Here is a 144,179-nt window from a genome sequence, read left to right on the forward strand (position 1 = left end):
GAGGACTCTAGCTTGTGTCAAGTTGATACAAGATAACCCACGGAGCACCTTTGCCAAAAATCGGGTGGCTGGGAGCTGGAGAGATGGCTCAGTGGTTAAGAGCACTTCCTGCTCTTTCAGTGGACTGGAGTTCAGTTCCTAGGACTCGTCTTGGGCATCTCACAACTTGTAACCAGTTCCAGAGACTCTCATATCTTATTCTGGCTTCTGTTGGAATTATGCGTGCGCGCGCGCACACACACACACACACACACACACACACACACACACACACACACACACACACAAATATTATATAGTTTTTCTGAAAAAAAAATTAGGTAGCTGCAGTTGTATCAACTTGACTCTTGGTCCTCTATTTGACTGATCTACATATCTTTTTGTGTCGCTGTCATACTGTCCGTTACTATGGCTTTTTAGTATAGATTGAAATCGGGTATGGTAATGCACCGGGTATAGTTCTTTTTGCTATAAGTTATTTATAAGGTCGCTTTGGTTATTTGGGATTTTGTTGTTGTTTTGATCTGTGCTTCTATATGAATCTTAAGATTTTCTTCTATTTCTGTGAAGACTGGTGCTGGAATTTTATTGGAATTGCATTGTGTCTGCAGGTGGCTTTTGGTAGGATGGCCCTTTTCACAATATCAGTTCTTCCAATTCATGAGCATGTGAGGTCTTCCTGTCTTCTAGAGTCTTCTTCAATTTCTTTATTCAGCATTGTGAAGTTTTCATTTTAGAGATCTTTCCTTGCTCGGTTTGCTTATTCCAAGATATTTTTTGAGGTTTTTGTGAGTGAGATATTTTACCCTAGTCACTTTCTCAGTGTGTTTGTCCTTGATATATAAGAAGGCTACCAATTTTAATATGTTAAGTTAGCATTCTGCTACTTCGCTTAAAGTATTTATGATTGGGAGTGGAGGAAATCCTGAGTGAATGTGTGTTGTTCACATGAGCTAGCCATGTTAAGAAATCCAGATCCTCAGACCCATGGAGGAATGGAAAAGCCTCCCTGACTTATGGCAAGGCTCTGAAGCATGGCAAAACTATCCTCTAATCCAAGTGTGGGTGTTGACAATGTGTGCAGAAAATATCCACTAGAGTTTCCTCCCCCTGGATGTTCATAGTGTGAAGACTGATGCCCTTCAGAGACTGCTCCTGCCAAGACTTGCTAAACCTCTTTGATCGAGGTGTACAACATGCATTCTGCTCCTTGTTTATCTGTATGTAATAACCCTACCTCCTTATTCAGCTATATGCAATATCCCATCTTTATGTTCAACTCTGTATAATTGTAGTTTGAATGTAATTGTTCCCCATAAGCTCATAAGGAGTGGCACTTTTGGGAGGTGTCACCTTGTTGAAGTAAGTGTGGCCTTGTTGAAGGAAATGTGTCACTATAGTGGCAGGCTTTGAGCTCTCTTTTGCTTAAGCTTCACTCAGTGTCACAGTCCATTTCCTGTTTCCTTCTAATCAAGAAGTAGCCAGCACCAGGGCTGCCTGCACAATGCCATGCTCCCTGCCATGGTGATAATGGACTGTAAGCAAGCCACCCTAATGAAATGTTTTCCTTATGAAATGTTTTCCTTATAAGAGTTGCCATGGTCCTGGTGTCTCTTCACAGCAATAGAAACCCTAACTAACTAAGACAATAATAACCATGTTGAGCTTCTGAGGTGCTGCAGTTTCTCCAGCCAGCCTTGAGGTAAAGGATGTAATAAAGATAGCACTGGTAGAGCCAAGTGCTCAAAAGACTCTCCTTCTCTGCACAATGTCCAGTTGTGGGCCTGTGGTGTTTCTTTTCTTTTTTTTTTTTTCATTTATTTGGCTGGCCTCGAACTCGTGATCCTCCTGCCTCCGCCTCCTTCAGCAAATCCTACCAGCGTGTGCCACCACAACCGGTTGGGCCTGTGTTTTAATTATCTGCAAGAAGAAGCATCTCTGATGGGGGATGAACAATGCCCCAATCTGTGGATATAGCAATATGTCATTAGAAGTTGTTTAATTGCTACATTTATTTAGTAGAATAATACTAGTAAGTTTCCCCCTCAGGTCTATGACCTATCTAGTCTCATGTTCTTGGCCTTATCCACAGTGTCAGATATGGGCTCTGTCTCATGGAGTGAGTGGATCTTAACTCCAATTTTTAAAAAGTGTTTGGTTACTCCCATTAACACTTGTACCACTATTGCACAGACGGATATATCTTGTAGGCAGGGTTTAAAGCTCTGTGATATTGATAATTACTTTTCTCCTCTGGTAGCATTTATAGTACATTCCAACACTATAAATACTAGTCAATAGGAGTGAATCTTCTAGTTGAGTGCCAGCTTGATTTCTCCATGTTTGATGACACAAGTTAGTGGTGTCTTCAGCAACAGGGCCTTACCACCAGGTAGTGGAGGGTAACCAATAGTCTTGGCAATAGCCTATGATGTTTAGTTGGTCCATGGGATCCCTTTGGCGAACAACTCAACAATTTGTAACCCATTCCCAGTACTGGGGGGTTTTATTTGGTGGCATCTGATGTCTAACTGGGGACTTTTCTTCTCCATTATATGGTAATTCCATTTAAGTTCCTTTTATATGTAGGTATATTTAGGAAGCTTTGATAGTAGAAGGTCTTGATAGGCATTTTCAAAAGGCCTTTAGTGTTAGTTATCCTTCCCCATATCCCCACCTCTATCCTGCCTTCCAAGGCCCCTCTCCAGTTAATCTTCTTGTTTTAGTTTATGCTTTGTCCATTTATAATACTACATTCTATCTCCACTTCATTGGAAGAGCCCCTCTTCCTCTTCCCTGGTCCCTTACTAGCTACCTAACCTCTGTGAATATTCTGAATGAAGCACACATATCTAAAGCTTAAGGGCTGATATGCACAGATAAGAGCAAATGTGTCATATTTTTCTTGCTGTTTTTGGGTTACCTCAATCAGGATGACTGATTCTAGATCCATACATTTACCTACAAATTTCATAATTTAACTTTTCTTAGCAGATGAATAATAGTCCAATGTATAAATGTACCACATTTTCATTATCCATTCATCAGTTAATGGACATCTTGGCTAGTTCCAATTTCTGGCTATTATAAATATAGCAGCATTGAATACAGATGAGTGAGTACTATGTAGTAAGATGTAGAGTCCTCTGGGTATATTACCAGGAGTAGTGTAACTAGATCTTGTGGTAGGTCTATTTTCAGCTTTTAAAAGTAGCCCCACACTGATTTCCTTAATGGCTATACCATTTACACTACCATCAGCAATGAATGGATGTTCCCCTTTCCACACATCCTTACCAGCATCTGTTGTGATTTATTTTCTTAATCTTGGAAATACTAATTTGAGTAAGATGAAATCTCAAAGTAACGTTCATCTGAGTTTTCTTGGTGGCTAAGGATGTTGGACATTTCTTTAAGTGCTTCTCATCTATTTGTGTTTTACTTCTTGAAAACCTTATTTAGTTGTATGCTTAATTTTGAAATCGGATTATTAGTTTTCTTGATATCATGTTCTTTTAGTTCTGTGTTCATGTGTTTTGACTTCTTATTAAAATTAAAAAAAAAAAAAGGAACGCAAACCAGGTGCCCATAGGTGTGTGGAGTTATGTGGGGTCTTCAACTCTATTCCATTGATCAATATGGCTGGTTTTATGCCAATACCATGCTGGGTTTTTTTGTTTTGTTTTGTTTTGTTTTGTTTTTTTCTGGAGCTGAGGACCAAACCCAGGGCCTTGTGCTTGCTAGGCAAGTGCTCTACCACTGAGCTAAATCCCCAAGCCCACCATGCTGTTTTTATTGCTATAGTTGTGGTGGTTTGAATGAGAATGACCCCCATAAACTCATATATATGAATGTTTAGTCACCTGTTAGTGGAACCATTTGGGAAGGATTAAAGGTGTTCCCTTTTTGGAGGAGATGTATCACTGGAAGTGGGTTCTCTCTGTGTCTCTCTGTCTCTGTCTCTGTCTCTGTCTCTCACTCTCGCTCTCTCTGCCTGCTGCCTGTACATCAGGATGTAAAACTCTCAGCTACTGCTCCAGTGCCATGCCTATCTTCTTCCCACCATGATGATCATGGACTAACCCTTTAAAATTGTAAGCCCCCAATTAAAAGCTTTCTTTTATATGAGTTGTCTTGGTTATGGTGTTTCCTCACAGCAATAGAACAGTGACTAAGACAATATCTCTGTAGGAAAAATTGTAATCTATGTTGGTAACACCTCCAGCTCTCCAGGATGGGTTTAGCTGTCCTGCAAGGTTTTTGTTTGGTTAGTTTTTGTTCATTTGTGTGTGTGTGTGTGTGTGTGTATGTATCCATATAGAGTTTAAAATTATTTCAATTTCTGTAGATAATTGTGTTGAAATTTTTATGCGGGTTACATTGAATAGAAGAATGTTTTCAGTAGGATGGCCATTTCACAATATTAATTCTACTGGTCCATGGGTGTGGGATATCTGGTGTCTTCTTCAATTTATCTCTCCAATGTCCTATGTGTCTTATAATATAAATCTTTCTCTTACTTATTAGAGTTATTCCCAAAAACTTTTTGAGGCAATTGTGAAAAGTATTGTCTTCCTAGTTTCTTTTCAGTCTGTTTGTCATTTGTATATAGGAAGGCTAGCTTCTTTTGTGTGTTAATTTTTATCTTGCTTCTTTGCTGAAAGTATTTATCATTTGTAGAAGTTTCCTAGTGGAGTCCTCTGGGTCTTTTTTTTTTTTCTTTCCTGGAGCTAAGGACCGAACCTCTGGGTCTTTTATATATAAAACCATATTGTCTGCAAACAAGGATTCTTTCACTTCTTCCTTTCCTATTTGTATCCCCTTGATATCCTTAGTTGTCTTCTTGTTCTATCTTTGATACTGTATTTGATATTTGACAGTTATGGCAATAATGGACATACTGTCTTGTTTTGATTTCATGGGAATGTTTTGAGTTTCTCTCTGTTTGGGTTGATGGTGGCTGTGGGCTTCCTGTAATTGTGTTTATTTTGCTGATATATGTCCCTTGTTTCCCTGGTCTCTGCAGGAATTTTATCATGAAGGGATGTTGGATCTTTGTCAAAGGCTTTTTTTGTACCTAATGAGATGGTCATGTCTTTTAATCTGTTTATGTGGTGGGTTATGTTTATTAATTTATGCTTACTGAATCATTCCTGCACTTTGGGGATAAATCCAACTTGATCGTGGTGGATAATCTTTTTGATGTGTTCTTGAATTAGGTTTGCAAGTCTTTTACTGTTATTTTCGCATGTGTATTGATAAGATATATTGGTCTATAATTTTATTTTTTGTTGTTGTTGAGTGTTCCTATGGTTTTGGTATCAGCAAAACAGTGCTTTCGTAAAAAGAATTTGGAAATGTTCCTTCAGCTTCTATTTTGCAGAATAATTTGAAGAGTATTGACGCTGATTTTTCTTTGACAATCTGGTAGAATTTGACTCTGAAACCATCTGACCCTAGACTGTTTTTTTGGTTATAGATTTTTTTTTTTAAGATTTATTTATTTATTATGTATACAGTATTTTGCCTGCATGTGTCCCTGCAGGCCAGAAGAGGGCATCAGATCTCATTATAAGTGGTTGTGAGCCACCATGTGGTTGCTGGGAATTGAACTCAGGACCTCTGGAAGAGCGGTCGGTGCTCTTAACCACTGAGCCATCTCTCCAGCCCTGGTTATAGATTCTTAATTACTGCTTCTATTTCACTCGGAGTTATGAGTCTGTTTAACTTGTTGTCGGTTGTTGTTGTTGTTGTTGACTCAAGTTTGTTTGGTTGTGTATGTATCAGACTATCTAGCCATTTATTTGGATCCCCTTTCTCTTTCTCTTGGTTAATTTGATTAAAGGTTTGTCAGTCATATTGATTTTCCCCCAAAAAAACCTACTCTTGATTTCACTGTTTCTTTGCTTGTTTCTGCATTTCTATTTCATTAGTTCAGACCCGTGTTTGATTATCTTCTGTCTGTTCTTTTCGGGCGTTGTTTCTTTTTCTAAAGATTTTGAGTGTATCATAATGTTATCAATATGAGATTTCTTCAGTTTTTACGTAGGCACTTCATGCTATGAAATTTCCTTCTTGAACTGCCTTCATTGTGTCTCACAGGTTTGGGTGTGTTGTGTTTCCATGTTAAATCAATTCTAAAAGTTTTTAAACTTCCTTTGTGATTTCTGTCTTGACTCAGTTCTCCTTCAGTAAAGGGTTGTTTAGTTTCCATGAATGCGTGTGCTTTCTGCTGTGTCTATTGTTGCTGATATCCAACTTTAAGCCGTGGTGGTCAGGTAGGATGCAGAATCTTATTTCAATTTCCCTATATTTTTTTTTTATTAAGATTTATTTATTAGGTATACAATGTATGCCAGAAGAGGGCACCAGATCTCATGATTGATGGTTGTGAGCCACCATGTGGTTGCTGGGGATTGAATTTAGGACCTCTGGAAGAACAGCCAGTGTTCTTAACCTCTGAGCCATCCCTTCAGCCCCCAATTTCCCTATATTTTTAAATAATTGGTTTCTATAAAAATATTGTAAATTTTGGAGAAAGTTCCATTGGTTACTAAGAAGAAAGAGTATCTTCAGAGTTTGGATGGAATTTTTTGTAGATGTCTGTTAGGTCCATTTGATTTATAATGTTATTTAGCTACAGAGTTTCTCAGTTTAGTTTTTATCTGGACAACCTGTCTAGTGGCAAGAGTGGAATACCAAAGTCACCAACCATCATTGTGTAAAAGACAAATACAATTTTAGGTATTTTAGTGTTTCCTTTATGGAACTGGATGCTTTTGTATTTGCTACATAAATTTTAGACTTGTAATGACCTCTTGGGTTTTTTTCCTTTAATGACTATGTAGTGTACTTTTCTATCTCTTCTGATTAGTTTTGGTCTGAAGTCTATTGCGTCTGCTTATTTCTTGGTTCTGTTTGCTTGAAGTACCTATTCCATCGTTTTACCCAAACATGGTATCTGTCCTTGATTGCGTGGTATATTTCTTGAGGCAGCAGAAAGATAGGCTCTGCTTTCTAATTGAATTTGTTAGTCTGTGTCTTTTTATTGGGGGATTGAGACTGTTAACGTCGAGAGCTATTTTTTTTTTTACATATGAAGCTATTTAATTATGTTGTTAGCAATTTAGAAAACCAGTTGATGGGGATACATCCCATTTGTCACAGAGAATTGAGATCACAGGCAGTCCTGAAGCTGAGGAACAGTTTTGATCTTTGGTAAAATCTCCAAGTCCACAGTTTTCTGCGCCACCTTGTGCTGCTCTGTAATCTCATATTTCTCCTCCGTGTGGAAGGTCTCACCCTCCTGGTTCCTGGGCTCGCACGGTGATTCTTGAAATAAGCACCAGTCAAGTGTTGGGTTTTTTTTTAACCTTGCTGACAAGAGGTCCAGTCACAAGTAGCAAACCACTGCACAACTGCTTCAGGAAAATCACTTTCTTACCCCTACGACCCCCCACCCCACCCCCTACTCCTGTTTGGATGATCAGCATGGTCCCAGGAGTGACGCTGGCACGCAGCCGTCTCATATGCTGACTGAGGGGCTTTTTTGCGGTGGCTCAGCAGCTTCCAGGGCACGTCATTGGTAGGATAATATCGTGAAGCTTAACCATCCGGGTACCACCATTCTTGTCACCTCCAACAAACTGTGTTTTGTGGCAGTAGCGAAGACCTTCTCCTTTTTAATTCTTCTTTCAACCTTGGATTTTGCAGCTGAGTGTTTCTTTTTGTACACGGTCTTTCTGGAATGCACAACAGATCGGGATATCTGCCAGTTCCTCTAGCCGGGACAGGGTTTCGGCTGCAATGAGGCTTCCCCTTCTTGGACTTTTTAACCTCAAGGTTGTAGCACGAATCTTAAAGGGTCTTATTAATAAAAACAAACCTGGAGCAAGGTATTGGGGTGAATGCTGGAAGATCAGAGAAGCAGAACCAGCCACAGCTTCCTCACCTCACCAGTTCCTCAGCTGATCCTGTTTCTTCAGACTGGAAGCCTCTGAGTCCTTACCAGAATGGATCTCAGCTGAACTGCTGCTAAAAGCCTAAAAGCTTAACCAGGCTTTAGTTCCTCATCCTTATGCCTTAAATACCTTTCTGCTTTCTGCCATCACTTCCTGGAATTAAAAGTGTGAGTCACCATGCCTGGCTGTTTCCAGTGTGCCTTTAAACTCACAGAGATGGGATGGATCTCTGCCTCCCAAGTGATAGGATGGAAGGCGTGTGTGCCACCATTTTCTGGTCTCTATATCTATCTAGTGGCTGTTCTGTTCTCTGACCCCAGACAAGTTTATTAGGGTGCACAATATTTTGGGGAACACAATATCAACGCACAGGGTCACTTTTTTGGCTCACCAGCAGCAGCATCGCCGCCAACCTTCTTGGCTACAGGTTTCTTCTCTTTGGCGTCAGGCTTCTTACTTTTCACCAGCCATCTTGCAAGATGGGAAAGAGAACTAAGGTCCGGACTTCTGGTTTATACTCAATCCTTGAGAGCTATTTTTTTTTTAATTTTCCGGAGTTGAGGACCGAACCCAGGGCCTTGTGCTTGCTAGGCAAGCGCTCTACCACTGAGCTAAATCCCCAACCCCGAGAGCGCTATTATTATTGAACAGTATTTGTTAATTCCTGTTATTTTGTTGTTGCTTGAGCCTTTGGGGGTTAACTATTCTGGGATTGTTTCTTTTGTCGCCTTGGTGTAGTTAACCTCTTTAGACAGTTTTCCTTCTAGTGTCTTCTGTAGAGTGGATTTGTGGATAGAAGTTCTTTAAACTTGTTCTCATAATTTTTTTTCCTTTGTCTTTTGATTGTGATATAAAGTTTTCCTGGGCACAGTAGTGTGGGATGGCATCTGTGGCCTTTCAGAGCTTGTAGAACATCTGTCCTGGTACTTTTGGCTTTCAAAGTCTCCACTGGCAGGTGCTATTCTATGGGAATCTGCCTTTATATGTGACTTGGTCTTATTCCCTTTGTGATGGCTATTAGAGGTTGTCAACTTGACTATGTCTGGAATGAACTGAAGGACACACCTGTGAGAGATTTTGTTACTTGGTTTGAAGTAGGTGGATCCACTTCTAGTCTGGATATTTGAGGTAGGAAGACATATCTTTGGTCTAGATCTTAAGGTGGGAAGACACTCTCTTAATTTAGATCTTGAGTCAGGAAGGGACCGACTGGCATCCTGTGGGGTGCTCCCCTCTGGACCCCGATTAGGCACAGACCACACCGAACACCAATTTCCAAGCACAAACCAAACACAAAGAGATCCTTTATTAAGCAAAGCAGAGAGGCAAGGTGGTTGAATCTAGCTTTGTAAGTGTTAATTTCAAGAAGGAAAAAGGGAGGTCTGTGTTAGAATGAGCTAGGAAATGTTTCTGATTGGATATTTAATTAGTCAAATAATGAATTTTGATCTCTGGACTTTGATGCTTTGATAGTTGGACCTTGGTGATCAGTCTCTGGAATGAGTCAGGCTTAACAAAGTGGCCAAATAAGGGACTAGACCTTGGTGGCTAGCTTTAGGAATGTAATCTAACTGTTTAGCAAGGGAGAGGTAATGGGAAAAGGCAAAACCCACCAGTGCCATGTTTGCTGTGCTCAGGCCTGCTAGAGCCCTTCAGGAAGACATACACCTTTAATTCAGATCTTGAGATAGGAAGACACATTTAATCTGGGCCATACCTCCCACAGGAAGCCTATGTAAGGACATAGAAGAAAGCTTTTGTTCTTTGCCTATTTGCCCTTGCCTTTTTAGCACATCCACCCTTCACTGACATTGGAGCCTACTTTTTTGGAATTCCAGCATATACTGAAGACCAGCTGAGATATTCAGTCTTGTGGACTGAGCAACTACTGGATTCTTGGAATTTCTGTTCACAGCCAGCCATTGTTGAATTAGCTGAACTGCAGCCTGTAAGTCATTCCAATAAATTCTCTTTGCGTCTCTAGATAGGTAGAGATTCATCCTATAAGTTCTGTTACTCTAGAGAACCCTGACAAATACACCCTTGCAGGTTTTACTATCCTTCCTTTGTTCTGTATTTTTAGTTATTATATGTATTTGTATTTTTATTATTATTATATTTTAATTATTATATGTCACAGAAATTTCTCTTCTGGTCCTATCTATTTGATGTTTTGTATGCCTCTTGCACCTTGATAGGCATCTTTCTTTAGATTTGGGAAGTTTTCTTCTTTGATTTCACTTAAAAAAGTTTTCTGTGCCATTGACCTGGGTTTCTTCTCCTTCCTCTATACCTATTATTTGTAGGTTTGTCTTTCCATGGTGTTCTAGATGTTTTTTTCCCATTTTCATTTCCAGATGTTTTTTGCCAGAATTTTTTGTTTGTTTGTTTGTTTGTTTGTTTTAGATTTAACATTTACTTTGACTGAGAGATCCATTTCTTCTATCTTGAAGACCTTATCATTCAATTTTGTGTGTGAGGCTTTCCTCTGAGCTTCTTGTTTGATTTTCTGAAGCTCTCATTCTGAGCTTTATTTTAGTTTGGCTTTTCTTTGGTGATTCTGTTTCTTTGTTAAATTCTATTTTCATATCTTGAATTGTTTTCAACATTTCCTTCAACTGTTGGTGTTTTCATGGTCTTCCTATCCTCTTTAAAGTCCTTGAACATATTCATAATTGTCATTTTGAAGTCTTGTTCTTCAGATAAATTATTTCTCTGAGGAATGTCACAATAGGTATGCTGGTTTCTGGAGGAGGCATTAAGTCATGGTTGCTCGTGTTTGTGTTTTTGAGTTGGGATCTATGAATCTGGAGTTTTATCATTTGCAGTAATTCTTGGTGTGAATAACTGGTCTTGCCTTTGTTGGGTAGGTGTTCAGTTCTTTGGTTGCTGTTGCCCCAGTCTGACAGGTTATAGATGACCAGAATGATGTTTGTTTCTCAGTCTTACAGTTACTCTGGGTTTCTGGCTTCAGATCAAGTTATGGGGGCTGGAGAAATGGCCCAGCTGTTAAGAATCCTGGCTTCTCTTCCAGAGGATTCAAGATTGATTTTCAGCACCTACATGTAGCTCAAAAACATCTATAGCTCTGGTTCCAGGGGATAAAATGCCTTCTTCTGGCCTCTTGGGAGCAGTGTGTGTGTGTGTGTGTGTGTGTGTGTGTGTGTGTGTGTGTGTGTGTGTGTGTGTATGCCCAGACACACATGCAAACACAAATACACATAAATAAAAATAAATATTTTAAAAGTGTGTTAAACTGAGGTTTATATCAGTTGACAATGATTTTTTTAAAATAAGAAATCAAATAAAATAAGGGTTTTAAATGTTTACTAGAAACAATATGCTGTGCTATTCAAAAACAACCTCAAATATTTTGTTCACCATTTTTTTTTTTATTTTTCCCTTATGTTCAGTTTCGTCTTGTATTTTCTTGGCATAGCTCCTGAGCATGCAAAATCTACTGCTCATGTTGAAAATAAGAGGGGTAACGCCTAGAAAAAAAAATGTAAGATGATTGAAAACCACAAAGGTGAGAACATCAGTGCTGGTTATTTCTTGCCAGTCAAGCATGTCCCATTGAGTCCTAGCCACAATCATAAAGAACAAGAATGCAGTTATGTAATCGGTGTAGGCATTCACTCCATTGAAGCAAATGAGACTACCCAAAGTCCATAAGGACCCATAGCAAAATACAGAGGAATCTGTGGTGTTTATACACAGATGTAACTGTGATGTTTATACACAGTTACGACTGCCCCAACCCAGGCATTTCTCGGAATGTGGCCCCACCTTCAGCCAATACCTAACACTTCTGCCTCCTGTGTCTTGTTTTCCTAGTAACTACTGTAGTAGCTGTACAGGTATAAGTAGCGCATAGTTTATAGATTATCAATTTGAGATATTAGAATACTACATACTAATGCCGAATCTGAGCATTTTTTTCATATTTTCTACATTTCGTACCCATATATTCTAAACAAAGAGCTGTTTGATTTCCAGTCATCAGCCACCATTCCTAGGTATGGAAACAGACAAAACACTTAACTTTACGTGATCTAGTTTTTCTGCCTTTCAAATGGAAAAGGTCTTGGCACTTTGAAGGACTGTGGTGAGGACTAAGATATGTAACTGCTCAGAATTACAGGTGGAATATAATACAACTGTTGCTGTTTTCCTTCAAGTGGTTACATTTGTAAATGAACATATTCTTGAGCATCCCATTGGGTTAGATAGTGTACAATGACTTCCTGTGCTGCAAGCTACCTTTGCATTTTCCTTCTCCCTTCCTCCCAATCTTTAACCTCCTAACTTATGAAAAATAAATAATTTAATCCGTTGTGTAAGGAAATTAAATTTAGGGCATTTTGTGTAGAATGACTTTTGAAATTGTATACAAAAGGCACTGGAGAGATGGCTCAGTCATTAAAGGCTAGACTCATAACCAAAACTAAATTTTATACAACAGAGTATATAATATGACATGCTACTATTGTTGTATTTTAAAAACAGCACGAAGCGGCCTTGGCAGGTTGGACCAAGGAGCAGAACGGGAAGTCACTCACACCATCCAAGAGCGCTCATGTGAAAAGTTTTATTATTAAAGGGGGAAGGGCGAGGAAGCTGGAGGGATGGCACAGCGGTTAAAAAGCACTAGCGCTCTTCCAGAGGACCTGGGTTCAATTCCCAGTACCCACACAGCAGCTCACAACTGTCTGTAACTCCAGTTCCAGCGGATCTGACACCCTTACACAGATATGCATGCAAGCAAAACGCTGATGCACATGAAATAAATAATTAATTAAAAAAATAAAAGGGGGGAGGGGGAAGGAAGAGAGAGAAAAGGGAGGGAGGGAGGGAGGGAGGGATGGGGGGAGAGAGAGTTTCCCAACTTAAAAACAAATATACCACCTTCCCATTCATGCTTTCCTTCTCTGTGGCACACCTTCTCTGTCTCTATATCACCTTCCCTTTCATACTTTCCTTCTTTGATCTAGGAGACTCCTTACAATATTTAAACCTGTCTTTTGGTAATTTCATGCATGAATCCAATGTATTTAGATTTTATCTCTCACTCACTCCTCCCCTCTAACTCTTCCCAGGTGCTTTCTTCTTCATCTTTGTTTTCTTTTTTATAACTCACAAGTCCAATTAGTACTGCCTGTATGCCCATGGATGTGAGGCCATCCCCTGGAGTGTGGGCAACCTGCCATGGGCCCCACTACAGGACCTTTTAGTACCGTTAATGGATTTTCTCTAACCATTGTGTGTGTGTGTGTGTGGTGTGTGTGTGTGTGTGTGTGTGTGTGTGTGTGTTCAGATGTCTGTTGCATTTCCCATGGTTTACTTTGCATAGTTACTAGTAGAATATCTAACATAGTTTTACAGATAGAATATTGTGTTGAACTCTTCAGAAAATATCATTTTATCCTTGTTGCAGGTTCTTTTCTATTTCTCAAATTGGCTTTACTTCCACTTACTTTTGTTTTGCTCATCTTGGTCTTTTCCCGCTCAAATTATTAATTTTCTTCAAAATCTCTGGTATATGTGTGCACCAATTTATACCTACAAAAATAAAAGATGGGTTATTCAGAGTAGGTGTCTGCACTCTTTGTTATTTTTTTTTTTCAAGTAGTCTTTCCCTACCCTGGAAACAGCAGTAGTGTGCATACAAATTAGTAAAGAGCATTGACTGGCTAACCTTCTGCAAGCTTTTCTGGCAAAGAACAAGATGACAATTTGGAGAACCACAGAAACCTTTGCTCTGGGTGTAACTGTTGCAGTAGAAACCTTAGCCCCATTAGAAAGTCTTTAGAAATAGTTCTTCTATTTCTTTAGAAATAGCCTCCATTCTAAGAATGGGGATATAGCAAAGCTACTTTTTTTTTTCTTCTTATTTCATATATGTAAGACTCATGACCTTGGGACCCAGACCCTCACCACACCCTATACTGGAGGAAAATTATATGGAGCAGAATGCCAGCCAGAAGCCAAACTCCTCCTCCTTCTGCACCTCCTCCTAAGGGCTCTTATCCTTCTCTCAGTCTCCTCCCCCTTTCTTCCAGTTTGGCTTGTTACATACTTTTAAGAGCAAAGGCTAGATGATAAAACATTAAGGAATTACTAGACCACACTTATATGAAAAGGGCCTAGAGAATTGCTCTAATATGAGTACTGCTTTTGGCTAATGACATGTTCCCATTCGTCAAGAATATTGCTCATTTTGACATATTTATGAACTACAGAGGAGATACACCAGCTCATATCTTACACAAGGGTTGTCAATACTTCCTGCAATAAATTAAAGATGACTTGGAAATGAAATGACCTATGTAGAATTATAACCCTGCTGACTCTTGGACTATCTAGAGAAACCTAAAACTTGTACTTGGTTTTCTGTGGTCCAACACTTTTAACAGCCTCAGATACCAATGTGGATCCTTTCTGGAGGAAAATACAGATGGTCTATGACTTACAATTTTTCAGTTTGATGAGGATGTTAATGTGACACATACTCAGAGGAAACATCACTTTGAATTCTTATCTTTTCCTGTGCTAATGATCCATACTATGATACTCTTTCAAGGTGCTGGGCAGTGTCACGAGCTGCAGCCAGTCATGAGCTCATGAGGGTAAACAACAGATGTTCCACAGTGCTCTGGGTAGCCAAATAATTTATGTGGTAGTCAGTATCACTTGCTGTGATAAATATGTGTGAGAGAGAAACTTAGAGCGATAAAAAATGCTGGCCATGCTGATGGTGCATGATTCTAATCCTCTTACTGGGGAGGCTGAGCCAGGAGGATCACAAACTTAGGGCCAGCATTGGCTATATAGTAAAACTTTATCTCAAATAAATAAATAAATGGAGGGAATGCTTATTAAGGTTTACTGCTTTAGGGGTTACAGGCCAGAGTTGGCTGGCTCCAGTGTTTCTGGACCTATTGTGAGGCAGAAGATCATGGAAGAAGGAACATATGTGGTGGAACATAGACACTAACCTTAGGGCAATAAGGAAATAGAGACAACCAAAGAGGGGCTCCAGACAGTATATATCTCCCACCAATACATTCCTAATGGTCTAGTTCTTTCAACTTCAGATGCGTTCATGTAGTGATGATGTCGAAGTCCTCGTGATACAATCAACTCTTAATGGTTGAACCCACTAGCTAGAAACCAAACCTTCCTTCAATTCAAAAAAGAAGTTCTTGCATTTGGAGGGTCATTTTTTTTGGGGGGGGGTTTCGAGACAGGGTTTCTCTGTGTAGCTTTGCGCCTTTCCTGGATCTCACGCTGTAGACCAGGCTGGCCTCAAACTCACGGAGATCTGCCTGCCTCTGCCTCCCAAGTGCTGGGATTAAAGGCGTGTGCCATCACCGCCCAGTGGAGGGTAATTTTATAGCCAAACAATTACCAGTATTTGATAAGTTATATACATTTTGACTTGTCATGCTTTCAATTATGGTAGATTTTTTTTTGAGGGGGAGACATAATTCCATTATAAATTGAGGAGCTGCTCTTTCTTCAAAGCCTTTCATTTTAAAACACAATGGCTAGTAAACAGATAGTCAGTTACTCCCACAAATTAGCTTCCATGAGCAAAAAGCAGACTCTTGGAGACATTAGATAGTGAATTACCAAATGCAGGTTTAAAAACACTAGACTGACCATTTAAAATAAAAAGGGCAAGACTGAACATATCTTCAGGAAACAGGAGAGTATGAAAAGCAATGGCCGGTGTAGTGCTAGGTATAAGGATATAGCAGCCTTTTAATCTGGAGAGTCTAACAGGAGAGGTAATAGTCCCTTGGGGCTTGGAATATAATAGCTAATAAAGACCTGACAGATTCTCAGCTCTTACAATATTCCAACTATATTATTCTTCTAGGACTTCCCTAACAAAAACATAATGTAAGAGATAGGAAAGAACACACTGTTTTTCTTATTCTCAGGTACCTGACAGAACACAGAAAACTGTGACACAGGATTTTCTTCACACACTAACCAGCTCTCCAGTAGACACCAACTGGACACCCTACAACTCAACTCTGACACTATCTACCCGGAATAGAGTTGAATTCCCCAGATGAAAAGCTCAGTTCCGTGGGACTACCCCCACTCTAGGCCCCAGTCACAAGGCCCAGGCTGTCACCTGTGCTTCTGGCCAATTGGCTATAAATTTAGTCCCATGACTTTCCCCTCAAATTTGACAATTGTTTTGTGACATTATCCTTAGGAAAATTCGGACAAATGACTTCATACACCAGATGGAGAACTTGGAGGACTGTTTGCAGTTAATGGTTGCTGAATGCAATGGCCAGTGCTAAGTGTCTATTTGACATAATCTAGAACCAGCTGGGAGATGGGCCTTTGGACATGCCTGTGAAGGATTATCTTAAATTAATTGATGAGGGAAGACCCATCTCAGCTTCTGGTGGGACCATTTCCTGAGCAGGAATCCTAGACTACGGAAGTGGAGAAAGAGAGAGCACTGTGTATCTCTCACTCTCTGCTTTCCATTTGTGAATGCCAGGTGATGCTCCAAGATGGCTGCTCCAACCCCCTGCCATCTTGACTTCCTTGCTGTAATGGACTACACCCTGGAACTATGAGACAGAATAACCCCTTCCTCCCTTGATCTGAGTTTATCAGAGTATTTTTTATTACAGCAACAGGAAAAGTAACTGAAACACTGTGAAGGGGTAGGGTGGGGGTGGGGGCCGCTGGTGGTGGCAGTGGTGACCTTCTTTGTTGTTCAAATCTTAGATGGTCTTTTAATAAAAAAAAAAAACAAAAAACCGCCGGGCGGTGGTGGCGCACGCCTTTAATCCCAGCACTCGGGAGGCAGAGGCAGGCGGATCTCTGTGAGTTCGAGGCCAGCCTGGGCTACAGCGCGAGATCCAGGAAAGGCGCAAAGCTACACAGAGAAACCCTGTCTCGAAAAAACCAAAAAAAAAAAAAAAAAAAGAAAAAAAAACAAAACAAAAAACCACCCAGAGCCAGATATCAGGGTGAAAGCTGAAAGATCAGAGAAGCAGAGCAGCCAGCCACTAGTTCTTACCTCGGGGAAATCCTCAGCCTACAGAAGAGTGAGCTCCTGTTTCCTCGCGCCTTATATACCTTTCTCTGCCCTGCCATATTACTTCCTGAGATTAAAGGCATGTGTGCTTCCTTCCCAAGCAAAGGCATGAGATCTCAAGTGCTGGGATTAAAGGTATGTGCCACCACTGCCTGGCTCTGTTTCTCTCCTATACTGGATCAATCTCATGTAGCCCAGTGTGGCCTTGAACTCACAGAGATCCAGACAGAGCTCTGCCTCCCAAGTGATAGGATTAAAGGTGTGTGCCACCACTGCCTGATTTCTATGCCTCTGATCCTCAGGTAAGTTTATTAGGGTACACAATATATCACCACACTTCTTCAGTCCTGTAGTCACTGAAAGGGTGCCTAAGCTCCAGGAAATAACCTCCCACCTATGCTCATACAAGCATCTCTCTCTTTTTCTCTCTTTCTCTTTCTCTCTCTCTCTCTCTCTCTCTCTCTCTCTCTCTCTCTCTCTCTCTCTCTCACACACACACACACACACACACACACACACACACACACAAAGAGGGATGAAAGTTTCCAGATCTCATATAGTTTAATTTCCAGATCTCATAGTTTAATCCATATGCATTTCTATATGTATGTCTAAATTAGATTGCAAAATACTTTTAGATTTTTATTTCATGTGTATTACTGTTCTTCCTGTGTGGTGATAAGAATGGCCCCATAGATTCATATTTGAATGCTTAGGGAGTGGCATTAGGAGGTGTGGTCTTATTAGAGTATATGTGGCCTTGTTGGAGGAAATGTGTCACTGAGGGTGGGCTTTGGAGTTCCAAATGCTCAAGCCAGGCACAGTGGTTTCCTCTCTTCCTGCTGTCTGTGGATCCAAATGCAGAATTCTCAGCTCCTTCTTCAGCACCATGTCTGCCTGCGTGTTGCTATTCTTCCTGCCTTGATGACAGTGGACTAAATCTCTGAAATAGTAAGCCAGCTGAAATGAAATGTTTTCCTTTGTAAGAGTTGCTGTGGTCATGGTGTCTCTTCACAGCAATAAAATCCTAAGACCCCAAGCCGGGCGGTGGTGGCGCACGCCTTTAATCCCAGCACTCAGGAGGTAGAGCCAGGCGGATCTCTGTGAGTTCGAGGCCAGCCTGGTCTCCAAAGCGAGTTCCAGGAAAGGCGCAAAGCTACACAGAGAAACCCTGTCTCGAAAAACCAAAAAAAAAAAAAAAAAAAAAATCCTAAGACCCCATTCAAGTATGTATGTGCAACATGTGCATGCCTGGTGCCTGTGGAGGTCAGAAGAGGGTCTCAGATATCTTGAAATTGGAGTTATAGATGGTTTTGAGGCACTATGTGGGTGCTAGGAACAGAACCCGGGTCCTCTGCAAGAGCAGAAAGTGTTCTTAAATGCTAAGCCATTTCTCTAGCCTCTACATTAGATTAAAAAAAAAAAGTTCAGTATCACACTAACAAAAACCATAAAATATCTTTCAGAGCCAGGCTCTGTTCTTGGAAGTGATTGTCTTAAAATATCTTTGTGTTTCAGTTATCAAGTTGGTCAGTTATTGGTTTTCTAACTTGTTTGTTCAAATCAAAATCCAGTGAATATTGATACATATTTGTTTCATGTACTTATATTATTTTTTTTTCTTGAGACATGGTCTTACTGTACATCTAGGATGGCCTTGCGTTTGTAGTAATCCCTCTGCTTCAGCCTCCCCTAGGCTGGAGTTACAGGTGTGAGTCACCATTACTGGTTTCATTCTGGCTTAAGTTTTAAAGTAAAATTTACTCTCCCTTCAACAGTAGTTTGTTCTTCTGTTTGTTTCTTTGGTTGATTGGTTTGAAACAGGGTCTCAAATAGCCCAGGCTAGCCTCCTGCTGCCTCCACCTCCAAAGTACTGAGACTGTAGGTGTATGACAGCATACCCAACATCATGAGTGTTTAAAGTCTCCTTTTATCAATACTATTTCTTTTCTTTTTAGTTTCTGGAGACAGGGTTTCTCTATGTAACTGCTGTGGCTGTCCTGGAACTTGCTCATGTACACCAGGCTGGCCTCAAACTCATGGAGATCCACCTGCCTCTGCCTCCCTTAGAGCTGGGACTAAAGGCATGCACCACCACCACCACCACCACCACCACCACCTGGTAATATTTCTTTTTAAAATAATGTATTGATTTGTTGAAAAAACTAGGCCATCTGAATTTTAGAAGCTTCCACATACTGAGCTTGCCTGACTGTATATTTGCAGGAAAGAGTACAACACCCTAAAGAGTGTTGAAAATGTTTAACAATGCCTTCTTGAGCAGCTACACAAAACTTGGTACTACCACTGAACACCTTTTTTTGTGCATTTAACTGTTTTTTTTTTTTTTTTTTTTTTTTTTTTTTTTTGGTTTTTCGAGACAGGGTTTCTCTGTGTAGCTTTGCGCCTTTCCTGGATCTCGCACTGTAGACCAGGCTGGCCTCGAACTCACAGAGATCCGCCTGGCTCTGCCTCCCGAGTGCTGGGATTAAAGGCGTGCGCCACCACCGCCCGGCCGTGCATTTAACTGTTAAATTTGGACTCCTGATACTTTTACACTTGCTCTTAGCCAAAAGCGATGGACTCCTGATAGTTTTAATAAATTCATAATAATAAATTTTGCTGGAAGTTTTAACTTAATTATTATGCCCTAGTGTCTTCTTAGTTAGAGTTTCGTATTGCTCTGAAGGGACACCATTATCACAGCAACTCTTATAAATGAAAACATTTAATTGAGGTGGCTTATTTACAGTTTCAGAGGTTCAGTCCATTATCATCATGGCAGGGAGCATAGTGGTCTGCAGGCAGACATGGTGCTGGAGAAGTTGCTGAGAGCCCTACATCTTGCAGGCAACAGGAAGTCAAATGAGACACTGGGTGGTACGTATCCTGAGCATAGGAAACCTCACAGCCTGCCCCCACAGTGACACACTTCCTCCAACAAGGCCATCCCCACTGCAACAAAGCCACATCATCTAATAGTGCCACTCTCTATGAGATTATGGGGCCAATTATATTCAAACTACCACACCTAGAAATTTATTCTATTATCAGTAACATTTTGTTTGACTTTAGTTTTGCTGGATATTAACTTTACCATTAAGCAGCCTGTAATTTTGTCAAATCTGTTTATATGTATTTTGCTTATTTCATTATAATGTAAGGGTGCCTGCCTCTACCTACCACAGCTGGAGATGGCATGCCCCAAAATGTCTTAACATATGACAATTTGAGCTCAGGTCAGTGCTACCATTTTAAAGCCAAACACCTTTCTGGTAAAAGGGGGGTAACTGCAAAGATCACATGAGGAGTATCACTATTCAGGTTGTTGTTTCCATGTGTCCCTTAACTGGAAGATTACTCTTTCTCATGAACTCAAAGTCTGCTTGTGTTATTCTGCTCCAACTTTCCTTTAGTCATATGTTCAACAATTAGTAACTCTCTCTCTCTCTCTCTCTCTCTCTCTCTCTCTCTCTCTCTCTCTCTCTCTCTCTCTGTGTGTGTGTGTGTGTGTGTGTGTGTGTGTGTGTGTGTGTGTGTGTGTGTGTAGGTAGGTAGGTAGGTAGGTAGGTAGGAAGAGGACTGTGGTGATGGCCAGACTGAATTATCATGTCTCTCAGAGCTACCCAAACTGTTAACTCTTGAAGTTCTGGGCTTGTTTTATGTCAATGTGATACAAGCTAGAGCCATTTGGGAAGGGCTCTCATTTGAGAAAATATCCCCATAATATTGGCCTATAGGCAAGTCTGCAGGGAATTTTCTTAGTGATTGATGTAGGAGGGTTCAGTCTATTGTGGTGGTATTGTTCCTGGCCTGTTGGTCCTGGGTGTTACAAGCAAGCAGGCTGAGGAAGCCATGAGTGAGGAAGCCAATAAGCAGCACCCCTCTATGACCTCTACTTCAGTTCCTGACTTCAGGTTCCTGCTCCGAGTTCCTGCCCTGGCTTCCTTCAGCTGTGGATTGTGACCTGAGAGTTGTAGGCTGAATCAATCCTTTCCTTTCCAAGTTGCTTTTGGCTATGGTGTTCTATCAAAGCAATAGAAACCCTAAGACAGGTGCCAACACAATACCACATTTCCTGAGATCTGGTAGCTGCTACCACTGTCTGTGTTCTACTGTAGAAACAGGAAAAGGTACCCTTCCTGTCTTAGTTAGGGTTTCTATTGCTGCGATGAAACACCATGACCAAAAAGCAAGTTGGGGAGGAAAGGGTTTTATTCGGCTTACACTTCAGCATTGCTGTTCATCACCGAAGGAAGTCAGGACAGGAACTCAAACAGGGCAGGATCCCAGAGACAGGGGCTGATGCAGAGGCCATGGAGGGGAGCTCCTTACTGGCTTGCTTCCCATGATTTGTTCAGCCCACTGTCTTATAGAACCCAGGACTAACAGCCCAGGAATGATACCACCCACCATGGCTGGTCCCTCCCTCATAGATCACTAAATGAGAAAATGCCTTACAGCTGAATCTTATGAAGGTATTTCCTCTACTGAGGCTCCATCCTCGATGATGATTCTAGCTTGTGTCAAGTTCACACACAAAGCCAGCCAGTACACTTCCTTTTCTATACCATTCTCAGCCTTCTGGGTACAATAGAGCAAGTCAGTGTTTTGCATGCATGTTTAATGAACTCTTTCAGTGAACATAAATCTAGGCTTCTGCCTACCAAAATGTTAGGACAAAATTACATTAAGCCAACATCTATGCTGTTCAGCTTCTATTCTTTGAAACATAGGGAAAAAAAATTCCTAGAGGCTAAAGTCTTCTTGCAAATCCATCGTTGGCAAATATAGGTCATCAAGATGAGAAATGTTTATTGAATTTCTGTAAATCCATGTGTCATAATGGGTTTATGGGATAAAAGCTTGAACAAAATCCATGGTCTGTGCTGTTTTAAAGCATATAAGCTTTATTGATTGATGAGTGAGTGGGTGAGTGTGTGTGTGTGGGGGGGTGTGGGTGTGGGTGTGTGTGTGTGTGTGTGTGTGTGATGGGTAGAGATATGCCATACCCTGTGTGTAGAGGTCAGAGGACAACTTTTGGGTGTCTATTCTTGTATCAGGGTTTTTTCTTTTGGGCCAACAATAACCAGCTCCCAAATTGTGACACAGAGACTTATTAGTTTTGAATGCTGGGTCTAGCTTAGGCACATTTTTGGCTAGCTCTTTTAACTTAAATTAACCTGTTTCTCTTCATCTACTTTTCTTATTTCTGTATGTTTTACTTTCACTGCTTCTTTATGTCTGTCTGTCTGGCATCTGCCTGGCTTCTTGCCTCAGGTGTGTCTCTCGTTCTTTCCACCTTCTTCTCTAGTTCTTCCTTCATTCATCTTGAGCCTAGATTTCTCCTCCTATTTATTCTTTCTGCATGCCAGCCCTGCCTATCCCTCTCCTGCCTAGCTTTTGACCGTTCAGCTTTTTATTAGACCAATCAGGTGCCTTAGACAGGCAAAATGAAACAGATGCAACACAGCTTTACATAATTAAACACACATCCTCACATCATTAAACAAAAACAGCATAAACAAAAGTAACACACATTTATAGAGCTGAAGTAATATTCTTCAGCCTAAACAAATGTAACACATCTTTGCCTAGTTAAAATAATATTCCACACATATATTCTCTCCTTCCACCATGTGAATCCCAGGGATCAAACTCAGGTCATTAGGCTTGGTGAGAAATGCTTACCTGCTAAGCGGCTGGCCTTACAGTTTACAAGCTGTAAGAGGAAAAAAAAGATTAGATAATTAATTTATACCTGATTAGTTAAGTAATTACAAGTAGACAGAGCTAGGAAAAGGCTGAAGGTTTCCAAGAAAATCCAACCTAGATATTAGTGATTTTTCTCAACACCATGACAAAAGACGTGACAGGGACAATTGGAGAGAGGAAGGTTTACCTTGGCTGAAATTTGCAGGGGACTTTAGTCAGTTATGGGGGAGAAGGTGTAACAGTGGAATCAACTCAGGCTATGGTGGTGGCAGCATGATGCAGTTGGTTACAACCTGTGTTGTCTGACAGATGTACTGGGGAGAAACAACAGGCCTACTCACCCCCAAAAGGGAGCCTGGACCAGACCAAAGTAGCAATTGCACCAGTGTCCAATTTATGAACCCATGAGGTTTGTTTTGTTTTGTTTTCAGACAGGGTTTCTCGGTGCAGTTTGGTACCTGTCTGTCCTGGATCTCACTCTGTAGCCCAGGCTGGCCTCGAACTCACAGAGATCCGCCTGGCTCTGCCTTCCGAGTGCTGGGATTAAAGGTGTGCACCACCGCTGCCCGGTCCCATGAATTTTTTTATTGGTGATACTTGTATTTTTAAAATGGCGGGAAGGAGTCACATGGTACAACAGGGCCCACGTGGGAGGTTTATTGAGGGGAAAGGGGAAAAAGGGGCAGAGAAGGGGGCAGAGACCAGTCTCTGGGGATAAGAATGAAGGAAGAGAAAGAGGAAAAGGTGGGGGGTGGGCAAGGCCTGCCTTTTATAAGGGTATGTAGCGAATGCGCGCAGGAGGTGCCCTTAGTGGCTGCAGCTGAGGAGATATCCCGTAAGGACCCTAAGGGCAGGCCAGTACAGATGGCCAAATGCTAACAATACTAGCAGGAGTATGGGTGAGAGGTTTTTTACAAGGAGCAGGGAGATCTCAAAAGCTTGTGTATCATCGAAAGCTTACCCCAACACAGCTCTCTATCCACTGATTTATCCTTTATTTCTGCAGTTTGGCTAGTCAGAATCTCTACCCCGCAGCAACTATTTATGAAGGAACCCACACACAGAGGGGACTGCTTCCTGGACCCCGGATGAGGCACAAACCACACCCAAACACCTATTTTCACAGAGAGATCCTTTATTAAGTGGGGAAGAAAAGTTAAAGTGTGCATGTGGGTGCCTACAGAGGCCAGAAGAAGAAAAAAAAATTAAAAAAAAAAAGTTAAAGTGGTCGATTTCTGACGCAGGCAGAAAACAGCCCCTAATGACCTTGACCTTGCAGGTGTAATTTTTAAGAGGAGAAACGGGAGGTCTGTGTTGGAATGGGCTAGGATGTGGTGGGATGTTTTGATCGGGCATGTTAATTAGGTGAGCCGAAGGGGGTTTTCTGATTGCTGGTCTTCAATACTTTGATAGCTGGACCTTGGTAGTCAGCTTCAGGAGGAGGCATTGGCCAAATAAGGAAATGGACTTCCGGGGGGGAGCGGGGGCTAGCTTCAGGATTGTAATCTAACTGGTTTGAGCAAGGCAGAGGGAATGGGAGAGAAAGGCAAGGCCCGCCAGAGCTATGCGAGGACTGGCTAGAATCCCTTCAATTTACTCCTTTTTATACTCTAGGAAAGGGACCTCCAAGTTAGTGCTGGCCATGATGGCAAACACCTTTAATCCCAGCACTTGGGAGGCAGAGGCAGGTGGATCTCTGTGAGTTGGAGGGCCACCTGGTCTATAAAGTGAGTTCCAGGACAGCCAGGCTACATAATGTCTCCAAAAAAAAAAAAAAAAAAAAAAAAAAAAAGATTCTTCCAAGTTTCTGTTCTTCTCACATGTAACCATTTGTTCGCCTCCAGAGGCTCAGAAAGCCCCCCTCTTTCCTTTGGGAGAAGATGTTTCAATTTGGAGAGCATGTTGCAAACAGGAGGAAAATGCCTTACAACAGTGTAGCAGACCAAAACTGTTCTGTCTAGCTTGGAAGCAAGGCTGGACTATTATCCTTAAAACCTACCGACAGTGGCAAGTGTCTGCCAGCCAGTCCTTATACCAGATTCCACAGCCTCCCTACACAGCACCACCCACTGCATCTCCTGAGCTTGTGGGAGATATTTCAGATGCTAGCCATAACACGCAGCATGGTGATGCATGCTTATAATCCTATTACTTGAGAACCAGAGGCAGGAGGGTCACAAATTCAAGACCCACCGCCAGGGATACACAGAGAATCTGCCCAGGGTGAGGGTGGGGGGACGGGGGCGGGGGGAGGGAACGGGGACGGGATGGACATGGGACACGACACACTGACACGGACAAAAACAAAACAAAAACCCAACTCTACAAATTAGTTACTGTATAAATGAAGGCAACTCATCTATTGCTCTTCTCTGAAACAGTATTCCAGGGACCAGTAAGTAGACACTGGCCTTATTTTTCAGGCTCCCATTTTGTGCCACATAACAGAAGTAGGATCCTTTTAGATTCTCCCTTTCAAGATATAATCAGGAAGGGCTAGCTTGCCTGGCATCACATGCTTACTTATGTCTTGTACCCAACAGGGTAAGAAACAAGCACTTGGGTCATCCTTTTTTTTGTACTTGTACAGTTTGAATCTCAAGATGCTCCGACCCCAAAGCTCAAGTGCTGGGATTTGGTTGCCAGCAGATGGGTTTTGGATAAATGACTAGATTCTCACATCTCTGACCTAAGAATATTGATTAATCCCTTGACAGATTTATAATATGACATTACTAGGAGGTGGCCTCGCTATTAGCTTCAGAGATAGCATTTGAACGAACTATGCATGGGCAACCTAGGTCATGTTTATCCCCCCCGAGAAGCTAATTCTCTAACCCTCATTTTGAAGCTGTCTTGCCTAGAAGGTGCATGTTCTCCTGCTGTACGTTGACAAACTTCCTGTTAAATTACCTTTTTATGTCTGCAGTATCTTGGGACATGGAAAGCTGAAGAGAGAGGCAAGACCTACTCTAAAGGCTTTGGCTACTGCATTAAGTTTGGAGCCTGCTGTGATGGTGAATGCTTAGCTGCAACCCCTGTGCTCTGGAGGCTAAGACAGTGGGACCTGGAGCTCTAGGCTCACAGTAGGATTCTGCCTCAAAAACAAAACCAAGAGAAACAATACAAAGAAATTTATTGGACTTTGTTTTGGAAAACGATGGGGAGTTTTAGTAGGAGGAAATAGTATCATTGAGCTTGTCATAGAGGGACATTATAAAAACACTTTATTTAAAAATGTAGTTATATTTATGGTGGCTGTGATAGCTGTTCAGTTGGAAGCTCCTCCTCAGCCCCACTCCTCCCTCTCCAAACCTTGCCCCCCTCAGAAAGACCACCAAAAGTCCAGGCCCCTCCCCTGAAGCTCAAGACTGTGCCTACAGGGTATTTAAGCTCCAGTCCCTAGACCTGTCATGTGATTTCTCTTCCTCCTTCCCCCACCTCATTTCTGGGGGGCTTGAGAGTCACCCGAGATTGCTTGGCTCATTAAACCTGGACTTTTAATTTGGCTTGATCTGTCTTATTTCATCGGCGGAGAAACCCACTACCAGGGATTCAAAAATACCTGTTGGGTCCTGGGGACATGCAAATAATGGGGAACAGACCACCGACGTCTATGAACCAGAAACAAACCAGAAGACACCACTTGGCGAAAAGAAGCTTCCAGCTAGCTGGGGCCGCAGTCGGAGTTTGGCTTCTGGTAATGTGACAATGGGGGCAGGTTTTTCGAGCCTCTTTTTAGAGTGAAAACTAAGTATCAGGTGTGGGTCAAAGAGCTTTCTTACAATCTTGAGGTTAGGCTTAGAGTCATGTTACACTTTAAGATTTACAATTTTTGCTTACAGGGTGGTAGTTTAAGATATTTGCAAAAGCCTTTAGCTATCTTGACACAGCTGTTCTCCCCATAGCTGGAAAGAACACAAGACAATGCAAGGCGGAAGGTCATGTAGAGGCAGCAGTTAAAGGTTAAAGAAATACTGAGACAGGGAGTCACGGAGAAGCTAGCAACTGTTAAAGGTTAACCTTAGTCCATAGTAGTGGCTGCTGGCTGTAAGCACCCATCTCCCTAGAATGCGCAGGCTTACCGATTTTATATTCCTGGGCTCTTCATACCTATCAATAGCTACTCTTGGTTGTCAACTTGACTACATCTGGAATTAACTAAAACCCGAGTTGCTGTTTTCACCTGTGAGGAATTTTTGATTGAATTATCTGGTGAGAAGATCCACCCTAAATCTGGCTCTTTTGAGGTAGGATCCTCCACCTAAAATCTGGCCAAACCTTCCAGTGGAAGCCTGTGTAAAGCATGAGGAAGAAGGAAGCGCTTGCTCTTTGCCTGCTTGCCCTCACTCTTTCTGGCCAGTCCATTCCTTCACTGGAATTGGAGCTTACTTCTTCAGGATTCCAGCAGATACTGAAGAGCAGCTGAGACATGCAGCCTTGTGGACTGAACAGCTATAGGATTCTAGAACTTTTATTTGGTTACAGCTATTGTTGGATGAGCTGGACCACAGCCTGTAAGCCATTTTAATAAATCCCCTAAACATTTTTTTTTCCAATTTTCATTCTATTAGTTCTGTTCCTCTCGAGAACCCTGCTGATGCAGTGGCAATATGTACAATTTAGATAGCAAATCGTTCACAATTACTGAAATACACCAACTTTTCTGCTCCCTTTTCATTGTTGAGGGCAGCCTCGCCATCAGACCCTGGGAATATCCCAGAAAACAGGAGCATTTGTCTTCTGTGCCTGCTGATGTCGCACCATGCTGCACGTAATTGCTGACTGCTCGTCTTTCCCACTCTTCTGGGTTCCTTCCTCCAGGGCAGGAGTAGTGCTCATTCCTGGTGTATGTAATGGATAAACAAACGAGCCAATGCAAAAAGCTGTGGGTAGGTAAGGAAACTAATACAGAGGAGATGGCCTTATGATTGTAGTTTTTAAAAGGTTCTGATGGCCTACAAAGGCCTCGGGTAAATGGAAGCTTATTTTATTATTTGATCCAGCCTTCCTAGCTACCCTCTCCTGACCCCTAGTATGTGATTATAGCAGGAATCTTAGAGAGTCTTATTAATAAAATCAAACCTGAGGCCAGTTATGGGGGTGAATGCTGGAAGATCAGAGAAGCAGAACAGGCCACAGCTACCTCGCCTTGCCAGTTCCTCAGCTGGTCCTGTTTCCTCAGACTGGATGCCTCTGAGTCCTCATCCGGAATGAATCTCAGCTGAACTGCTGCTCGAAAGCCTGAAAGCTTAACCAGCCAAATGCTTCTAGTTTCTGGTCCTCATGCCTTATATACCTTTCTGCTTTCTGCCATCACTCCCTGGGATTAAAGGCTCACTTCTTGGGATTAAAGGTGTGTGTCACCATGCCTGGCTGTTTCCAACATGGCCTTGAACTCACAGAGCTCCAGAGGGATCTCTGCCTCTGGAATGCTAGGATTAAAGGCGTGTGCTACCACTGCCTATCCTCTATGTTTAATATTGTGGCTGTTCTATTCTCTGACCCCAGAAAAGATTATTAGGGTGCACAATATTTTGGGGAACACAATACCACTACATGTGATAGCAATTATTCATTCTTAATAGGGAGGGCACTTTGCCCATTAATTATGCTGAAGGCTCACACGGCCTGCCGTGTTCAGGAGAAAAGTGAATGTGTGGATGGCAGAAAGCCCATCAGTATAAGGGATACAGTGTTCTGGGCTAAGCTTAGATGTTCAATGGTAATCACACTGAAAAGAATTCTGGATATTTTGACTCTGTTTTCATCCTATGGTGAAACATAAAAATACTTCAACCTTTTCTAAACCAACAGGACACTGTATATCTAAAACACAGTTTCTAGGGAAAAGTCTACTACATAAATGTCATTTAAAAAAACTTTATTACATTTATTTGTTTTGCAGGAAGAGGGAGGCATGTATGCCATGGCATATGTGTGGAGGTCAGGGGTCAACCTGCAGGAGCTGGTTCTCTCTTACTACAGTGATCCTCAACCTTCCTAATGCTGCAACCTTTTAATACAGTTCCTCATGCTGTGGTGACCCTCAACCATAAAATAATTTTTGTTCTTATTTCTTAACTGTAATTTTGCTAGTGTTATAAATCATAATTTAGTATTTTCAGAGATAGAAGTCTGCCAAAGGGGTTGTGACACACAGGTTGAAAACCACTGTTCTACTATGTGCACCCCAGGGTGTGGTGATATATTGCCTACCCCAATAAAGCTTACCTGGGGATCAGTGGACAGAGCCAGCCACTAAATTAGACATAGAGGTCAGGCAGGGGTAACACACACCTTTAATCTTATCACTTGGGAGGCAGAGATCTGTCTGGATCTCTGTGAGTTCAAGGCCACACTGGGCTACATGAGAGAAACAGAACCAGGCAGTGGTAACATATGCCTTTAATCCCAGGAAGTAATATGACAGGACACAGAAAGGCATATAAGGCGTGAAGAAATAGGAATTTGCTCTCTTGAGGCTGAGAGTTTTGTAGAGGTAAGCTAGTGGCTGGCTATTCTGCTTCTCTGATCTTCAGCTTTCACCCCAACATCTGGCTCTGAGTTTTTTTTTTTTTTTTTTAACTATAAGTCCTTTTAAGATTTGTGTTACACCAGGGATTGAACTCTGGTGGTCAGGCTTGGTGACAAGTGCCTTTCATGCTGAGCCATCTGTTGCCAGCCCCAAATGCCAAATTATCTGCTCATAATGGGCAACTCAAAATTTCCCCATTTTTACCATTTGACTGATCTGATACTATAGTGACCAGTGTTTCAGCGAAGATTCTTTTTATATCAAACTTAATTGTTTTAAATTTTTTATTTTTATTTATATATGTGTGTGTGTGTGTGTGTGTGTGTGTGTGTGTATGTGTGTGTGTGTGTGTGTGTGTAGGTGTGTGTACATGAGTACAGGTACCCACAAAACCAGAAGAGGGTATTGGACACCTGGAGTTGGAATTATGAGTAGTTGTGGCTACCTGCTGTGGATAGTGCTAGGAACTGAACTCCAGTCTTCCTCTGGAAGAGCAGCAGTTTTACCCACTGATACATCTTTCCAGCTCACAATGAAATGCTTAGAAAAGCTGAGTCCTAATATTGGAGAAACATGTGAGGGAATGAAACCTGAATCTTCTCCAATCTGACTTTTCGAATAATCCTGAATGATGGCTACCCCTGGGTGCAGGTAGACCTTGGAAAGTGCCAGCTGCTGACCCAGAGAGAGTGTCTGAGTGGCGAGATGCCAACAGAGACAACCGGGTCTGGCACTTGGGACCTTCCGTGTTACAGCACCAAGATACTGGAAAGTTGACACCAGTGTCTTCCGTCCCCAGCCTTGCCTGGCCTCCCTCGTGCACCATGAGCTCTCTCTCTGTCTTAAGTGTGCCTTAGATGGAGGTCAGCAATAGGAGGAAACCAAGAGCAGAGCTCACCCTAGAATGAGAGCCTCAGTTGCAGGAGGAGCAGCAAGGGTCACATCTACCACTGTGATGCAAGACTCTGCCCTCCAGAGGCCTCAGATAGCTCCAGGATTCAGGACAGGATACCAAACAGGACAGCCAACAGGGACTTGCAGGAGCTTGTTCTATCTATGGCAACAATGGTGTTTCAGACAAACATAACGTTCATTTGCCTAAGGCTGGGCAAGCCCAGTCCCCTGCCTGCAGCTTAGCTGTTCAAAAGGTAGTAGATGAGCCCCAGAAGGCTCCTCAGATTGGCAATCAAAACCGATCTTGATATTTGCATTTAATACCATCCCCCATGGCTTTATTTTAGGTGGACTTTGGTTTTCCTGGGCCCACATTTTTGCAAGATCCAAACTGTATCATTCCCCCGCCCCCATAATTTCAGTCAAATATAAATACACACTATTAGTTTTTTTGTTGCTCTTCTACTAAATTCAATTTCCCCAAGTTAATTTGGACTTTTAATGCTACCAGTATTATCTGATTTTTTTCCACAAGTGTTTAAACATTTTACTTAAAAATGACCTGTGGGCAGTTATAACCATTCCTAGGGCTCTTTTTTTTTTTTTTCCCTTGTAACCTGTGTCTTGGGTAAAAGACAAATACTCTTGTTTACCTTTAGAAACAACAAGAAAAGTCCAGGAGTGGACAAATATGGATTTGGATGCTTGATTGAAATAACAGGCTCAAAGTACCATGCTTGATGGCAAGGTTGCTGACTCTTCTTGGATCAGAAATCTTTGTTGCGACAGTGCTATGACTCATATTTTTATCTTCATTTTGTGTTTTGTCCTAAATTTACTAAGATTTCTCTGAAAAGATAAGTTTTCCTCAACTCTTAATATTCTCCTTCCCCCTATTTTACACTGAGGTTAATAAGAGTCAGGATAGTATTTAGTTTTTGCAATTCCTTCCCAAACAACTCAAGTGAAAGTTCCCTTCCTTCCTTCCTTCCTTCCTTCCTTCCTTCCTTCCTTCCTTCTTTTTTTGACTGTGAAACAAAGACTTGAGGGATTGATGCGTTACAGCAGAGGGATGGCATCCTAGAACTCCACTCAGGACAACCCCAGCCTCCTTTGCAGAAGTGTTTTTAGCGGTGAAGTTACCAGAAGACAGAGAAAGTAAAGAGCAGGTCACCACATGCCTGTGGCTTGTTCTACCTCCGGCTGACCTTACTATGTGAAGTGTGCTTGGTGTGAGGTTTAACTTAACAAAGGCTTTAAAAGGAAGCGTGCAGACCTTATGGTAAGGTGCTCGGCAGGTCCGGACAACACTGTAATTGTCTCTGCAGACTGAAAACACAATCGCGGTTAAGGGGCTCATTTTTGGTTACAGTGACTGACAGGCAACAGTTAAACCATAGCACTTAACTAAAGGCTGGGATGGGTTACAAAGTGTTGTGGAGTCTCAGTGTTTGCTCTTTGGACTTCTACAAGCTATTAAAAATTGAGGGAACTCCAGGGGTCTTACTTTATAGTTGTATCTATCGATACTCTGGAAAGGAAACGTAAGAAAAAAAAATATTTTTTATGACCGCAAGTTCCATTGCATGTCACAAATGTTATGATAGATTCTGCAACAAAATAATGAAGACTGAAAAATTTTAAGTGTATTTACTAGTTCTTTGTTAAGGTGACAAGAAACTTAGACACATGCTATTGTCAGAGGAATGAGGGCTCTCTGAAAGGTAGCAATGGAGTGTGGCGTCCAAGGGCTGCGGATCATATTTTGAAAACTGCTTACCAAGAATTTTTTTTTTGGTATCCAGGAATGTTTCTTTTTCAGAGACAGGATGTCTCACTGGCTGGCCGGGAAAGGGGTCAGCTCTGCATTTACTGTCTGGCTTCCTGCTTATCCTGGTAGGCAACCAGGGTTCGCTCCCACCACCGCCACCGCCGCCGCTGCAGAGGCCTGCCTGGTCGAGCCTTCCCGGCGGCTGCGCGCAGGCCGCAGCGCGCAGGCGCGGCGCACGCCGCCCCGGCCCCCGGAACGGTAAACAGTAGCGTCACGTGACGCGGCCCCGCTCCTTGCTCCCGCGCCGCCGCTGCCGCCGCCGCCGCCGCCGTCGCACGCCGATGGCTGCGGGCTTTCGCGGCGCCGCACAGGCTCCACGAGGCGAGCGACCCCAGGGCTCAGGGAGGCAGCGACTGCAGCTCGGACCGGGAGGGCGGCGCGCCGGCCAGCCGTAGTGTCGTCACCGCGGCGGCGCGGGCTCCGGAGCCCCCCGAGCCCAGGCAGCAACGCCGACGCCCTGCGCGCACCCCCCCCTCCGCGGCCCCCTCCTCCGCGGCCCCGCGGCCTCCATCTTCCTCTGGCTGCCGGTGGCAGCGCTCGTCTGCGGAGCGGGTGAGTGGCGGCGCCGGCCGCGACGGGCACTCGGTGGCCTCCTTCTTCTCCTTCCCTCCCCCGCCCCGGCCCCCACGCGGGCGGCCCGCGTCCTCTCTCCGTCGCGCGGCGGCCGCCCGCCCGCTCCTCCCGGGCCGTTCGGCCTCCGGGGCCTCCCCGGCTGGCCCCGCCCCGCCCCGGCCTGCCCCACCGTTTGGCCCGCGGGGGCCCCGGAGCAGCGGTGGCGGTGCGGCCTCGGCGCGACCGCCGAGCCTCGGCTCTCGCCGGCGAGCGTGCCCGGTCTCGGCCGCCGCCGCGCGGGCAGGCGTCGCGGGGCCAGGCCGGGTTCGAAAGGCCCTGGGCCTGGCGCTGCGGACGCCGCCGCCGGCTCGCGGAGCCGGGCGGCAGGCCGGACCGCACCGAGGCCGACCCGCGCCGGAGGCCGGTCCCTGCCCCCGCCCCGGGTGGGGGGAGAGTCTGGCGCTGCAGACCTTCGAGGGGGAACGCGCGCTTTTGTGCTGGGGACCCAGACAGTGGACTCCTATTGCCTACTTTGAAATGGGAAGCCTAGAGTCCTGCCTGCCGACAGGACTTGTAATTTAATGAACCACTAGTCGATAAGTACGTGTTAATGGTGCTAAAGAACCGATCATCTGACACGGGGCGGGGGTAGGGGACCCAGGGAGAGGAGAAAGTGTTGTGGCGCCCTCCAGCCCGAGGCTCTTTTCCCTAGATGGCCCATTTCCCTGGGATGCACCCTCTCCTGGTCTTTGGGTAGCTAAATGCCATTTCCTAGTCGTTACAATTCGAATGTGTGTTTGTTATTGCTAGTCAGTAGTCATTAGTAGAGCGTGATTGTGGTTCCAGGGAAGTGCAACAATGTTTTAATGTCTACCTGATGTTATCTTCACTCTTCGTACAGATCTTTTTAAAAAGGATGGAACAATTAAGACTTTCCTCACATTATGAATTTTGCCACCTTATTTTACTCTAAAATTTTAAAATGATCACAGCAAATTATTGCTCTACTTAGTATTTGGGTTCAAACTTGGACTTGTGTTTTCAGTGTGCAGACCTACATCTCAGTTCCTACCTTTTTTTAAATTTTTGAATGAAGTGTTTGGTATTTTGAAAATGTGGATGATGTGTGTTTATAGAAAAGGACAGATGAAAGAGAAAAGTGTTCCGGTGTAGCATCTTTATGTTTTTCGTTTATAGCGCTATTCCAGAGCACAGAAGATGTTGAGGGAAAAATCAGTACTCCTTAACATTTGCTATACTTAGATCTTTTTTTTTTTTTTCTTCTTTCCCACTGTTCTCTTTGCCGGTCATTTATGTTCACAATGATTCTTCCGTTCATCATCATTACCATTATCACTTACTTTAAAATGAATACTCTGTTTTCCAATAGTAGGAGTAATGTAAACAGGACATCAAGAAGTCGTCATAGCTCTGATGAAGTCATACATTCAGATAATTCTTTAGCAGCAGAGAGACTTGCTGCATAGATGAAAGGGACTCTTTGAAAAGAGTTAAGACCGGAAATGTTCAAGTTTAATTTATAGTTGTACTAGTGATGTGTCCAGATGATAAAGGACTCAGTGGTGGGACTGAAGTTTTCTCCTGTCGCTTTTACACGTTATGGGTGTTTCTTGAGGAGCATGAGTGGTGTAATTTGTTACAGTGCTCTTGCATCCTAGTGGAAGAACAGTGAGTTTATCTGTTGCACCGAATTTATATATGTATAAGCTTCTTGTACACAATGCTGGATATTCTCATGCACTCTAAGAGAAAAATGGTCTATAAGCATAGGTGGGAACTAGATTAGACCAAGTTAGTAATTTTAGGATAGAGAAATTGCAACTTAATCATTTAAAGCCTCATTATTAAAATTTAACATAGTCTGTTTTGGAATCATCTAAGAAAAGTTTGATAGCCTTTGATCTATATATTATTGATAAAAGTTGGAAGGCAGCAAGTAATGGTTTGCTATAAAATTATCATAAGAATTGGAGATTTTTGGAGAGCTACACATACACATAAGCATATACACAGACACTCAGCACTCAGACATGCACATTGGATGTTGTGCCAAAAAGTTGGAAAGCACTGCTTTGGAGAGCTCTGCTGTGATTGTTTATGGTCCCCAAGGAAGCAGCTCCCTCAGTCCCTGGGTGAAAGTGAACTTGCAAATAAATGTAAAAGGAAAGGAATGGAGAAGCAGAAGGCCATGTTTTCAGGCAGGAAAATACCAACTCACACTCTGGCAGATGTGTCCACACAGGCTGCATATGGCTGAGGAAAGCAGCAAATGTGGTCCAGGACAGATAGAAACTAAAAAAAGAGTGGAGGTATTTATTTAGTGTGGGGCATACTTGGAAAAACTGCTGTATGAAAATTAGGCTTACAGTTTTTATGTCAAAATAGGTAATATCTTGATTCCTTGGCAAGGTAATATTTATTCAGTAATATGTATTCAGTGTTTATTTTTGTGATGCTTTTTTTTTTTTCCTTTTGGTTTTTCTGAGACAGGGTTTCACCCATAGCCCTGGCTGTCCTGGAACTCACCACATAGATTAGGCTGGCCTTGAATGCACAGAGATCCACCTGCTCTGGGATTAAAGGTGTGCACCACCACCACTGGGCACATTTTGCTTTCTTAAAAGTACACTTTTGAAGAAAATCCAGATTAAATTCTCTTATTTCCCTTAAAGTACTTTTTGTATTTCAGTTTTTTCCTAGGCTGTCCTTTTTCTCTTCTAATGTACATAATTACTTTAGTTTCAAGAGGTTGACATTTTGTAGAGTGCTAAATATGTTTATTCACCTGCATTTCAGGAATTTTTTGTTGACAAACGGCTGCTAGCTGTTTTTAAAAAATTGGAACAAAATATCTTGGGCTTAATACTCTGTCCTGTGCATGTGCCTGAGCATATCCTCTGAGAAATCAGAGATACCTTTATAGAAATGTAGGAGATATTATTTTTTAAAACTACAAAAATGACTTTTAAACTATTAAAAATTTACAGTTTTGAGAGCAGGAAAGAAAAATACTGTTTAATTGTTGCTGTTTGATTACATAGGAGATACCAGGGCATTGATTTGATTAAAAGTATTGGAAACCAAAGTGCTCTGAGGGAATGGAGTTTTGACTGAAAAACAGAATTTAAAGACATTAGATAGGAAATCAGTGTATTAAAATTTAGAAGGGAATTCAAGTGTTAGGAAAGCATTGTATGAGTTGATAAGTGTCATTCTTTATGTGTTTAATGTCAGGTAGTTCTTTGTCAGAGATAATTATTATTTGAAGCAGGGTCTCACTATTTAGCGTTGGCTGGCCTGAAGAGTGATTGGCCCTGAACTCACAGAGAGCTCTTCCTGTATTGGGATTAAAGATGGGTACCTCCACACCTGGCTCAGGAATTAAATTTTTTTGACCTTTTACACAGTGAAGGAAGGGCTCTAAGAAAGTAGTAGAGGTTTGAATATTACCCGGAAGTTTTAATGTGTTGGTATAATCTTAAGTTCATCAGACATTTTGAATGGCATGGTAGATGATACAGAAAGGCTAAGCATAATACTGTAATTCACAGTTTGTATGAGGTGAACCCGTGAAGCAAAACAGTAGGTTGTGAACTACACTGCAAAGTTTTTAGCTGGTAAGTTTACTTTTCCTCCAGATAACATGTTCATATACATTGAGGATAGCTATTTTATTTTTATCTGCTTAATTTGAAAGAAAAATGAGATACTTATTCAGCATTTTTACAGATTTTATTATTATGAATTAAAGTTATAAGAATAATGTGTTTGTAAATAGAGTGCATAAAATAAAATTTAGAAGTACTGGCTCAGAAATCATACTGCCTGTATTGTGATTTGAGGATATTGGGTAAGTGACCTTTGGACAACTAAATAACTATTGAGTTTTAATTTGCTCTTTTGTAGAAGAGATAATAATTGAACCTACTTTACAATGCCTGATATTCAGTAAGTGCTAAGAGTTTGTTGTTTGACTGTTAGTGCCTATGCTATGGCGACACTTCAGTGGTTAATTCAAAATTCCACTGCTGTTTAATGCTCTTAGAGTATGAAATGACTAGATTTTTGAGATGAATTTTTTTTTCCTTTTACTACCTTTGACTAGTCCAATTCTGCATTTGCAGGTTCAGCTTCTACCTGTTAGTTCTTTTTCTAAGTTCAAAAATCTTTGGTGTCATTGTAGGCAGGGTTCCTTTTACTGGATAAGTTCACAAAAACTTCAGGATCCTTGTTTTCCTTTATGAGGTTTTGCTAGTAGATTCTAACTCATGGAACTAGAACAGAATGTGTGTGGACAGTTACTTGTGGGATTGTACTTAAGCATTCCATCATTTTCCTTGACTGTCCTAGAAAGATAACCTAGGGTTCATCTATAGTTTTTTAAATTTTTAAATAATTTAAACTTGTATGGGTGTTTTGTCTGTATGTATGTCTGTGCACATGTGTGCCTGGTTTGCACAGAGGCCACAAAAGGGCCTCAGATGACCCTGGGACTTGAGTTATAGTTTTAAGCAAGAATGTGGGTGCTGGGAATCGAACATGGGTCCTCTGGAAAAGCAGCCATGCTCTTAACTCCTGAACTTTCTCTCTAGTCCTTATCTATCATGTTTTTATACCAGTCTTTAAGAAAAGACCTTGAAGTCATATAAGTGAGTTTAAGTATTACACTTGATTTGCTGAACCAGAGTTGTAGCTGTAGCACCTTTCTTATAGATTGTTGATAACAGTTGTACCTGCCTGAAAGTAGAATTGTGATAATTAAATGACATAATATCAGTGAGCTACTTACTACAGCATCCTGACTAGTAAATAGTCAGTGAATTTAATTTTATAAAAACAGTATAGTGTAGTGGTAAGTGTATTGAATCTTGAGTGAGCTATTTCTCTGGGTTCAGCTTTTTGCTCCACTGCTTACTCTAGCAAGTAGTTTGGTTTTTGCTAATCAGTTTTTAAAAATTGGCACTATAATATAGAGTTGTTTTGTTAAATGAATATCTATAGAGGAGCATTTCTTGGCCCATACCATTGCCTCCCTCTCTTTGTGCAATGTGGACTTGTTTTAAATGCATTATAATGTATTTACTAGATACTTGTGGCACCCTTTCCAACTGTCATGACAGTGAAGGCATCTAACTAAGCATAGCCAAGTGTTCGTTGGATGGGTATAACTGCCTCCAATTAAGAATAATTTGGTCCTGATGTTCCACACCTGGAACCCCCAGTATTGGGAGGCGAAAGCAGGATGATTAAGTGAGGTCAGGGTGGACTACAGGAGACCTTATCTGATCATCAAGGGGTGGGGAAGTGGTGTGGTTTCTGTGCAGCTAGACAGTAAGTTTTTTGTTTTACTGCTAATAGCAGTAGTACTTTTTTTCTACTACAGCTGCCTGTTAGAAATTTGTTTTTGCTAAATATGTCTGATCAAATTGCTTGATTTAAAGTTTAAATCAAGTTTAGATAGTTTAAAATTTAAACTGTTATGTCAGGGCTGGAGGACATAAAGTACAGTCCCTTTCTAGGGCTTTGCCTGGGTTTCTCTTACACATAGTTGATCACTGCTTCTCGTTAGGTTTTCACCAGCACGTTGACCTAGCAGTAAGACCTCCACTAGCATACATGAAACGCCCCACCCAGTTACTGTTACCTTGTTTAAAATGTCGTAGGTTTTATGATTACTTGTGTTTTAGTTACTTTTCTCTTGCTGTGACAAAACACCTTGACCAAGGCAACTTCTAAAAGAAAGCATTTGATTGGCCTTGCGAGTCCACGATGGAAGAAAAAAGGCATGGTGCAGGAACAGCTGACATCTTGATACAAAAGCAGGAGGCAGGAAGGAGGGGGCAGAGAGGGAGAGGGGTAGGTAACTGGGAATGGTATGAGTTTTTGAAACCTGAAGCCCACCTCTTTCAACAGTGCCACACCCGGTCGTTCCCTAACAGTCCACTGAGGACCACGTATTCAAGCATATGAGCCAGTGGGGGCCATTCTCATTTAGACATCTTGGATATTTTTGTTTCTTCTTGTTACCCATTATATGTGTGCGTGCACATGTGTACACTATATGAGACAGTTAAAGCTCGTTATATAATCTCCCAGTCTTTTCAGCCCTCCCCCCCTTAATTACTGGGGCTCCCAAGCTGTCTTGAAGCTTGATATTTAGCCAAAGCTAGCCTTGTGCTATGTATTCGCCCCTTCCCCCCAGTGCTTGAATTACAAGCCTATACCCACACCCAGCTCTTGGTCTCTTTCTGTTTTTTGGGTTTTTTTTTTTTTTTTTTTTTTTTTTTTTGGTTTTTTGTTTGTTTTTTGAGACAGGGTTTCTCCATGTAGTTTTGGTGCCTGTCCTGGATCTCACTCCGTAGACTTAACTTTGATACTGGTAGCACTGTATTTATTTAGATTTTTAAAAAAGTAATATTTGATAAAATATATTTTATGTAGGTTTGCTTTAGAGATTTTTGTTTGAGACTTTTTTTTAAAGTATATGGTATCGAGATAGAGCTCTCCCACTGGCCTATATCTTTTTGGTGACAGAGTCTCACTTAGTTGCCTGGGTTGGCCCTGAACACAAATGTACTCTGTAGGCCAGGCAGGCTTTGAATGTGTAATTATCTTGTGCTTTCCTGCAAGAGTAGGCAGGATTATAGTCCTGTGCCACCAGGCCCAGTTAAATGTGAGACATTTAAAATCTAATCATACAAGTCAGTTTTTTTAAGTAATTTTTGTGGCACTTTGTCCCCCATTCTGTTTATACTTGAAACAGAATAACATATTTTGGTTTTATTTACTATAATCTAAATTTAACTACAGTTTAATTCTCAAAGTTAAGTATTTTAAAATTGGAAATATACTTGGATATTTAATTTTACTTACAACATGAAATTTAATTATAAGATTAAACATTACTTACAACTTTAATACTTATATTTTTAATTATGTTCTGAGTCTTTAAATGGTTCAGTAGAACAGAACACTACTTACTGTTTTATTAGCTCTGTTTTCCTTCTCTTGGTCTACCCTCTGAACCTTTAGGATTCAGGTCACATATCTACTTACCTCCTGAGTTTTCATTTCTGACCCTATTAGCAGCCCTCAAATATTGGTAGTGTGTTGATATTTATATTTTATTGTATTTGTATGTCTGTGATCAGTCTTGGATTGTGAATTTCTTAAGTTTGAGACCATAATTGGTTTCTCTTTGTAGTAGATGTTTAGTAAATATGTGAGTGAATGAATGGTTTGAATTAAGATTATCCAATTCTGTGACAACTATGTGTATTTTACTGTTTGTAAATATTAGGTGTGATTGTGATCCCAGAAAAAATTTCAGATTTTAACATGTATAACCTCAAATTATTGATAATGATTTAATTGTATGAATTCCATGAGACACTGTAAATAGACAATAGTGTGTTTTGCTTAAAATACCAAATGTAAGGAAGTTCTTAAGTAAAACTTTAGTATAAGAGACAGAAATTTGTTTATATCAAGCAGCTATATAGTTAACAAAGAGACTGGAAATATCTTTTTAATTATACCTGCTTGTCTTTGTCTTTTACACTACTTGGTATCCCCAATGTTCTTTCTTTTTAAAACTGCCTTATTTTGGAATATTTTAGATTTATAGGAAAGCCGTAAAGCAGGAAAAGAGTTCCTACATAACCTGTCTATGACTTGTGATGTAATAATAGTGCCTCTATCAGAGCAAACAGAAAACTATTAACTGAAGCCCATACTTTATTCAGATTTTACAAGCTTTACCAGTAATGTATGTTTTCTGTTCTGCTGTCAGTACACATTGAACTTAGATTAATGTGTCTTTTTAAGTTAATATTTCTGTAATTAACTAACACTTATTTTACTATTTAGCATGGAATATGTTTTTGTTTTTTTTTTGTTTTTTTTTTTTTCCGAGACAGGGTTTCTCTGTGTAGCTTTGCGCCTTTCCTGGAACTCACTTGGTAGCCCAGGCTGGCCTCGAACTCACAGAGATCCGCCTGGCTCTGCCTCCCGAGTGCTGGGATTAAAGGCGTGCGCCACCACCGCCCGGCGGAATATGTTTTTTTTAAGGTGCATTTTAAATTTTATGTCAGTCTTTGACTATTCATGGAGATCCCATCTTCCTGCAGCTTGTGGGACCTGGGGGCTGGGAACCACATTTTCTTCTCCTGTAAGAGCAGCACATGCTTTTAGCCAGGAGCCATCTCTTCCACCCTAGCATGAGTTAGTTTTGATACTAAGAACTTACTATCTGAAACTAGTTTCTTATATTTCTTTATACTTGTGATAAATGTTACTTTCCACATAGCTTGAGTGTTGGATGGCAGTACACTGTGGTATTTTTTCCTTATTTAATTGTGTACAAATCTAATAGGACCCACCTTAAAAAAAAGCAGCCCCATTAATTTATATCAGTTTCCCTTAAAATATGTTCCCCAGAGTACTAGTATTGTGATATGTCCTATGGAAATTGTCTTTTTTGGCCCCATAAATATGGGGATCTTTTTCTTTTCTGTCTTAAAAGATTTTCATTCTTACTGACCTGCTGAGGTGTCTCATGCAGTGGTAGCTGCATAGTAAACATTCGATGACTATAACAGAAAATACTGTTAAAGATATGGAACCTTATTATACCCACTCTCTCAATTTTTGATCATAGAATCTTTTCCTTGATAAGCTAGCTTTCTAAATCCAGCGAAATGATTAGTCATACAGTTTGGATTAAAGAGCCGTATTGGAAAGTTTACCTATCTTAAAGAGTTCAATATGCTTAACTGCTTTCTTTTCTTTCCTTTGCTTATTTTTGGCAGAGGAAAATATGTTGAGACAGGGTCTTATTGACCCAGGCTGGCTTCAAGCTCTTCTTTATGTAAGCCAAGACTGGCCTTGACTTTTCATTTGAAGAGTGGTGGTATATTTCTTTTTTCTTTCTTTCCTTCTTTCCTTCTTTCCTTCTTTCCTTCTTTCTTTCTTTCTTTCTTTCTTTCTTTCTTTCTTTCTCTCTCTCTTTCTCTCTCTCCCTCCCTTCTCTCCTCTCTCTCTCTCTCTTTTTCCCAGACAGGGTTTCTCTGTGTAACAACTGTGGCTGTTCAGGAACTCACTCTGTAGACCAGGCTGGCCTCAAAGTCTCAGAGATCCTTCTGCCTCTGCCTCCCTAGTGCTGGGATCAAAGGTGTGGGCCACCACTGCCCGGCATGATGGGTTATTTCTGAAACTATTAAATAATTAAGATTTAGGACATTCCGCCATTCCTTAAAGTTTCCATTTATTCTTCAGAGTCATTTCTTCCTTCTCTTTAGCCCCAGGCAATCACTAATTTGCTGGGAAATGGTTTTTCAGTAGCCTTCAAGTCTTCCGAGCCCTTAAGTTCAGTGTTAAAGGGTAAATAGGTATTAGACATGGACTATGGAGCTGGATGGCTTTGAGGAAATTAAATTATTTGAATGCATTTTCCTTGTAAAACAAGCATATTATCCAATCATTTTTATCATCAAGGATTAAGTCATACATATTCAGATAAAATGCTCACCAAAGTATCTCATATAATTTATATCCAGTAGTTATCTATATATGGGAATGCTACACTGCCTCCCTTTTTTTAGATAGTATCTTAGCATGTGGCCCAGGCTGGCCTCAAGCTCCTGATCCTCCTAAATTCTGGGATGATGGGTGCACAACATCACATACAGCTTTCCCTCTCCTTTTTAAGGGGGAAAAGCTTAAGCCAGGTTAAGAAAGTTTTGGTAGATTTGGAGTTTTGAAAATACGGAGCACAAGATAATCTAGGTGATCAGTGTGGTTTCTTAACTGGTTCACTTTTATTTAAAACCATTCATAAAAATAATTGAGTTTTTGATAAACCTTGAGAGCTTCAGATACCTTTTGTTTAATGCTAGTGTGTAGGGGCAGTTCGGGTAGACTAATTCAACATCTGTGTAAACCACACATAACTCACTAAAATAAATCTGAATATGTGATATGATTGTTTTCTTGTTATTTATCTTGTTGTCTCCTAAAAGAAGACCCTAGGAGAATATGTGTATATGTGCACAGCTTTGTGTGCATGTGTAAACTTGTGATCTGTTGGGTTTAGTTGATAGTTGCTTTGATTCAATGGGGGAGGTGGGGGAGGGAGAAAACCTTGTCTTTCTCTGTTATATGTGAATAATTTAAATGCTTTGTAAATAAAACAAGGCTATCTGTGGTTTCTTGTAGTTATGGGACCACAATTTAAATAATTTAATTTTAGTTCTTTTATGTGGACTTACTGTAAAAGCATTGTTTGATTCTTTATGAAAATGTTATGGTTAAAAACATACAGCTTTGTGGTTTAAACCATGTAATTAATGGGCTATGTAATTATTTTTCTAAAATAATGAATTGAGTAAACATTTAGTAGGATTTCTGGTAAAATAATATTCTACATGCATGATAAAGAAAGATCATTCAGTAAAGATTTGTACCACATTTCCAAATGTATATTCTAAAAAACAGTGAAGGTTTTTTTAAAAAACAAATTCAGAAGTGTGTTCTTAGATTCAAAACTATTAAAATAATTTGGTATTAGGTGATTTTCAATTGATAGCTTTATTTCTTATGGTATTTTTTTTGTCTTTCTATAGGGTTGAAAGACACACAGAAGTCTTCATGGATATAGTTGATACATTTAATCATTTAATTCCTACTGAACACTTAGATGATGCCCTATTTCTAGGATCCAACCTGGAGAATGAAGTCTGTGAGGATTTTAGTACAAGTCAAACTGTCTTAGAGGACTCGCTGAAGAACATGCTCAGCGATAAGGATCCTATGCTAGGATCTGCAAGTAACCAGTTCTGTTTGCCTGTTTTGGATAGCAATGATCCCAATTTCCAGATGCCTTGTTCAACAGGTAATTCTTACTTTTTTTTTTTTTTTTTAAGTCTGCAATTTAAAATAAAGACTTTTCAGCAGCATCTTTTTTCCTTTTCTTTTTTAAAAATGAGTGTAGTGAATTTAGGGTTCTTTCTTTTAAATTTAGAGTCTCTTTTCCAGGCATCAGAATTAGATAGAGAATTTCAACTAAGTTTTCTTCCAAGCAGTATATAGAGTTATTTTCAAGGATGTTATGGATCTAGGTAGAATGACCATGTAACTTGTTATATCAGATGGAATGTTTATGAGGATTAAAGGTTTGCTGTTAATAATTATTTCAATAACATGTGAAAATTGGGACTCATGTTAGAAATAGAGGTTGCCTGGCAAATGGGACACTGTCACCCTTGGCCTGCCTGCTAGAGTCAAGAACAAAAGCTGAATTGATGTATATCTTCAGCTTTCATGGTTTTCTTGGCTGGAATTACAGATATATTTTATATGTCTGTTTCAAAACTAGACAAAGAACTCTAGGTCTGTGCGGTCCTGTACAGTAACCACTAGCCATACATAATTATTACCCCAAACTAACTTAGTTCTAGTTGAGATATGCTGTAAAATGCACATTAAATTTTGGATATTTGATATGAAAGAAGACTGTAAATTATTTCATTAACTTCTTGATTATGTGTTAAAGCAGTATTTTGAAGATCCGTGGTTAAATAAATTATGAAAATTAATTTTTTCTCATTACGGAATTATTTTTATGAGTCTGGGTCTCAAGTGTTGCCTCAGGCTGGCCTCCACCTCCTCAGCTCATGAAATCCTTTTGCCAGAGTAGAGGATTTCTGTGCCTGACTTACTTTTTCTGCTGATATTTATTTACTTATTTGCTGAGATTGAACTCAGGGCCTTGTACATGCCAGACGAATAATCTGCCACTAGTCAGGTGTAAGCCTAGCCTGTTGTTTATAAACAAGTGACTACTTGAACATTTGAAATCACTCATGTGGCTAGAACTGTTGGAAAGCACTGCTCTAATATTCGTTGTTGAAGTAGCTGAAAGAGTAAGGAGAGTACCGTTCTGTCAGGCTAAAGTATTCTTAATGAGAAGAAGTGTCTTTGGAATTGGGTATAATGGTGCATGCCTATAATCCCAGCACTTGGGAAGCTAAAGGAGGAGGATTTTAAGTTCATGGCCAGCCTAGGCTACATATCAAGACCCTGTCTCAAAGTCAAGGAAGAAAAAAAGGCTGGGAAACACCTGACTGATCCCCAGAATAATTCACAGGTTTATGTGATGCTGGTTTGTTTGCTAGTGACTTTAGACTGCTCCTAAAATACTGTTTTCGGTATATTTATTATTTATTTTTAATATTGTTTGTCCAATATTTTAAATTTATATAGTAACTGAAGGTTTGGAATATCTGGATTGCTGTTGACTCAGATCATGCTGCCCGAAGATCTCAACACTGATTACTACTAGGACTCTGATTTCAATCACTCCTTAATACTGAAGTGTTTTGAATTGCTGTTAATGGTGTATCTCTGAAATGATTCATATTGTGTTGTGTTATCACATAGGTCACGTTGTTGCTTGTATTACTGAATGTTTCAAAACTTTACACTTGTTTTCTGTATGTGTTGTGTAAGTTTTTTGTTTTTTTGTTCTTTTTTTTCCCCCTTGGTGCCTGTGTCTGTGGGTAGTTGTACATACCTGTTGTTAAATGCTTTGGTAGCCTTTGCTTGTCCTCACACTGTTGTCTGGTTTAGTCCACATTCAGGAAAAACATTTCATCCCTGTGCACTTGTTGGAATTACAGTCACCACTGATAATGTTTTGAAGGGTCTGGAATCAGCACGGTTAGCATCTTGCTAGACATTTTTTACTTACAAAATTATGGCTCATTGGTAATCCTAATATTTCTACTGGCATTAAAAAAAACTTTTTAAAAGATAATTTCTGTTGATGTAAAAGTTTTTACTGATGTAAAACGGCTTCAGTTTGGTGAACATTTCTAGTTAAATACTTAAAATTCCCTCTATTGAAATACTTACTTTTGAGGATTATTTATTAATGATTGTAATGATTCTGTTTTGAGTGGAAATGTTCTCATTAATTTGTTGGCTGTAATTATCTTAGGTCTTTAGTCAATGATGTTTTCGTATCCATATTTGTATGGTATATACTCTTTTAAGACATGCAAGAGAATGTGTAAGGGACACTTACAATAATGTTAAAGCTCCTGTTTAGGATTGTTTAAATTTCATTATTTGCCAGTCAGTTAGTGGATGTGATTCACGGTTCTTTTTGTCTTTTTTTTTTTTTTTTTTTGGTTTTTCGAGACAGGGTTTCTCTGTGTAGCTTTGCGCCTTTCCTGGAACTCACTTGGTAGTCCAGGCTGGCCTCGAACTCACAGAGATCCACCTGGCTCTGCCTCCCGAGTGCTGGGATTAAAGGCGTGCGCCACCACCGCCTGGCTCTTTTTGTCTTTTGAGATAGTAAAAAAGCTCACTTGTTTTCTAATGACTGCAAAACGGAAAAACATTTTTTAATTTTATTTTAGAATAATACTAGATTTAAGAGAGTTTCAAAGAAGAAATTTTACTGTAACTTAATGAAAATACTTTGTGGAGAGTAACTTTTCCAGCTATTTGTGAATTACTTTGGGTTTTTTGTTATAAGCGTGACGTAGTTTCTATCCAGATTTTTGTACCTGGCTCCATAGGTTTTTACTGATGGTTTTGAATGGAGTTAAACAGAGAAATGTTCTTGTCTGTATTTCTCAGGACAGTGAAGGCTATATATACTGTGGTTATTTTATAACTTCGGATTTTTCTTTCTTTTTTTTAATAGTTCTGTAAACTTAGCAAATGGAGTAAGTCTTTTCTCTGTTCTGCAGAACCAGGTTGTGTCTGTAGCTATTTACAGGTTTCTTTTATTGGTGACATAGTTGGATGGTTCGTATTATATATTTTTTTTTTGTTTCATTGATTCTTTGTATTATTCTGTTTCATTTTTATTGACTTTAGCCCTGAGTTTTATTATTTCTTGCTGTTCTCTCCTCTTGAGTGTGATTGCTTCTTTTTTTTTTTTGTTTTTTTTGTTTGTTTGTTTGTTTGCTTGTTTTTTTTTTAATTTATTTTGCAATACAATTCAGTTCTACATATTAGCCACGGATTCCCTTGTTCTCCCCCCTCCGGTCCCCCCTCACCTTCCCCCCAACCCCCCCCCCCCCCCCCGTATTATATTTTTGTGGTCTCTAGAAACTTCATGTCTGCAATCTGAATGCTTAAGAGGGTGAGGCAGGAGGATTGTCAAGAGTTCCAGGCGTAGTGAGCTCAAGTCTAGTTAGGGAAACAGAGTCAGACGCTGTTTGCTGATTGTCCGAACCTTTGCTTGTGCTGCTTCCTTCTGAGCAGAGTGCTAGTCACAGTGACGTTAGGTCCTCAGCAGTGTGCACTCCAGGACCACTCTAGGCAGTTTCTTTTTACAGTTAACATAATTATGCATATTCACGGGTTAGTGTGGTGATTCAGTACTTGTACACATGATAATCAGATGCATCCCTTTAAAGACTGACTTGTGCTGACAAGTTTATTCACTTTATTCCATATCACCATATTCTCTCTTTGTATTCAGCATCATTTTTGTTTACTTTTTACATCTTTTTTGTTTTACTTCTTTAGAAATTTGTTTTAGAGTTTTGCTTTTTTAATATACACTGCCATAGTTTCTTTGTCTGAAAATTTAATTGTGGAAGTTTTTAAGAACTTTTTGCATTCTGTGTGTACCATTTTACAATGGCATTCTATTGTCATAGGGACAAAGCAGTTTTTCTCTGCATTTATTTTTCCTTTCCAGTAGTATTATGAACATTTCCCAAAAGTTGGGTTATTTTGTTGTTGATCTTTTGATGGTTAAATAGGAAATTTAGTGCTGTTTTATGTGGAATAATTGATTGTTAGCCAGATAACTATGCCGTTATTTGGGGGAAACACTAAATAGCAGGTTGAGACATATTTACTAGTAAGTAGTATCTGTCCTGTTTCCTCCACTTGGTTTCAGGTTAGGGAAAGGCTTTTTATTTCCTTATAAGTCAGTGCTTGGGTATAGATAGGCCTTGTTATGTGATGAAGTTGAAGGGGAAATCTGTTTTACTCAAAGTTTAAATGTTAATCTTCTCTTTAAAAAAATAGCAACACTCAGTATTGTTTAGCTGAATATCTAGGTATAATATACTAGACATAAAATTAATCATCAAGGCACCAAACTTGGCAAACATGGTAACTTCCTCTGGAATTACTGCCTTGTATTTGTCGTCAGGAGAGTCATTTCAGTCTCAGAAGTTGGGGGCACTGTTTCCAAAGGGAGCTTGCAGGCAGAGGCAGCTTATGAAGAAAGTCCTAGTTCTTTATGCACAGAGGATGTCTATGAAGGAACTTGATACATGGTTAGTGCTTGCATGTTAATGTACCAGATACTGTGTAAATGTGATTAACTGGCCTTATTACATCTTCAGAGCTGTAGCTGTACACATAGTAACTGTGTCAGTTACATTTCTGTTGCTGTGGCAAAGTACCAGGACCAAGATCAATTTAAGGAAGGAAAGATTGATTGATTTTGGTTTCAGAGTGTCTGTCTGTGCTGGTAGGAAAGGCATGGCAGGCAGTTGAGGGCCAGTGTAGGAAGGTGGCTTATCATACAAAGTCTACACAGGAAGCAGAGAAGGAGAACAGGAAGCAGGGCTGAGACTTTAAACCCTCATAACTCGTGGTCGGAGTGATGTACTTTCTCCAGCAAGGCTACAGTCTTAAAAGTTCTGTAATCTCAAGGCCCCAAACAGTATTGTCAACTGCTGACCAATGGTTTAAATACTCAAGCCTCTAGGGGGCATTTCATGCAGATCACAGCAGTTACCAACAGGTTTCTAGATTGTTAATTTCCCAAGTTCATTAATAAAAATGCCACAGTACTAAGATTGGAATAGTGTCTTAAGTTTTCTGCTGCTTATGTAGTTGAATGCTCTTGAATTCAGGGCTCTAAAGCTTTTTCTCAAATTCCATTTATTTTTATTTTCAGTGAGGATGAAGTTTTAAAATTTGTTTTTAGAAGAATAAAGAGGCTAGATTTGTTTTTAAGACTGTGGGTTTAGGGGAGATTTATTAGGCTCTGTAATGGCTCATAATTATTAAAAAGAGTGAGGGCTTCAGAAAGGGAGGTGGGGAGAGGAGTGACATAAAACAATTGGCTAGCGATTCAGTTGATTGTGCAAATAGATGCTCTTAAATATATGCAGTTAATAAGTACCGATGGATAGAAGTATACTACAAGCTGCCTTAAACATTTTGCATCAGGCAGACCTATTATTTCAGAGTAGAATTCAGTTAGCTATACGGAGGAAAAACCCATCACTTTTGCCTTCGTGTGTGTGTGTGTGTGTGTGTGTGTGTGTGTGTGTGTGTGTGTGTGTGTAGTTTTTAAATCTTTTTACTGTGTATTTTGAATAGTATTTTGCTGTGTGGAGTTTGCCTGGCCTTGTCCTCACTGTGTAGTCCAGACTGTCCCTGCAGCTGTCATAACCCTGCCTCAGCCTCCTAAGGACAGCATTTTTGTTTAAAATGAAGTATTTTGAGCTGTATTCATTACCGAATGTGTGTTTGTGCTAGCCATGTACCAGGCTACAAATATACAAAGGTGAATAAAACAAAATTTGCCTCAGTTATCATGGAGCTTTGCATTTAATATAGAAATAACAGTTTTTGATGAATTGTCTGAGTATATTTCATAAGGCTAGTTATGTATTTAGCATTCATTTGTTGGAAGAGATAGTGTAGCAATGGCCTTAAATGTTCCTGAGCTGTGTTACTATGCCAAGATGTTGGATTATTTCTCAGGATTGTGATTTCAGCAAACTACTTTGAATGATGAAATAAAAGTATGTTATCCATCTTTTATCCCAAAGATGTTCGGTGTTCACTACAAAAGCAGTAAATACTCTTCATATAATATATCATTCCAGTTTCTTACTGTAGTTCACTGAGCATGCAGACATTTAGATAGGCATACTTGTGTGTCATTCCTGTGAAAATGGAAGAGGTCAGAGGCACTGACTGACATCATGATCCTTGATGCCTACTGTGCTACAAAGACTTTTTTTGTCCTGGTAGTTTTGTGGATTTGGCCAGCAACCATGAATCAGGGAGGATCTGGTTGGTTTGTTTGCAAGTGGAGTCAAATCCTAGCCCCTTTACACTTTGTAACATTTCTGTGTTTAATCTCATATATAATACATTCCATGGCTACTTCAAATAGTTAATAAAGACAACAAAAATTAAATGAAAAAATTTGCTTCTATGAAAGCAGGGTTATTTTATGTTATTCATATATGCAGTATGAATGTATGTTATTCATATATGCAGTAGAAAGTCGGTACTTAGTAATCTTGACTTGGAAAAAATAAACCAGAGAAAAGACAGGGTGTAAGACCAAGAGGCCAGACAGTGAGCAGGTGTGCTGTAGGTATGCTGCATCTCCCCCTGCTGCAGATTTTAACCAAAGTATATAAACCTTCACTGTACAGCAGCAAAACCTAATGCCTCAGGGAAAATTCTTTCAGACACTAAACGAGAGTTTCTGTCCATAGATTTCTCAGCTGAAGTTTCTGGTGTGAATACTGTGCTTTGCTGTCCATTCCTCTCAAATATTACCTTCTGCTAGTTCTGATGTTTTGCTGCAGAATTTTAATCTTTGCTGTAAGTGCATTGTGATAGTTATTAAATGTGTGCTTAGAAGAGGAAAACTGCCACAAAGTTATATACAGACGTCTGTTAAAGTCCGAGATATCTAAAATGATGAGATTGTTGAGTGATAATTGATGTAGGCCCTCTTTTCCTGGTAAAGCCAATTTCCTGTTACCACTCTTGAGATAAGATGAAGCGTTTTCCTGGTGTGGTTATACTGCATTAGATGCCAACTCCAGTAATAAAATGCAAAAAGTACTCCCTTGTGTTGAATGGACAACAGCTAATACTAGTGCAGAGGAGTCAATATTAACATATTCTAAAATTATTTTATGTAAAATGATTATATTTTGATGGTCTTACTCTTTTAGTAAGAAAAATACTTACTGGTCCCACAGCCTTCCTACATCTGCCTTCTAGATACTAGGTCACAAGTGTGCACCACAGCACCTGGCTTTGGTCTCATTCTTTCTTTTTTCTGCTACTTTGTGTGTGTGTGTGTGTGTGTGTGTGTGTGTGTGTGTGTGTGTGTGTGTATCTGTATCTGCATCTGCAGGTTGGTACAGCTGCCTGAAGAAGTCATAGCTGTTAGATCTTCTTGGCGCTTAGTTACGAGTGGTTGTGAGGCACCTGATGTGGTACTAGGGTTTGAACTTGGGCCTCTGGGAGAGCGGTGCTGGTCTTAACCCCTGAACTAGTTCTCTAACTCCCCAAATTTTATTTTTATGCTCTGTATTCTCAACTTAGATTTTAAGTAAGTTTATCATATTTGCTTATACTACTTTGAGAGAATGTTCTAACTCAATTGTTTGGTAATTTTATATAATTTTATATTTATACACTTTCATGTGGAAATTATAACATTTATGGGGGTTAGTGAGAGCTCATGGGTAAAGATACTCACTGGTCAAGCCTAATGACCTGAGTTCAATCCATGGAATGAACGTATGTTGTAGGAAAGAACAGACTCCCACAAGTTGTCCTTTGACTTTTACTTGCAACCCCCCCCCCACACAAGATAAATAAATGTAATAAAGATAAAAAGTTTTATGGGCACTGAACTTGGTGCTTGTTATCTTATCACTGGTGGCTGAGGCAGGAGGATTGCTGCAAGTTAGAGGCCACCCTGGCCTTCATAGTAAAACAAAAACCAAAAACCACACAAACAAAAAACCTACCTCTTCCAAATAAAACTACTCCCCAGGAAGAACAGTAAAAGAATCTGGAACCCGTGTTCATGTATGTAGGTGATGGGCATTCTTAGGCAGAGCAATGAGCAGTCTATGATTTTCTTTCTTAGTTTGGTTTTTATCATTGTGGGTTGTGGTGGACCAGCCGCCACTTTTATGACCCAGGGTACTTTTGAGTAGGGAGAAGTGAGAAATATTAGCTAGAAAGAGATACCTAGACGATGAGAGGAAAGACAGAAACACAGGATAGTCTCGGGGGAGGGCCTGGGTCTGAACCCACCAGCCCAGAACTTTATTCCAAAGGACTTTTTATCACAATGCCAAGGGGGAGGAGCAAAGACCTCCCCCTTGCTCAATACAGCCAAGTGTAGACCTTCTGAACACCTGCACTCAGGCCTGTGGTCCAACTGTCCCTCTTTATGCAGACCTGCTGGATAAAGCCACCAGGAAACCCAGATGGACTCCAACAGTGGGTATGAGTGTGTGTGTGTGTGTGTGTGTGTGTGTGTGTGTGTGTGTGTGTGTGTGTGTGAGAGAGAGAGAGAGAGAGATAGGGATGTGTACCACAGTGCACGGTCGTGTTGAAGAAGACTGTAGTGTCAGTTCTCTCCTTCAGCCTTTTCGTGGGTTCTGGGCACTGAACTCTGGTGTCAGGGTTGCGGCTTAAGTGCTTTCATCTGCTGAGCTAGTTCTCTGCCCCTGTTTGCTTTTTCATATGAGGGATTCATGAGATGTTTTTCTGAACTTGTGTTTATCTTGGTCTAAATAATTCCATAATGAACTTTTTCTGTCAAGAACAACGAATAATAAAAATCTTTAAGTGTTACATCTTAAGGATTCTGAGCAAAGAGTTCTGACTAAAGATAGAGTGATGTGGGGACTGGCAGCTCCAGTGGCCTGGAGGGAGAGTCTTGTTTCAGGGCCTTGTCTCTGCCTCATTTTCTTTGTTCTTGATGCCTTCCTGCTGACTCCAGAAACCCCATTGTCCAGCCTTTGCTCTTTCCTAGGTTCTGGCTTACTGGCTTATGTGGACTCAGAATATTTGATTACAGTTTTAGATAGGGCTAGGTTCACCTGAGAGTGAAAACAACTACATTTGACATTGGAGATGTTGTGGGTCACAGCCTAGCTAGTACTCACATCCGTAGTAAGGTGGATTGGGTGGCTAATGCAGTCTCTATGAGTGACATGTACCCATCTCCAAAAGATTAGCTGAATTATCTTGAGCAGTCACTAGTAATTTCAAGCATACCTGTCATTCAGGTATGTACTGATGCCTCTTCACACTTGTATGTCACCCAAAGTGTTTGGGATACTTGGCTTATTTTCCAAGCTAACCCAGCTTCACTTGTCTAAGACTTTCTATGCTGGTTCTGTTTTTCACTTCCTTAATGGATCATAAGTATCCATCATCATTTGTTATGATTTAGGGAGAAAACGAATTATTGTAGTGTTTAACCCTAAAGGTGGGTGTCAACATTACTGCTTGTTTATTTGAGGCTTCATTCTTTGTAAATGTGTCAGTGTGGGAGGTCAGTGTGTATGTGTGTGTGGAGGAAGAGAGACCATGTGCATGCCAGGTATCTTCCTTGGTTACTTTCCACTTCGTTGTTTTGTTTTTTCAATTTTATGTGGATGGGTGCTTTTGCTGAATGTAAGCACATTGTGCCCCCAGAGACCAGAGGAAGGTGCTGATCCCTTGGTTGTGAGCTACCATGTGGTGCTGGGAAACAAACCCAGGGGCACTGGTGATGCAGTCAGTTTTCTTATAGCTGCTGAGCCATCTCTTTAATCCCACTTCTTTTTTTTTTTTTTTTTTTTTGAGTCAGGGTTTCATGTAGCCTAAGATGGCCTTGAATTCACTAGGTAGCCTAGTGATCTTGAATTCCTGATTCTTCTGCTTCTGCCTCTCAGGCTGTTGGGAGTATAGGCATTCACTGTAATACCCTATTTGCTATATATTACTAAAATGTCGTCTTTATGGAAGGGACAGACTAAGGGTATTCATTTTTTAATATGACTTACTGCTTAGACCTTTTCATAATAAAAGAGGCAATTATATTTATAATACCTGTCTTATTTGTAGAACACTAAGCTTGCTTTGTAAATCAAAATGTTTAACTCATCTTTAAATGTAATAACTTTTAAAGCCCTTGCTGTGAATTAATACAGAAACTTGATGTGATATATCTTTATAGTCACTTCATTCTATTACTGCAAGCAGTCTACTGGTTTAAGGTTTTAAACTATAGAGAACTGTGTATTAATAACACTGTAATGCAGAACACTGAAGGCAAACATATTTTTAGGTATCAATTTCTCTCTTCTAGGAAGTTCTGATTCTTAAGAGTCTCTCATCAGGATATGTTATGGCTGAGACTAATCCACCAAGGCTGTTAGTGTTAGTTTGAGTGAATATTGATAAAGTTAATTTTGTTTTACATTTTAGGTAAGTTAATATGAGTTTTTTTTCTAGGTCATTGATTATCTACTTGCAGATACTTTCTTGGGGGAACAGAAACAGCTTCTTGTGTATACTTTTAAAGCTGCTGTATAGCGGAGTAGAGAGTTGGCTCAGCAGTTAAGAGCACTTGCTCATAAAGGACCCGAGTTGAGTTCCAGCGCTCATGTCAGGCTGCTTGTAACTGCCTGTAAATTCAGCTCCAGGGGATCTGAAGCTCCCTACACAGACATACAGTGCATGTACAGAAAATAAAATACATTGTATTAAAAATGACATATTATTTAGAGTATGATTTTAATATACTGACTTCATATATTATCCCCCTAAATTTTGCTATATACTTGATTGACATTGACTTTAAAAAGTTTATTTACACACACACACACACACACACACACACACACACGTGTGGATGCACACTGTGCATGTGGAGGCTGGAGAAAAAACTTTTAGGAGTTGCTTCTGTTCTTGCATCATAAGTGTTCCAGGGATTGAACTCTCTGATCAGGCTTGGAAGAAGCACTTTATGTTACTGAGCCATTTATTCTGCCTGCATTACACGCTCCCTTCCCTTTATGAGACAGGACCTCTCCTGCTTTGTAGACCAGAATGGCCTCAAAGGCATGGCAATCTTCCTCCCTCAGCCTCCCAAGTGCTGAGATTAAACATACCCCAACATGTTGATTTGTACACCTTACAAAATGAGGAACTCTTGGTGAAGATACATGTTTCCACTTCATTCTGCATGGGAGCATTATCCCTTCCCCATGTTAAGTTTTTGTTGTCCTTGTGTCTTTTTAAATTTTTAATTAAAGTTATTACTGAGTATGTGAGTGTAGGCACATCTGTGCCAGAGTATACCTGTAAAGGTCAGAGAACAACTTGGGAACCTGTTTCTTCTGCTTCCAGACTCTAAGCTAGCTGGCACGTGAGATGTTAGCTGTTGCTTGTCGCTCATCTTCCCGTCTTGCAGTGGAAATGCTAGGATTACAGGCATATATCACCAAATCTGGCTTCATGTTAAGTTATTTTTTTTCTTTTGTTTAGCTTTTCAACTTTTAAAATATACCTACTTGGATATCTTTAAAAAGACATTTTAAATGTGTTTTAGAATAAAATGGACTGGAAATCAAGTATATCCCATTTAGATATCTGGGTAAAGATACCTTTTAGTTTTTAAATAAGTTTTTTCATTATAAATTTAATTTTGTATTTTGGAATTTTCACCATAATGATAATGATAATACAGTGTGTACACACACATGTGCCTTCCATTGGGATTCAGCGTTGTTACTATTTGGTTCTACTTTCTTTACTCATGTAAGAAATTTGTTAGTTTATCCATTCCAGCCATGAGCTACCTCCACAGAAAGGGCTTAAGCACAATTACTCTGTACCTACACTAGATGGTTATATAATATTATCTAGTTACCTATCCCGATTCAGATGTACTATTTGTCCCCAAGTTAGACTTTTCATCTGGTTTTTTAAAATCAGGATGTAGGTATAATGTTTCTGTTGTCACTCTTTCCCATTGATGACTTTTTTTTCCCCATTTTTGAGGCAAGCCTAGGCTGGCCTTTAACTCCCTTTGTAGTTGAGGATGGCCTTGAACTTCTGATAATCTTCCACCTTCCAAATCCTAGGATCACAGGCTTGTTCTATAGGCCATGCTCCATTTATGTATTGCTGGTAATCAAATCTAGAGCTTTGTGCATTCTAGGCAAGAACTCTATCATCTGAGCTACTACATCCATAGCTAGCCTTCAAATTGATACTTTTTGAAGAAATAGTAAGACCGCCTATTCTAAGAATGAGCTAAATTACAGGTATTTTTAAATTGTTGATAAGGTCACCTGGCTTGTTCTTCTGTTCCTTTACTTCCTCCACATTGGAAGTGTGGATTAAAAGCTTGATTAGAGTTAAGGTTAAACATATTTATAAGAATTCTTCATAGGTGAAGCTTTGCAGTTAATACTGTATAATGTCAGAAATCTTTTTTTTTTTTTGGTTTTTCGAGTCAGGGTTTCTCTGTGTAGCTTTGCGCCTTTCCTGGAACTCACTTGGTAGCCCAGGCTGGCCTCGAACTCACAGAGATCCGCCGGCCTCTGCCTCCCGAGTGCTGGGATTAAAGGCGTGTGCCACCACCGCCCGGCTAATGTCAGAAATCTTATTATGGTTGCATGTGAACTCTTTATGTTGAGTTTGATTCCCAGGTTAAGGTAGTAAGAAATAAATCTCTTAGGACTTAAGATCATATGCCATCAGAGAACCATAACTTTGCTCAGTTTCTCATCAGGTTTTCCTTTAGTGGGTTTCATGTATCCATTGGCAATGCTTGCTGGCATCAATTGTGACCATTGGTTATTTTCTAGTTAGTTTAATTCATGTTTATTTGCTGGCGTTCTTTAGTGACATTAAATTTGTCCCATCACCTGCAAGGTAGAGACAATTCCTGTGAGTGAGAGTGCTGAAAGGGGCAAAGCTAGCATTTAATTAGCAGTTTCAGAGTTTATGTTGGTGAAGTAGTTATACCCGATTTCATGGAGGGGCTTCTATTTTCCCTTTTGATTGTCACAAGGAGTCTGTGGATCTGTGGTTACGTGATCCTTTGCTCCACTTGAGTACTAGTTTTTATAGGCATACATCACCATACTTGGTTTTGATGTTCCAAGTTCTTTTTCTCTCTTGTATACAAATGATCTCACAAGTAGTCAGTAAGATATATGTCTAATACTGTTTTGAGATGAATGTCTAGTTGTATGTGTGTTACTGTTGTAGAGGCAGTACTTTTTAAAGTGTCTTTTGACTTCCTGATTATTTTAAAATCTGAGGATTTTTGTGTTCGCTTTGGCTGCAGCCATTTTTTTTCTCGGTTTCAGGTATGGTTACTGTCAATTTCAGTATGAAAGATTTCCTATTATGCAGTGTCCTCAAAATAAAGTTAAATACATAAAAAGAGGTTAGCTTGAAAATTAAATTGTTGGTAAGATTTGCTCAAAAAATATTTTCTAGCATTAGGACCAATCAATAAAACAGATTTGATGCACAGTGGTGACAGGTGATCTGGATTAGTGAATAAATAGTGTTCATTGGCTTCGATAAGGAAATGCTTTTGTGACAGTTTAGAAAATAATTATTCCATATAAATAAAACTGGGAGTTAAAAACTTAGGTTATAATAAATAGCTCTTCATTTATAAAGCAGTATATTGAAAATTTTGCTTTTAACTGTTGTTTTAGAAAATACATCTCTTGTCCCCCCGCCATGATAGTGGTGCTGGGGATAAAACCCATATCCTTATACATGTGAAGAAGGTGTTTGTAGCTTGAATCTTAAAAGTTCTTATTAATAAAATCAAACCTGAGCCAGGTATTGGGGTGAACTGGAAGATCAGAGAACCAGAACAAGCCACAGCTACCTCACCTCCTGGATCCTCAGCTGGTCGTGTTTCCTCAGACTGGAGGCCTCTGTGTCCTCATCCAGAATGGCTCTCAGCTGAACTGTGCTGCTAGAAGCCTGAAAGCTTAACCAGCCAAATGCTTAACCAGCCAAATGCTCATAGTTTCTGCTCCTCACGCCTTTTATACCTTTCTGCTTTCTGCTACCACTCCCTGGGATTAAAGGCTGCTTTCTGAGATTAAAGGCGTGAGTCACCATGCTTGGCTGTATCCTTGAACACATGGATTTCTGCCTCTGGAATGCTAGGAATAAAGGCGTGTGCTATCACTGCCTATCTTAAGTATCTAGTGGCTTTTCTGTTCTCTGACCCCAGATAAGTTTATTAAGGTACACAATATTTTGGGGAACACAATATCACCACAGGTGTTCTACCACCAAGCTATATCCTCAGTGCTTTTTCATCAGTCCTTATTAGTGATATTGTCAACTATTGTTTTAGTAAGTAAGGCTTCTGGTCCCTCAGTTGGGCTTGAGACAAATATACTTGAGGAAGAGAATTATTCTTGAATCATACATTTTTTATCTTTTTAATAGTTTAGAACCTCAAGTATCTTTTATATTCCATCCATTTATCTAGCTGAGAGGCCAGGAAACAGAGATTAATAAAATTATGTAGAATAAAAATAAGTTGTATGCATTTAAAACTATAGAATTGAGCATCTTTACTGAAATGAACTAGATAGGATTATTATTGTGGCACACATAAAAAGTCAGAGAAAGTACTAAAGTTATCAAGAAGTACTGACTTCTAAACCTGTGGAATGGATGGTACAAGATGTGTATGTATAGTTGCTTCACAACTAGATACATTGAATAACTTACCTATTCTTCATGAAGCTGTGGCCCATGCCCATGCATATTTATCAGTATATTTATTGCAGTTATCATGTTTTTTTTGTTGTTGTTGTTGTTTTGTTTTGTTTTTCGAGACAGGGTTTTTCTGTGTAGCTTTGAGCCTTTCCTGGAACTCCCTTTGGAGACCAGACTGGCCTCGAACTCACAGAGATCCGCCTGCCTCTGCCTCCCAAGTGCTGGGATTAAAGGCGTGTGCCACCACCACCCAGCGGTGTTTTTTTTTTTTTTGAGAGCAGCTTTTTGTCATTTTTTTCACTCATGTGTCTCTGCCTTCTAATATGTGTTTCTAAACTTTTAGCATCTTAACTCTGTGGTCTATGAAGGACTACTCAACACTTCTGTAATTTAGTAGAGGTATTTTATTTGTATTGATTAAGTTGAGTTGACTAAGTCTAGTTGAACACGAAGGTTCTAAGTTATTGAGGTAGTTAATTGGTATCTGTGATGTTTTGTGCCCGTTAGTCCTTAAGATTGAACAGTGCATACTTCTGCAACTGTTTAGACATTGATACTGTATCAGAAGGCATAAGCACAAATTTTTACCCTCATGAATTTTATATTTTATTTAGCTGTGTATGTATACAACCACCAAAGTTCTTTCCTGGGGTGGTGTTCAGTGCTCAGCCTTCCTAGGGGAAGAATGCATTTCTTTAAGAAGTTGAAGCCTTTCTTGTTTGTCTTTGTTTTCTTTTGTTTATGTTATAGTCCACTTTTCATCACTATGGCAAGTATCTTAGGTAACCACATAACACAGGGAAGCTTTATTTTGGTTAACAGTTTTGTCAGTTTGAGGCCATGGTAAGTTGACCCCTTTACTTTCAGATCTGGAGAAGCAGCATATCATGGTTAGAGTGTGTACTGTAGTAAAAAAAGAGCTCTCTTCATGGCTGGGAAGGAGTAGGGTGAGGTAGGGGCCTTCATCCCCAAACACCTTTCAAGAACACATTCAGAATTACCTGAAGACCTTCCACCAGGCTCCACCTCTTCAAGTTTCTACTGCCTCCCATTAGAGCCTTCCTGGAGACCAAGCCTGACACATGGACTGTAGGGAACCATCTATGATCCAAGCTACAGCAATTACAGAACAGAGTTTGAGAACTGACTCATTGAAATGAGACACTCAATGAATAAAAATGATTTATGTTTCAACAAGAGGGCTGAGTTTTTAAATTTAAAAGCCTATTCCTATTTTATGGTAGCATGAGTCTGATTACGTAACATTCCAAGCATTAGCAATATACTGCATGGTTGGAAATTTTATGTAAGGAATTAAGGTTTATTTGACTTAAAAGGGGTTGAAATTTTTTAAAATGCTATATATCTGTCATGTGCTATATTGTTTAAAGTACTAGGGGTGCAGTGATAGTTGATACAAGTTCCTGCCCTCATGGAGCTTATTATTGTAAGACAATAAGAGATTATACAGTTGTTTCTCTCCCTCTCCCTCCCTCTCCCTCCCTCCCTCCCTCTCTCTCTCTCTCTCTCTCTCTCTCTCTCTCTCTCTCTGTCCTCGTCCCTCCCTCCCTCCCTCCCTCCCTTCCTCCCCTCCCCCTTCCTGTCTTTCTTTTCCTTTTCCTTTTCTTCTCTCATATGTTACATCCTGACTTCAGTTCCCTCAGAAAAGGGTAGGCCTCCCAGGGACATCAATCAAACACCATAACAAGCTACAATAAGATCAGACATCACATCATGGCTGGACGAGGCAACCCAATAGGAGGAAAAAGATCCCACAAGTAGACAAAAGAGTCAAACAGCCCTAGCTTCCACTCTTTGGAATCCCACAAACACTAAGCTACTCGGCCATAACATGTATGTAGAGGACCTAGGTCAGACCCCTACGGGCTCCCTGATTTCTCCAAGTTCTCGTGGGTCCCGGTCAGTTAGTTGATTCTGTGGGTTGTTTTCTCATGGTGTCCCTGATGCTTCTGGTTCCTCTGATCATTCTCCTCTGCAGGACTCCCCATACTCTGCCTAATGTTTGGCTGTGGGACTCTGCTTCTGCTCCCATCATTTGCTGGAAAAAGTCTCTCTGGTCTCTTCCATAACCAGTCCCAGAACACTGCAGGCAGGACAAACTAGGTCAGAGGTTTTGTGCCTGGTTTGGTGTTCCAATCCCTCTACTTGGTGCCTTGCCTGGTTACCTTTAATGGCCAGTTCAGGCTCTGTGTCCCCATTACTAGGAGGAGTCTTTGCTAGGGTTACTTTTGTAGATTCCATGGAGTTCCCATTGCACTAGGTTTTCACCTTGTCTCTGAAATGCCCTGCCCCGTTCCCGACCCCACCCGCTCCCCAGTCCACCTGAAAATCTATTCTGTAGTTTTTTCTTACATAGTGAAAGACATGGTTTATTTGAGTGTGTTCTATTAAGAAGAGCAGCATTTGGAGGCTGTGGAAGTGGGTCATTTGGTAGCATGCTTCCATGCAAGCATGAAGACCTGCCTGATCCAGTATTTTTGATCCTGTTATTTTTCTGTTGCTATGGTAAAACATCACCTAGGCACCTTAAAGAAGGAAGGGTTTATTTAGTCTTACTGTTTCAGAGGGATAAGGATACATCATGTTAGGGAAATGGCAGGCACTGTGGAAGGAACAGAAGCTGAGATTTCATACTTTCAAACATAAGCACAAAACAGAGCAAGCTGGATGTGGCTAGAGTCTAAATCCTCAAAACTTGCCTCTGGTGACATACTTCCAGCAGCAAGGCACCCCTCCAAAACACCTCCAAATAGCACCATCATCTGGCAATGGGATGCTTTCTCATTCAAACCACCACAGATCCACAGAATTTACATAAAAAACCAGGTTTGGGCTGGTGAGGTGGCTCAACGGATACAGATGCTACCAATGTTGACTGCCTGAGTTTGATCCCTGGAACCCACCTTGTTAGGAAGAGAGAACAGCTTATTGCAAATTTGCTATGAGCCACAGAAATGTGAAGTAGGAACTCAGCTGGCACTGACAAGGCTGACCCATTAGAGCCAAAATTAGTGGAGGTTGAAGCCAAAAGTCAAGGAGTTTTGATGATATTGGTTTTTATTAGCTTTTTCCTGCAGTGAGTTTCTTGTGCGCTATTATAGCCTTCCCATCTGATTGTTTTCTCAAGAACTTCTAACAGTGTGATTGATCATTTATTGGGCACAACTTCCCCTATACATTTGGGGTATTTGGATAATATCCCCCAGCTATGTGTGAAGACAGTCACACAGTCAAAACCTGTTTCCCACAACCAGGTCTTTGTTCTTTTCTCCAGTATAAACTTAGAGGTCTGCCTTCCTGCAGTTATCTTTATTGACAGGCATTTGGTCAGTGTTAAGTGTCCAGGCAAAAGTATCTCATTTGAGACATTCTCAGACACCCAAAGGCATAGATTTACAACACGTCTAGTTTGTTTGATTCACAGTGTTTAGATAGATAGAGAACAAGTGTGCCCTGGGCTCACTTCACCTGCAGATAGGAAAGTGCTGCTCCAAGTTGACCTCGCACTAACAAATTCCTAACTCCTTTTCCTCACCTTGGTTTACTAATCAGCTCATAATCTAACCACGCTTAGGAATGCAGTGTTACACACAGATTCTCCTTTTTTCCCTTCTTAGATTTTAATTGATTCAGGGTCTCACTCCCTCTCATTTAACCTGTTCCCTTTAAGAGTTCACTGAGGCTTTTACAAGCCACCCCTCCTTGAGTCATAAAATGTAGGAGAGAGCTGAAAAGAAGCTGTAGATTTAGGATTAACTTAGAACAATAAAGTGATAGACTGAAAGCACGGTGTGCATAGATTCTTTACTATTTCTAAGATTAGCTCTCCAGCTGGTTGTAGATTCTCCTGTGGATTTAGGGCTATTCGGGCTGGACCCCAACAGCCTGTTACAAATTGTCTTCAGATCTCCACACATGGGCCAGGCACTGCACATGGCCCCCACCCCCAGCACACCCCCACCCCCAATCAATCACTCAATCAATAAAACTTTAAAAAGCGGGATGCAGTGGTGTACTTCAATAATCCCAGTTCTGGGAAGACAGAGACAAGAGGATCCCTAGGGTTTGCAGTCCTGCTGTTCTAGTGGAACTGGTTGTTTTGGTTATCTCCATCTTCAGTGAGAGACACTGTCTCCTAGGTAAAAAAGGCACAAGGAAGATAAAACTGCTGACCTTTTCCCCTGGCCTCTGCACGTGGGTGCACATAACCGTACAAAGCATACAGACAAAAACAAGGACAAATAGTAGTCATATTGGGGGAGACATGTAGTGGCCAGCTTTTTGAAGATCTTGGGCAAGTAAAGTACATTGTAACAAAAGCATATGAAAAGAGGTGATTGATCAGCTTTTTTGTTAAAGTAATTTGCTGTAAATGAGTAATTTTAGTCAAGCCTAGAGTTCTTACATTTTTATAATCATTTACAGCTTTTCACTTATATGAGTGTAACAGTCAGGCTGTTCAAATGAATTAGGACATTGATCTCCACATGATCTATCTTAGCGGAAAAGAAAAACCTAAATAATAGAAATAAAATGAAGCAGCCCTTAAGTATTCCCTTAATTCCTCTCCCAAAAGCTACCATTCAAGGGTGTTTATCTCATCATTAGGCATTTTAGAATTGACCTGTGAATACATGTGTCTCTTACCTGCATGTTTTCAGAAGCATGGGGCAGAGTACAAATTGAAATGAAAAATTTCAGTGTGTATTTTTGTATGTTTCATAATGTTGCTTAGTAGGTTAAAAAACGCCCTTTGGTGCATTGCGTTTAGCCTTCATGAAATTTGTTATAGGATAGTGTTACTCATTTCATGAAATTTCTTATAGGATGGTGTTTTAAAGTTAGATTTCTACGTCTGTTTTCCATAGGTGTGTGATTTGCAGAATATACTGTCTTTTCTTTTTCCTTTCTATACTTGGAAGAATTGAAGTGTGAAAGTGCATTCTTTTTTGTCTGGGCCTTTACTGTTGAATTTCATTGTCAACACACACTGTTTTGTATTTATTTTTTTCAACATCTATATTTCACTTTTTCTGTCCCGCTACCAAAATATTTCTCCTTTAAGTTTACATCACTATTACCACTCCTAAGGTTGCACCAGTAGCTATCATGATACCAGATCAAGGCCATTTATCTTTTCTTTCACCTGTCAAGACATTTAACTTAATTGATCTCTCTCTGCTTTTTTGAAATATTTTTTTCACTTGTCTGGTTCATATGTCTTACTCAGATCTCTTTATTTTTCCAGCTTGTTTGTCTGTTTCTTTTTATGCTTCATTTACTGACTTCTAAATATTGGAGTGTCACAGAGTTCACATTTTAAACAGTTCTTCTGTTTATACTCACCTTGTGGTATGTCACTTGATTTTCTAATTAAATAAAATTAAAAACTGTTATGATTCAGCTCTCAAGTATGTTTGTTTATGTGTATGAGGGGTGGTATATGCCTTTGGAAGCCAGAGGCCAGCCTTAGTGTTATTCTTCAGGAGCCATTAATCTTGTTTTTGAGACAGGAGTCTCTCTCTGTGAGATATGTATGGACTTACCAGTTTGGCTTTATCAAGTTGTATCTTACATACATTAAATTAACTTCTTTGGAGTGAATTTGATTTTTAGGTACTATTATGTTCCTAAATATAAATAAGGATAAAAGTAATGCTGCTAAATGTACTTCTCTTTGTATCTCCTTTCAGTTTCATCATTACATTTAACTTTAACTCAAAGACTTGCTGAGTCAAGTAAAACATTTATATTAGTATAATAGGTAGGTTAGTAGACAGGTGTAGCATGGGAGGTACCATTAATGGCCAGTGAGCTATGGCCAATAAAGGTTCTTGCTGCCAAGCCTAGAGACCTCAGTTTACAGTCCCAGGGACTTACCTGGTGAATGGAGAAAATGGACTTCTGCAAGTTGTCTTCTGACTTGCATACCTTTGTGCTATAGTATTTGCACACATACTCACAATATGCAAGACTCATGAATTAGCCTGTGGATTTGAGTTACTAAATTTTCCCAAACCAGTTTAATTAGCCTTTTCTCGTGGACAGTTTTACTCTTCTAGATTCTTGTCGTCCCCGCCCCCTCCAACTTTTTTTCCTAATAATCGTCTAAGGCATGTGCTTATTGTTGACATTTGCTGACAAAGTATAGGAAAGATTAAGATACTAGAATAACATCTTTTCCTTAGCCACCTTCACTGTTAGAGATAATTGGTGGTAATAGTCTGTGTTATAGTCTGTGCCTTTTATGCATCTTTCCAATGCATATATAGATAATTTAAGTGATTTTTTATATAGAATTGAGAAAAAGTAATATTAATTTACTTTTTAAAGTACTTACTGTAAACTTTTTTAAGTACTTACTGTAAACTTTTTTTTCTTTTTTGAGTATGTGCAGTAACATAAATATTTGGTCATGATAGACTAGCCTCACTGGACTTCCCACCTCTCTCTCTATCCAAATTCTGTCTTAAGAGAGTCCTGATTAATTTTCCTGAAGTGTATTGTAGTTCATAGCATAGTGGTTAAGACTGTGAACTCTTTGAAAGTAGTGTATGCTTTGCTTTGTATTAAGATACTTGGAAAATAGATGAAAGGTGAATCTGACCTTTTATAGAGAAGAATTAATATTACTGTTAATGTTATTTTCATCTGTATCCTGTCAGTCTTTTTTCTCTGTCTAAATGTACATGTACATGGATATGCATTTCGTTTATATGACTTCTTGAACAAAGATTAGAATGTTTTCTGGCCAATGTTTTCTTCTCAATTCATTCTTTTCCTCTGTGGTGTTTTGTTTTTTTTTATGGTTTTGGGGGAAGGGTTGTTTGAGCAGTTTTGTGAATCTATTGATTGCTGAATTGCTCTTCAAAAAATATTGTGTTATTTGAAAATATATTTATTAAGAATTTTGTTCTCTTTAAATTTTAGGATAGACCACTATCTTGTTGAGCTCTTTTAACTGAAGTTCTTCTACTTGGATACAAAGATGAGGACTAGATAACTTCTTGAGGTTCCTTCTAACCCCTAGGATGAAGAGACTAACTAACATTTGTATAGTACTCTAAAGTTTACAGAGTGAGTTTTCATACATCATCCCACTTGATCCTCACAACAAGCCTGTGAGGTAGGTAGGACAGGTACTGTTACTCTCCTTTCAGAGATAGAGGAAAGTAGTAGACAGGGTCAATGCCCTAGTCACATTTCATGTGCGTGTTCTACCAGAGATTCGCATCCAAGCCATCTAATGAAAATAGTAACATTCTTTGTACAAGATTTCAGCAAGTGTGCATTTAAGATTATTTATGCACATTGACTTCTTAAGGTGACATTTGTTCTGCATAGAAATAAACTCACTAACAATATGAATACTGTTAACTGTTTTCTTCAGTGTCCCCCAGACCTTTTCCATCCTTCCTGAGTTCAATGGCTTTGTCTTACTGGTTAGGGGAAAGTAATTTAATTGTTTAACTGTAACTACCCACTGCTTTCCTCACCATTGGGGGAAGAAATACAACTTTGATTTTCTTTCTCTGTCTGGTCTTCCTTATTTATTTTACCATCTACAACTGACCTATATCATTCCCACTTATGCAGTATAATGTCTCAAGACATAGAACACTTTTATACTGCCTCAGTAGAATTGAGATAACTGAGTATTCCAGGTGTAGTTGCCTATGACAGTCTCAAGGGGAAGCAGATGATAGCAGAGCAGTAGTTGAGATCAAATCAGAAAAGGTCATTGCTAATTCTCTCTGAGTAATAACTTCACAGGATAGACATTTGTCAAATGGAATTGATGTGGGTGCTTACTAGTAACAGGATCACATAGATTATCAATAGACATAGATTTTTATGACTATGCAGTATCACATTAAAACATTTTGATTTTTTCCCTTTTAAATTTATAATACATCCAATTTTTTTTTTAAATAATTTTTGTTTTTGTCTCTTTCTAGTTGTTGGTCTTGACGATATTATGGATGAAGGAGTTGTTAAAGAAAGTGGTAATGATACCATTGATGAAGAAGAATTGATTTTACCTAACAGGAATTTGAGGGACAGAGTAGAAGACAATTCAGTGAGATCACCAAGAAAATCACCTCGTTTAATGGCACAAGGTAATCCTTCCCAAGAGGTTAAGCTAGAAAATCAGATGCATAAAACATGGATGTTAGGTTGTACACATTCTACGCAGATTATCTGTTTATCCATCCCCTCACCTATCTGCCTACCAATCAGCTGATCAGTATGGTCGCTTACAGCCCAGGCTGATTTCAGACACCCTGTGAAGCTAAGGCTATTTTTGAACTCCTTATCTTGTTAACTCCATTTTCCAAGTACTAAGATTACAGGAGTATTCTAGTCATGTCTGGCTTGAAAGATTGTTTTTTAAAATGTATTTTGTGATGTAAGCATTTTTAATTATTGTTTTTTTGAGATTGTAATAATAAAATTACATCATTTCTCCCTTCCCATTCCTCTGTCCAAACTCTCCCATATATCCCTCCTTGATCTCTTTCAAATTCATGGCATCTTTTTCATTAATTGTGTTGTGTGTGTATGTCTAAATACACGCATACAGCCTGCTCAGTCTGTATAATATTACTTGTATGTGTTTTTAGGGCTGACCATTTGGTAGTGGATAACCAATTGGTAGTGGATAACCAATTGGTGAACTTTTCCCTAGGGAAGACTATTTCTCTCATTCTCAGTTGTCTCCAGTTCTTTGTGTAGGATTGAGGCTTCCTGGGCTTTCCCCTTTCCATATTAGCATGTCTACTGTTGCTGTCCTTGTTCAGCTCATTTTTAGGCAGTCATGTTCATGAGATTTTATGGGTGTAGCTTCTGATACTACTAGGATGGCAATCTTAGAACAAACTCCCAGATCCTTTTGCTCTTACAGTCTTTCCTCCCCCTCTTCTGCAGTGATTCCTGAGCCTTTAAGTGCTGCAATTCTTTTGTAGGTGTATCCATTGGGACTGGGCTCCACAATAGCATTTTGATTGGTTGTGTTGTTCTGTAGCTGTCTCCATCTGTTAGAAAGAGGTTTGAGGGGTGAGTGCCACACTTAGCTGTGGATATAAGGACACATACTTAGAATGTAGTTAAGGATGATGCTGGTTTTAGTAAAGTGGTAGTTGTAGGTTCTACTGCAAGATCCATGACTTCACTAGTCCTGGGTCCATTCCTGCTCAGGGGCCTCTGGGCCCTGTGTCTGAAGTGCATGGTACCTTCAGCAGTAGGGACTTACCTTCTACTTTTGGGTGGTAACCTAAGGTAGTAGCAATAGGCTATAATATTTTGGGAGTCTCCTTGACAACCCTGACTAACAACTCAAAAGAGGGCTTCTCAGGCTTTGTGTTGGGGGAGTTTTATTAGATTGTCTTTGACTCTGGGAGGGAAATTTTTATTTAAACAATATATGTATATTTATAAACATTTTTTCACAATTTCATAAATGCATGTATACATTATATACATTAGTCATCTCTCCCTTCTTCTTCTTCTTCTTCTTCTTCTTCTTCTTCTTCTTCTTCTTCTTCTTCTTCTTCTTCTTCTTCTTTTAATTCCTTCCACTTCTGCTGCAAATACTTCTTGCCTAGTCTTTTTTCTATTTAATGTCTCTATTGGTGTGTCCACAGCATTTAATTAGGGTTGCTTGCATGGGCATGGTTGGGGAAAAATTTGCTTTAGCAAGGATTAATTACCATAGGAACTGATTCGAAAATATGACTTCATTCACTGACTTATTGAGACGCTTCTCTGTTTTTTGTTTGTTTGTGTTTTGGTGCAGGGGGAGGTGTTGCAGTGCTATATGTGGGAAGTTGGTAGAATCTTTTCCACTATTTTTAAAAAAATTTTTATGACATGAAATCTTGGTATTTGGTATATTTTATGTATTAAAAGTTAGCTAGCATTGATTAGATTTAGAGTCTGAAAACTATTGTTTGACCCTGGAAGTTTTTCTTAAATTACTTTTACTCATTTTCATTAGTTGGTCAACTCTTGCTTTCTTGAATTCATGTCTGGTAAAAGATGCTGGCCTTTCATTTTCTTTATTTTTCATATACGTTTCTATATTATCTTTTTTACTTAATTTTTTGAAATTGTTTTATTTTCCTCTGACCTTTCTGTCCTAATGCATCAATATTTTTTGGTTTTGTTTGGGGAATGGCTGTGATGGTAGCAATGCATTCGTCGTCTTTTTTAAAAATGTCTATAATCGCTTTTGTCTTTAAGTTATTGATACCTTTGTCTTTAGTAAGATACTCAAAATATTTTATCTCCTTTAATAGTTTGTTTTCTCCATTTTGCTTTACAAGAGAAAAATTTTAGTCTTTTTCATTTAGAAACCTTCCTTCCCTCATTTTGTAAATCTGAGCAAACTTCAGATGTACAAAATCTGTACATCACAGGACTTGTCATTGGCTGCTGCCAGCAAGACTTAAGCATTAGAAGATGGAGTTTGCTTGGGCTAGTGAGTAGGACTCAAGCAGGGATTTCTAGCCTGAAAGGACAGAAGTCATTTTGTTGTCATACTTGTTTCTAAGGAGTAGCAAGTGCCTGCTGTTACAGTGACACGGTGAGGGACAGGCTGTGAGGGATCACTAAGTCAGAAGCTTGTATTTCAAAGGGGAGCAGACAGGGCTTGGGAAATGCTAGTACACAGGAGCAGTGAGTGTGTCCTGCCAGATTTCTTAAGATGTTTGACCCTTGACTCTTGCTCCTGCTTCAGCAAACTAGCACTGGGAACTTGAGCTTGTAAGTTTATGAACTGAGTGTTACTTGTTCTTGACAAAGCTCTCATGAGAATTCAGATGATTTCTGCAGTCTGTTAACGTATTTGGTACCCTATGAAGGAAGCTGATTGGAATATCTTAATTTTCAGTACATATAAATTCTCTTTGTCTCATAACTATCATTAGTGTCTTGTATTTCTACTCTCAACTGTGACAGTCCTAGTCTTGAAAAACCCCTTCTTACTCTGGGGGATCAGCGACCAGTTTTGGACAGGGTGTCTGTGGGAGATTTGGTAAACTTGCCAGCTTAGTGTTTGTCTCAAGGATATTACTTTTTTTTTTTTGCCACAGTTTCCCCTCCCCCATCCCCCCCACCCCCCATCTAATCCTGTTCAGAAGGGGACAGGCCTCCCATGGGTATCAACAAAGCATGGCCTATCAAGTTGTGGTAAGACTAAACACCTCCCCTTGTGCTAAGACTGGGCAAGGCAATCCAGTGTGAGGATAGGTTCCCAAAAGCCAGCCGAAGCATTAGGGACAGCCCATGCTCCCACTGTTAGGAGTTCCATAAGAAGACCGAGCTGCACAACTGTCACATGTCAGATGTAGAGGGCCTAGGTCAGTCCCAGGCTGGCTTCCGAGTTGTTGGTTCAGTCTCTGAGTTCCTATGAGCCCAGGTTAAGGAGACTACTTCATAATTGTCCCTTGTTTGATTTACAAAATTTGTCATCGTTTCCTCTCTTGTTCTTTGCTTTCTGTGGATTCATATCTTTTCAAAAAGATCCTTTATTATATCTAAGGGAATAAAGGTTGTATTAAAATATATATTTAATCAGTTTTTAAAAATCAGTTACTTGGGCTGGAGAGATGGCTCAGAGGTTAAGAGCACTGACTGCTCTTCCAGAGGTCCTGAGTTCAATTCCCAGCACCCACATGGTGGCTCACAACCATCTGTAATGAGATCTGGCACCCTCTTCTGTGTATATAATAAATAAATAAATCTTTAAAAAAAAGGGACAACTTTAAAAAAAAAATCGGTTACTTGGCATGCGTGCTTGAATTAATGTAGAAAAATAAGTTTTTTGGCTATAGAAAGGCAAAAAACAGTTATATTTAGAGAAGCAAAAGTAGCTTTTTCCATTGCTTAATAGAAAATTTACTATTAGAAAATAATTTCATCAGAATACCTTCCGAGTCAACTAACTGCCACTCTTTTTTTAGCAACCACTTCAGAGCTAAAAGTTTTTTGTTTTTCAGTGGTTTCATTTCACAGATGTGTAGAGTTTAGAGCTTAAACATCAGCTAGATACAGAAATAAGACTTCAGGAGTTGTTTTAAAAATAACTGAGCATATGATGAAGAGTTCATAATGCATTAACTAATATTTTATTATTGATTTTGTCTTTCTGTGCTATATATGTACATTTGTGGATATGTGTGCATGAGCATACCAGGAGTGTGAGTATGAAGGCCAGAGGTCAATGTCAGTTGTCTTTCTCCATCATCTTCTACCTTATGTTTTGAGTCAGTATCTCTCACAGAAAGAACCTGGAGCTCCTTGATTGAAGTAGGTTGGCTGCTCAGTAACTTGCAGGGATCCTGTCTCAGCACTCCGTCCTACCTCCAGCACTGGGGTTGCAGGTGCATGCTTCCATGCCCATCTTTTGTATGGGTGCTGGGATCTAAACTCAGATCCTTGTGTGTGCATGATGAGCACTTTAGTGACTGAGTCGTCTGTGCAGCTCATCATTTTTAAGGTTGTGGAGTGTGTCCCAAATGTGTAGAGACTGGGAGACCTGGGGGATAGAAAGGTCCCCAAAGACTGGGAGAACTCTAGTTTATTTTCCAATGGGACATTGAAGAGTGAAAGTGCTATTAAGTTATACCAGGACCTGAAGTATCACCTGGGGTTGTTCCAGATGTAAGAAGGACATTTTTTAATAGTTTCGTCCTCTGATGATAGTGACAAGTTGGGGGAAAGATTCCAAGCAGTAGCACTGTAGGATTTCATTTTGAATGGGTAACTGTGAAGTTGAGCTAGAGGAACAAGATAGGTATAGCATCAGACATGTATTTTGAATTTTAATTTATGAATTGCTTTTCTATTTAGTGAATCTTTAAAGTTTAATTTCAGTTCTTTTTTCTATGTGTTTTTCCTTTCTCTAGAAGATTTATTAGGCGAGGGGAAAAGCCCTATTTATAGACTCCATTATGAGCACTGTTAAAAAAGGAAGGTTTTTTTTTTTTTGTTATTTTCCTTGTGCATTTTCTCAGCTTAAGTTACTGGTTCATTTGGCAGTCAGTATGTGGTACTCTTGGTGCAAGCTTTGATTTCTTCCACAAGAATAGTATAGAGACTAGCAATGTTTGTAGCTCCATTGTTTACGAGTGCTTACCTACCTAGCCTGTACTAGAACCAAACGTGGGTTCTGCTTGTGCTAACAGCCTACAAATCTCAGCATGGAGAAGTGGAGGCAAGAGGATCAACTTCAAGATCTCCTTGAATTTGAGGCCAGCCTCGGCTACATGAGCTCTGTCTCACTTAAAAAAATAATAACTTCAATGTAAAGGGAAATATATTAAAATGGAGATTGGAGGTCTTTGGGGTTATATCTTGAAGCAACAGATATTGTTCAGGAATGTTTAGAAACCATGTTAGAAAAACATGGTTTCCTTTGCATTTAAGACTTCATTGGCATTTGAACTTACAATGCCAAGTGGACTTAACTTGGTTTTATATAATTAGATATATTTGATGTTTAGGAATGTATGGTAATCTTTTTTAAGACAGTTATTAATGGTAATGGATGCTCATTTTGCTTAATTTGATTTCCATCTTTTATTTTTATATAGAAAAGATGTTTATTGAAAACATTTCTTATAAATGAGATGAGTCTGAAATTTGCATTTCTATCCCTTCTGCCAGTATTCAAGAGACTCTAATGAATGTAAATTAATATTCAATTATATATATATTAATGTGTATGTGATCATCATGAGTAGCTGTCAGTAAATTTTTACTGATATGATCAGGTAAGTTTCATAGTTTAGAGTAAGGAAGCGATATATTCTAAACTCTATTAAAATAAAAAGCACACAGCAAGTAGCTAAGTTTTTATTTTATTTTATTTTTTCCCCTATGATAGAACAAGTAAGAAGTTTGCGACAAAGCACTATTGCCAAGCGTTCAAGTGCAGCACCTCTAAGCACAAAAAAACCCTCTGGGAAGACCGTACCCACCCCAAAAGTAGGGGCGAAACCCTCAGAAAAGTGTCAGAGTAAAGAAGCACTATACACGTCCCTGAAATCCGACTACCCCAAGGAGAGTAGACGGAGTAGCCGACATGCTGAACCAGTCGATGTGGTACCAGAAGTCTCAGCATCTTCTGTTGATACTTCATTGTCATCTTGTGTTGAAATGAAGGAGGAAGCTGAATTAGATCCCAAACATGCATGTAATAACCAGGGTGAAATAAACGTGCCATCTCCTGAGTTAAATTGTTCACTTCTTGCAGAGACTTGTGTTAGTCTGGAAGAAAAGAAAAATGAAGCTCTGATGGAATGTAAAATTAAGACTGACAGTAGCCCATTGTTTAAGTTTTCAGATAAGGAAGATGAACAGAATGATCTTGTTTCAGGTGAAATGGATGATGCTGTTGAAGAAAGGAGTGCAGTGGGAAAACTTGAACAAGAATCAGAGGAGCTAAAGTTCCCCTGTGAAGGTGACCAGATTACCGAGGAACCTGAGTCTTCTGATGTATCCCTTGACTCTGCTTGTACGGATAAAATTAAGACAGAAAAAAATGAAGCGGCTGAATGTAATTTGGAATTGAAGAATACCGTAGATATTCTAGATAAAGCTGAGAACTCTCTTCAAAGAAATCAAATAGAAACATCGGGATATTGTGAGGACATGGAGTCTAACGATGTTCACTTACAAAGCACAGAGTTAAATAAATCAAATTTGGAGGAGGTTGATACTTGTGCTTTTGAACCAGAAACTAGTACTTCTGAAAATACTATTTGTGATGTTCCTGACCAAAATTCAAAGCAGTTGAATATTACTCAAAGTAGTAAAATGGATTCTCATGAAACAGCAGATCTTCAGGATGATAGAAGTGGTTTAGAGACCAAAAATATAAAATCTAAACACACAAAATCCATAACTCATTCTAAACAAAGCATGACCACAGAGACTCCAAGAAAAACTGTTTCGGTGAAGCATGATGTAGTTCCTAGCAGAACTAAATCTAATGTCAAGAGTGTGAAGCGAAATGCTGATGAGCCAGATCCACAGCATGGTTTTCAGAGGCCAGTCAAAGTGAGGAGAGGTCAGCTTGATAAGGATTTGAAAAATCAGAGTTGTAATTCTGGGGTTAAATCTGTGAAAAGCCAAGCTCATTCTGTATTGAAAAAAACCTCACAAGATCAAAATGTAATGCACACTTCCAAACCTGTAACTCATTCTCTTAGTGATAAGCTTCATGGTCACTCTGGCTGCTCTAAGGAGCCGCATCATCCTGCACAAACTGGACACTTACTCCATTCCAGCCAGAAACAGAGCCATAAGCCTCAGCCACAGGCACCAGCAGTGAAGGTCACTGGCCATGTCAAGGATGAACATGAACATCCAGGCAGTGAGCATGTGAAGGAGGAGGAGAAACTGAAACTAAAAAGACCTGAGAAAAACCTACAGCCTCGCCAAAGGAGAAGCAGCAGAAGTTTTTCTCTGGATGAGCCTCCTTTGTTCATTCCAGACAACATAGCCACTGTAAAAAGAGATGGGTCAGACCAGACCTCCGCAGTTGAAAGCAAATATATGTGGACTCCCAGCAAGCAATGTGGGTTTTGTAAAAAACCACATGGCAACAGGTGTGTGTGCGTGTGTATGTGTAGATGGGTGTGTACACTGATAAACTTGTAGGATGAGGATTGAGATCAATGTGAGAACTTTCTAATGTGAAAAGAAATTCTTTGATATACAAGACTTCCAAAAGCCCCATACCAATCCTGGATAAATGATAGAAACTTGGAGCCACTGAATTTACAACTAGATCATCCTAGGATGTTTTTAAAAAGCTTAGTCTGACCAATAGCTGATATGCATGGACATGTTTTGCTACTGTAACCAATTATGATTTAATGTAGTCATTGCTTCTGATAAAAACCCAAACCCTTATGCTAATCAGAATTGTCATGCTGCCTCAGGACTGGAGATTATATGTCACTTTATTTGACTGCAGAAGAACTAGTAATAAATGTGAAGGTCGTAATGGAATTGCTCTTTTTCTTTTGAAGCTGGTTTTTTTTTTGTTTTTTTTTTTAAATGATGCACTTTAAACCCAACCACTGCCATTTCAGAACCAACAGATTTGATCTTGGAAGTAAATAGCAGATGGTGCTGATCAAGTATTCATGTTGCTGTTGGGACTTCTCTCAATGATTATACATTAGAAAGAAAAGAAAACTTGGACAAGTTAAATGGCAGTTACCTTTTCCACCCCTATTAGATTACATAAAAAAGAAACTAAATTTAGAGAGAAGCAGTCAGTAAATGGTGTTGTATACATCATTTTAATTGGGAGAGTAAGGGGGAGGTTAAGGGGTTGTTAAACTAAGTTTTATGCCATAGAGTTGTTTTTAATTTATTTGTTTTGAGACCGAGACTGTAGCAGAGCCTGTTTTGAAGCTCAGTATGTAACCTGTGCTGTCCTTGACCTTGGGGTGGTCCTCTTGCCTCAGCTTTTATAGGACTGAAACTGTTTATATCCTATTTTAATGTGAGGAATTACTTTATAAAAAAGTATATTCCTGTTTTTAAATTTTGTAATGTTTGAATATAATGCTACCTTTATCGTAGTTACATACTTTTAATGACTTTTGCATTCATGATATGTTCACATGTTCTAAAGGGAGCTTACTTTTCATATCTCAGAGACCTAAGGATTAAATTTCATAAAAGCCAGCCCTGCTGGGTGGTGGTGTCGCACACCTTTAATCCCAGCACTTGGGAGGCAGAGGCAGAGGGATCTCAGTGAGTTCCAGGCCAGCCTGGTCTACAGAGCGAGATCCAAGACAGCCAAGACTGTTGCACAGAGAAACCCTGTCTTGGAAAAATAAAAAATAAAAGCCAGTCCTCTGTCTCTTAGTATCTTTCAAAAATTCATGGCACTGATGTGTTTAAGAATCATGGATTAGGAACCTTAACAACAACTTTGGCATAGGACTCAGAACTCAGGTTCAGTATGTTAAAATTAGCTTTTTAATAGATAAATTTTGTTCTAATGGCCTCGTCTTCAGGAGTTTACCCAGGCTCTTTAGTGGTGACTGTCACTTCCTAACACCAGCAGTTATTTTATAAAGTGAAGATTACATAATTCTGCTTAATACTTATTTTAGCATACTTTTTGAGCCTGCTATATAAAATGCAGACCTTTTCTGCTTCAGTCTGGAATACAGCTTAGAATATTAGCTCTGGGGACTGGAGTGTTGACCCTGTGGAATTGATCTTGATATGATGTACATTGGAAACAATTAGTTTCTAAATTAGCTTTTCAGACACCTTCAGTAATTTTTTTTTCAGTCTGTGAATAAAGAAGCCTAAGTAATTGGTTGGTTTTTTTTTTTCCTTATATATTATTAACTCACTGCTATATTGCTAACATTGTCCTTGCGTTCATTGACTATCTAAAGCATACTTTTCACACAATCTGTAATTTTCCGCTTTTAATGTACATGTATAAGTACAGATTTATGAGAAAAATATGTAGAGATTGTCTAATTTTATATGTTAGTCACATTGGAATCTCTTTGTTTATAGTACTTGTGACAGAAGGGTTAATCAGTATCTTACACAAATTGCAGCTGGACATATATATTTTGTATATATATCCAATTGGACATTATGGTTTGTATTACACTTTGGCATAACATGTTAAAATTCTTTTGTCCTAGAGACAATAAGTCTTTTAATGTAGTGTATTTTTTCTTAAATTTATTTTCCTGATACAGACATGTATCATAATTATTCAGTATATTTTTAAAATGAGACTTTTATTTTTACATAAATGTGACCATTTCACCAGCAGGCATTTTGAATGGAAATTTTCTTAGTCTCTTCATATTATCTACCTTGGGTTTCTCTTTCTTCCTTTGTTAGGAAGATGTTTGTATCTTTAATTTGTAGTGCATTTTCTTGATCCTAATTCTAGATTGGACAAAATTTTGAAACCGAGAAGCAAAAAGTCTCCTTAGCAGCATTAATTCATAGTGTTATATTCAGAAAAAAACATTTAATTCTGAGGACATAATTCTTTAGAATAAGTAATTCTGGTTTTCTCATTGTAAGTTTTATAGACTATTTTTCTTCACAGACTAGGTTAACTATTAAGATTTAATGATTATGTGAAATAAAATCTTAAATATAGAAGAGTGAGCTCGTGTGTAATGACAGTACGTTCTGGGCTGTCACTTAAATTACCTAATAGAACTGTAGACCTAGTAAACTAACAGAACTTGTAGTACCTTCGGTGTTAATTGGTGACCCCCCCCTTTTTTTGTGACTGTGCAAGTGTCCTTAGAATTAACTCTATAGTTTACTTTAACAACTGAAGTTTTCTAAGAATTTTTTCAGACTCATACCAAAAAGAATTAAGGTTAGAAATGCAAATTGCTTTCTATTTTTCAGTAGACTAATTTTTGTTTTTACTGTTAGTTTGTATGTGAACATAGTGAGAAAAGACGTGAGTATTGCTGCATTTTTTCACATAACTAATTCATACTGATTTGCTTGAGTTAACTGATTCAGAAGCTCTACACAGCATTTATTTATTTCTTTTTACGCAGAGACTTAATACTTTCCATGAAGAAATTTCTCCTCTTGTTAATCAGAAATTCAAGGACAGGGTAGGAAATGGAGGACTAGTTGGCTGTCCACTGCTGTGAATCCTGTGCTCTGCTCCCAACTGTGCCCTCCTGGCCTTGCGGCTTTTGTGTTGTTTGGTTTTTTTGAGACAGGGTTTTTCTGTGTGTAGCCTTGGCTGTCCTGGAACTCGCTCTGTAGACCAGGTTGACCTCAAACTCACAGAGACCTGTCTGCCTCTGTCTCTCAAGTGCTAGGATTAAAGGCGTGTGCCACCACCGCCCCGGCTGTCCTTGGTCTTTAAAGTGCTAGGATTAAAGGCGTGCGCCACCACCGCCCGGCTGTCCTTGGTCTTTGAAGCAGTTTGATAGCCAGAAAGAAGATAAGGTCCTTTGTCCATCTCTACTCTCTTTCTTTCTCTGTCTCTCTGTCTCTTTCTGTCTCTCTCTCTCTCCTTCCCTTTGCTTCCTCTCTCCCATTCCTTGTTTCTGTGTCCTGTCTTTTCAGAAGTTTTTTTTTTTTTTTTTATTTTAAGTTCATGGTACTTAGAAGGGTTGACTTGAGAAACTGGTGTTAACAGTTATGAGTTGACTATATTAAAGTAGATTTCCCCACCCCCAGATACTGAGGAGGGATTTTGTTTGTTTGTTTTACTATTTTTTATTTTGTAGAAAGGTTTTATCTAAATACATTGTTTTAAAACCATACCTAAACTACTAAGATGACAGCTTTAGATGACACGAGATTTGTTTTTCAGAGTATGTCAACATTTGAATCAGGTATGATGAAATAATTTGATAAATTTTATGGTCATCGATCAGTGAGGTGGCCTGGTTACATCAAATGGAAGGTTGAAAACACTTTACAGTGTTACCTAATCTGACAGTTAAGATGGAACCATTGCAGACTTGCCTTCGAGTCAATGCAGCTGTGGTTGTGGAAGAGAAGTGACCAGTTGTTTCCCTGCAGAATCTCAAAGCTGTTCATACTAGACAGTTGGTTTCAGGAAATAGCAATGTGTGTACTTTGTACGGAGCAAGGAAAGAATTCTTCAAAATCCCTACCCTGTAGAACAGCTCTGTCATTTGAAACATCACAAAACCATCAAAAATCTCAAACAGAAACTTTTCTTATAAACAAATGTTACATTGTTTTAAATGATCTCTCGACTTGTGAATAAAAACCCTACCTATCCTTATTTCTCAAAGCGAGAGTATGATAGGGAAGATGAAGACTGGCCACACTGGAGCAGATACACCACTGAGGATGAATGACCGTTTGTACTCGTTTCCTTAAGACTTGGCGCTCGCAGTCGTAGTTGAGCAGACAGAAATGCACACAGGATAAAGAGAGTAAAGTGCTACTGTAGAAGAGTGGTGGATGCAGCACCACTTTAAAAACACCTCCTAAATGTAGTATTAATTTTGATATTTCCAACAGGAAAATAGGAACTCAGGTGTATTTAGAGTTGGGCCATGCCACCTAGGCTAATAATTTTCAACATTCCATCTGTTAGACCACACATTTTAAAAGGAGTAGGACATGTTTGGTGGTGCCACTATTAACATCAGTGCTGTGAAGTGCTTGCATGATAAAAGGCTATCCCTAAGTATTTCAAATGCCATGAATTGCCAGACTGAAAGGGAAAGGGAGATGAAATCTGAATATCCAAGTGAGCTGATAATATTGCTGATCATATGATCATACCTTATTTGCTACTTTATTTCTAAGTAGTTGCAAGTATTTTTTAGGTGAATGACAGCTTTTTTTTTTTTTTTAAATTGAAACTTTGCACTGGACTTGACTACAGATTCATGAGGTGCTTCCTTAGGTAGAATGCAGTAAAGGAAAAACTTCAACAGAATATTAGAAATAAAACCTAAATGTGAATCCATTCATGTTAAGATAGAGCATTGTTTTTTTGGGAAAATAAGTTGATAACCTGAAACACATAGGCATTAACTAAGAAAGCCCACACCCAAAAGTAAGCACTTTCTTCAGCTGAATCAATATGACACCTTGAACCAGAATGAAGAACAATTCAGGTTACATACTGGTTAGTAAGTGTGTGAAAGAGACTTTGCTTCTTTTTCCCCCCTTTAAGCATTTTTTTTTTTCAGTCAAATCCCCCAGTTTTCTATATGATCTCAGCTCTAGAATAGATTGTGGATAAGGTCTTACACATTACCCTTCTCACTGTTAATGTTTTGTACTTTGTTTTATGGTATTTTTGTACTATGGGAGACCAGTTTTCATCTGAAACCACCTTGTATCCTCATTCCTGTCTTCCCTAGTGTTTTCTATCAATTCTACAACTAGAGAGGAGAATCTCGTGATTTAGAAGTTGCATTTTCATGGAATATTCCTGGGGAACTTGCTCCATGTTGAACTATTGCACAAATGGAAAATATGAAAAGTATCTGAACATTAAATATTGTTTTCACTTGAGAATAAATACTGTTTTTAAAGAAATCACTTTTCCCCTCCCCGCCCCCTTCCAGGTTTATGGTTGGCTGTGGGCGCTGTGATGACTGGTTTCATGGTGACTGTGTTGGGTTAAGTCTTTCCCAAGCACAACAAATGGGAGAGGAAGACAAAGAATATGTTTGTGTGAGATGCTGTGCTGAAGAAGATAAAAAGACTGATATACTCGATGCAGATATTTTGGAAGACCAAACTGTAGTTGAAGCCCACAGTGAAGAGAAAACAATGGAGTGTGAAAAGCTTGGGTCGTCAAAGCACATGGTGGCCAATGATAAAAACAAATCAGTGGATGATACTGTAAAGCACAAGGTCAAGATTTTAAAACGGGTAAGCTTTCCAGAAAGTACATTCATTATTTCAAAAGCTTTACATGGACCTAAATGTGATTCAAAAATTTCTCTTTCAGGTTTGTTACAGTGCATGCTCTTATTTTCTCATAAGAATGAGTCGAATTTAAGTTTTGGGAGCAATTTTGCTGAAAAGTAGGGACTCTGGCATAAGCAGCTTTTTTGTGCTTTCTAAGCTGTAGTTTTATATTTGATTTTTTTTTTTTTTGTTTCACAATGTTCATGTGTCTATGTGACCTAAGTACAAATATCTGCTAATTCTTTAGGTGAACCATTTTGTATTATTTTCTTTAAGAATTAAAAAAAACCTGTAACCTTTGATCTCATTTGCTTGGAAGTCACTCCTCTCACTTCTACTGTTGAACTGTAGACTTCTCAAAGTTCGTTTCCCTGACGTGACGTTTTAAACCACGTTCTAAAAGTAGTTTCTAAACAAATTTTAAAATATTTTATCTTTAAAAGAAGAAAAAATAGGAAGGATGCATTGTACTTTCCGATTAAGTTTCCTTTCATTGCTGGTGATTTTTCTCATTCTTGATTTGTAGTAGAATCTTGGAGAGGAAAAAATGTAGTGGCAATAAGTGTATAAGAATAAGCAAATATGTCATCTAAAAGGCACTGAAAACACTGATTTTAGAAGCTGAAAGAAACACTGGAAGCTTTTGGTCCGGCCATTCGGATCTGTTAGTAAGCCACACATTGCTGGAGGAGAAACTAGCCTCTGTGTAAGAGGATGGTGAGGGAGCACAGCTCTGTTAGGAAGGTCTCCAGGTGAGCTGGCGTTGAACTTCTACAGCTCCCGAGCACAGCCAGGCTCTACTGTGCAGAAAATAATTCACCAGAATCTGAGTATCTTGTGATGGGCTCCTCCATTATTTACTAACTCAGTTCTCTCAGACACTCCTTTTGTGGCCAATCTTGGTTGATTTTCATTTTGTCAAATCTTTGTGACATTTAGCATTTCTGTCTGACAAGATATTTGGAGAGTTAGATTTTTTGGTTAACATAAATTTAATTGATGCTATGTCTGAGTGTTATATTAACATTTTACAGTATGTTCTCTGAAAACTTCTGTATGTCATTAACTGTTGGTTGTTAAATTTTGTGTACAGTTCCTTGTCTATTTGGAAATTATCTTACTATATTGTCATTTGGCTGAGTAGTTGTCTCTTTCTTACCTGAAAAGACATTACAAAACATTACATTGTTGATGTTTTTAGAAATCCTAGAAGTTGGTCTGAGTTTCTTGATGCATGAAGCATTCAGCCTATCATTGCTTGGTTTTCTTTTTTGACGGTGAATTCTCATTTTTTCCCCTTTTGTTTTATTTTTAAGTTTTTGAGACAGGGTCTTTATGTAGCCTTGGCTGTCTTGGAACTTGCTATGTAAACCAGGCTGGCCTCAAACGCACAGATCTGCCTGCCTCTGCTCCCAAGTACTGTTACATGCTCTGCCATGCCTAGCTGATGGTGAACTCTTGAATCTTTTGGTCAATCTGGTAGTAATTTATGATGTCTGCTTTTCACATATGACTTCCTATCACCGATTTCTATGTTGAAATAGTCATTGTATTTTTGTTGTGTGCTAGGAATATTACCAGACCTGTGATAGTAAAACATGTTGGGGCTGTAGAGGTGGCTCAGCAGTTAAAAGCTCTGGCTATTTTGTCAGAGGAGCCAGGTATAATTCTGGTGTCCACATGGTGGCTCACAGTGTCTGTAATTCCAGAGCTGGAGGCTCTGATGCCCTCTTCAGGCCTCCAAAGGTGGTGCACTTACATACATGGCAAAGCACTCATACAAAGAGAACAAAAATACGTCTTAAAAACAAACTCAATGTTACATCTAGTTAGAAAACTAAAAAAATAACTGAAAAATGAGAGGATTCCTACATTAAATATCATGTTTCTATATTTGATACTTTGTCTATCTGTGTATAGTTATTCTCCATTTTTCAAGATTTGTGTAATGTGATTAATTTCTCTCATTTGAGAAATCTCCTTTCACTAGGAATTCTTTGTAGGTTTCAATTAGGAACCAAGTAACAAGTACATTGATGGTACACGCAGGGAGTTAAAATGGCCTCTTGACGTAGTGCGAACTTAACTGATCCCTGGGCCGAAGTTAGTGTGACTGACTTGTTCTTTAGAAGCACTGACAAATGCAGAAGTTCAGTGCTCCACAGTACGTGCCTTCTTCATTGTCAGCCAACTAAGGACCTCACCACTGATCTCTGTCTTGTTTTCTTCCTTCATGGGATGTGATGTGTTCTGTGCAGAGTAGGTGCTTAACAAATAGATTTTGAATGAAAGAATGAATCCTCTGTTTTTTAATAATCATAATATATTTTTGTATATCTTAAAATCATTTAAATGATGACTGAAAATTGTTTCATCTCAACAGTTTGTACTGTTAATTAGATTTAGTGTAGTTTCTTTCACTTACATATTATTGAAGTTTATCTTATATAGTAGTTTTCATTTTAATGAAATAGATTCTGTTTTCCAGGAGTCTGGTGAGGGAAAAACTTCATCTGACAATAGAGATAATGAAATTAAAAAATGGCAGCTAGCACCTCTTCGGAAGTTGGGACAACCAGTTTTACCTCGGAGATCATCAGAAGAAAAAAGTGAAAAAATACACAAAGAATCTACAACTATTACTTGCACAGTAGAAAAAGCATCAAAATCAGGTAGTGAGACTACTAAGAATTATGTGCTATATATTTAGTTTATTTCACAGGTTAGTGTATCTTGGAAATTAAAAAAATGAACATTTAAATGGCAGTTAAAATAAATTATTGACTATATTTGTAATGAAAAACATTGCTTTAAATTTATGGGATACTGGTGAGGCTAGTTAGTGAAGTTAGACCTTAACCCTGTCTTCTTGGCACTTAAGTCTTTGTGGAAGAAGATAGACAGTAAACTAACAAGTAAGGAAATGATATCAGGCTTTAAGAAAAAGTGAAAAATGAGGTGTAGAGTCACGGTTGGGGAGTGGGAGAGACTGATGTAGAAGGAGAGAAGTAACTTGTGGAATTTGGAGAATACAAAACACTGAAGGAGAGATGAGGTCAGGAGCAGTGTATGAAGGCTGAGGAAGAGACTAGTACTAGAAGGCAGGTTCAAGGAAATTATGGAAGATGATGTAGTTTATTCTGAATATAAGTGAATCCTTTGGATTTTGTGCAAGGGAGTAATAGATAACCTTGGTAGTTTTAGACGATAGGCTAGTAGGAAGAGAAGAGTGCACTCATTAGGAGTGCACAGCAGTATCCTGTAAAAGTAATGAGTACCTTGTTGCATAGGTACAGTGGACACAATGAAGATGTTCAAACTGAAATGCTTTTACAGTAGTGCAGAACTTGACAGTGGATTAGTTATAGGCAGATGAAGGAAGTAGGGATGATTGGATAGAATTTTAGTTTCATTTAATGAGATGAGAAAGAAAAAGACTTGAGAAGGAATATTTTAAAAAAATTATGGCTTTCATCATTAGAAATTTGAAATTTTATTAGACATCCAGGTAGAGATATTTGAGTAAATTTTTGGCTGATGAATATGGAGCTGATGACTTTGGGGCTGTTGTGTGAATTTGGAACTCAACAGTCCATAGCTGTTATTTAAAATCAAAGATTTAGGTAAAAAACAGCTATAGAGAATTCCACAGTGGACAGGCAGTGTAAGTGGAGTTTTCCTGTCCTGTAACTGCTCTCAGATAAATACTGAAGCTTATATTAATTATAAATGTTTGGCCAATAGCTTAGGCTTATTACATACATATCTGTATTAATACAAGTATAGACTGTGCATTGTACATCAGTCAGCCAAAGATGATTTTTTTTGTTATGTTTCGAGCAGGTAAAATGTACATCATGTGTCATGTAGTTCTTTTAGATTTATTTCTTTGTGTTTGTATTCACGATTTTCAGGGGGTCTTCTCCATCAAACCTGATTTTCTTTAATCTGGAATGAATTCACAGCTTCCCATTTCCTGTGGAAATAAAGGCATAACCTCTCTCCCAAAGCAACATACCTTTTTGACTTAAATTTTGAAGTTAAGATATTTTAAAAATATATAGGTTGCTTTAATCTAGTATTTTAATCCATGTCTCTTAGCAGCCATTGCTCCTTCCCCAGCAGTCAAAAAATTCAAAGACAACACAATAACATATAATATCCAGACTCTCTGTGTATTTTCCATCCTCCCCTCCACCCCGAGACAGGGTTTCTCTGTGTAGCTTTGGAACCTGTCCTGGATCTCCGCTCTGTAGACCAGGCTGGCCTCAAACTCACAGAAATCTGCCTGCCCCTGCCTCCCGAGTGCTGGAATTAAAGGCATGCGCCACTACCGCCCAGCTGTATTTTCCATCTTTATATATATATATAATCTGTTTTAAAAACTGTATTATTTTAAAGCTTTTTTTTAAGTCTAAGATTGTATATACTCTTTTTCTTCTCTCTCCCAAGCCTTCGTACTCTTTTAAACACACTATAACCCATTTAGAGTTTTTTTTCTGTCTGAATCTGTCTTTACTGTGTATCTGTAATCCTTTTCTGTCGGCATGAGCTTGTGCTGGCAGCTTAAGCTAGCAGGCAGCAGCTGGGAGAAGCCTCTCTGTACCTCCCCTGTGTGAGAGACTGCAGGAACCTTCATTGGCGGTTGGCTGCCAGCTGCCGGCTGCATCTCACTGGGGAGACATCTCTGCACTGCAGCTGGCATAAGACTGAGACTAAGAAGCTGCATTTGTTTCTGTGCAATTTAGAACCTTTTTTAAACTTTCTCAGGTTTTATGTGGAAATTCTCACTGAATGTTTGGGTGCCATTTGTAGGTGGAGTTTTCCTGTCCTGTAGCCACTCTCAAACAGAGGCTTGTATTAATTATAAATGCTCAACCAATAGCTCACGCTTATTACTAACTAGCTCTTACTTTTTAAGTTAACCCATATTCCTTATTTATGCTCTGCCACATGGCGGTAACTATTAACATGGCACATTCATCTCCTGCTCCCTCTGCCTGGCGACTCTAGACTCTGCCCTTCTTCCTCTAAGCATTCTCCTAGTCTGGCTCTTCTGTCTAACCTCCTTCTGTTCACCTGATGGCCAGTTTGCTTATCAAACCAATCAAAGCGACGTATATTCACACAGTGTAAAGGAATATTCCACAGCAAGGCAGAAGCAGAGTCCTTAAAATACCAGCTTTTTTTTTAACAGCCTGGGAATAGGAAAGGGTCCAACGAGGGTAACTTGAGAGGTGGATGCCTGTGAGATGGGGAGTAGTGTACTATGGTGCTGCAGCGCTTGAAGGGAAGTGATAAACTGTCAGGTGCCACCTGGGTATTAAACCTCTTAGCAAACTTAGCAAAGTAGGTGACTGATGACCTTGACAAGAATACTTTCAGAGAACAGTCAGGTAGAAACAATTGTAGCTTATGGCAGAATATGATGGAGGAACTGGAAGGATTCATTACAGTTAACTCTTGTGCAGGTAACTCTTGTAGGGCATCTGCTGATGAAGAGAGCAGGAATGTAGTAGTAGGTAGGGGTGGTGGTAGGGTTAAGGAATTTTACTTGGGATACGGTGTGTTTTTGTTCTCTGATGTAAGTTCTTGATGCCTTGTTGAAAATCAGTTGTTTGTAAATTGTTGATCTATTCTGTATTCTGTTTTATTCTATTGTTCTGTGCATTTTCTTTTTAAATGTTGGTAGCATGCTGCTTAGGCTAGTCAATATTGTAATGATTTCAGCTTTTTAGCTCAGGATTGCTGTGCCTGTGTAAGATCTTTTGTCGTTCACTACAAATTTCAGAAGTGTCTTTCCTATTTTTGTGGTGATATTTTGATAGGAATTATATTGACCATAGATTGCTTTGAATAGAATGAACATTTTAATGGTATTTTTTAGTTTGTAATAAGGGATAACTTTCTCTGTATTTTAATTTCTTTTATCATGGTTTTAAAATTTGCACTTAGATAAATTTATTCCTAAGTATTTATTTTGTTGTAGCTATTAGCAGTGAAGCTAATTTCGTAGTTTCTCAGGAATTTCATTATTGATATATATTTTAAAAATTACTGAGTTTGTCATATTGGTTTTATATTCTGCAGTTTTGCTGAATTTAATCACTCCTAAGAGGGTTGGGTTTTTGTTGTTTGTGTTATTTTATGGAATATTTCTTTTCGTATATATGACATCATATCTCCTGCAAGAGAGATAATTTGAGCTCCCCTTTTCTGTTTAAATGTCTCTTATTTGAAGTTTTTTTTTTGAGTATCGTGTTTCAAAAAAAACTGATTAGGGATGTTCAATCAGTAGTAGAGAATGTTGGGTGCAGTAAGAGGGAAAAAAACTAAGTAGGGGTGACTTTGTGATAGAAAAAGGTATTAGCTGAGATTCTGTTTTCTCAGTAAAATGTGAAATAAGTCAAACTGGAAGATAAGGGAGTGTTTTGTTAAGAGAAGGGAAAATGTGAGATGTCTGAGGGGATATCAGAGTTCCTGGGAAGACAGAATTAGTAGATGAGGGCATTGTCTAACAGAGAGAGTAAGTGCTAAGTAGACTAGGAACAACAGTGGTGCACTGTCTCGTTCGGTTTTTATTGGAAATGGGGTTATGAAGATAGTAAAAATGATAGAGTTAAAGAGTTTTAGAATAGTGGATATGTGAAAAATATCATTAGTCATCTAGGAAGTCCAAATCAAACCACAGTGGGATATCAGTTTATCTCTTTAGGAATGACTACTATGGGAAGGACGGAAGATAAATGATGCTACCAAAGTGTCTGCCAACTGGTGCATGGTATACACATAGAGTCTTTACAGACAGGGTTTTTCTGTGTAGCATTGGCTGTCCTGGAACTCACAGAGATCCACCTGCCTCCCAAGTTCTGGGATTAAAGGCATGTGGCGAGTCTACTCTATTATATGTGAAGTCTGAAATGCTGATCCTAGAAGCTGAGAATAGATGTGCAGTTATATCAGCTGGTGGCTACCAGAGGTTGGAGAGAGTTGGATAGGGAAATTTTATAAAATGGGCTAAGTTAGAAGCAAGAGATTCTGGTATATTATTACATAGCAAGGTGGTTGTAGATAGTAATAATGTATGCTTCAAAAATTTAGGAGTTTAAATGTGTTCACCATTTATAGAAGTGATAAATGATGAGATAAATTTAAGGTGATTTATGCATTGCATGGTGTTTATCTGTATCATAACAATATACTCCATTAGTGAGTACAGTTTTTAATATATCAAATTCACTCTTTTTTAAATAATTAAGTATTTTCATTTATTTTACATCCTGATCGCAGTTTTCCCTCCCGTTCCCTCCTCCCCCACCTCTTCTCTACACCCCTACAGTCCCCCCCATCTATTCCTCTTCCATCTCCATTCAGAAAGGGGCAGGCCTCCCATGGGGGTCAACAAGGCATGGCACATCAAGTTGAGGCAGGACCAGGCTCCTCCCCCTGCATCAAGACTGGGCAAGGCAACCCAGCATGGGGAATAGGTTCCCAAAAGCCAGCTCAAGTGCCAGGGACAGGTCCTGGTCCTATTGCTAGGAGCCCTGCAAACAGACCAAGCTACACAACTGTCACCCCCATAGATTGGTCCCATGCAGGCTCCCTAGCTGTTGGTCCAGAGTCCATGAACTCTGCCCAGCTCAGGACAGCTATCTCTGTAATTTCCTGTGTCATGACTTTGACTCCCTGGTTTGTACAATCCCTCCTCCCTCTTCAGCGGGACTCCTGGAGCTCAGCCCAGGGCTTGGCTCTGGATCTCTGCATCTGTTTCAATCAGTTACTAGATGAAGGCTCTCTGATGACAATTAGGATAGTTACCAATGTGATTTCAGGAGATGGACAGTTCAGGCACTATTCCTAGGAGTCTTTGCTGGGGGTCATCCTTGTGGATTCCTGGGAAATTCCCTGGCACCAGGCTTCTCCCTAACCCCGAATTGCACCCTCCCCATCAAAATATCTCTTTCCTTACTCTCCTCCTCAGTCCCACTCCCAACCTCATGTTCCCATCCCCCTAGCCCTGTCAAATTCATTCTTGAAGATTTACTTTTATTATTTCTAATGATGTGTATGTGTGCATGTCGGTGTGTGGGTATGTACATGTAAGTGCAGGTGCCTCTGGAGGCCAGAGTTAGAGGGGATTGTGAATAGCCTGACATGGGTGCTGGGAACTGGACTATGATCCTAGAAGAGCCATCTTTCAATTCGCCTGGAATAATTTTTTGAATGCCAACAAACAGAAACGAAAAGAATTATTGATCTAAGAAGATTCTAGAATAAATGAGCTGTTGTCAAAGTCGTAGATTGTTTGACTTTGAGATTTTGAAAATGTGTGAGAATTAGTAATGGAAGAAAGAAAAACCAGTGGAGTGCATTAGTATTCAGCTAATGTCAAACACAAGGCAAAAAACTCAGTCGATTCTGTTACTTATTAATAAAGTCATCACATTATTTGTTTACTTTGTAAATTTGGGTCAGATTTTCTAAGTAGCTTCTTAAAAGTATAATAGTCGGGCGGTGGTGGTGGTGGTGGTGGTGGTGGTGGTGGTGCGCACCTTTAATCCCAGCACTTGGGAGGCAGAGCCAGGTAGATCTCTGTGAGTTTGAGGCCAGCCTGGTCCACAGAGTGAGTTCCAGGACCGGCTCCAAAACTACACAGAGAACCCCTGTCTCGAAAAACCAAAAACAAACAAACAAACAAAAAAAGTACAATAGTATATGAAGAGTAACTGTCTCTGAAACCCTTATTGAAATGGGCAAAGAGTGCGAGTGCGTACAATTTATGGCTTTAGGATTGCTCTTGATCACTGGACTTTTAATTAGCATTTTCGTACCAGGACATTGGAATAATGGACTGGGCTCTGATGTTATTTCTAAATAGTGACTTAGTCTGCCTTGATTTAAACTTAAATCATGTATTATAAAAGAAAGTGTCTCTTTAAAACAGTTTAATGAGTTTAGGTACTTTTTAAAATTAGGTACTCATGAGAAGCAAGAGATGAAAAAGAAGAAAGTTGAAAAAGGAGGACCTCATGTGCACCCCCCTGCTGCTGCTTCCAAACCTTCTGCAGATCAAATCAGACAGAGCGTCCGGCATTCCCTTAAAGACATTCTTATGAGAAGGTAACATGTTGTTATCACAAAAGGTTGAATGGCATTTATTCCATGTATTTGAAAATAATTGAGTTGTTTTAATTTTAAGACTTATAGACTCAAATTTGAAGGTTCCAGAGGAAAAGGCAGCAAAGGTTGCCACAAAAATTGAAAAAGAGCTTTTCTCTTTTTTTCGAGACACGGATTCCAAGTATAAGAATAAATATAGAAGCTTGATGTTCAATCTAAAAGATCCTAAAAACAATGTAAGTAACTTGTTTTGTCTCTGAATTTTCTTAAATTTTATTTAATTTTGTAAGAGTGTGCATGTGTGTCAGTGGGCATGTGTATACTTGGCTCTTTTGTCAAAGGACAACTTTCAGGAGTCAGTTCTCTCTACAGTGTGAGTCAGAGAATTGAACTTAGGTCATCAAGCTTGGTAGTGAGCACCTTCACCCACCGAACCATCTCACCAGTCTTATAGATGTTTATGCTTGCCACTTTCCTGAATAGGAATCCAAGATTGTAATAAAATAGCTCTTCAATTTACTCTTTGAAGTGAGACTATCTCAAATACGTCCTGCAAGAGGTCCATAGCCTGAGTGCATCCCCGAATAGCTATTGGTGTGATCCAGCACACTTGTAGATGACATCAAGTCACATTGTGAAAATGTTGAGCACCGCTGGGCAGCTCATACAATATTCTTTGTTGTTTGGTCTATTTGCTTGTCGTGCTAGGGATTGAATTTGACCCCATGTCATGAAGTGTGTTCTGTACAACTGACGTCCTTCCCTCACTGTCTTAGTGACACCATGACCACGGCAGCTCTTACAAAAGAAACATTTAATTGGGCTGCTTATAGTTCAGAGGTTCAGTCCATTATCATCATGGAGAGGGACATGGTAGTGTGCAGGCAGACGTGGTGCTAGAGAAGGAGCTGAGAATCCTACATTTTTGATCTGAACTACCACACTCACTAAGAACATGTCAGTTTTCACTGTCAGAGAAGGTGAACAGGGTCTTGAACTTAGATGTAGCTGAGGATGACTTTAAACTTCTGTTCCTTCTGTTTCCAACTCTTGAGTGCTGGGGTCATAGGCTTGAGCCACCTTGCTCACCTTAACATGTTGTGGGGCTCAGACCCAGAGTTGCACTCGTGGTGGGTAAGCACTTTGCCAACTGAGCTTTGTATGCAGCCCTAGAACATAACATTTTAGTAAGGTCTTTTGCTACTTTATGAATCCTATACATTAGTGAGTAGTATTGTGAGTCTGTTGAACCACGTGTCTAGATTTATGTGCATTTCTTTCCTTTATTCTCTTGCAAACCCAGTTGAAAAAGAATTCATTCTTCAGTATTCTTCAGAATCTGTTAAGCCTAAGCATTTTAATCTAAATCTGTAAGTAGAACTGTGCCCACTAAAAACCTAAGTCACATTTAGTTCTAAACTAAAACAAAAATCCATGCATGGTGGCATATGCTTGATATCACAGCTACCTAGGGAATCTGAGGCAGAAAAAGTTCACTTAGGCTGTGAGTTCCTGGAGAGTTTGAGCATAGTGAGACTTTGCCCTTTCTCCAAGAAATTAAATAGAACTTTATTTTTTAGAGTATGTTTTAAATGTGGATTAAACATTATTGATCTCTTAATTATCTGTGATTTCTTGTTTGAGACTTAACAAAAATCTTAAAGCTGTGTGTGTTTGTTTTGTGTTTATGCATGTAAGTGTATTTATGTGTTTGTGTGTGTTTATACACAGAAAGTTCTATGCTGTGCACACTAAGCAAAAGTCAGGTAGTGAACACTTTCAAAGTTCCAAATGTAAATGAGATTGATTATTTTTGTGTGTTAAATTTACTTAGGTTCATTGAAAATTTTTTACTAAAGATGACTCTAGCTTATAGATTAAATTAAATCTCTTTATATAAAAGCTTTCACATTGGTGATGTAAGTTCACATAGTAATATTTGCTGCAACATAGTCATCCCTCAGTACTCATGCATTTCTGCATCTGTTTTTCCACCAACAGCAGATCAAAACTACTGGGGAAAAAATTACATGTGTACTGAACATGTATAGGCTTATTTTTCTAGTTGTCATTTCCTATGTAGTATGTGTAACAACTGTGTACACACTTCTTAACATTGTATTATATATTATAAGTAAATATAGAGATAGTGTCACTACAGTCGTGTGACACTTAACAATGCTGGTACAGTATAAAAAAAGTATTCATTAGGTGATTTTGCTATTGTGTACACATCGAAATGTATTTACATAGACTAAGGCAGCCAAGCCATCTTCTCTGTCACTAAGCAATAAAATCTTAGCTGTATATCATTGTTTGGTTAGGCTATTGTGGAATGAAGTGTTATGTCACACAGAGCTATGTATGGATTCATGTATATAGGTTATATGCAAATAGTACATCATTCTTATTGGCAGTTTAAACATCTGAGGATTTGGTGTTTGGGTGAGTTCCTGGGACCATTCTTCCTAATGCTTATGGACAAACTGTATTTGGTTGAAGTACTTTCAAGATATTAACACCTATTGAAAAAAAGATTGCATTGTACAGTCCATCATGGACCAAGAACTTTTTGAAATATATAATCTAGAAACTTTCTCAATAATCAAATGAAGATTATTTTTCTTTGCAATGAGTTCTTTGCTATGGTTTCCATTCAAGCCTGCCAGGATTCAAATGTAGAAATCTTAAAAACAGAGAAGTTATTACATTGATAAAAACTGTTTTATTCAGTGCCTTAACTATACAGTGGAGTGGTTATTATAGTTTGTCCTGGGATAGACTTAATATTTTTGGACAGGTGTATGATGGTTTCATTGCACTTGCTTTTTCATGTTGATTTTTATGTGGATTTTCTTTTCTTTTTTGGTGGTGGGGTAGGGTGGGGTGGAGCAGAAGCCTAACAGAATGTACTGCGTTCTGTAGCCGAGGCTGTCCTTGAACATTCCACCCTACTGCTTCACTCTCCTGAGTGCTGGATTGCTGGATTGCTGGGATTGCAGGTGTGGCCGCCATATTGACATCAAGTTGAATTTTATGTAGGAAGTGTTTTACTCTTCCAGAACACAAAGCTGTTAGGCTGCATATGCTAAGTTATATATAAATTATGAGTGTTTATAAATCAGGCTTAAAAGATGCTTCAAAGTTTATTTATTAGAAGTTCACATATCACTGCTCTCTTTTATTTCTAAATGTTTGTGTTTCTTTTTCTTTTCATTTTAAAATCCTGTAGATATTATTTAAAAAAGTCCTAAAAGGAGAAGTAACCCCTGATCATCTTATAAGAATGAGTCCTGAAGAACTAGCCTCTAAAGAGTTAGCTGCGTGGAGACGAAGGGAAAACAGACACGTAAGGACATCCATAACTCTGTGTTTGGCTTGGCTCTCAAAGTCTTTGTTTTAAGATTCAGGGTTTTTTTATTTTATGTATGCATGTTTTGCCTGTATGTAAGTGTTTCCCATTCATGCAGTGTCTGAAGAGGGCATCTGTCTTAGGGTTTCTCTTGCAGTGATGAAACACTAGAACCGAAGCGCTTGGGGAGGAAACTGTTTGTCTGGCTTACATATCCCGAGTCAGAGTTCACTGAGAGAAGCCTAGGCAGGAGCTGATGCAGAGGCCGTGGAGAGGTGCCGCTTACTGGCTTGTTTCTTTTGGCTTGCTTAGCCTATTCTCTTCTAGAACCCAGGACTGTCAGGCCAGGGGTGTCCCCACATTGTGTCCCTACAATGGGATGGGCCCTCTCCCATTGATCACTAATAAAAAAATGCCCTTCAGGCTTGTCTGCTTATAGCCTGATCTTGTGGAAGCATTTTCTCAGTTGGAATGCCCTCCTCTCAGATGACTGTAGCATGTGTCAGGTTGACATAAAACTAGCCAGCACTGCTTTGGGTCCCAGAAACTAGAGTTACAAACAGTTGTGAGCCTCCATGTAGGTTCTGGGGACTGAATGCAGGTCTTCTGCAAGAGCAAGTGTCCTTAACCATTGAGCCTCTCCAGCCTGTTTCTTAAATTCTTACATCTCTGTTGTTTCTCTTCATCTCTCTGCAGGGTTTTTTTGTTTTTGCTTTTTTCATTTTTGCTGGTCACCAGATTATAGAACTACTTTGTTTTATTACTTGCAAATTAGAACAGTTGGAAAATAAGTGTTAACCAATCTATACTCTCTGTAACCAGTTCAAATGTGTTATGAACATTAAAATTTTAAAGAATCAGATGGTTTAATTCTAAAACTTGGTACAAGTTTAAAATCTTTTACTATCAAGTTCCATGGGCAAAATTTCTGAAGAAAGTCAAGAATTTTTAGAACTAATTTATTATTGAGAAGATATAAATTGAATAGCCATGTGTAAATATACATAGAGATATTGTTATGTTTATGTGTTAACTGTTGCAGACTGAACTGGAGTGTTGTAATATGAGTACCATACCTCATTTTGAAATTAAAAATTTCTCAAAGTCACAGGTGCCAAGAATTTTCAGTTGCAATTTAAACTTGCAGTGTCTTTAAAGTCAGTCTTCAAAGATTAACTAAAAAGTTCTTTTCTTTTTGAGGAAAGATCTCATTGTATAGCCCAGACTGGCCTTGAACTTGTAGTCCCTTCCCCCAGCACTCCCTGAGTGCTAGGCATGGCCACCTGCACCGCCATGCCTAGCAAGATTGAGGGAATTTATGACTTAGCCATAGTGCCCAATATTAGCTGCCTGTTTTAAGAAATAATGATTATATGTGTTTGTGTTGCCCTGCCTCATGTACCTGATTCTTTTGCCAATGATGCTTGCTTCCATCATAGGCATTAATCCTCCTTGGTCTGTGTCAGAGGTGGTCTCAAGGTCAAGAGGCCTTCATGTAATGTATTATGTCTATTTGTACATCTTTTTTTTTTTTTTTTTGCTTTGATCTTACATAATCTTGCCTCCTTTTTATTTTGAAAAAAATCTTAGCATTATCTTTCTCTTCACATTCCAAATATACACTTGCCAAACTGAAGTTTAAAAATTGTCTACCAGTGTCATTTTGCATTGGAGCCCATGTTTTTCTTTTCTTGGACATTCTCCTTGATTTTTTTTTTTTTTTCCTGGTTTTTTGAGACAGAGTTTCTCTGTGTAGTTTTGGTGCCTGTCATGGAACTCGGTCTGTAGCCCAGGCTGACCTCAAACTCACAGAGATCTATCTGCCTGCCTCTGCCTCCCAAGAGCTGGGATTAAAGGTGTGCTCAACCACCACCCGGCACTCCTTGATTTTTTAAAAAGTTATTTTATTTGCTATTATTGTGCTGTGATAATGGGGAGTCGGTGGTATTCCATGGCACATTTATTTGTGAATGTCAGAAGACAAGTTTGTGAGCAGATCACTCCACCTGCCTTTCCATGGATTCTAGGGATCAAAGTCAGGTTTGCAGGTTTATGTAGTAAGAGCCTTTACCTGTTGAGCAATCTCACTGGTCCTATGTGACTTTTTTAGTGTATATTTTACAACTAACAAACAAGAGATGAATGGACAGACCTTTACTGTAGCTGGAGCTATCTCCAGTCCCGCCTGGGCCAGCAGCCACTCAAACACACAGACACTTATATTATTTAAACTGTTTGGCCTAATGGCTAAGGCTTCTTGCTATCTAGTTCTTACATCTTAAATTAACCCATTTCTATAAATCTATACCTTGCCATGTGGCTCGTGGCTTACCAGTATCTTACATGTTGGTACTCATCGCAGCGGCTGGCAGTGTCTTCTGACTCAACCTTCCTGTTCCCAGAATTCTCTTCTTTGCTTGTCCTGCCTATACTTTCTGCCTGGCTACTGGCCAATCAGCATTTTATTTTATCAATCAATCAGAGCAACACATTCACAGCATCCCCAGCACTTCACGGTCCTTACTCCTCCTTGCTCTATTTGACACCCCCCCCCCCCACTATCTTGTATTCCTGTTATACTTGCTAACTTTCATATGTTGCTGCTGAGTTTCTTTATGATAGCTGTTAATTACTAGTGTTACTAAGCAGGCTCGGAGACAGTACTAGGGGTTACCAGTTTTTTTGTTTTTATCATTGAGTAAGCTGGTATTGGAGGGATACACTAGAACATCAAATAAGGAAGATGAGTTCAGTTAGGTCTTGCTTCCTTTTGCACTTACAGGTGTGCAGGCAGATTTCAAGTATAAATACTGGTTTCCCTACTCGGAACCTGGCCTTTCAGGTGCCTCCTTACAGAATGTTAGGGTGAGCCTCTCCTGGCTGAGGCATAGAGTTGAGTTCTTAAGACTTGTCAACATTTAATAGAGTTTATTTGTATTTTATATGACAGACAAGCTATAAATTAATTATGTATAATAATTTATTAGGTAAGTAAGTCCTCATTAGTTAAAGCACATACTTTAAATATTTTCTTCAAATATTTTCTATTAGACCATAGAGATGATTGAGAAAGAACAAAGAGAAGTGGAAAGACGACCAATCACAAAAATAACTCACAAAGGTGAAATAGAAATTGAGAGTGACGCCCCCATGAAAGAACAGGAAGCGGCCATGGAAATACAGGTGAAGAACAGATGTGTCCTGTTTTGCAGCTTAGAACATGAAGATGAAGGAAAGCTTTCTTTGTGTTTTTAAAGCAGAACACTATTTTTAAATCGTGTATTTTAAAGTAGCCTGTTTTCTATTGGATTGGTTGTTATGAGCTTATTTTTCTCAGTGTGCAGAAAATTGTCTGCATTATAGGCTCCTTTTGAAAAACTTGCTAGAATCCTGAGGGTATTTGATAGAGTAATTCCTCGGTGCTTTGTAAATAGTGTAATTTGAGAACGATTGCAACTTTTCTTAAGATTTGCTTTCTCTTGTATAATAGAAAAATGAGGAATAAGTAGATCAAGGTGGAGATAGTCTATTTTAAGTTTCCTTGTATTCAAATACCAGTAAAAACAATAATTTGAAGACTCATTAAAAGCTTTTATGAGTTGTTTTGAGTTTTTGCTCTAAATAATAAATGCTAATTGTTATTTTTACTTATTTATCTATCATATATCTTTTATTTTTATTTATTTATTTATTTATTTATTTTTTAGGATAGGGTTTCTCTGTGTGGGACCTTGGCTGTCCCAGAACTCACTCTGTAGACCAGGCTGGCCTGGATTAAAGGCATGTGTCACCATGCCTGGCTTTTATTTTTTTCTTAAAGTAAAAACTATGAACATAATGGCTTTACTTTGGAAAATATGTTTATAAAATAACAAGTTGATTTTTAAAATTGATGCCAGATTTTATTGGCTAAAACTTTTTTTTATTCTCACTTATGTTAGGAACCTTCAGCTAATAAGTCATTGGAGAAGCCAGAAGGAACTGAAAAACAAAAAGAAGAGGTTGACTCCACATCTAAAGATACCACTAGTCAACACAGACAGCATCTTTTTGATCTGAACTGCAAGATATGCATAGGTTGGGAGTTTTGCTCACTCTAATGTTAACGCTCATTGTATAAGGAGTAGTTCTGTACTTGTTTTTGTAATTTGGGTAGGTTTTGTTTACCAGTTTGTATGGTGCAGCATCTACCTGCTCCTATTTTATGAAATTAGATCCTTTTTACAAATGTAAAAGCAGGCACAGCCATGCTTTTCCATGTTTACAGGAATATACATTTGGAATATACATTTAACAGTAGCATACAGGAAACATTTGTTAAAGACTACTAGACTTGCCCATTTTCAGAATGTCTGAGTTTTTTTTTATTTGTGTGTTTCTCCTTTTGGATGCTATAGGCCCAAATTAGCATCATTTTCTATACTTTACAGTGTTGTTCTTGTTTAGTAACTTAACATTGCACTATGCGTTTACTGTTAGGAACAGGTAGGATACAGAATTGTTTTACTTTTGAACTCTCAGTATTTTAGATAGAAATTGATCAGGGAATCAGATTTACTTTAGGTTATTACAGTGTTTTTGTTTTAGTTTTTTTTTTTTTTTCCCCCCTGGCTGTCCTGGAACTTGCTTTGTAAACCAGGTTGGCCTCAAACTCAGAGAGATCCACCTGCCTTTATCTCCCCAATGCTGGGATTAAAGGTGTATGCTACCATGCTTGGCTAGTTAACATTCTTTTGCTGATTTTTTCACATTAATAAGTGAGGACAAACACCTTCATCTCCTCATTTACATGTGATGTTTTCTATTTAAACATTGGTAATAATTACAAAATGGTCAAAGGGGGTGTTAAGTTAGTACAGGTAGAACCCTAGAGTGTGCTGGAAATTGCATTTCAGTTAGCTTAGGCCTCTGTGGAAGATGGAATTGTTCTCTGTGGAACAATTCCTTGTTGGTTCTTAGAATTGGTGTAACACCTTGCTGTGAGGAAACATTATAGGTAGATATTACCCCAGGAAATGTTTTACTTAGTAATTGAACCAGAGAAACTAAATCACTTTAGAAAGTAAAAATGAATGCAGATTTTAAAATTGCAGGTAACAAGTTTGTTTTGGTGTCTTATGGCTTCAGGTCGAATGGCACCACCTGTAGATGATCTTTCTCCAAAAAATGTGAAAGTTGTTGTTGGAGGAGCTCGTAAACATTCAGACAACGAAGCAGAAAGTTTAGCAGATGCATTGTCTTCAACTACAAATATTCTGGCTTCTGAATTCTTGGAGGAGGAGAAACAAGAGTCTCCCAAATCAACGTTCTCTCCTACGCCACGGTAGCTTTCTCTCAGTCATAATTCTATAACCATTGCTTACCTGTACTTACGAGTGTGCAAACACAGATAGATAAGTGACATACTAGGGACTTTTCAGAAAGTAAACTGTGTGTGTGTGTGTGTGTGTGTGTGTGTGTGTGTGTGTGTGTGTGTGTGTGTATATTTTATAACAGGCCCATTGAGATAAGTGAACAGGACTCTGAAAGTTACTTTATTTTGAATGGATTTTGGAGTTAAGAGATTTGAGAGATGAAGTAACAACTTTCAAACTCTATTATGGGCTGGGGAGATGGCTCAGCATTTAAGAGCATTGGCTACTCTTCCAGAGGGCTGCTTTCCCCAGGTCAGCTCGTAACCATCTGTACTACAGTTCCAAAGGCTCTGACGCCCTCCCCCGGCCTCCATGGACACGCATATGATACACAGACAAACATGCAGGCAATACCCCAGACCCATGGAATAAGAACAAGTAACTCCTTATAACTACACCAGAGACGAGTGAGTTAAACACGCCGCTCCCACAACGTAGGGGATACAGCCCTTGCTGTATGCTTGCACGTCTGTGGATCTACTGTAGTCTACTTCAACCAGCCCAGAAGAATGATTTGTAAATCATGACTGTGTGGTTGTAATTGTAATTTATAAATTGAAAATGTAAACTTTTTATTGACCTTTATTTATACTTACTTTTATTGATAGTCTTCTTGACATAAAATACTTTGAATGACTATGTAGAAAATTGACTGATTTGTGGATATTTTACTACATTTATTTGTGTGTGTGTGCTGTAGCACTGAGGTGGAGGTTAGAGGACAACTTGGTTTTGTTGATTTTCTGTTTCCACCTTTATGTGGGTTCCAGGGATTGAACCCAGGCCGTTAGGATTGGTGGCAAGTGTCTTTACCCACTGAGCCATCTGGCTTGCCTTGTTGTTAACTTTAGTATTCTTTTTTAGTCCAGAGATGCCTGGAACTGTTGAAGTTGAGTCTACCTTCCTGGCTCGATTGAACTTCATCTGGAAAGGTTTTATCAATATGCCGTCGGTGGCAAAGTTTGTTACTAAAGCCTACCCTGTATCTGGATCCCCTGAGTACTTGACAGAGGTACTGTGAACTTTTCCGCCTTTCCTTGCATGGGTTCATGGGTTTCTGAAAGCAATAGTCAGGGAGACATACGGTTAATAATAATTTAAAAAGTTCTAAACCCATTTATTAATGAGCCTTAAAACAGCTCAATTAATGAAATTATTAATTCACAAATGAATTTGCAGACTAGTAGAAAACTGTACTCTGAAAGTTTTAAACTTAGATACCTTACTTTGTCTAAAACATACTTCACTGAGACAGAGAATAAAAACCAGTGTTTCCATGATTATCCAAGTTTGTTTTTAAGTAGAGATTTATGTAAAAGACTGCCATGTTGATGGCAGAGTTAGCCTATCGAAAAGGTGTCTTAATTGTTAGAGAAATGGAATTGTTTATGTTTCAGGACCATAGTACTGTCTCTGTCACTGTTTAGACTGGAAAGTAAAGCTTACATCTAATTGGCAGTCTCAGGAGACCACTGACCAATCACTGTAGTGGTTCCTGTGGTAGATTGTATATCCAAAGGAAGAAAATGTTAACTAGTAGAAAATAAACAGTAGTAGAGTAATACTGTAATTGGGGACCAAGTATGACATTTCAACAACTACATCAAAGGAGACAAAATCAGTGCACATGTATTATTTATAGACATTATTTTTGTTGGTTTGTTAGATTAGCCTTTTCATTTATTTCTAGTCTTCTGATCATAAAAACAAAAGTTATTTAAACAATTCGTTTCGGATTTTCACAAGCCTAAGTCATGACCATTCTCTGTAATGTTAAGGTGAGCTTTCTTGTAATTAGGCTGAAATTGTACTGGGTCTGTCTCACCCTTCTTTCTCCTCCTGGTGTCCTAGGTGCCCATCCCAGGGCGCTGTATGCATGGCAAGCTTTCTGCCACCTAGTTACGGCCATAGTCCTTTACATTGCCATTGGTTTTTAGTTAATACACAATGCTATTGTTACAGGGTTTACTCGGCTAATAGTTTTTTAGGAATGTGAATTTTGTTAGAGAAAAATTGATGGGCCAGTGATGGTCTTTTGGAAAAAAAGTCTTAGATTTTTAGTTTTTCTTTAGATTATTTTGAAGGTAATTCTTTTACATGGATAATTAGGTCCTGGACTTTGAATGAAGCTATTTTTCTCAGTGCTACAGTTTCTATGTTATTACTTTCTTGAACTTCATCTCTGCTTTTTAGTTACTTAGTTTTATTAGAGCTAAAATCTCAAAGTATTGAAAGCAACTAAGGAGTTAAACTTAGACTTAATTCTACTTTTATGATTTTCCTTGGTCTTTAGAGAAAAAAGGAATATGCTGAATAAATGTCTATTAATTATATATATGTGTATAATTTTCTCTTTGAAAAAATATACTTTGTAATTAAGTTGCCTAATATCTGAACTTCAGCTGTTAATAATCAAGAATACCTCAAAAAAAAAAAAAAAAAAAAAAAAAAAAGCACCAGGCATAGTAGCGTATGCCTTTAGTCCCAGCACTTAAGAGACTGAGGCAGAAGGATCTCTATGAGTTTAAGGCCAGTCTGGTCTACATAGTGAGTTCCGGGACAGCCAGAGCTACATAGTGTGACCCTGTTTTGAAAAATAAAACAAAAGAATCCTCCTGCCTACTACCCCTGACAACCACTGAAGAGCAGAGAGCCTGCCTCTGACTGTCCCGGAGTGGGCTGCTCTTCCTTAATTGCTTTGTGCTGGGTTGGCTGCTGGTTCTTTGTCTTGTGCTTGTCTATTCTGACCTGGCATGACCTCAGATATTTTTCCTGGTGTTGACTGTATTTATGTTTGTATCTAACTTTTTTTTTTGGTTCTTCAAGACATGGTTTCTCTGTGTAACAGCCCTGGCTGTCCTGGAACTCACTCTGTAGTCCAGGCTGGCCTTGAACTCACAGAAATCTGCCTGCCTCTGCCTCCCAAGTACTGGGATTAAAAGCATGTGTCACCACCACCCAGCCTAACATTACCCTCCTTAGTAAACTACATTTTCAGTATTATTTATTTGAAGTTGGCATTTGAGATAAGCTCAGTTGCTATCTGTCTGCTGTGTTTCATTTTCTGTTGCAATTGTTTACTCTTTGTGTGTTCTGATGGAGACTGACTGAACCTGAGACTTATACATGCTAAGCACACGTTCTACCACTGTGCTCTCAGCCCTGTTTACTTGTATTATCATTCAAATTATTCTCAAAGCTGAATATGTATGAATCATGGATATTGTAATGAAGATATTCTATATTTGTTGATTTTTTTTCTTTTTCCTTTTTTTAACCATAGGATCTACCAGATAGTATTCAAGTAGGTGGCAGGATATCACCACAGACAGTTTGGGATTATGTGGAAAAAATAAAAGCATCAGGAACCAAGGTGCGTAAACTTTTTAACAATACCAATATGTGAAATGTTTACAGAATCAAACTGCTTAGAGTCTTATAGAAGGATCCAGTGTTTCTTGAGGAAAGGGAGCTAATAAAAGTTTGAAATGTATATAATCTATCTTACAAAATGGAGGTAAAGAGCGTGGGAGGTGATGGACAGCTCGGTTGATAAAGCGGGTGCTATGCAAGTGTGAGGACCTTCGTTTGGTTCCCAGCACACATAATCATCTAGGGTGTGGAGATGCACACACATATATAATCTCAGCACTAGAGAGACAGAGGTGTGGACTTTTGGTGCTTGGCCAGTTACCAAGCCTAATTAGAGCCCAGGTCCCAGCTAGAGACTTTTTTAGAACAATATGGAGCATCTTGTTAGAAATGACACTTGGATTGACCCGTGGACTGCACATGGGAACACACACTGAAGTCCAGCCGTTTGCTCAGAGCCATGTGACATTCCCTTTGTTCTCTGCTGCTGGTGTGTATCCTCCTAGCCCTGTCTGTCAGCACTGTGGAAGAAAAGGTGTCAGAGTCAATGTTGAGATCTACCCTGCACTCTGAGTCCAGTGGTGCAGATACTGCAGAAGCTGGTCCTCCTTTGCCAGTTAGGATGCTGTGAGGCTTGGGGCTCTGGTCTGGGAGGATCATTTGGGAACCAGGCTACTTCTGTCACTTTATTGTTTCCTAGAGTGTTCGCCTTCATCAGGCAAAAATGTTTAAAGCTCATTTATCAGCAACTGATGGGGAGAAGTGGGGGCTGTTTGTCAAGTTATTTTTAAAGGCAAACCCCAGAAATTACAATCATCCCTTAATTTTATTTAATTTAATGGGCAAGAGCATAGTCAAACAGCGATGTGTGACTGTAAAGGAGACTGGTAAATGTAATCTCTACTGGATGGCCATGTGCCAGCCAGAAATTAAGATTTGTTAGTGACAGGAAGAGGAGACTGTAAACTGGGAAATAACCAGCCTCTATCATGGTAATAGTTCTCTTTAGTTTCTTAAACTCATAAAGAATGGTACCGCACAGGGATAATTTAAATAATTTCTTTGTAGAAGTTTCTTGTTTTTCTTTAGAGTGTCCCAAAATAGAAAGTCTTAAACCCTGGAAGATCTCTTTTTCCAATATAGGGTTTTTTTTTTTTTTTTTTTTTTTTTTTTTTTTTTTTTTGGTTTTTTTTCGAGACAGGGTTTCTCTGTGTAGCTTTGCGCCTTTCCTGGAACTCACTTGGTAGCCCAGGCTGGCCTCGAACTCACAGAGATCCGCCTGGCTCTGCCTCCCGAGTGCTGGGATTAAAGGCGTGCGCCACCACCGCCCGGCTCCAATATAGGTTTTTAAATTAAACTGATAATAATGTTAGAGTACTTTGAGACAATTAAAAGGTTACTAAGCTTGAGAGGTAGAGACAGACAGATCTCTTAAGGCCAGCCTGATCTACATAGCAAAATAAAACAAAACAGTTATTACATTGTTTGCTATCACTTCCATATATATATATAATATATATATTATATATATATATTATATATATATATAATATATGTGTATGCATACATACATATACATATGTATATATATTATTGCCCAGTACTTTATAGCATGCCTTCATATTGAACTGATTTAAACATAAGAATAGTTAGCTTATATGTAATGTGATGTTACTAAGACATTTTGGATATCCCTTATCCAAAATTCTTATGATCAGAAATGTTTCAGAGTTTGAACTTTCCTGAATTTTGGAATGTTAGCATATACATAAGATGATACCTTGGGAGTGGAGATTTAAGTATAAATGTGAAATGCATTTATGGGTTACATAAACCTTATAAACATAGATTGAAGGTAATTTCATGCCATATTTTTAGCTAACCATGTTTTGATTGTATCTTATCACATGTAGGCAGGTGTGGAATTTTCTAAATGTTGGCCCCCCCAAGTTTTAGAGTTGAGAGCATTTATATTATATTGAGTCTTCAGATTGGAGATGAAAACCCTTGTATAGTTTCTAGGAGGCAGAGCCATAGCTTAGCTCACTAATATTTCTTGTTCTTGTGTTGTGTTAGACTTTGTAGTGAAGCAGGCCTTTGCCATTTTGAATGAAAACCTTTAGGAAGAAACCTCCATTACTAAAAAAATAACAAAATTATGAGTATCTTTTTATTTAAAATAAAGCCAAGAACTCCAGAGATGGGCAACAAAATAATTGAGTTAGCCAATCACCTTAAAAACAGGATCAACATATACAGTGTATTTGTTTTTGGAGTCTTGTCAAAACCAAGTCTTCTTCATTCCTGTGTCTAGGCTCTGTAGGCTGGATTACAAGGCTTGTGTGTTTTTGTGTATGTAAGTCCTCGCTTATCATTGATTTCCACTCTCTTGAGGTTTTAGTTCTAAGGTGTATGATGAAAGAAATATTTTTCCATGCTGCTCTGTCCATCACGGGTGTGAGTCACCATGTCCAGTCTGTCTAGCTTTCAGACTATGTGTGCTACCCACATGCTAGCCATCTCCATCATCAGATAATCTTTATTTTTTTTTAATAGCCTCAAAACATAAAATTAAGTGATATTAACAATTTTAATACATTGTATTTTCCATTACTGTTAATGCCTTTCTGTGTCTAATTTATTAATTAGCTTTATCATTGGTATCATAAGTACATATAGGGAATGAATATATATTGTTCAGTGCTATCTGTGATTTCAGGCATCTATTGGGATCTTGGGATGTATCTCCCACAATATGGGGTCATTTTCTATGACATGGTTGGATAGTAGTGTATCCATCTATATCTTAGAACACAGGCTGCTCTCCGGAGGTTGTGTCTTTGGAAATCAGGAGTTGTGCAGATACAAAAAGACTTGGATTTCAACATTGTCTTTGCCACTGATAATTTGTGTGGCCTTGAACAGCTTCACTGTGTCCAAATGCCTTGGGCCTTCCCTTCTCTTTTCCTCTTCTGTGTCCCTACCTTACCCACACTAGGCAAATGTTCTGCTAATGAGCTGTTTCCACAGACCAGTTTTATCACGAGACAGCATCTCCTAAACTGCCCAGACTCACTTTGAACTCACTCTGTAGCCCAGTCAGGCATTAAACTTAGGATCCTTCTGCCTCTCAGTCTCCCAAGTGGCTGAGAGTACAGGTGTGTAGGTATATGCTACTATCCCTGGCAGGTTTCAATTTGTTATGGAAAGCCTTCAAATAGTACAGAATCCTCAATGAACCAGGAACTGTATTTTTCTTAGAGGTTGTTTCCTTTTAGTATTCTAGTTTCTATTTAAGTTGGGGACTGCTACTTGACAGCCATCATAAAACTCGAAACTAGATTAGTACTAACTAATAATAAGCTGTATTTAAAATTAAGCCACATTTTAGGTTACTATTCTAAGCAATTGTTTGTTACTCTCTTGAATAGGAAATCTGTGTGGTTCGCTTCACACCAGTAACTGAAGAAGATCAAATTTCTTACACTTTGCTGTTTGCATACTTCAGTAGCAGAAAGCGTTATGGCGTAGCTGCTAACAACATGAAGCAGGTTAAAGATATGTACCTTATTCCTTTGGGTGCTGCAGATAAAATTCCACACCCTCTTGTGCCTTTTGATGGACCTGGTAGGTATAAGTTTTGGTAATAGAATAAGATTGAAATAAAGTGGGAGGGGTCAGTCCAGAGTAAAAAGAATGGCTGCTTTTTGTCTTAGAATCCACACCATTAGAGACGGCGTGACAGGGCTAGCCACCATTCAATACCTTGGAATGAACTGCTTGTAAAATGTGCCCTTTTATGAAAGAATTGAAAATGACTGTTAGTGTTTATTTTCTCCAGGACTTGAGCTGCACAGACCTAATCTGTTGTTGGGCCTAATCATTCGTCAGAAGCTGAAGCGGCAGCATAGTGCTAGTGCCGGCCCTAGTCACACCGCTGAGACTCCAGAGACCGCCCCAGTAGGCTTGCCACCTGACAAAAAGGGTAAAATGGAGTCCTCCACAGAGGAGACCGCCGAGGAAGAGAATGACTTTTTCAACTCCTTTACAACTGTGTTACACAAGCAGAGAAACAAGGCCCCGCAGCCTCTTCAGGAAGACCTGCCAACAACAGCCGAACCTCTGCTGGAAGTCAGTAAGCAGGAGCCACCAAAACCCTTAAGGTTCCTTCCTGGGGTCCTCATAGGCTGGGAAAATCAACCCTCTACTCTGGAATTAGCCAATAAGCCTCTTCCTGTGGATGATATACTCCAGAGCCTTTTGGGCACCACTGGTCAAGTATATGAGCAGGCTCAGCCAGCTGTAGAACAAAGCACCCTTAAAGAAATTCCTTTTATAAGTGATCAAACCAACCCAAAAGTAGAGAAAATAGATAAAGTGGAAGTAACTGAAGGTGAAGCCAAGGAGATAAAAGTTAAAGTAGATAATAGTTCAGAATCTACAGGTAAAAATTCAGGAGGAGAAGAATCTTCGTTGGTGGGATCCTCTTCCAATTCTCCAGGGCCTTTGGTGAGTCTTAGTCTGAGAGGGAAACCTCCAGATGTTTCTACAGAAGCATTCTTAACAAATTTATCAATTCCATCAAAACAAGAGGAAACTGTGGAAAACAAAGAGAGAACATTAAAAAGACAGCTGCTCCAAGATCAAGAGAGTAATGTGCAAGATAATCGGACTTCAAGTGATTCTCCATGCAGGCCTAGTACAGGAAAGGGAAACATAGATGGGAATGTGAGTTGCAGTGAAAATCTTGCTGCTAACACAAGGTCCCCACAGTTTATCAATCTGAAAAGGGACCCCAGACAAGCAGCAGGCCGAAATCAGCAGGCAACCTCAGAAAGCAGAGATGCAGAGAGCTGCCGGAATGGAGACAGGCCTGCTCTGCCTGGTCCGTCCCACAACCAGGAGCTCCTAGCAGAACCCGTCAGTGGGGAGGGGAAGCTGTCTTCTGTAGAGAAGAACTCCTGTGGAGAGCCGAACGATGATCCTGAGGCTGCACAAAACTCATCCTCAGTAGAAAACTTCAATTCTTCACAGGCAGAGCAAGCCAATCCTTTACAGGAGGATATTTTAACACAAAATATTGAAACCGTCCACCCATTTAGAAGAGGATCGACTACAGCATCATCTCAATTTGAAGCTGGAAGTACATGCCAATCAGAATTTCCTTCTAAAAGCATCAACTTTTCTTCTAGGAGTACCAGCCCCAGGGCAAGTGCAAACTTTTCACCTATGAGGCCGCAGCAGCCCAGTCTCCAGCATCTCAAGTCTAGTCCTCCTGGATTCCCATTTCCAGGCCCTCCAAACTTCCCTCCCCAAAGTGTGTTTGGATTTCCACCACATTTGCCACCTCCGTTACTTCCCCCTCCAGGCTTTGGCTTTCCTCAAAATCCCATGGTTCCTTGGCCACCTGTTCATCTCCCAGGCCAACCACAACGGATGATGGGGCCCCTTTCACAAGCATCAAGGTATATGGGCCCACAAAATTTTTATCAGGTCAAAGACATTCGGAGACCAGAAAGGCGCCATAGTGACCCTTGGGGTAGGCAAGACCAACAACAACTAGACAGGCCGTTTAACAGGGGTAAAGGGGACCGTCAGAGATTTTACAGTGATTCCCACCATGTGAAAAGAGAGCGTCATGACAAAGAATGGGAGCAGGAATCTGAAAGGCACAGACACAGAGACCGAAGCCAAGAAAAAGACAGAGATAGGAAAAGCAAAGAGGAAGGGCACAAAGATAAGGAGAGGGCACGGGCATCCCATAGTGATCGAGCCACAGATGGGAAAGCAGGCCGAGAGAGTAAGAACGCAGACAAGAGACCAGACCAGGACAAGGAGAAGGAACGAGAGAAGAATAAACACAGAGAAGGGGAGAAGGACAGAGAGAGGTACCCCAAAGACAGGGACCACACTGACAGAGCAAAAAGCAAAAGGTGAAGTTTGTAGGCTGCTTCAGCGTCACAGTCAAAAGACTGTTCCATGTTGTGTATCTTTATAAGATTGCCTGGTAGGACTGCCATCTTTAAATCTCCACTGTTGGTGGTTTGCAGAGCAGTAAACTGTGCCAGAGCAGCGTGCTCTGTCTGCACCAGTGCCCACCATCCTTCACACCACTGTCCTACTACAGGAATTTACTATTTTTAAAAGTTTTACAATGCTGTATATTCAAAGATTGTTTTATTAATGCAATAAAGGCGTAGAAATTTTAGTTTTATTCCTTAATTGGCAAATATGGTTAACTATGGAATATATTTACTGCCTCTAGTGAATGTCCTTTATATAATGACTAATTTGAAAGTAATCTGTGTGCTGTACATTGTTTTCAATTGCACTGTTTTTAAAGAAAATGTAGAGGAGCAACAAAAGCCAGGCGACTTCCTAATCAGACCATACTAATCATCTAGCTGGGCAGCTTTTGACCGTGGATCGGAAGCCCAAGGAGTCCATTTATTGCTCTAATCTGTACTTATTGAAGGCATTTCTTACCATGTACTGCAGTTTGTGGTAGGCCATATTCCTTTCCTTTCTGGCTCTTCAGAAACTTGAATACTTAAGCTTGTACATGATCTTGTGTTTTGCTATCCTTTTTACTGTAAAATGTAAATATTTTAAGGGATATTTTGATTCTAAATATGATAAAAGAATTTCTCACCTACTTTGTGTGTGTGATTTGAAATTCAGTAGTAAAAGAGGTTCTTCAAATCTTCTTTTCCTTGAGACATTATTCTTTTACTCAGCAAGAATATGGAGACATAATGTCAGACATTACCTAAGAGGAATGGCTGTTTTTCAATACTAGACGTACCGCTTCTAAAGAGGCTACCACTTCTAAAGAGGCTAGTATTTAGGACCGCCAGCAGGGAGCTTTGCAGTAGCCCACTTAGTTGCTGTTATGACTCTGAACACTTATATATGATCAAACTTTGTTATACGGACTCAGTAATCATTGTAAAACTGCAGAACTTTTAAGTGAAATGTATTTTGAAAAATTTTTTTTTTTTGTAAAATGATTGATTTGTAGGGCAACTGTAAAACTGAATATGCCAGTTTGACTTGAAATAGAAAATACACAAGACTGTTGTTCTTTCAGATCTAAACTTACCTACACCCTGAAATACATCATGTACTGATGTTTAAAACATAAAGCTACGGTAGCTGCCAGATGATGTTCACACTTGAGACCCAATCAAGAGCGATCAGTGTTCTTACCTACTTGTACCCGTGAAGAAGAATGCCAGTAACTCCACAAAAATTAAGAAAATTGTTCCTGAAGGTTTTTGAAACGGAATTAACCTTGCTATTCTCACTAGAGAAAATAGCAGTCAAACATTTTGTCTGAATTGCAAGGATTACAATATACTTATTTCATCTTTGCCTCTGAAGTTTATCATCATCATGAAAAGTTCTAAAATGAAGGGTTTTCATTTAAATAAAGTATTTTTAACTTTGGTCTACTTTTATTTTGGAAGTTAACTTGCTAGGGAAAGACAAGTCCTTACACAAGACGAGTCCTAAGGCTAATCATTGTTTACATGATTGTGAAGAAATGGGTTATTTACTCCACTGGTCAGGAAATCGGCTTTTACTAATGTATGTGGATTAAGCTTTGCTTTCCTCCACAGTCACATGTGTTCAGTAGTTGTGCTATGAAAATTGAGACTGAGAGGGAAGCAAAAACATTTATAGCCTTTCTATTCATTCCATTGCATTCCTGAACCCCCTTTCAGCAACCTAACTCAGACAGGAATAGGAAGACAACTGTACCCACACATCTGTCCATACAGGTGGGCTAGTGTACGTTAACCACATGGCCGAACTGCAATGCTCCATTGTTCCTGCTGTGAAAGGGATATACATCTAAGAGGGAGGCGGCCACAAGTCTGCCCCTTTGGGGGGAGTCAAGATGTTTTAGGGTTCTCTAGAGGAAAGGAACTTATAGAATATATATTTCATTAGAACAGCTTATAGGCTGTGATCCACCTAGTCCAACAATGGCTATTTACCAACGGAAAGTTCAAGAATCCAGTCAGTCCACAAGACTAGACAAGTCACTTGGTCTTTAGTGGATGCCAGAATTGCCAGAGAAGTAGGCTCTAATGGCTAATGAAGGGGTAGACTTTATAGTGAGAGCAAGCAAGCAGAGGGCATTATAAAAAGGCTGCCAGCAGAGTTTGGCAAAGGTTAAAGATACTTCTTCCCACCTCAAAAGACCTGGAATAAAAGTGGGTCTTCCTACTTCAAGTTAAGAAAATATCCCTCACAAGTATACCTAGCCAGATGTAGTCAAGTTAACCGAGAATAGCCATTACACTAGAGTATCTACCTACTTACCTTTTCTAGCTTCAAGATCCACCACCCCCCCACCCCCCCCGCTCGTAGTCACTTCCCCATATTTAAAGGCAGAGAAGAGAGGCCCAGTTTTATGTTACCATCCCAGACCTTCTCTTCTGGTGCCCTTACACTTAAAAGTGTGTGTGATTTCATTTGCCCACCCAAATAATCCAAGATAGCCTTCCTATCTGAAAGCTGAATGGGTGTCACCATTTCTCTGCTATTTAATCTGACATTTACAGGTTTTGCAAGGATGTGAAGATGAAGATAGATATCTTTGAGGTTAGAGAACCATTCTAGCTGGGCTTACAAATTGTAGTTGTTGAATTGTTAGCCTGGAAATACAGAATAAGGTCATTGTAAATACCAGCAATATAGAAGAAAATGAAGATGTTGAGTTTATGTAAGTTAGTTTCATGCTTTCAAAGCATATTCACATAGGACCTTTTTTTACATCACATGGTAGCTAAGGCAGAAATGTTCATGGTTACATGAAGTGTACAGAGTTTTAAAGTGAGCGTTACCAAGCCATTTACTGGGCCATCTTCAGGAAGCATTAATTTTTTCGATGTTTGTAATGTACCTGCTCTGCAGACATTTGCATGGCACTTGGGATTTATTACTGAGTGTTATTGGAAGTTCCAAAGCTGGCAGAGCTTGCCACATGGTGGGAGGCAGTGATATTTGAGTGTGAGACTGCAGCTGTGGGGAACTTGTTGAGATCACCAAAGCTTAGTGGAAAACTTCACTTTTTTCTTTTTGCGTTGCTGTGGATTGAACCTAGGGCCTTGTCCATGCTAGGCAAGGACTCAGGGTTATACTGAGCTATATTTCTAGCATTTTTAGTGTGGGAGCCTGTTTTCAGATTCCTCGTGGCTTTATCCAGCAGGTCTGCATAGAGAGAGGATGATTGGACCACGGGCCTGAGTGCAGGTGTCTGAGATGATCTGCACTTGGCTGTGCTGGTGGGAGGTCTTTTGCTCCACCCCTTGGCGTTTCTATAAATACCTTAGGGCAGAGACAGGGCTCATTGGGATAGGTTCCAGGTCCTCTTGAGGCTATCCTTTATTTTCTGCAGTCAGACGCGCTACCGTTGCATGACGAGGCTGGCCTATACTTTATTTTCTATCTGTTTATCTCCACAATCTAAATCCTTCTATCCAATATTTCCTGCTGCTCGCACTCCAGAAAATTGGGGAACTGTGGGGTTGGTGGGTAAACACCCTGCACTTTAGTAATCAATTATTTTAGTGATAGTTCATTTATTTGTTAATGCAGCATTTGTGTGAGCCTGTAGCTCAGTTGGTAGGTTTTTTGTTTGTTTGTTTGTTTTTGTTTTTCAATCCTAATATGTGCAAACCTGGAGTTCAATCCCCAGTACCATATAAACCAGACAAGGGTTGCACCCTTGTAATCTTAGCAGTTTGGAGTGGAAACATGGTGAGTTGTAGGCCAGCTAGGGTATATGAGACTCATCTCTCACTCATTTAAAAATGAAATGAAAAGTAGCTTCCACACTAATTTTAGTAAGAATGTCATTGATTTTGTAAAAAATATTTTTCATACAATACATTTTATATCCATCCACTACCTCCTTCCTCCCAGCTCCCCCTTAGTGCCTCCAGCATCCATGTCCTCAAAGCAGAGTGACTCCCTAGGTCATCAGCCATCAATTACAAATAGCTTCTCTGCCAAGGGTGGGGTCATCTATGCTGCAATTTTGACTGGTTTGATTTTGTGCAGGTAATCACAGCTGCTGTGCATAGATAAATCAGTTATGTCATGCCCTGAGTTCAGTATTTCCCACTTCTCCCCATTGGCCAGTTCGTTCTTCCCACCCCCTTTTTTGCAATGTTCCTTTAACCTTGAGGGCAACACAAGCCCATGAGTATAAACATTGAGAAGGAATTTGACAGTATGGCTGTTTAATAAAACTTAAGGTTCCTTCCTAGGGCCAGCAGCCTTTCTTGGCTTTTGACTAGGTTTACAGTACCAGGCATGAATTCCCTCCTTTGGAGTAAGCTTTATATCTAATTAGAACACGATTGGTTATCCTCATAACCACCATGCCTTTACTGAGCCAGTGAGCATATCTTGCTTGGAGGTTCAGTATGGTACCATGCAAATTCCAGTGTAGATTCAACCATTGATATCTTTTTTAGCCCAGCAGCTTGCATCTAGCACTATAGAAGCTAGGCATCAGGGAGAAAGTTCCCTGGACAGTTGAAGTTGGTTTCTCTGTTCTGCATCTAAAGGGAGTGGTGTCTTCAATGTGGGGTCTTGCCATCTTGTTTTCTTAATCTCCCACATTTTATATTTTTGTAAAGGAAAAGTGACACTATGTGAAATACATCTAGAGCTAGATATGGTGGTCCATACCTATAACTCCAGGACTTGGTGGGCAAAGGTAGGAGGATTTCTTTTAGTTTGAGGTCAGCCTGGTCTACATAGTGAATTCCATGCCAACTCAAGTCTACATAATGAGATCTTGTCTCAAAAGGAAAAGCAGGGTGGGGGAATCTGTTTTATCACAGAGTCTTTAGGAAAGGGGAGGATTCTTGATCCCCTGAAAAGATTCAGTGAATCCTTGGGGTCCTTTCGGCACCCTTGGGAAATGTTAGTTCAAAGAAAGAGCTTGCTGAACCGGGGAAGAACATGCAGTCTAGTATGGAAGTGCATTTTTCTTGAACCTTCTAAAGCTTCCGCAAAACAGATACATTAACTTCAGGAAATGTGTTGAGGTTTGGGTACCAGCTGCCAAAAAATATATGTCTACCCCTACCCCTTGCTGTGCTTGGATGTAGGGCCTGGTGTGCTCCACCCCTGAGCCACCTCTCTAATTCCTGAAAAACCTTTACGACATCGATCTGTATCTCAGTATCTCAAGTTCTGTACACTGACCAAACAAGTGTAGACTAAAGTACTTTCAACACAGTCTAAAATGTCCCCTTTGGACTGTGGTAATTAAAATACCAAGAGCCCAAGAAAGAAAACCAAATAGAGCAATGATAAAATTTCCCAGACTCTCGAGTATTGAAGTGCTGCCCCTTTACCTGGCTGGTTTTCCCAGGCTGGAGTCTAGACTCAGCATGTGTTCACTTTTTTCCTTTCTGTGTCGTTTGTTCTTCATTTGCTTGGTTGACAATTACAGACTTTCTATTTTAAACTTCACAAGCTGCTTCTGACCATGACCTATTTTACCCATCAGTGCTCCAGGTCAGTGGCAGGTTGCCACTGGCATTCAGTTGTCCTCTGACCTGTATGAGCACCCCCTCTTACACACACACACACACACACACACACACACACACACACACACACGCGCGCGCGCGCGCGCGGGTTGGGGAGAGAGAGGGAAAGAGATGCACTCAACACTCAATAGAAAGGTGTTTTGAAAAGCATAGTCAGCTGAGGCTTGCCCAGCATGTGGTTCAATCCCCAGGAACAAAACCCAACCGAAGGCCAGAGCAGCTCTGTTTAGTACTCTTCCGAGGCATTATTCAGAGTCTGTCCTATGTCTGATTTTGAGATTTTAGACTTGAAAACAAAGGTAAGTAAAGCTTAACATTAATTCTGATCAGTCCTGTTGGTGCGTGGTTTTTAAAGTCAGGTCTTCTGGAAGGTTTTATAAACAGCAGCTGCCCTCTGCACCATTAAGGGCTACTCAGTCCTTTAGGTATTTCGTGTGCGTTTGTCTTCATGCACAGGCCATTTTTTTGAAGTTTTCAAATACTGACAATATCTGCTATCTTACCGTAACAAAGATTTATCTCTTAGCTCAGTCTCCCTCAATTTCCCTCTTCTTAGTTATGCAATATTTTTTGTTTTGCCATATTACAATTATGAAAACATTCACATTTGTGAATTAAGCAGCATAATATGGGTTCATTTCATTGTATAATTAATTTTTCTTGGTTAGAAATTTTTGCTTTTTCATTTTTGTAATATCCATCATTAATTTATTATCTGAATTTTATTCTTGAATTTCTCAGATGAATAAGTACTTAAGGAACTTAATACCTGAGGCAACATATTTAGCTGTGTGTGGTGTCACATATCTTTAATCCCAGCAGGCAGGCAGATTTGTGAGTTTGAGACCAGCCTGGTATACATAGTGAGTTCCAGGACAGCCAAGGCTATGTAGAGAGACCCTGTCTCAAAAAAGAATATTAGAAATAATAATAATAATATTTCTAAAAAAAGATATTTAGAAATCAAATGTAAGAAAGACAACTAAAGTCTCATCTTTAGCTGCAATTTACAAGTATGTAATATATCTGTGTGTATAAAATACATATATATATATATATATGCATATATATGCATCACTTTGACGACTTTGGGTGGTAGGAAACATCTAATTCCCCCATTAATATTATAACAAGATTGTCAAAGTAACTACATTTATTCATAATCTGTAAAGTCTCTAGTGTTAACTTCCATGCCTAATCTTGTTCATCTCCATTATAAATGTCATGTCCTTCTGATTAATTAACCCAATCTTTTTTTGGATCCTGAAGAAGTGCATCTTTAATTTTGCCAACAAAATCTCCCTTAAAGATATCTTGAGGGCTGGAGGGAGGCTCAATGGATATGCCTACAAAACACTCCCACACATAGGCTCAGGGAACATTGCAGAAGAGGACATAAGATTTTAAGAGCCAGAGGATCAGGGAGCTTGCTGTGCGATTGTTTCTTCTAGTAATATCAGAAGCCACACTCATAAGGTCTCACCAATGCCCAACATAAGCTGAGCAAGGATAACACCAACGGACACACCCAAGTGGACAAGGAAAAGCCCAGGAGGCCTCAGCCCTGCATAAAAAACTAGGTAACTGAGGAAAGCTGAGGATGAGAGAGGTGGTCTTCTCCAGGGAAGAGACACTAATTGGTTGTCCAGTGGCAAATGCTCAGCCTTGAAAACATACATAAAAGTATTATTATACAGACAACAGGTTATATTTAGGAATACATACATATATATATAATATATATATATATATGCACATATATTCATGTAATAACAATTAGTGAAAGATAAGGCATGGATTTGAAGGAGAGCTGGAAGGGGTATGTGGGAGGGTTTGGAAGAAGGAAAATAAAGGAAGAGATGTAATAATTATAATCTCAAAAAAAGGTGATTGTTACTGTTATAGAGAGCTATTGTGGGTTCTCTAGTATCAACCAGAGAAGACTACTTGGACATGAGTTTAAACCAATAGAAAGTCTTCCTTAGCTGGACAGCGACTACACTGGATGTTTTGAATTCCAGTGTAGTCCTTAGCCTTTCTCAGGGTGAGGTTTTTGTTTTTTTGTTTTTTTGTTTTTTTTTTGGTTTTTCAAGACAGGGTTTAGCTTTTAAGTACAAAAACCATACCCTGGGTTGACAATAACAGCCAGAAGCAGAACTACAGAATCAAAAAACAACAACAACAAAAAAAACAAGATTAGTACATTTAGAGACTTCCCAGAACTATAGACTTGGATGGTTTAGGTCCTTGTTTTACTTTTGGCAGGTGAATGTGTGCTGAATTTCATGGCCTGAATGGTACTTTCTTAATAGAGTCAGTCATATTAAGGTCTAGAGGGGTCTGGGGGCCTGTCGCAGAACTGGAGTTCAATTTCCAGCACCCATGGCAGGTGTCTCAGACCCACCTGTATTTCCAGGTAGAGGACATCTGCTGTCCTTTTTAGAAAGCCTCTTTTCTTCTCCATTATCTTCCACAGGCACCTTAAACAAAAACCCCTTTTGTAGTAGTGTGTACCTCTTGACCATGCTCAAAGAGCATGACTAACAAATACTATCATATACCAAATAACATATACCAAAATAACAAATACCATCACAGTTTAGAGCAGCACACATTTTGTGTGAGTCAGTGTCGCTGGAATAAAAGTGCTGTCTAGAACACGGCTGTGAGTTTGATTTTCCGTTATATCAATAGGATGCCATTTGTTACACAGATTGCAGCTTTGTTAAATAGCCTATATATATATATATATATATATATATATATATATATATATATATATATATATATATATATATATATATATATATATATATTTGTTTTCTACTACCTTCAGGGGCTCAATATAAAGACCAGATACTAGAAAGTTGTTTTTGTCATTTTTTTTTTTTTTTTTTTTTTTTTTTGGTTTTTCGAGACAGGGTTTCTCTGTGTAGCTTTGCGCCTTTCCTGGAACTCACTTGGTAGTCCAGGCTGGCCTCGAACTCACAGAGATCCGCCTGGCTCTGCCTCCCGAGTGCTGGGATTAAAGGCGTGCGCCACCACCGCCCGGCCTGTTTTTGTCATTTTGATCTTTGCCCGTCTGCTACAGGCTGCAAGTATATAAAATAGAGATTCAGCTATATATGATAAAGCTATACTTTGAAGGGTCAAGGAATCCTTCTAGAGGAAAGTCCAAATATCAGGAAATATTTGATGTTATTCAGCTTTTAATATATCAGCTGTTTCCTGATGATATTAATTTCTTGTGTGCTCATACTCCTAGACCATACAGCAAACAGCATAAGCTTCTCAGACCTACTGCTGATCTGGACTAGGTAACACCCCTACAGAGCCTAGGAGACAGGCAGAATGTAGATGCATAGCTTTGCTTCTTGTGCAAATGAAGCTCAGACCATCCTTTTCCTTCAGGACTAGTGGCATTCCAGAGCTATTGACTCATGACAAAAGGGTTTTTTGCATAACCAGGTGCAATGAAGGCTGGGGCAGGATTCCTGGTCAGAGCAGAGTTGCATGGCCTGAGAGGAAGGAACAAGGCAGAGCTTTTGCAGAGAGTAAAGACTGGGTCAGGCCAGGAGAGTTAAAAAAGAAGAAGTGAGCATGGATGGAGAAACTGAAGATGAAGATGAGATTGTAAGCGTAAGAATTCAGTTAGGGCTATGAGAGGACAGGGAAAAATGGGACAGAGAGGAGCTGAGTGTCAGAACAGAACTGAAGCTGTGTAGACATAAGTTTGTCTTAGAGAAATAAAATGGACAGACAGCATGGTGTACATAGATTCTTTTCCCTCAGATACCCCCCCCCCACACACACACACATATGCTGGCCATAGCATCTTCCCTAGGACTCTGGGAGGAATCTTCTCAGGGCAGGCCCCTGGGAAAATTCCAATACCCGTCCATAGACATAAGTCATCTATTCCAGTAGTACTGAAATATGAGAATATGCTGAAAACTGAAGGTTTTACTTCCTGTAATTTGGATGAGTTTGTCGAATGTAAGAATTAGCTGTACATTTTAATATTGAAAATATCTTCCTACTCAGCTCAAAGTTTACAATAAGAAAAAGATTGCCCAGGTATACATGGAGACTCATGCAGGCAAAGCTGATTCAAACAGTGCATAGGCAGTTATATTTGTTTCCAGCTCCATGTGGCAAGCATTTCAAGACAGGAATGATCAGCTAGTAGACATTTACCACTTCTACATGTATTGTGCCCACAGGCTGTCCCATCCCATCACCAACTTTTAACCCAGCATTCACTTTCAACTCAGCTAACTGCAATTTCAGATCATTTAACAATAATGACTCCTGAAACACAACTGGAAAACCTATGGGTTCATTTTCAATTACCATGGGATTTACAGGTCTTAAGGATGACACCTCCAGTTTGGAAGTCTGCATTAGCTGACTGTAGCAGAGGCTAAGAAGTGGTATTTATCCTAGCTAATCTCAACAGCCTTCAGCACCATCTCTTCCTGCCTTAAATGCCCTTCCAAGTACCCTATTCAGTTACCTTTTGGAGAGTTTGTAGAAGGACAGTTTTGTCACCAAGGTTGAAGCAAAATTGAACAGAACCATTTAATAAAGAGACACATGAAAAGTTACCCATGGCACACAAAGATGGCTCGGAGGGCTAACGCACTTGTCAACAGACCGTACTACCAGAACTAATACCCAGAACCCACATGGTGGAAGGAGAAAAAGTTCTTTGACCTTCACATGCGCACCACAGCACACACACTCAATGAATAAATAAATACAAAAAAATCATTAAAATAACAGCTGTCAAAAGAAAATTTTAATTAATGGCACAGGGCTTTATCATTAACAGTTACTCTTTATACCAACTTGGATAGGTAACTGGCATAAGTCTTGGTAGTGGTTTCTTTTGGGATGTGTTGCTATTATTAGGGGGATAGGTTCTCACTATGTAAGCCAGATTGTTTTCAAACTTGTGGCAATTCTCCTGCCTCAGCCTCTGGAGAGCTTGAATTGAAATGCCTACCACCAAGCTTGGCTCTTGGTTTTGAAAGAAAAAAAAAAAGTAGCATAACTTGATCACAGCTATGCTATAGAATTTTATCTCCACAAAGATGAAACACCCCTACACAGAACCTGTATTTTATTTCATTTAGGAATTGGCTGTAAATTTCCTAGTTGTACATTGCTATTACTGAATGAATGAATTATACTAAATTGAAGTGAAAGCCACAGCCAAATGCTAGGTAGAGCCAGTGTTACCCTGCAGAAAAGGGGGAGGAAGGATTGTAGGAGCCAGAGGGGTTGAGGAAGCCATAAGAACATGGGCCACAGAATCAACTAAGCAGGGCTCATAGGGGCTCACAGAAACTGGAGAGACAAACAGGGACTCTGTATGGGTCTGACCTAGGTCCTCTGCATATGCCTTATGGTTGTATAGCTTGATGTTCTTTTAGGACTCCCAAAAAATGGGACTTGGGGGGGGTGTCACTGACTCATTTGCCTGTGCTTGGGACCCTTTTCCTCATACTGAGTTGCCCTGTCCAGCTGTGAGATGAGAGTTTGTACCCAGTGTTATTGCATCTTGTTAGACCATGTTTAGTTGACATCCCCAAGAAACCCCTGACCCATCCCACGGGCCAGGTTATTGGGGAGACCCGAGGAGGCACCTCCTGAAAGATCAATGGGGGCGAGAGAGAAAGGAGACCAGGCGCATAAGGGAAGACAGAGTCAGTCTGAGTCGCGTCAAGGTCTCGTTTATTGACTGGGTATTGAGGCTTATAAGCAGGGCTTCAGGCAGGGAGGGGGAGCAGGGGAAGCAAAAGGAGAGAAGAATGGAAAATTCCTAAGGAAGGGTGAGGTCGCTTTGGTCCCAGGCCCCTGCAGCTGGCTGATTAGCAGGTACTCCAGGAAGTTGTACAGCCCGCGGTTAGGCCAGGAACCTGTTTTTTGCAAGGTTTGATAAAGTAAGGAAGGTCGCACAAAATTCAAGACACAGCTGTCCGGAGTTGGGCCCCAACAAACCCCTGCCCGCCTCTCTCTCTTAAAGGAAACAGGAGGAGTTGATTCGGGAGGGAGGGAAGGTGGGGGGAAGAGAGAGGACTGGGAAGAGTGGCCGAGGGAAAACTGTGGTTGGGATGTACTGTATGAGAGAAGAATAAAAATTAAATACAAAGAAGTAAACTGGAAAAAAAGAAAAAATGTTTTTAAATTATTTGAAGTTAAGTGTATAAAAATAACTAAATGTCTTACTAAAAAACCACTGCTTCTGTTTGCTGGCAGCAGTGATGTTGGTTTCTGTGTGTGGCCAAGTCCCATCTATCCCGAGCTGAACCTGAACTTCCTATGTAGCTGGAACTAAACGTGAACTCCTGATCCTCCTGCTTCCACGTCCAATGTGCTTCTCTTCCTGTCCTGGATGTTACTTTTTTTTTTTTTTTTTTGAGACAGCCTTGCTATGTAGCCTCAAAGGAAAAAAAAAAAATAAAGCAAGGTTTACTGGCCCATGCCTCCACACCTGGACTATATACATGGTCCATATCCTTCAGCTGTGTACATAAACAAGAATCCCAGCTGGCTTCTTCCATTTGCCCAGAACTCAGTGAGTCACTTCTATATGCCCAGTTCTTGAAGCTCCAAACAAGTGTTGTCTGTCCTTTTCTTCACACTGCCCATAATCCCTAGGACAGAGTAGGTCTTTCATGAAGAAGGTCTGTTAAACATTTTATCTCGTTATAAACATGTTCACCTCCAGACACTAGTTTCTTACCATTTCAGGTAATTTGCTCACACATCTACTGGATCTATTGCAAAACTCTCTCTACAGTTTCCCTTTTCCATTTCATTTTCTAATCTAAGCGAAAAACTATTGTGATTGTTTTCAAATGAAAACCTGAATCTTAGGCTGCCATTTCATGGCTTGCGGTTGGGGTAGATACCTAGATTCTGACATTGTAAAGGCTCTTCCCGTTTCTGGCTCCTCTCGCTCTGTCCTTTCCTAATATGTGCTCTCAGAATCCCTCCACTCTCTTTACTCCAAGCACCCAATTGAGAGTGTCATCTTGCTGAGTGAGAGCATTTGTGCATATTCTCTTGGATTGAATCATCATCTTCCTTCAGCTAGGGAACTCAGGCTCATCCTTTAGCCCCCGTATCAAATGCCAGCTCCACAGAGAGGGGCTTCTAGAATTCCCAGAGTTAATTTGTATTTTCCCTGACCTGTTTTACTATCACCAGACTTTCCCCCCTTTACAATATTATTATGATTATATAATCGCATGTGAATAAATCTGAGTAAGTATGACCTAGCATGAAGAATTCATGGGAAGATTAAGACAACTTTACATGTGTGGGAGAGAATGAAGCTTTCCAGTATAAAAGGGAGTACATTTTAGTTTCTACAATGAACCACAAAGAAACCTGTTCCCGATGGTCCACCTCCTAACATTTCTCACTTTTCTACTCCAGGAGCCTTTGACACTGGGCTAAACTTTTCACATCTCACCTGCTGGAGTGCTATATTCCCCCACTCTCTTTCCAAAATTTCCTTTATGCTATTCGACCTTAGAAGCATACAGAGACAATTCTGGGGTGGTTGGGGAACTTGGCAATTCTGCAGCTGCATGCCTATCAAATCATACAGAGATCACTTTTTATTTTCCTCACAGCAGATATTTAGGGATTCTAGTTCTTGATATATATGACATTATTGAATTAAGAGCCATATTATCTCACTATTGAATTAGGAGCTACTTCCTCTCCTGCCTGTGAGCTTTGTAAGTGTAACAGGGCCACAGACACTCGCATACCTGACTCTATTATGGAAGTACCACTCAGGCTGTAAAACTCAGCACATAGTACCACCTGCCAGAACAAAAACAAAGACCTAATCCATCAAAGTCTCTCATTCTGGGGAACTCTCTAAATGTACTAACTTTGCTTTTTGGTATCTGTAGTTCTGCTTCTGGCCGTTCTTGTTAACTGAAGCATGTCAACCCAGGGCATGGTTTTTCTGCTTAAAAGCTCACCCTGAGAAAGGCTCAGGGCTACAGTGGGATTCCCAATACCTAGTGTGGTTGCTGTCCAACTAATAGAGACTTTCAATTGGCTTAAACCCATGTCCCAGCAGTCTCCTCTAGTTGCTACCCCCATAATAGTAAGAACAGGCAGGAGCTGTGCCTGATTTGTGCCAGCAGTTTATCCTTAGGACCTAACAGTACCTGGCATGCAAGTAGATGCTCAGTAAATAATTGATAAAGAAATATCTTTGTTGGGCTGTGCCTTGAGATAGTTCAGACTATTTCTCCATTATTAATTTTTGGCTGGAAAGCAAAAATATCTTTTTCCTATAATGATATTTTTTAAAAAAATTTTTCCTAACCTTCCTCACTCAGTGTTTGATAGAGTCCCATGTGTTCCTGGCTAGCCTCAGACTTGCTATGGACCCCAGGAAGACCTCGAACATCTGGTCCTTCTCCCTCTTCCCCAGTGCTGGGACTGCAGACATGCACCACTGTTCCTAGTTTTTACATCTCTGTTTCTAACTTGAACAACAGGATAACTATAGGGGAAAGAGAAGCAGCATTATCAGCTTCCGGCTCTGGAAGAAAAAAAAATTATAGACTGGATTATTTAAAACTTTAGACTGCAGGACCTGAGAACGATGACACACAGTAGCTACTAAGTTAAATACCAACACGGCAGCACCCCTGCAGGGGAACACTCCCCAATTGTTCTTTTCCATGGTGATGGACAAAGTTTCTTTTTCACTTGTGGTGGAGAAGGTCCCTGTAGAAAACAATCTTAACAGCTGCGGCTGGAAACTTGGAAACTGCTCTTCCGCCTACAGCCAGAAGAAACGGCAAGGAGAATTAAGTTCTCACTTCGGCTCAGCTCCTCTGTGTTGTTTTCGGGAATTATGAAGAACTGACCAAATACAGTTTTCACTTTATTGTTGTAGAAGTTAAAACTGTTCTAAGTGCATTTGCACACACACACAAAATCCTCTATCAGCATAGAAAGCCCAGCAGGTAAAGGGGATTGCCCCCAAAGCTTGAGGATCGGAGTTTGATCCTGGGAATGTGGAAGAACCAACTCCAAAAAGTTGTTCTCTGGCCTATACATGTATGCTGTTTTACACACACACACACACACACACACACACACACACACACACACACACACACACTTACTTTGCTTGAATCTTAATTGGTCTTAATAAAAACCTGGAGCCAGATATCAGAGTAAAAGCTGAAAGATCAGAGAAGCAGAGCAAGCCACGACCACCACCTCTTACCCAACCAACTCCTCAGCCTGAAAGAGTCCAAGTTCATTTCTCCTCCCGCCTTATATTCCTTTCTCTGCCCAGCCATATCACTTCCTGTTTCAACCTTCCTAGTGCTGGGATTACAGGCGTGTGCCACCACTGCCTGGCTCTGTTTCTCTTTTAGACTGTAGTCCAGTATGACCTTGAACTACCAGAAATCCGGATGGATTTCTGCCTCTACCTCCCGAGTGCTATGATTAAAGGTGTGTACCACCACTGCCTGGTCTCTATGTTTACTCTAGTGGCTTGTTCTGTCCTCTGATTTCAGGCAAATTTTATTTGTTTGAAATATCACCACACACACTTTTCAACAATCCACTAGTTCTAATAAATTTAAGTTCTTCCTTTTTCTTTTCTTTTAATCGATTAAAGCCAACCAATACACCACCAATGACTGTTCAATGGAAAATGTCAAAATTTAAATAGAATATTCTGTGAAATTTAAAATTATTTAGGGTAAAAGTAAAAATAACAAGTGAATGAAATAAAGGAAAGGGATGGGGAAAGATGAAGAGGAAAAGAAGTAAGGCTAAAAAAGAAAAAAGAATAAAAACAAGAGAAAATGGCAAGATAAAAACATTTGATTGGCTGAGCAGTGGTGGCACATCCCTTTAATCCCAGCACTCGGGAGGCAGAGGCAGGAGGATCTCTGTGAGTTCGAGGCTAGCCTGGTCTGCAGATCGAGTTCCAAGACAGGCTCCAAAGCTACACAGAGAAACCCTGTCTTGAAAACAACAACAACAACAAAAATTGATTGATAAAGAAAAAACATATCAACAATATTTTATAAATGAAAAGGGAGAATAAAAACAAACATTCTTGTTTTAAAAAGTAAAGTCAAAATACTACTAAAAATAAGATAAACAGAAAAAAATGAGTTCTACAGAAATTGAGGGTTGGGGGAGAATGCTTGGCTCAGCTTCTCCTTGGGTGCCCTTTGTACATTCAGTCTGTTGCTGAGTCCTAATCAGTCAAGCATTAGATGCCCACCAGAGCCACACTTAACTCTGTAGCCTGAAAGCCCCAGGTTCTTTCATGCTCCCATCAGTTCTAGTTTATACCCCCCTGGAGTGGCTAATGCCCTAGCCTGGGGCTGTCTTCTAAGTCTCTTGAAAGTAGGGGGAGCCACTACAGCCTTCAGGCCTGTCTGAAAGGACCAGTCTCTATACTTTCAAAACCTGCTTAGCATGGAACATCTTGATGTAGGGATGAGGTCATGTAAGTCTTGTGCTTTGCTAGAATTTCAGAGTTCTCAGTCCTCTGGTGGAGTGTATGATGATAGATGGCATTAAAGGTTGGCCCCCGTGACCTCAGGCCCACGGCTATCAGATTCCACAACTATCATCCTGTGATGGATTCAGTGACTAGCAACAGGATAGGGCTACATCTCACTGTACCTTTCACAGCTGCTGGCTACATGAACTTATCCACGAGGATGTCCATCCTAGCCACAACTGCCTCTGTGACTCTCCTACCCTGGGGCTGTCCAGGTAGTTCTCAGGCCCTTTGAGTTGTGAATCATTCTATGGCATCAGGCCCCCTTGGCAGCTCTGTATTAAACAATAGCTTCCCTCTCAAGATGGTGCCAAGCCATAGCCTTGGGGGACACAGAGAGTGACAAGATAGACCTTCTCCAGTGCTGACTTAACTTGCCAGAGGAGTCACTGCTCACCAGACTCTGAACAGAGGCTTGGAGAACTGCAGGATGCCTTTTGGATGAGAGTACCACTATCTTCATATGGTTTATAGCTCAAGTTACCATTAGAGATTCATAAGTACAAAATATTTAGTGAGCCAAGAACCTGCCATCCTTACCTTTAAGTGTTGTGCAGTGTAATGGAGTCTATCTGCAGTGAGGGGCTGAGACTACAATTGAGCATGTGGCTTTTTTTAATATAAAAGGAAGCATCGTGAGCTATTTCTTAAAAGATGATCCGCTTATACATAAGGCAAAGAAAAAAAAAAGAAGAAAAAGAAAAATCTTTAAATGATCTTCTGAATTAAAAATATGCCAATAAATAGAATACACTGCTTACAGAATTTTAGATAATTTAAAAGCTTACATGAACACATTAGAACCTCGGTAATTTTGTAAGTCTGCGTCAGTTCTGTAAAAGTTAAGCATTTGGAATGGGGACCCATTATTCAAATGTTTTCTAATAACTGTGCCACTTTTGTATGGTACTGTATGCATCATAGTGAGGTTTTGTAAACTTGACACAAACCTAGACATACCTGGGATGAGGGAATCTCGACTGAGGAACTGCTTCCAACAGACTGACTGTGGCTGTGTCTCCAAGGCATTTTCTTGGTTGCTGACTGGGGTGGAAGGGCCCTGCCCAATGTGGGTATTGCCACTCCTGGGCAGGTGGAACCAGGCTATGTAAGGAAAGTAGCTGTGCAGGCCAGTAAGCAGCATTCTGCCATGGGCTCTGCTTCAGTTCCTGCCTTCAGGCTCCTGCCTTGTTCCTGTCCTGCCTTCCCTCAGTTACAAACTGTTACAAGGAAGTATAAGAGGACACAGGCTTTCCTCTCCATGTTGCTTTTGATCAATGTTTTATCACAACAATAGAAAACGAGCTAATACAATATGGTACAGATCTCCTGCTCTGAGTTTCATGATAGATAGTGAGGCATCAGATATATAATGAAATTCTAGGGAAAGTTCCATATTTATTTTTTTTTTCAAAAATGGTTCACATAGTGGAAGATAGATGTTATTACTGTATTTTTTATCTTTTACATTTCTGATTAAAATGTAAGGTCTAGGTGAGTCAAGAAACATTTTAAGTCATAGTGTCTCTTGATTGGATCCTTGCAAATACTCTTAATTTGTTGATGTGATGGTTTGAATAATAATGGCCTCGATAGGTTCATATATTTGAATGCCTGGTCTCCAATTGGTGGAGCTGTTTGGGAAGGATTAGGAGGTGTGGCCTTGTTGGAGGAGGTGTGTCATTGGTGGTGGACTTTGAGGTTTCAAAAGCCCATGCCATTCCCAGTTAGAGTTCTCAGTATCTGTCTCCCAGTTAGAGTTCTCAATCTCTGTCTGTCTGCCCCTCTCTCCCTCTCTCCCTCTCTCTCAATTGTGGATCAGATGTAAACTCTCATTACTGCTCCAGTGTCATGTCAGCCTACCTGCTGCCATTCTCCCCATTATGATGATTATGGATGAAAGGCCTCTGGAACCATGAGCCCCAATATACTGTTTTATAAGTTGCCTTGGTCATGATATCTCTGTACAGAAACAGGAAAGTAACTAAGACAATTGGGGTCATTATGAAGACCAGAAAGGGAGCTAACTGGTTTTGCCTCCTGCCACTGTGGACCATGGTGTTGTTGTACACATTACCCTCTTCCTTGTAGGTCCTGCTTTTTGATCCCATTTACTTGTCTGTGTCTTTTGATTAAGAAATTGAGACCATTAACATTCTGAGTTATTACTGAATAATAATATATTGGTTCCTGCTATTTTGTTGATTTTTGTAATGGTTGGATTTTTTCCCTATTCTTTTTCTTAACTGTTATTCTAGCATGGTTTATTCTTTCCTGTGGCCTTGAAGCTGGCTTTTTTTTTCTTCAATGTGAAGGATTCCTTCAAGTATGCTCTGTAGCCCTTCAAGAACTAACTTAGGGGTCATAAATTCCTGTAGTCCTTTTTGACCATGGAAAGTTTTTATTTTTCCTTCCATGTGACAGATAGTTTTGTTGGGTATAATAGTTTGATTTGGCAGTTAATATTGTTCATAATTAGAAATACATCTTTCCAGGCTGTCCTGACTTTTAAGGTTCAATGGACAAATCTGTTGTTATTTCATTGGGCCTGCCTTTATATGTGACCGGGTGTCCTCTCATGCTGCTTTAAACATACTCTCCTCCTGTGGGATAATGCTCTTGTACAATGGTTTAATAAAACGCCGATTGGCCAATAGTTAGGCAGGAAGTATAGGTGGGACAAGCAGACTAAAGGAATGCTGGGAAGAGGAAGGGCAGAGGAGGAGTCTCCAGCCAGACACGGAGGAAGCAAGATGACAAGGCAGAACTGAGAAAAGGTACTAAGCCACGTGGCTAAACATATGTAAGAATTATGGGTTAATTTAAGTATAAGAGCTAGTCAGCAATAAGCCTGAGCTAATGGCCAAGCACTTATAATTATTATAAGCCTCTGAGTAATTATTTTACAAGTGACTGTGGGACCTCAGCCCAGGTGGGACAAGAGAAACATGGTACCATGGGGCTGGACAGGACCTGAGGAAACTTCTGACTGTACTCTCCTAGTCCGTCAGTTCTATATGCTTTATGCTTTAATTATAATGAGGAGAAGTTCTTTTATGGTCTTGTCTATTTGGCGTCCTATCTGACTCCTATAATCAGATTGGCATTTCTTTTACTGACTCTGTCAGTTTTTCTATAATGACTCTTTTAAAGATTTTTAATGCCTTTAGGACAAGTTTTTTTTTTCTCCTCCTTCTTCTGTGCCTGTTGCCATAGTTAGCTTCTGTCAATTTGATACACATGGGAAGAAGGAACCTCAAGTGAGAAATTGCCTCCATCAAATTGGCTTGTAGACAGGTCTGTGGGGGCATTTCTTAATTGCTAATTGATGTAGACTGGCCCAGCACACAGTGTGCAGATGAGTGGGTTGTGTAAGAAAGGTACCTCAACAAGCCAGAGAAAGTGAGCAGCATTCCTCCACAGTCTGTTCCAGTTCCTGCCCCAGCTTCCCTCAGTTATGGACCATAATGTGGAAATGTAAGCCAAATGACCCTTTCCTCCCCCAACTTAATTTGTTTTTTTTCACAGCAACAGAAAGCAATCTAAGACACCTAATAAGCAAAGCACCCTGTTATCTTCAGGGTGCCAAAACTATCTTAGAATTCCCACTGGCAACTTCTTATTTTGTCTTTGTCTTGTTGAGTTGCTCAGCTGTTCTGCTTTGTCTCCAAGCTCAGATATACTATTCATGTATTATCTTGGAATACACTCATAGTCACTCTTTTGAGTTCTCTGTCGGGATTTGATCTAAATCACTCTAGGTATGTTTATTTACTTATTTAATCAGTTAAATTGTTTCAAATGAAGCAACAACCAAGCAGGACTTGAACATGGTATAGTACGTAGTACAGAAGATAATTCCTCAGTCTAGAGGCTGAATTCCTGGTGTAAATTCTATTATCTCCTGAGAAGGATATTAGCCACCAGAACAACCACAGCTACTGAACATTGCCACTATACAGATGTACTAGCTGGATAGCAACAGTGGCCCCTTGGACTTCAATAACTGTTGAACATTAAAAAACCAAGGATAATTAGCCCTGTACTCAGATACTAGGTATTAAGGATGGAGTCGGGGGAGTAGAGTGGTAAGGATAGGATTAAGTATTAGGCTGATTTTTAAAAGAAAAAAAAATCAAGAAGGGCTACTGATTAGTGAAAAACATGTAGGAATAAGAGGGGAAGTGTATATGGCTGGTAAGTGCAATAGAGAATGTCTTAGAATCAACTGGATGGGGAAACATAAGCAATCATTCCTGAACATAACTGTACAACACACAAAGGCAAACCCATCGAGGAATGCAGACAAAATTCTAAATGGTCTTATTAAATAAGAAACACAGAGCCAAATACCGAGTTTAAAGTCCAAGAGATCAGAGCGAATAGCCTTTAGCTTACCAGTTGCTGCCGTCCTTCCCCCGAGAGAGAGACCTTCTTCCTGTGTCCTGTCTTTTTATTGCCTTTCTGTTCTGCCTTCTCATTGGCTCTAAACCCAACCACATGACTTCCTCGTCACTGCCTTTCTATAAAGACCTCCAGATCTCTATGGTTGATACTGAGATTAAAGGCGTGTGTCACCATGCTTGGCTGTGTCCTTGACCACACAGAGACTCTGGCTGCCATGTGATGGGATTAAGGGCGTGTGCTACCACTGCCAGACTTCTGCTTAATGGCTATGACCTCTGATCTCCAGGCAACTTTGTTTATTAACATACAAATAAAATCACATTTCAGCACAAATACAATATCACCATGGAGGAACATATATGTAAGAGTGGAAAATGATAATAGAAAGTAAGAAATGAAAGAATAGCACTGATGAAGCGACTTGTTGGCACACTGTGCTGAGTGGAAAGATGGAGTTCTCTGGTCCCTGTGACTCTAAAGGCTCCATGGGGTGCCGTGAGAAGGAGTCAGGGGAGCAGTTAGTCTCTACAGCCTCAGTGCTCATGGTGTCCTGTGGGAAGGTGTTGTAAGCCTTTTTCCTGGTAGTTTCTGGATCCCCTGAATTTCACAGTGGGCTCTTCTGGTCCTGTGAGGAATTGTGCTTCCTGAAGTTTCTACTGCTTTCCTCTGGGCAGCTTTGTTCAGCAGGTTGGTGAGGGTTGGAGAAGGCTTTCCTCTGGGCTCTGATTCTGACCTTTCTTGCTTGCCCTGCCCCCCAATCACCGCCCATCCACAGCTTGATAAGTTCCTTCAGAGGCTCTTCTTGGATATCCTATTGTCCTGTGTCCTGGAGATCCTGCTGTTTTGGATCTGTAGGTTCGTCCCCTTCACATGCTCCAGCAGTTCATAGATTCAGTGGATGCTGGGATGGGCCAACTCATAGCCCTGGTTCTGGGCCTGGGTGGTAGGCGGGTTGATCAGCCTGCCAACTTTCTGTCATCACCACTGCCTGGGTGATCTCTCCAGCACTGCCTCAGCTAGCTCACCCAATGCAGCCTCTAGTAAGGAGATGGGCCAGTTCTCCTTCTCTCAAGCCCTCAGATCTGGGTCCCCCTAACTTGTATTGCCAGGACCAGCTCTGCTGTTTTGTCTAGGCAAGGTGCAGGGCCCTCTCTCCCATACGAGGGTGGGGTCAGCTCTCCTGCTCTCATGCCCCCAGGCCTGGCTCACCCACACACCCAACAACAGGGTCAGCTCTAGTGTGCTGTCTAGGCAGGGTGCAGGGCCCGCTCTCCTGTGTGCTGCAGAGGGTGAGGGGCAGGACTATCTCTCTCACTCTTGTGACCTTGGGACCAGATCTTTCACATACTGCAGGTGGTAATGGGGGAGGGGGAGAGGGCGTCTTTTTCTCGTCCATGCCACCACATGGCAGATAAGAAGGGGTGGGGTCAGCTCTCCTGCTCTTAGGCCCTCAAGGTCAGCTCTAGTATGCTGCCCAGGTGAGGTGCACATCTGTGATGAGGGGTGGGGCCATTTTTTCTGAGTGTGGAGTAAGGGCAGCTCTCCCCTGAGGGGTGGGTCTAGCTCTCTTGCTACAGTATCCAGCAAGGGGCAGGGCCACTATCCCAAGATAAGTGAAGGGTGGGGCTGACTCAGCATAGCATGGTTCCAATGACCCCCATGCTAACACAGACCTCAGCTGCAGCAGGACCTTGGACCCAGACATAGCCCTCAGCAGCAGCTCAGGCCCATACATCACCATGGCTCTGGTGGCCGCAAAGGCCACCTGGATCAGTATAGCCATGGTGGCAGTATGGTCCTCAGGCACCAACATGGTCTCAGGTAGCTGACAAGACCCTGGGCATCTGCAGAGCCCTTGGTGATATTAGGAGTCATGGACACTACCCTAGACCTGGGCCACTGCAGGGCCATGGGCCCAGACATGCCCCTAGGCAGCAGCCTGGGCCTGGATATCACCAGAGTCCCAGGTGGCAGTGCAGGCCACTTGGATCATTGTGGCCCCCATGGCAGCATGGCCCTTGGACACCAATATGGCCATAGGTGGCACCCTAGACTCCCAACATTGATGCAGCCTTCTATGGTCTCAGAAACTATGGAAATCAACACAGACCTTGGCTGTGGCAGGGCCATGGACCCAGACATGGCCCTCAGCAGCAGCCCTGGTCCTGAAGACACCATGGCCCCAGGTGACAGCACAGCCCTCGGATACCAACATAGTCATAGGTTGCAACCTAGACTCTGGACATCTGTGTGGCCCCCAGTGGAATCACAGGCCAGAGACATCAACTCAGACCCCAGCTATGGTAGAAAAATGGTCCTTGGCAGAAGTCTGGACTCAGATGTCACCATGCTCCCAGGTGGCAGCACAGGCCACTCAGATTGGCATGGCCCCCATGGCAGCATGGCCCTCGGACACCAACATGGCTCCCTGTGGCAGTCCAGATCACAGGCCTCTGCACGTCCTTCAGTGGCAACAAGAGCCAGAGACATCAATATGACAGCCTGCAAGACCAGCCAGCTCTCAGGATGCTCCCAGGTTTGCTAAGCGAATGCTTTTCAGGAGCGAGACTTAGAAACATTTCTTATCTATAATAAATCCATGCACAAAGTGTTCGGGTCATGCTCTTTTATTCTTCTGTTACAGTTCTATTCTCTCCACACATAGCTCTAGTTCTTCCTAAGTTCTGAGTCCTTCTAATTCTTTTTTGTTCTCCCTCGTTCTACTCAGCTATATACGTCTTTAACAGGAGGCTTTTTGCAATAATAAGAAGAACTACAAAAGCATCTAGTACTTGTTTGTCTCAATTCTGATTGGTTCCCTGCAGGGTACAGTTTGTGGTTTTTCCTGGTTATTGTAATGGTGAGGCCTAGTCTCAGTATTGTTACTCTGCAGCCTGTCTTGGCTGCACTAACGTTAAGTTAGGTCTCTTCAGTTACTCGCATAATATGTATATGATGTATATACACAATGTATATGTACATAGGTTTTAACACTCCACCTGAGTGAGTTTTGTTTTTGACACCAAGGTTCTGCTGATGTTGTGACCAGAGGTTAATTCAAAAATTCAAAAAGTCATGTATGCACTCTAAGACAACTGACAGAGAGTTAATGTCTTATGGCCAATAGGAAAACAGGTGAGGGGTACTTGTTCAGAGGGTCTTAAGTCCAAGATATGCATGCCACTACTGGACCCCTATGGTTATTGTGCCATGCTCCACATTGCTGAGGTTCATAGGCACCATAGCTGGGTAGGACTGTTGGTTGCTTCTTCCCTCTGGAAGCTTGCAGGGCACCTCCTGGTATCATGAAATTAGTCCTCAGGGAGGAGGCTTTCAGTCCAGTTCCCTTTCAGGGGCTTCTGAACACTGTGTATGAAGTGTATGGTGTCTTCAGCAATAGGCATGTCTGTGGGGGATTGTCTTTATGTTCAGATAAAGCTCTGCCCACTGTGGGTGCCAACTGTTTTCTGGGCAGGGGTATCTGAACTGTGTTATGTGTGGAAGGAGGGAGCCAAGGACTAGCATGCATGCATGAGACCACCATTCTTTGCCTTTGACTATGGATGTCACGTGACCAGTTGCTTTAAGTTCCTGCTGCCTTGACATCCCCCACCATGGTGGGTTGTAACCTGGAATTGTGAGCTAAGTAATCTTTCTTTCCTAAGTTGCCTTTTTCAGAGTCTTTTATCATAGCCACCGGAAGGAAACCAAGACATGGTGGAGCGGGCCTTAGAATCTAACTGCAAAAGGACACGGTGATCTAAGCTGTAGGCATGACTCAAAACTGTTTCCTCCTTAAGCCAATTTTCAATCAGAAAGCTGACTAAGCAAGGGTTTTTAGAGCTTAGGTGGGAGAGTGCGAGTTCCGATGCCCTTTGAATGTGAGTGGGTCTGCCCGGAGAAGCAGGCAGAGGCTACAAATAGAACATGATGGGCCCCGATTCAGTAAATAATGTCTGTCATGTTGAAACGAACTGCCAAGCCTTTCCTCTGTTACTCACTGAAATCAACTCTGGAAAGGTCCAGGTTCCCTAGTAACTCATGTGAAGTCGCTCTTGCCGTGAGTCATCTTCGAAGAGCTTGCTCATTAAAACAGGTTGGTTTAAGAAGAGTTCAGCAAACTGCTTTTCTTAGATAATTGATCTACCAGGCTCCTCTGTTGATCAGTTTCTATTCTGGTCACTGGTTGTTTCACAAAGGAAGTTTCCAGAGAGGAATAATAGATAATGATTCAAATGTTACTGAAATTACGTTCACTCTATGATCTTGATATTATAAACAGGACCCCACCCCCCACCCCCCAGATAAAATAGTTACGTTTCCCATTTGAGCAGTATTGCCTGGCACCAGACCAGTGTGATCTGGTGAAAACCCAAAGATCAGACTAATTGGTAAAGATCAGACTAAAAAACAGCCAGATTTTGTAACACTGCAATGCCGGATTCACTGACTCATAGATTCTGAAACGAGAATATCTTTGAAGAGAGATATATATCCCTTCAAAACACATGGGGCCAGGCAATGCAGCGCAGCAGTGGTGGATGCTTTTGGCATAAGCAGAATACTGTTCAAGGGATCCAGGGAAAACTTCGAGGACCTGTGGTTTATTGAAAGGACCCAGCTTGATTTTTCCCTTCAGATCTGCCTGTGAACCCCATCATCCTTCTTTTTTTTTTTTTTTTTTTTTTTTTTTTCTGATGATGTCTCAGGCAAATCTCTTCACCCTTTGATCATTTTCAGTGAAATGTTTTCAGGTTTAAAAACCTCATTCCATCTGAACCAAATCCTCCCGTTTTCTACCTAATTCTAGCTTAAGTTATATTTGACGCAAGTTTGAATAGCTGCAGGAAGGTGGGGCAGGTCGCACTGGCCAGTGTGCATTTTGTTATTTATTCTGCTCATGGCTTCACTTGGCTGCGTTGGGCCTTTCTAAGAACATGTTGAGGATCAGTGATGAGAAAAATAGGGCATGTCTTCCCTGTATGCGGCCGTTTAGTCTAGCTACTGGATGTATTGTCTTTGCAGTCACATTGTTGCTATTCAGATGCCCTCTAGTCTCCCTCTGGAACCTCAACCCTGAAGTGACGGACAAGACTCACACCTCTCTGCTCTTGTGAGTGCTACCATCTCCTTGAGACAGTCTTCTGGTCAACTGTTTTTCTTAGCCACACCCTAGGGGCTCCTGCTGTACCCTTGGTGGAAGGGTACCTCGGCTCTTTAGATGCCCTGCTCCTGGCCTGCCATTAGGAAAAACTTGAGTCAGACTCTTGCCTGGAGAACACGTTACATGTGGATCGGGTGCTCCTGAGCCTCTGGTCTGGTTCTGAGATATTTCTTCCCTGCTCTACTCTGGTTCAGCAGAGTGATTCAGTGTGGATTGGCAGAAACTCCACAGGGAAGGAATCATGAGACTTCCCTCTGGCATGGGCCTTTGTCTTCTGTGAGCACTTTCAATACTCTTTTCATTTACTTTCTTATGTACATCCTAATCCTTCCTCTTCTTGCTTATGATCTTCTTTCAAAAGTGAATTTTCTTTAAAAGTTTCATTCTTATCATACCCCTTCTTTTACACACAGTCTGGAGAGGGATGAAGGGATAAATCCAGTTCCTGTGCCCATCTGAATGGCCTCCCATTTCTTCTCACTTATTGTCAATTTGATACAGTTCAGAATCACCCAGGAAGAAAAGTCTCAGTAGAAGGATTGTTTAGATTGGGTTGTTTTATAGGTATGTCTATAGGACGTGTGTGTGTGGGGGAGGGTTTTCTTATTAATTCACGTGGTAAGACCCTGCCCACCATGGGTGGCACCATTACCTATCAGGGAATCCTGGACTGTACAAATGTGGAAAACAAGATGAGCACTAATAAGCACGTATGCATTCATTCTCTCTGCTTTTGAGTGTGGATGTGATGTGAAGAGTTGTTTTAAGATCCCCTTGTCTCAGATTCCCCCAAATGATGAGCTATAATCTGCAGTTGCGAGAAAAAAAAAAACCTTCTCTAAGTTGCGTTTTGTTAGGATATTTTATCACAGTAACAGAAATGAAACAAAGACACTACCAACATTACTTTCTAGACAGACACATCTTCTCCGAGTTCTCACCGGCATGTGGCATCATCATGTTTTATTTCGGTCATTCCAGTAGATATGCTATGCTAGCTAATTATCCATAAACTATTTTTTTAGACTTGTGAGTTTACATGAGTCTAGTTAATCTCAGCCTTGAGGCATCATGTGATGCTTAGAGACTAATAAAAGTTCAATTTAAATCTTGTTGCATGTTGTTTCAGACATGCTCTGATGTAGTATCGTCTAAGATTTTTCCAGGAAGGCATTAGTATATTAGTCAAATGTAACTTGGCAGGAACAGCTTGCATCTAACCTGTCTATTCTCATGTGGCCTATATCTCTTGGGTAGATCTGGCAGAATGATAGGGTGTCTGCCAGAAATCTATTTGCATATGAAACTTAGACATTTCCTAGGAGACTGACAACTCATCTCAAAAAAGAGCCAGCCAGCCAGGTTTTCCTACTAATAAAAAACTCTCCACATTTATAGCAGGAAGATCAGGCAGATTTTGTGGCCAGTTGGATAGATTTTCAAATTTTACGCCAAATTTGTTTCTCAAGTTGAGCACAAGAAAGTAGAGGAGGCTGCAATTAAAAATAGAAATGCCATTCTTACAGAATTTGGTTTCAGGTTTAAAGAAGAACCGATAGAGAACTCCAGAGGCTGAGCATAGTCTTACTTCTTCAGAGAAACACTATTGAGCTCTGACCCTTGACATCGCCAGCAGTGAGGGATGGGTACCCAACAGGAGGATTTTCTGAAGCTATGGAATGCCACACTTTGAGGCAGAAACTGTGAGAAAAGCAGTCTGAAAGATTTGTAGGTATGGCTCACTGGGCATAAACACATGGTTTGTAAGCATGAGGACCTAAGTTGAATCTTCAGTACTCAAGTAAAGAGCCAAGCATGGGTGTATATACTAGTTCTATGCTCAACAGAGACAGGTGAATACTGAGAACTGACTGGCCAGCCAGGATAGCCAGAATGGAAAGCTTTTAGTGTAACTGAAAGTTTTCCTGTGTCCCGCCCAGTCCACAGCCGCTCAGACCCAAGCAAACACACAGAGGCTTATATTAATTAAAACTGCTCAGCCATTAGCTTAGGCTTCCTACTGACTAGCTCTTACACTTAAACTCAGCCCATTTTTGTTAATCCATATGTCACCACATTTTCCGTGGCTTTACCTGTGTGCCATTATATGATGCTCCCTGGACGGGAGGCTGGTGTCTCCTGACTCAGCCTTCCTCTTCCCAGAATTCTTTTAGTCTGCTTGCCCCACCTATACTTCTTGCCTGGCTACTGGCTAATCAGCTTTTTATTAAATCAGTTTACAAGAGCATTATTCTAGTTCAGTAGGAAACCCGATCTCAAGGCAAAAAGGTGGAGAGGGATCAAGGAAGAACGTCCACATCTTATGGCCTCCACTTACATGTCCACACAGAGGTGTGCACACCCTCATGCTATGTACATAAAACATACACATACATATATCTTGTAGGCATTGGGAAGAAGTATTTTTGTATATAAATCAGAATTCCCTTGTTTAAGATTTTGTGGGTACTGAAGTACTCCAGAGTAGCACACAACAGTGAAATATGGAAAGGCCTATCTATAGAAATAGATATTACATTTTAGCAATTCCCTCCTGCTTTATTCCTTCCCTCATTGAAAGGGCAGTGCCAGGGTTTCAATTCAGGATCTTGTGCATGCTAAGTAAGCATTCTGCCACTAAGGTATATTTTAGTCCTCTTTTCTCTTTCATTATAATAGTATTTTTGCATTTGCATGATCTATATCCGAGGTTCAAGCATGCTTTAAATTTGGCATTCTTTTTTTTTTTTTTTTTTTTGCCCTGGTAACCAAACCCAGGGTCAACTTCACCACTGTGGTAAATCCCCAAATGCTTTAATTTTTAATTCATTTGTTAAACTAAATCATTATTTTTGAATATTAGTGCAGTATTTATTTGTTTATTTTTAAGACAAGTTCTCATGTATCTTAGGCCAGCCTTGAACTTGCTTTATAGCTGAGGATGACTTTGTGCTCCCAATCTTTGGCCTCACCTTCCCAGTGCTGGGACTGCAGACCTGTGCCTCTACGCTTGGTTATAGGCTTGATGCATAGGAGGAAAGTGTTCTACCACTAAGCTATTTTTCCTGGCCTTAAATGCAGTTTTAGAAGAGAAAAAGGAGCAGCGTTTCTCTGTCTTAAATGAGGATACTGGGCAGGTGGCCACAGACTGACTCATTAAAGGTACTGCTGTTCAAGGGCCATTCCCTTTAATATTGTCACTCCGCCAGTCCTCACTTCCTTTTTGGGCACATATAGTACCTGCTCCTTGAAACTCTGGACCAAACAGTCATGTTCCCTCTCATAGAGCCCTATTCATATCCCTTAGCATTCTTCTAGGTTTTAGTGCATTGCACACACTTGACAGAAGGACTTCTTCCAAATAAATCAAGCAATAGATAATACAATGGGCCTCACCTGATTATGAAAACTGAAAAGGTTTGGATGAATTATTCTTTTTTAAAATTTTTATTTATTAAGAAATTTTCTGTTCACTCTATATCCCACCCACAGATCCCCCTCCTCCCTCCTCCCACCTTCCAGCCCTCCCTCCCAAGCCACTTCACATCTCCACATCCCGCAAATCAAGGTCTCCCATGAGGAGTAAGCAGAGACCAGCACACTGAGCCTAGGCAGGTCCAAGCCCCTCCCCACCACACCAAGGCTGCGCAAGGCGTCACACCACAGGCACCAAGCTCCCAAAAGCCTGCCCATGCACCAGAGATGGATCCCGATCCTCCTGCCTGGGTGCCCCCCAAACAACCATCATCCATATCCAGAGGGCCTAGTCCAGTCCCACAGGGGCTCCACAGCCACTAGTCTACAGTTCATGGGCTTCCACTAGTGTGGCCGGTCATCTCTGCAAGTCTTCCCATCATGATCTTGATGTTCCCTGCCTGCAGAATCCCTCCTCTCTCTCATGGATTGGATTCCCAGAGCTCAGCCTGGCACCTGGCCGTGGATCTCTGCATCTGCCTTCATCAGTCACTGGACAAAGGCTCTGTGATGACGTTTAGTGTATTCACTAAACTGGTCACCAGAGTAGACCAGTCCAGGTACCCTCTGGACTACTGCCAGCACTCCCAGGTGGAGTCATCCTTGTGGATTCCTGAGAGCCTCCCTGACACCCTGCTTCTTCCTATTCCCATGATGTCCTCATCTATCATGGTATCTCCCTCCCTGCCCTCCTACTCTGTCCCTGTTTCAGCTTGACCCTCCCATTTCCCTATGTTCTCATGTCCCACTCCTTGCCCTCTGCCACCCCCCCCAACTCCCAGTCCGTTCATGTAGATCTCATTGGATGAATTATTCTAAGACATCTTTTGCAGTAAATGGATGACCTGGCAGGAGAAAAAGAATACTCGGATCCCCCCAAAAAAGGTTCCTTAAAAGGAAATAGAACCTGAATGAATAAGGAGAATAAAAAAGTCATGTTTGAGCTAGAGTCAGATGGGTCAGTGGTTAAGAGTGCTTCCTGCTCCTCTAGAGGACCAGGGTTTGGTTCTTAGCACCCATTTTGGGCAGCTGGGTGGCTCACAGCAGCCTGTGACACCACCTCTAGGTGGACCCCACACTTCTAACCTTTGCTGATACCTGCATTCATGCGTGCATACCCCTCCCCCAACATACACAGAATTAAAAATAATAAAATATTTTAAAAAATTCATTGGATATATAAATACTATCCTTATTAATGGAGTATGGTGTGATGTGCTACATATATATAATGCTTAATGAATAAATCAGCTTAAACAAATATATTCTTTCTTACCATTTCTTTAAGTGGTGAGTACATTTAAATTCCTAACTTTTTGAAACATGCATTATTTATTATCTGTAGTTACCTTGCTGTGTAATAACATGCCACACATGTGACATACATACATATAAATAAAAATAAATCTAAAAGGAGGGCATGGGAATAAGAGACAGATGTCTTATAAGAAACTTCCCACCAATGAAAGTGGAACCTGAAAGAGCCTCAGTAAAAAAGTATAGATAGGAATAAGTCAACACTGTTGCCTTCTACCTATATCATACATGTAGGGAGCAGAGGAAGTCCCAAGTTTGTGAAATCCTGAGTGGATGTGTCTAGATGATCTGGCCATGTCAAGGAACAAAGCCTCAGAGCCATGGGAAACTGACAATGCTCCATCCTACCCCCATGAGGCTCAGAGGAAAGGCAAAGCCTTCTGGTCCAAGTGCAAATGTTGATAGTGTATAGAGAAGTGTATCTTACCCTGGATATTTACTGTCTGAAGTCTGTTCTCCTCCAGAGACTGCTATCATAGCTACTGTTCTACTGCTGTGAAGAGACATCATAACCAAGGCAACTTATGAAGGAAGGCACTTAGGGGGTTAGTCGATGAACATCATGGTCAGGAGCGTGGCAGGAGTCAGGCTGGCATGGATCTGGAGCAGTAGCTGAGAGTTCACATCTGATCTACAAGTTGCAGAGAGAGAGAGAGAGAGAGAGAGAGAGAGAGAGAGAGAGAGAGAGAGAGAGAGAGAAACGGAGACAGACAGAGACAGACACTGGGCCTGACATGGGCTTTGAAGCTACTGACATACATCCTCCAAAAAGTCCACACCTCCTCTTAATCCTTCTCAAACAGTTTCATTAACTGGGGACCAAGCATTCAAACATAGGAGCCTATGGGTCCATCCATTCTCATTCAAATCACCACACTGCTACTGAGCTTAGCTACATTTGCCTTCTTGACTCAGCTGCATACCACAAACCTTGCTTCCATGTCCAGCTGTATAAACAAATGCACACACATGCGCACACTCATACAAACACATGCTCACACATGTGCACATTCACACAAATACATGAACACACACACTTGCACACAGAATTTTCAGTTCTACTGGATAGACACGTAGGAGAGGAATTTCTAGTTTGTATGATAACTCAGTTTAAATTACGACTTTTCCACAATGATTGCATTTTACTTTCTCAATGGCAACCCATGAGGATTCTCATTTCTTCAAATCTTTTTCACCATTTATTTTGTGCTTTTAAAAACACAAATCTTTCATCATGTGGACTCTTGGACATGTGGCATGGTCTAACATCTCAGTGACTGCTGCTTGGATGTTTATTCTAGATACTAGACATATAGGGTATAAGATTTGAGAGTATTCCCCTTCTTAGATAAGTTTTTTCATAAAAAAATAACATCCTGTATGCACAAGTATAAATCTGAATTCAGTCCTGTTTTTCTTTCTTTTGTTGTTTGTATTTTTTTTCTGCACCATATATGAAAGGACATTGCAAAATCCAACAGTTTGGCAGGTCACCCTCTGCTGCTTCTATTAGTTTTATTGCTGTAGGTTTTGGACTAGATTGTTGATTCATTTTGAGTCAACCTTTGGGTCTAATAAAGTAGAAACTTTATACACTGACAACTAAGTAGTAATTGTAAAAAACACTAATATCTCATAATTTGATTTTCACTTGAAATACTAGCACTATATGTATGCTATTATAAGATACGCATCTATATTTCACTTAATTCGCCTTCCAGGGTTTAAATACATACCGGCTGGTTTTATTTCAACTTGACACAAACTATAGTAATTTTGGAAGGGGACCTCAATTGAGAAAATACCCCTTCTGTATTGACCTGTAGGCAAGCCTGTGGTACATTTTCTTGATTGATGATTGATATAGGAGGGTCCAGATCACTGTGGGAGATGGCATACCTGGGCTGGTGTTGGGTTCTGTGAGAAAGCAGGCTGAGCAAACCACAAGGAGCAAGCCAGTAAGCAGCACTCCTCCATGTCCTCTGCAACGCTTCTATCTTCCAGTTCCTGTCCTGTTTGAGTTCCTGCCCTCAATTCCCTCAGTGATGAACCGTGCTTATGCAACTGTAATCTGAAATAAACCATTTCCTCCCCAAGTTGTTTATAGTCATGTTTTATCACAGCAATAGAAACTCTAACAACCTACAATATACAATCTACAACTTGTTTTAGTGTATGCATTTTATGATAATATTTGAAAATAAATCAAGAGCTCTCATCTAGAGAGTCCTGCCTCTAGGACATAGGCCCTGAGGCACAACCTGTGCCAAATCACCACCACCCACCAGCTGCACACCAAGAGGGAAGGTACCTGCAGGCAGGCCTCCCCACCAACACCCCTCATCGGACCCTGCAATCTACAAGACCCACTCCCTACCCCAAACCCACCTATCCCCTTGCGACCTCAGCGACTCCCTGAGACACAAAATTCACCAGCTCTGATTGGACCAAGAGGTGAGTGACTCTTCTCCCACCCAGAGAGTCCTGCCTCTAGGCCCTAGGCCCTTAACCTGTGCCGTCCTACCCCCACCCATCGCTGCCCCAGCTGTAGGCCAGCAGGGAAGACTCCTGCAGGCAGGCCTACTCACCAACATCTCTGATAGGACCCTGCAATCTACAAGACCCACTCCCTACACCAAACCCACTGATTCCCCGCCACCCCATCCTCAGCGGCTCCCTGATACACAGAATCTGCCAGCTCTGATTGTACAAAGAGAAGCTCCCTGAGGCACAGACACAGCCAGCACAGATTGGACCAAGAGCAGCTCCCTCAGACACAGACACCTCTTGCACCTACTGGAGGAAGAGATGGGTAGATGCCAGTGCAAGAATACATACAACAACATAAGGAGCAATATGGTACCACTAGAACCTAGTGGTTCCACAACAGCAAGACCTGAACATCACAACATGGAAGAAAGAGGCCTTAAAAATAGCTTTATGAAGATGATAGAGCTCTTTAAAAAGGAAATGAAGCATTCCCTTAAAGAAATTGAGTAAAAGACAAACAGAAAATTGGAAGAAATCAATAAATCCCTTAAAGAAAGTCAAGAAAGCCAAGAAAAAGCAATTAAACAGATGAAGGAAAGAGTTCAAGACCAGAGGGAATGCTGGAAATGGAAAATCTGAATAAATGAACAGGAACTATAGATGCAAGCTTAACCAACAGACTATAAGAGATAGAAGAGAGACTCTCTGGTGTGGAGGATACAATAGAGGAAATAGATTCGTCAGTCAAAGAAAACACGAAAGCCAAAAAAGTCATAACACAAAGCATCCAGGAAATCTGGGATACCATGAAAAGGCCAAACCTAAGAATAATAGGGATAGAAGAAGGAGAAGAATGCCAACTCAAAGGCACAGAAAATATATTCAACAAAATCATAGAAGAAAACTTTCCCAACTTAAAGAAGGAAATACCTATGAAGGTACAAGAAGCTTACAGAACACCAAATAGACTAGACCCCCCCCTCCCAAAAAAAGTCCCCTTGCCATATAATAATCAAACCACTAAACATACAGAATAAAGAAAGAATTTTAAGGGCAGGAAAGAAAAAAAAAAAGGCCAAGTTACTTATAAAGGCAGACCCACCAGAATAACACCTGATTTCTCAGCGGAGACTCTGAAATCCAGAAGGTCCTGGACAGACATAATGCAGACACTAAGAGACCATGAATGCCAGCTCAGATTACTATACCCAGCAAAACTTTCAATAACCATAGATGGAGTGCACAAGATATTCTAAGAAAAAAACCAGATTTAAACAATACCTATCCACAAATCCAGTCCTACAGAAAGTACTAGAAAGAGAACTCCAACCTAAGGAAGTTAGATGCAGCAATGAAAACACAGGCAATAGATAACCCCACGACAGCAAATCCCACAAAAGGAAAACACACATACATTACCACCAAAAAAATAACAGGAATTAGCAATCACCGGTCATTAATATCCCTTAATATCAATTGACTCAATTCACCTATAAAAAGACACAGGCTGACAGAATGGACAGGAAAACAGGATTCATTCTTCTGCTTCATACAAGAAACATACCTCAACTTCAAAGACAGACACTACCTGAGAGTGAAAGGCTGGGAAAAAACTTTCCAATCAAATGGACTTAAGAAGCAAGCTGGTGTAGCTATCCTAATATCTAACAAAACAGACTTCAAACTAAAATCAATCAAAAAATATGGGGAAGGACATTACATATTCATCACAGGAAAAATCTATCAAGATGAAGTCTCAGTTCTGAACATTTATGCCCCAAATACAAGGGCACCCACATTTGAAAAAGAAACAATACTAAAGCTTAAACTGCACATCAAACCCCCCACACCAATAGTGGGAAACTTCAACACCCCACTCTCACCACTGGACACGTCTGCCAGTCAGAAACTTCACAGAGAAATAAGAGAACTAACAAATATGACTCAAATGGATTTAATAAAAATCTACAGAACATTCCACCCTAACACAGAAGATATACCTTCTTCTGAGCACCTCATGGAACCTTCTCTAAAATCGAACACATACTCGGTCATGAAGCAAATCTCAACAGATAAAAAAAAATTGGAATAACCTCCTGTATTTTATCATAACTTTACCATGGCTTAAAGTTAGATTTTTTTTTTAATTTATTTTAATTTATTTTGCAATACAATTCAGTTCTACATATTGGTCACGGATTCCCTTGTTCTCCCCCCTCCCGTCCCCCTCACCTTCCCCCCAACGCCCCCCCCCCCATTTGTGTTGTTTCTTTTTTTTTTTTTTTTTTTTCCCCTTTTCTATTTTAATAAAAAGGAAAAAAAAAAGAAAAAGGTTATAACTAACAAAAGAAAAACTATATACAAAAGTACAATGACTATATACAATATATACAAGTAATAAATGTCTAAACAATGTCTAGTCCATTTGTATTTGACAAATTCAGAGAAAATAATTTCATTATCTATCCTATTTTGTTAAGTCCAAAATGTATCTAATTCACTTTCTATCCTAATTAATCTTCAACTATAACTAACTAACCTTCAACTATAACTAACTAATCTTCAACTCCCTCAGAGACCCACCAACTGCTCTTCCAGAGGTCCTGAGTTCAATTCCCAGCACCCACATGGTGGCTCACAACCATCTGTAATGAGATCTGGCACCCTCTTTCGGACACATAATAAATAAATAAATAGATAGATAGATAAATAAATAGATAAATAAATAAATAAATAGAAAAAACAAACAAAAAAAGAAAGAAAGAAAGAAAGAAAGAAATGTTTTGCTCTCACCCAATGTGAGGTTGAACTGTCGACCTTGTGTACATCCTACTTCACAAATGAGTCTGTCAGATATGCTAAGCCTATAGGCTGAAGATGATGCCCCAACACTGTGGAGAAACCTCAGGTGACTGTTCAGGCAGCTGGCTGTTTCTGTCAACTCACAAATTTTTTGGAAGTTGCTTGCATGCACTTTCTGTTTAAAGTTAGATTTTAACAACAACAAAAATTACAGAAAGCCTACAATCTCATGGAAACTGAATAATGCTCAACTGAATCACCAATGAGTCAAGGAAGAAATAAAGAAATTAAAGACTCCTTAGAATTCAGTGAAAATGAAAGTACAACATACCCAAACTTATGGGATGCTATGAAAGCAGTGCTTAGAGAAAAATTAAAGCACTAAATGCCCACATAAAGAAGTTGGAGAAATCCTACACTAGTGACTTAACAGCATACCTGAAAGCTCTAGAACAAAAAGAAGCAAACTCACCCAGGAGGAGCAGACATCAGGAAATAATCAAATTGAGGGCTGAAATCAATAAAGTAGAAACAAAGAGAACAATACAAAGAATCAATGAAACAAAGAGTTGGTTCTTTGAGAAAATTAACAAGATAGACAAGCCCTTATCCAGACTAACTAAAAGGCAGAGAGAGAACATACAAGTTAACAAGATCAGAAATGAAAAGGGAGACTTAACAACAGACAGCAGGGAAATCCAGAGAATCATCAGGTCATACTTCAATAACCTGTACTCCACAAAGTTGGAAAATCTAAAAGAAATGGACAATTTTCTGGATAGGTACCACATACCCAAGTTAAATCAAGACCAGATAAACAATTTAAATAGACCAATAATCCCTAAGGAAATAGAAACAGTCATTAAAATCCCGCCCCCCCCCCTGCCACACACACACACCAAAAAAAAAAGCCTAGGACCAGATGGTTTCAGTGCAGAATTTACCAGAATTTCAAAGAAGAGCTAATATCAATACTCTTTAAACTGTACTATACAATAGAAACAGAAGGAACATTACCAACTCCTTTTATGAGGCTACAGTTACACTGATACCCAAACCACACAAAGATGCAACAAAGAAAGAGAATTACAGACTAATCTCTCTCATGAACATTGATGCAAAAATACTCAATAAAATACTGGCAAACTGAATCCAAGAACACATCCAAAAAATTATCCACCATGATCAAGTAGGCTTCATCCCAGAGATGCAAGGATGATTCAACATACAAAAATCTGTCAATGTAATACACCATATAAATAAACTGAAAGGAAAAAAAAATCATTTCATTAGATGCTGAAAAAGCCTTTGACAATATCTAACACCCCTTCATGATAAGGCTTGGAGAGATCAGAAATACAAGGAACATACTTAAACATAATAAAGGCAATTTACAGCAAGCCAACAGCCAACATCAAATTAAATGGAGAGGAACTCAAAGCGATTCCATTAAAATCAGGAACAAGACAGAGCTGTCCACTCTCCCCATATTTATTCAATATAATACTAGAAGTTCT

At 40.0% G+C, this 144,179-nt stretch overlaps 1 protein-coding gene across 11 annotated transcripts; it reads left to right on the forward strand.

Moving 5' to 3' along the window:
- Positions 1–32,256: 32,256 nt before the first annotated feature.
- Positions 32,257–108,293, forward strand: Phf3 (PHD finger protein 3). 11 transcript variants are annotated; one of them, XM_052745245.1, is made up of 16 exons: positions 32,257–32,567; positions 43,211–43,479; positions 66,092–66,253; positions 72,022–73,747; positions 79,238–79,547; positions 82,075–82,258; positions 88,562–88,706; positions 88,786–88,942; positions 91,939–92,055; positions 95,110–95,241; positions 96,000–96,135; positions 97,186–97,381; positions 98,337–98,484; positions 100,756–100,845; positions 104,276–104,471; positions 104,686–108,293. In XM_052745245.1, the coding sequence occupies exons 2-16, from the start codon at positions 43,236–43,238 to the stop codon at positions 106,779–106,781; spliced, it is 6,039 nt and encodes a 2,012-aa protein (XP_052601205.1). In that variant the 5' UTR covers positions 32,257–32,567; positions 43,211–43,235; the 3' UTR covers positions 106,782–108,293. The 11 variants fall into 11 exon arrangements, with proteins under 11 accessions (XP_052601205.1, XP_052601207.1, XP_052601208.1 ...); XM_052745247.1 differs by having other exon boundaries at positions 43,303–43,479; XM_052745246.1 differs by lacking the exon at positions 32,257–32,567 and adding an exon at positions 33,058–33,167.
- The last annotated feature ends 35,886 nt before the right edge of the window (positions 108,294–144,179 follow it).

This window comes from Peromyscus californicus, unplaced genomic scaffold, assembly GCF_007827085.1.
Source record: "Peromyscus californicus insignis strain IS unplaced genomic scaffold, ASM782708v3 Scaffold_19__1_contigs__length_69161282, whole genome shotgun sequence".
Classification (NCBI taxonomy): Eukaryota; Metazoa; Chordata; class Mammalia; order Rodentia; family Cricetidae; genus Peromyscus; species Peromyscus californicus.

What these genes read in the sequence shown, in the direction of transcription:
- Phf3 (XM_052745245.1), top strand. Translation starts at nt 43,236, where the DNA reads ATGGATATAGTTGATACATTTAATCATTTAATTCCTACTGAACACTTA. An exon ending in AAAAAACCACATGGCAACAG is followed by an intron (nt 73,748 to 79,237) that starts GTGTGTGTGCGT and finishes GCCCCCTTCCAG; the next exon opens with GTTTATGGTTGGCTGTGGGC. An exon ending in CCCCTGAGTACTTGACAGAG is followed by an intron (nt 98,485 to 100,755) that starts GTACTGTGAACT and finishes TTTTAACCATAG; the next exon opens with GATCTACCAGATAGTATTCA.